Genomic DNA, 121,896 nt, shown 5'->3' on the forward strand with positions numbered 1-121,896 from the left:
TTCCTACACATAAGTCAACATTTTTTTTCTGGTTTTTTTTGTACGTCTAATTGTCATTAGGTGTCATTTATATGGAATATATGAGCTATATATTGTGTGTGTATAAGGGCACAGCAGTGTGAGTTTTCTCTTGTTCATACCAGAACCATACATGGATAGAGAGAGTATTGACAGCTAATGCACGTTTTGCAGTGAGCTCTGCAGTTTGAAGTAGACTGTTACTTGTGTGAGCTCAGTGACTGATCTGCTTAACCTCTCCGGTGACTCTTTCTTGGTCTATACACCTCTGCCTTCATTTTCCATAGCCAGGATCACAAATATTTGAGAAAGGCATTGCATTTTCATTAGCAAAAGTGTGTTTTATATCCCAAAGGTTTGAACTCCCTTAGACACCAGTGAAAGGCACTAGGGAGGTGATAATCCTTTACAGTAGGTTTCTACATATATGCTGAAGTAAATCTATTTGAGTAAGAACAATTTTATTCATATATGTATTCAAATGCATGTACGTTTTTATTCAACTGTGTTACACTCTTCCTCAGATAAAATGTAAAAGTAATTTTTGAATATTAATTCAGTCACAGGAGTTTTGTGAGTCAAACCCCTAAATTATTCCGCAGATGGTCAAATGATGCACTGTAATATTATGGTTGAGACTTTTGAAATGTAAAGAAGTGATATGCCCTTTTGTCTAGTGGAATTTCCCTGCAGAATTTCTTAATCTGAGATATAACAATCTGATGAGTTCATCTGAGAATATAACACGCTCCACAAACTTTGAAGTCAGGCAGATGGATAGTGTGCATAGTTAAGCATGTGAATACTTTTCACTGTACATTGGAAGGCACTTGTTTCTGTGCCTCCCACCACCTCCTTTTTTGGAATGTTCTAAAGGTTTTATCAAGTTCTCAATTAAGAATGCTTTCCTATGTGATATAAAACATTCCTTGCAATAGTAACTTCTGTTCTCCAGTGCCTACATTTATTCTGGTATCACGAGTGTTACAGGTGTTTGTTAAGAACCGAGTTCTGTGATAAGAATTTTAGTCTTGTATGTATGCATTTTAGAGCAGTTTCTTCACCCATAGGCATGAAATATGGCACTTTTCCATATGATTGTACTCTGAAATTTAGGAAGTTATAGTTACTTGGGTGTGAATTAACACTCAATATGCTAAAATCAGAATAATCCAGAGCGCTAGATGAAACATTTTCCCTGTAAAAGTTGATCATGATTTTCTCTAGGTTGTTTAAACACTTATTTTGTTACTCCCAACGTACTCTTTATACTTTCCTGTATATTTTAACAGAGCAATTGCTGATTTATTGTATACACACCTGAACTGATAAAATGCTATCAAAATCCTCTCAAAATACTGGGGGGAATCTGTGAGGACTGAGGGTGCATATTCCACATAATTAAAGAGATAACAGGTACCAGACTGCTCAAACCTTAGCCTTTTAGTCCTGATTTCAGTAGTTGCATGCACATGGACTTCATTCCTCTCATTTCTCCCTTTACTCTGCTGATGGGATGTGAGGTGACTTTTGTGATAGAGGAAACCTGTGAAGTTTCTAATGAGTGTAACTACATACAGTCTTCTCTGCGGGATATCCTACTAGAGTAACATTTCACTTGTAGGTCAAAGAATGTGTTTTGCCACTGGTAGTGTTTTTTGCAATATCTAAACCCTTTGAATCAAATGGAGTCAACATAAAAGCCATTATTTGCTCACTGATATTTTTAATTATTTTTTTTTTGTGTATGAGAAGCTGTTTTTACCATAGCTGTGCAAGATAAATCCTTGATATTTTCTTTTTTTATTTATTTCTAATATATGGATCTTAAAGCACATTCAGAAGAAGAGTTAATATAACTTTTCCTCACTGATGTAGCTACAAAAAGGTCATGGCACTGGGCAGATGTGGCAATGAAGACAGCAACATAAGCACCTTTGAAGTAGAGGTTTAGCACAGAACAAAAGACATTTGGTGAATCAATCCTTGTCCAGTTAACCATGTGTTAAAACTGGTGGCCTGTTGATGTACTTGTCACAGTATTCAAGACTAGATATGTCATTAGTTGCCTTGCACTTTACAGGCAGACTCCTATGGGCACAACTGAAATCTTGCATTTGTAAGAAAGGTTCATGATATGGAGTATGGACTGGACTTCATTTACATTGTGAAGCAAGAAGTAGGGAGAGCAATTAAAGTTTTAGTACTTCATATGATAGATACTTCTAGGAAAAATAGCAGCACAGCCACTTCTGTAGCATTCCCATTCATGTCCCAGATGAATAAAATCATGGCAAAGTGGGTGAAGTTTTATAAACTTTCATTCTATACTGTAAATAGAAAAATACTAGAAATAGAGACAAAAATGTAATGTAGAGTAATCAGAAAATAGAGATGCTCAGTGCATGACTATTCACCTACTCCTTTGCTTCTGCATTTTTTTCTTCCAGGCTTTGGGATGCTGAGGTGTTTTTACGTGCATCTTTATTCCAGAAGCAATTTAAATAGAGATTTGCGTGTTCATTTGTGGCTTGGGTTAATTAAAGGTCAATATTTTGGGAGGGATTAAGGGATACGTGCAGTTTCCATGGGATGAACCTCAAAAAGATTTCAGTGATTTATCTATTCATGTACATATAAGGTATGGTACTTAAACATCTATTACAGAAAACAGCACACTGGGGATTTGGGTAATAGATCATTTTAATGTATGAATAGGTTACATCCCTAACTACTAGTTGGGAAGGGTTGGTTCATATGGGAAGGGGGCTAAAGTAAATGGCCAAGAAAATTTATGGTGTTGCAATTCAACGAAAATATCGATTAGAAGATGAGGAACTCCATTTTTATAAACTTAATCAACAATGGTTGTTTTATTTCAGCTAGTAGTCTGTCAGGGACAAATAAGAACTTTGAGCCTGGAGTGGTGCTGGGGAGAGGGGGAAGTTGAGCTGGCAATATTCTAGGGGAAAAAAAGTACAAAAAAACCAAATCCAAAAACACTGGTACAATTTTCCAGAAGATTCAAAGGCCAAACATTTAAAAGGGGATAGAAACTGTCTATGTTTTGTTTTGTTTGTATTGCTATATAGTTGCCTGACTGGAAATTATATTTCAACAAGCAACTGCTGTATTTATTGGCTTATATTTTATTTTGCTAATATTCTGCTAGTGTCCTGTATTTCCATAGGAATCATCTAATAATCTGTTCCACAAAATAGTAGGTTGCCAAGATCCATTTAGAGCTGTGAGTGCTGTGGCCAAAGGTCAGTGCTGGGGGAGCTCTGCTCCTCAGTGTGCAGGTGCCACTTGCGTCACAGCCATTAAGCATGAAACTAAAATCAATTTCCCTGCATCTTTGCAGGCTGGCAAACACAGTAGTCACCTCAGCAGAAAAAAAAGGCACAACTTGCATATGTGGTGTGCCTTTATATAGAGCTGGACAGAGTCTGAAAGAAGCTTTGAAGGGCCAGTAGCTCTGATTATATCTCCAAAACCAGCTGTCGCGTTGTCTCTGCTGCCACCATTCAGGCCCACTCTGCTGCATTTGTATATCATGTGATATCAAGTGACTTGCCAACAACAGTCTGACAAATTTGCTTAATGCAGTAAGGTTTACAGTGGTATCAGAAAGAGTCTAAGAGTATGGACTTCTGATTCTGGATTTAAAATTACAAAGGCTCCTCCTCAGTATGTGATCCACCATGACTGCATGTTTTCAGGCATTTCCATGCTAGAGATTCTGCTCCACCTTCCTGTCTGAAAAAGTGCCTTTCCTTCCCTCGTTGGTGTCACAGAGAAGACGAACTCCTGAAAAACTTTTCCTCCTGATCTTGAGATGATTCATCAGGAGGATGACAATGTCTCTCAGGTCTTTTAGCTAAAGGGCACCCAATTGATCAATATAATGATTTAAAAAAATCAGTTTGATACCAATCAGTTGACATAACAGTTTTGGTTACTTTAAAGTCAAAGTCTAATTCATGGTGAATTTAACAAAAGGGAAAAAAATCCTAAATCTGTTTTGCCCGTGAGAGCAATTTAAGTTATGTGCTTAAGTGGTACCTTGTTCTTTATATGAGTTGGTTGTTATTTATTTCTTCAGAGTCTTCACCTTATTTTATCCTTATTGCTTCTATTCATCAGTGGTTTACAAGTACAGTGTTGTAAGGCTCGGAAGTACCAGTGACATACCTCAGCCTCCCTGGATTATGTCATATGTTACAAGTACTCATCTTTTACCTCAAAGCCTCAGGTGCTTTCAGGGCCACAGGCTGAAGCCTTCCTGCTTTGACACAGCTATGTGGAGCAAGAAAGAAGCAGCAATTTTGCCTGGAGGCAAATTTTAAATAGTCTCTCCCTTTTAAATAATCCTTGGACTGGGGAGAGATCCATGGCTCTGAAGAGTGGTGAGGAGCTACTGCTGAGGTGCACCCTGTAGGATGTGGGCTCTCTAGGATGCCTGTCATCCACCTTGGCTGCTGGGAAAGCATTTCTCCCTTCTCTCACACACTTCCTTGGTTGTGGATTAACCACTGGATCACTTCAGTTTCCGTTTCCTTCTGTCAAACTTGTCTTGGGCAAGGTGGCCACTACTGAGGTGCTTTTAATTTGACATTTTCCTTAGCAGCTATCAACATCCCTGGAAATAACATCTGTCAGGGAGGTGGCAAGCTGGGAATTGGGTGCCTGCCCAGCCATAGCATAACGAGACCGCAGGGCACAACTGATGGAGTGAACAGGAAAATTTCTGAGCCATTGATCCACGAGCCCACATAATGTGTGAAATTGGAAATGAAGCCTGTCAGAGGAAGCTAGCCATATATTTTTAGATTATCTTCATAAAAAATACCCTTAAAACCTAAAACTTAGATTTAAAGACTAACCTCAGCCATTGTTCGATAGAAATAATTCTTTGTTTCTTTCTTCTGGAGACTGTTTTTGGGTTTTTTTTGGTTGTTTGGAGGTTTTTGGTTGGTTGTTTTTTGTGTGTTTGTTTGTTTATAAATGATTTCCTACTAGTAAGGATTGTAGTTTTTCCTTTTAAAATCAATTTATAAGCCAATTTATCTTTGTGTAAACACATGTACATAGGTAGTTATTTACAGAAATGTTTTTCAGACGCCAACACTAAGAAGATTTTGGATTACGATTCTGAATGGTAGAACTAAACACCTGGTAGGACAAGAAACATGCATAAGTCAAGTTAAATTCAGTGGAATTATTTCTGATTAGCACGTATGTCAAACAGTCCTAGAGACTATCATGTATTCCTCTTTTTTAATTTTTACCCCCTTTTGAAGAGTTATTACTGTGGCAGTTCTATATTTCCTAATAGAGGTTTCCTAGTGGCTCTGAAAAGTTTGTTGGAAGCTGCAGCATGCCTGCTTGAAGTATTTTCTCATCCTCTGAATGGATTTTTCTGTCTCACTTGCCAAAAGAGGTTATGAAATAAAGTGGCTAGGCTGGGACAGCACAACTTTTCAGCACATTTACCTTCTTGTTAAGACCATCCACTCCTTCTGAGCAGTAGCAATTACCTCTTGCACAAAGCTTTGTGTCTTATTTAGTATGAAGAGAGTATTAGCTATCCAGAAACTGTAATATTGCCTATGGAGGAGGAAGTGATGGCTGTTTGGGCACTGACTGCATTTTAATGTTTGCAATCCTCTGCAAGTTTGGGAGATTATCTTTTATGCTACGTACCAGTCTTCTGCCTAAGCCTTTTAGCATACAAAATTCAGCAATTTTATTCTTTTTCAGCATAAAATTGGAGTAATGAACCTTAACCATAAGGTTAAGGTTTTTAGACTGTGTGCAATTTGAGAAATCACAGTCACAGAATATGCTGAGTTGGAAGGGACCCACAAGGATCATCAAGTCCAATTCCTGGCCCTGCACAAGACCATTCCCAAGAGTCAAATAGGTGTTTCTGCTTCTAGATATGAAATAGGTATGTGCATATGTTTCACAAACTACTATTTAGTAGTGTCTGTCTCTCAAGGAAAAAAACCCTCCACCTTTACTACATGTTATGTGTCAGTAATGGCAAATACACAGGATTTTTCAAATTATTTTCCATGACCCTCACTAAAGAGATAGCAGATCATTCCTGTAGGGCTATTAACTTTTAAACAGGCTTGAGAATAAAGACTTTTCACTTGCCTCTGAGATTATGAGAAACACTCTGGAGTTCAAACTTACTTTATGGTTCAAAGATTTGGCCAATGTAAAAGCAAACTAATGAACTGTGATGTTATTTTGGTAAGAATTAAAAAGTGAATCAGATCATAAGCATATATGGCTTTTCCTACCACCTCTTATGAGTTTCCCAACTTTTGGTTGCTGAGGGCAAGTGCTTTTTAAGCTGGTGGTCCTGTAAATATTCTGTATTCTTGGTAGCAAACTAATTAGCTAGGAAAATCTAGAAAATTATGACCTAACGTTCCACTTCATTGCTTATTGAGAGCACATTAAAACCAGTTTCCCAAGAACTGGATCAATACAATTTGTGTTTAAAGTTTGCTCTGAAAAGCAAATATTACTGTTTAATTAAAATTATTAATTTTATTTTTTAAAAGAAAAAGAGAAGAAAAAAGTCGATAAGATATTCTTCAAATATACTCATTCAATTAGTGAACTTCTAATATATATTGAATTGAGCATAGAAGACAGAACCTTTGGTGAGAAAAGTTGTGACATTTCCTTCATTACATTGTGTACAAACAGTAGTCATACTCTTTGACACATGGAAGGAGAAAGTTGTGCTTCCAACTGTAAAGATATTTACTGCAATTATAAACTTGATAGAAAATCAACTAGACACCAATGGAGTTCCTTGTAGTTATTTTATTTAAACTTTATCTTCTAATTTTTTTTACATATGCAGCTAAACTGAAACTTATTTGTGCACATCTTTAGCCTGTAGCCTTCCATGCTCCTATAAAGATTAATTTTAGTACTATTTCAGTTTTCCAATATTGCTGGTTCACATAGCAATTTTTGTTCTTTATAAATATTTTTCGTATTAACGTCATATAGATAAGTAGATTTGCCTGGATTTTAAAATGTTCAGATTTTACTTGAGAAGTAAGAAATAATACTAATTTCTATTATTTATCCATTTCCCAATAACATATCAGACATTTTGCAGATGCAGAGCAAAACTGCTCTTTGCCTCAAATATCCTATGACATAGGCTACTTTATTTTCAGATGTAAGCTAAGAAAATATTGAAATAGTTTTTCCAAAATAAAGCATTTCATACTTGTTTAACAAATTAAGCTAAAGGCTTTATCAGAGACAGCTGATTTCTGATAGTAGGATTATTTCCAGCATGAGTTTAAATAAAATGGAGTGGGACAGGGCCATGTGCAGTTTTTTATTGTTTTTTTTTTAAGTTCTTATCATATTATCCATTAGTGTAGCACTTTCAAGTGGTCAACAGGGCCTGTTTAGCCTTTGTTGATACTTTAATGTATGTATTTATTGTTTCATTCTTGTAATCCATGAGTTTCCTCCTTGAAGGGCAGAGAGTCAAATTCCAGCAGTCTTACATGAAGACCATCTAATATATGTCAGACAGAGGAGAGAGGTATGTGGACCCTCACTAAGATATTAATTTATTGTTGTTGCAATGATTCATAGTTCTGCCTGATCTTGCCCTCTTAGAGTCCATGTCATTAATGAACATCGTCATGACACAAAATCAAAACTAATTTCATTTTGTAAGGGACACCCACAGCTGAGACTCTCGCTGTAAATATGATCATGTTGTTTTTCTGTCATAATGATGAGTAGATGTAAGTAATGTTAATAAGATAGCATTTCTAGCAGTGATAGGTGAGAAAGAGTTCAAGCTGTACTGTGTAAAGCTTGGAGTTTATATAAATGGGCCGAGAGAGATATTTCTAGCTATTTATCATATTAGGATAGTTTGCAAATCAGGTGGGGTGTTCTTTGCTTAATTTGAAACTGTTGGATTAGGTATTAAAAAAACTAAAGTCAATATTATGAATCATGAAGGAAGCCTACTCTAAAGCTTTTCTACATCAGAGTAGGAGCACAGCTCTGGAACAAAAGTCATGCACAGGATTTATCAGTACCCTTCAGTTATTTTTTCAGTACTCTTGTAAAATAAAGACAGAGTGCTCTCAGATTGCCATGTGTCACAACAGCACCATAAGCATCTGAAAGGTTTAAAGATCTCATATCATCTACTATTCTTTGATAAAATCACCATTGAAACATGATAAAGGGTGTTTATCCCCCAGTGCTCAAGGTAGTTTATTCATTTCTGAAATCTCCTGTCATCAGTGGATGAATTATTGTGTCACAGTGTAGACTAGAGAAGGACAGAAAGTTAAAAATGGGCAACCTCTCCCATGATCCCACAATCACAGCTGGCCATCAATTTTTCTTCTTTTCTGTGATTAATCTATGTGGGAAAGACTTTATTTTTCTGTGCAAAACTTGCTCTCACATGCTGCATGACAGCTGTTAACATTAAGTAATTTAGAGATGAATATAACCCAATCAAATCTGAATCTCCCTGTTCTTTCACTGGTGCTTTTTGAGGATTAATCTTGAATTCAAACCTAAATTAAGCTGCATGGATTCTTCTCTAATGGACGTAGATCCATTTTGGCTGCTTTGTTTCTTTAATATGATAATTTTATTAATTATTAATATAATATAATTATTAATTATAATTTATTAATGGTATGTGGTATTATTTTTACTGTTCATTTTGGTTTTTTGATTATTATCTCTACTTCTGACCCTACAAATCACTGTGAAATGGTTTGGAACATAAATGGATCAGATGAAAACAAACAAACCGGCACACACACAAGCAAGCAAAAAAATGCAACAAACAAACAAAGAAGCAAAAGAAAAGCACCACACCAAAAAAAAAAACCAACCCCAAATTGAAAAACTCACCCAAAACCAACCCAACAGCAAGAAAATCCCTAATTTTAAAACTGAATTAGTCACCTTGGTGTACCATTCTTGTGTGCTTTCTCATTTGCAGGTTAGGGGCTGAAATAGAGAACTCTTGGAAGCAATTGTTTCTGTTCATTCTCTAATTAGAGAATATCCATCCTCTTCTCTCTCAGTTGTACCTCACCCAAAGGTTTGATTGCAAAACCATTGTAATCATTATCAGAACATGAAAGCACAACATTTCAATAGGTCAGTACCTACTATTTCAGTCTCAACCCCTTCTTGTTTTCAGGTTTTTGCTGCAAACTAAAACTAGCATTAGTCTCAACACCCCATAAAAACAAACAAAGAAGACTGGAAAGGAAAAATTTCATTGTATTTTTCTGAAACTCAAAAAGTTTAGAATTCTCTTATAGAAGCAATCATTAAGGTATTTTACCTACACCATGTGAAAGGTGGTCTTGTCAAGTAGTTTTACTTTCTCTTGAATGTGCAGTTTTCTTGTCAAATAGGCTGTTGATTACCGCGATTAAAGACAAACAAAATAACCATTCAGCTTCTAATATAAACAGGCTGCAATCATCTAGTAAATTTGAGATCTGAAAATTGATATTAAGGAAAATGTTCTGGATCTGTAATTTGTAGCTCTGGGGTTGTAATGCTAGTGTTCATTAGAAGTCATTCCTGATCTTTAAGTGCTTAAGGATTGGTTTCATAAGTTTAAACTTTCAAATATGCCTAACAAATAACTGAGTAGGAAGAAAGAATGGTAATCAAAGTTGCAGCTAAAATGGTCTACAGAACTTTTAAACTTTCAAAATAAACTTTAAAAGTATGGTAGATGAGGAAACGTGAAGGTAGAGTAACATGATGTAACTTGTTCAGCTCTTTACTGACCTCTGCTACACTGGCTTCTGGAAACTTAAATTCTAAGACTGACTGATCATGATGAGTGTTCAGCTCAGGATAGATGTATTACTTCTTTTTGCATGCTTCTGTCTACGAACATTATGATTGCAGAGTGGGAAAACCTGGAGGCACCATGTAGTTACTGTGCACAGGCACCTCAGTGGGGAAAGAAATGCCCATCTCTTCTCCCTACAGCTTGAGCACTGTCCGTGCCTGCCACTAACATCAAGCAACGCTCTCAGTAAAATAAAGGGAGTTTTCTCCATCTTTTATTGTCTTTAGTAATTACTGTTTGGGCAGATACTCATGAGAATATTCAATATATTAATCAGTGTTAATCCTCATTTCTAAGGCCGGCTCTGAGAGAGAAGGGGAGATGAGTCCCAATCTTCTAGTGGTCTTAGCATCTACTCCACAGCAATCATTCCCATTTCTCAGAGCAGGTAATAGATATGGGCATTTTCCAGATTCCCTTGTCTTCCTTTCTCATTTGTTTCATGTTTTGGAGATTATCTTTGCTACTCATCAAAGTTTTGTAACTATTTTGAGAGAGTGAATTTTCAAAAAAACAAACCAACAACATAAACTCCAATCCAGCCAAGGGGCATAGTGCTGTGCTTTAGGATGAGACTGTAAGTTGCTGCAAATCAACCCTATTTGACTTTTCAGCATTGCAGTCCCCTCCCAAGACAGGGAATGAAAATACACGCTTGTTTCCTTTGAGGAATGTACTTTGCTCTGCACTGTGTCTTTTTTAACCTGGGAACCTGACGATGAAAATGCAAACCAAGAGCTGCCTATCACCCTCCTGTTCTTCCACATCACTTTGTCATGACATAAAGAATAAAATGCAGAGCAAATTATGTCTGGCAGTTTGCAGCAGGCTACCAGGGCTGCTGCAAGCATCATGCAGCTCCACTTGCAGTAAATCCACTCACATGGACTCATGGCTGAGGTGGTCACCCTGCTCCTGGGAGCCTGGCTGGCAACTTCACCTTACACACAGCTATTAGTTGTTCCAGAAGCAATTTCTATGTCACTTCCATTTTCATTTGGGACACACTGACTATTCAAAAAAATTTTATTTAATATTTTCCCTTCCTCCTTGTTCACTTTCTATGTTGTAAAGGTGAATTAAGAATATTCAGCTCTAGCCAGCCTAAAGCATGTAGTATTCTGTTTGAGGCACTGCTTGTCATGAGAAAAATCCAGACTGCTTGTTAGTACTGTGGCTTGAACTTTAGAGGAAACAATTACCCCTGTTAAAAGAACTCTGTTTAATGTTCATTGCATAATGAGAGGACAACAGGGAGGATCATTTCACTACTTAATGGATTACAATTAAACTTAAGGCAAACTTTTGTCCTCACTTTCACCAGTGTAACACAGGCCAGGATTTTCCTCCTATGAGTGAACAAAATGCGAAAGGTATAGTTCTGCAGCTGCTTTGTTTTTGTGGGCAGTTTCCTGACAGTGAAGTACTGTGCAAGAAGCAGCTGCAGAATCAGGCCCTTTGTACACATGGGCTTGTAGTAATCTTAAAAGAAATAGAATGGGACCAGCAAAATGGCACTTCAGCTCAAAGAAAAATCCAACGTCTTCCATCTGCTCCCTGATCTTGCAGCTGCAGTGAATTATGACGTGCTGTCACATTTATAGGGTGATTTCATCAACTGATTTATTTAATTAATTTAGATTTAACATTGTACAAAGGGTATGTGATAAAGTGGTGTAACTCTTTCCTCGGCCACCACACCAGCCAAGATTTATTTTAAGTATCCTCTGCCTCATTGTGTCCTCCCTTGTTCTTTTCAAGCAGCAGCCAAGAGAGAGTTCAAAACAGCTGATTGGACCTAAAGCTGCTTAACTAAGTGCTGCCATGCAGCAGAACTGGCAACCTCAATCTTGTGTTATGATCTATATATTTTCTCCACCAAAAAAATACCTATCACACTGATGTATCCCTAGTGACTCTTGAATGCTGACAGTGGGTGCATCTGGGGCCAGATTGTTAGTTGGGGTGTTAACAATTTTAAGAATATGCATCTTGAATACCCTTCTTGGATATAATCTTGAAATGGCACAAACACCCTCTTTTACTTTGCATAGAACAGTAAAATCTATAGGTGCTAATACATAAAATCAGTAGCATTACAAATCCACACTTGTGATTTGGTATCATGCTGGTTGCAAAAATAAGACTCTTTTCCGATGATGGTTTCAATAATCATAGTATATTTATATAATGTAGAAATTGGAAATTGGGGCACGGGTTTAGGCAGCAGTTGTATGCAGACACAGGAAGTCATGATCTCTGTGCTGAAAAGATTCATATCAAATAGATAAGACAAGTTAATAGAACAGAAGTATTCAAAATTTAATGTATTCTGATATATATGTATGTGTGTGTGCATGTATGCATGAGAGAGAGCAAGAGAAAGGTATTTAATTATGTTTCTTGGCTGGGTAGACATAACTCTGACAAACCAAAAGAAGCTGCAGTTTCAAAATTTTTTGCCTTAATATTTCTCCAGTGGTCATTTAAAATGGGGGCAAAGGCCATGTGGAGTAAATCCCAGTAAAATGCCAAGCATAGTTTAACTGAGTCAATGTAAAATATCTGCATTTGTAACACTTATTTTGTAGAATTGATCTTGCTGCAGTTACGAGCCATAAGAATGCAATGATTCTCATATATAAGGAAATAAAAGTGATAATTTTTGGTAGAAGAAAGAATAAAAGCAGTTGAATAGGACTGGATATTTATTACAATATATACAAGGTCTGAGCACCTTTTGTGTACCCCTGCACAATGGCCTAGGCTTTCTGAAGCCAGAGGTAATGGAAAGGTTTTCTGTATTTCATTTTCATTTGTCTTGCCGTGTTTTTCATAGTCCTCAAAAACATTCAAGCTTTTGAACTGTATTTTCCTGATTAATTTTTCTATAAATGAATATTTACTAAAAACATAGCTTATTTCTATGGAATGAAACCACAGAAATAAAAGGTTTTTCACTAGTAGCAAAACTGTAAAATAAAAGCTCTGTTAAAATGTATGTCCTTCATCTGAAAAGCCTTAATGTTTGTTGGCTGTTTTAATTTCCCAATACTGGATAAAATCAGCACAAAGGGAAAAGCATTATTACAGAAACTAGGGTTGTTTCCACAGTGCTAGAATTAGGATTGTTAGAACTCTAGGCAGTATTCAACAAATAAAATTGATAAACCCCCAATATTTTATTGTGTTAGACAATTATAAAAGGAGTCATCATGTTGGAAAAAAATGAGTTAAAACAGTGTAGGAACTATATCTTAATTTCAGAATTGACCTGCATAATTAGAAGAGGCGAATGTCACTGAGATAATGACTTGCTCAGACTTTTTGGAAGTTTATTAATCAAAAGGTAGGGATGAGAGGGAGAAAACAGCATAGAATGTTGAGTAGTACAGAACCATGAGCTAAGAAGAGATTACACAGAAGATCTATTTTTCTAATAATACCCAATTCTAAATATCTTTTTATCTTATATTTACAGCTAAATGTGTGTATTTATGCCACAATCAAATTAGATATACTTTCTCCATCAGTATAGTTTGAGTTAATAAAATTCTTCTTCTCCCTCCTCCCTCAAGAGTTTGTGTAATTCTCATGTTGCAACATAACCATGTCTAAAATCAGAGTTGGTTCCCTGTGGCTACTGCACAGATTAACTGCTGTTCTTATTGAGCAATTCACCTTTTGATTATTCAATCAATACAAACAGCTCGGTGTGGATGCCAATACCTTCCTCTGCCTCTCACTCTTTATTTTCTGTGATTTCTACAGTAGATATTGCTTGTCATGGGCCCATGTCCTGGTTCTGGCTAAGGGGATTGTTTAGGCTGCCCTGGCTGAGTGAGTGTGAAGCCAAGGATTTCTCCTCGCAAAAAACCAAAATCTCTGGTAAGTGCTTTCAAATCCGAAGCAGCATGTGAGTTGATAGGTATGGGGAAATATAGTAGAAAATACTATGTTTAGCCAGAGATTTTATCTTTTAGTGTTGAATGGGGTGTTGATTTTCATGCTCATATCACATTTGGCAGATTCCTTCAGGGCTGTGCTTAGGGTTTTTTCAGTTTTACTTTTTTTCTCTTTTCTTCTTCCTGGTAGTGTTCAACTTGAAAACTGGCACCACCCGCTTCACTTCCAGACCAAACTGTGGTTTGCCTAGGAAGTGAAAATGAAATGCTTCTGAATCAGAAGTCTGATCTCCATATGGATTCACTCAGTGTTATTAAGAAGCTAACAAAAAAGTCATCCCCTCCTGTCAAATGCAGAATGTTTGACTTTCATATCCATTTTTTAACTAGGAAAACATGTTTGAACCTGGGAGATCAACCAGTTCACAGACATCAAGCTAATCTATCACAAATCTAACAGATCAACATTTAAAAATAGCCTTAATGCTATCCTTTAGACAGTAACAAACATTATATTGTTATTACTGTATTATTAATGTGTTTTTACTAGTAGCCATAGTAGTCATCTGAGAGGAGATGTCTTCATCAACCTGGACATGATTTTGTTAATGAAGTGGTGGTGGAATATAAATTATTGGCCCTAGCCAGCACAAGCTAGAAAGGGCTAAGAAAAATTACATTTATTTATTTTTGCTTACACTATACAAAATGATGTTGAGACATTTTTTGAACAAATCAAAATGTTCTCTGTTAGACATGTTTACAGACTCCAATTTTTTTACACTAAACCACTGAAGGAGCTTATAGAGAAGAATCTCCTTGAAAGATTTCTCTATACGGTTCATTACTTGCTGTTTGATGGGAAAGGAATAATAAATTGCTTCCACTTCAAAACAGAATATTAGTGTAGCTATTCCAACAGAAGACTAGATGTATATGTAGCTAAGAAAAATATCTAGAATCACTGCAGTGAATATTGCTGTTTGAAAACATTTGAAACCACTGCTCATTCACAAGGACTAGCATCTCCTTAGGCAGCAGATTAGAGCCTTGGTCACAGTAATACCTCCTAAGGTGAAGTAAATGATGTGATGTGTGCATGCTGGGCACACATCTTGTCAGACCCCTCAGAAGTACTTGTTAAACCCAAGACTCTTGTGGATCACTATTTGAACCCTTTAGTTTGTCTTTTCTAGCAGTTCTTACCTCTTTACAATCACCTTTTGCCATCATCCTCACCACCCAGGTTAGACTCCTTTTTCCACTCCTAGAATTTTCCTGACTCGTGTACTCGTTTATGGCTGTCTTCTGACTCCTTCTGCATTTCATGCCCCATATCCCACACAGTGTTTGCCTCTGCACTGTGTGATCACTCCATTTTCTTTCTGCCCTCAAAAATCTCATATCCTATGTCAGGCATTTTAATTCCACTGCTGGAATATATCAGTGGTGAAGGGGCCATCATCTTGCCTGAGAAAAGTACAGCTTTAATGCTCTGTAGCCATCTGAAATAGTAATATTCTTGTGTGCACTTACCTAGGCTGTAAGCATGCTGCACTTAAGCAAAAGGGCTCCAAGCATCACATCAATAACAGGAGGAATGCAGTGATTATTTTGGTCATTTGAAGCAGATGAACAGGAGACCATGAGCAAAAATACCCTCTAACCCACATCAAGAGGAAATGCTGTGAAAATTGTGAAGTACATAGTGTTGGCAACTCTTGAATATTACAGTTTTGTAAATCCTTCTACTTGTTTATCAAGAAAGGCAAAAATATCACTTTGTTTCCAGAGATTCATGGGATCTCTTGTCTCTTTTCCTGGTCTTCCTTTGACTTTCATGTTTGAACCCTTGGAAGAGTACAGAACAAAATTCATTGATTTGCCAGGTTTCGCATTAAATGATACACAACCTCTGCGTTCAGCATAATTTCCACCTGAAATCATAAATCTGCTCACAGTCACTCAGTCTAGGATCACGGAGAAAGTTTTTAAAGGGCCCAAATGGAGGTTTCATAATAAAACCTGTCAGCAGGTTTGGATTTCATTACAAACAATTTGTACTGTCCTTTTGCAAAAGCATGCAAGAAACATAGAAACTGGCCAAAAGACAAATCACAGCTGAGTCGTGCTGTCACCAGAAAGACCTGAATTTTTACCTACTGATCATGGAAAAAAATGCTAGCAATGTTCACCAGTGGGTTTTGTTTGTTGTGTGGTGGGGATTTTTGTTTTGTTTTGGGTTTCTTTTTGGACAGAACAAGTCATCTTGTGTCACTCAAAATTAGGATTTTTGCAGTCTATCTAGTGTACCACCACAAAAAAGCAGCTAAATTAAAAACTTTCGGAAAGTTAACCAAACACAGGACTGATCTTATATTGTGCCTGGTCTATCAGAAAGTAAAAAATGCACCATAAGGTATCAAACCAAGAGCAGTTGTCTGCTAACTGAAAGAAGACAGTAGGTTAATGTTATGTGTTGGAGAACTGCCCACCTCTAGAATTATCAGAAGCCATAAAGGCCAGAGTTCCTCCATCCGAATGTTCATGTCTTTTTGATTGGTATTGAGAGGAGCATTATAGAAAACCTAATTCTAAAGATTTCTCTCTGCTAAGAGCCATGCTGCCATTTTTTTAAATTAACTTTTTAAGAAAATTACAGGGCTCTGAAGGCCAAAATAGCTGATATCTTTCAAAAATGGTGAAATTATTAAACCCATGAATAGAATTTGAGAAATTGATATGAAACTAGAGCATTCTTGCAGACATATTGTCCATGCTCAAGATATATGACAGGACTCTGGGCACCTATGTGTAATATATCTTAAATGACTTCCTAGAAAGGTCTTGCTAAAAATACTGCTGTCTGTCTCCATAATTGAATGGCTCTAATATGTGCCTTTTAAAATGCTTATGCCTAGAAATTGTACTAAGGCTACTGTGCTTCTAGAAATGCCTTATATGTGGGGAAAAAAAAATCAACTATTTTAATGTGATATTGACTATGATATGATATATTAATTCACAATGTCCTTCTGAAATTTTATTTCTTTAATGAATAAAGAGAATTTCATTTAAGATATTGAATTCATTTTATATTCTTCATGAAACACAAGGAAATGCATTTCTCCTAATGGAGAGTTAACAAGTCTTAAGACTTTACAGTTTCTTTGAAAAACCGTGTACTATTTCCCAGTCCTTTACACTGGATGTTTAAAAAAAATATTGAAAGAAGCCATGATGGTTTTAAAGGAGGAGGAAAAATCAATAGGCAGCTACTTAGAGTATTGCAGTATGCAGATAAGCAGCTTTGCTAAGTCTGAACTTTGCACAGTAACATCAATACAACTTGTAGAACAATGAACTTCAATACAAATGCTGTGGAGGGAGAGAGGGAAAATGCCTCTTATAAACAAAGCTGTAAAAGGTGTTAATGCATGTTGACAAGAGCCTGCTTGAGTAATTTACTGCGTTCAAATACTTTGCAAACCAATTCCTAGCAATAACTGCTTCAGAGAAAAAGGCATGGAACTGATGTGGCCTATTTGTGTGAAACTCAACCTTCCACCACCACAAAACTGTCTTGTTCAGAAAGGCTTTCCACAGAGGGTATCAAGAGAATAATGAGTTACTTTTTTAAAAATTGTGTAGAATTTAAATGCCTGTATATAAAGAAGTATTTTACATGTGTAAATATTTCAACGTAAAAGATTTGAAATATTTTGTGCATCATAGCTTCTTAAGTGCGTGCTACAGAGATTACATTGGCATGTGTCCTGGATAACTGCATTACAATTATGAGTGGTGAAGGCATGAATAAGTTACTGCTTATACTAAAGAAAGGATGTGGTGAGGTGTAAGAGTATTAAGTGCCCACTCTTTATGCCTTAAGGAAATAATTCATTGCATACCTGGCTATTTATTCAGCTTTCTAAAATGGAGTAGTGAGAATGATCTAGCCATCAGACTTTCCAAGCACTGAGTGGGGCTGAAATAGTAATTCCAGGTTACTGGAATGACATGATTACTGACAAATGCTTCAATCAAAGTTCTGGTTTTGCTGGGAAGCCTGGCTTCTAGGAATTTCTTGGGCACTCCCTTGGAGAACTTCAACTGATCATCTGTCCTCACACATATGTCTGGAAGGTATAATTAATGGACTGCAAAACTTCTGGTTTCCTTTTTTTGTGGAGCATCTGATAGTTTTCTTACTGAGTTTTCCTTGTCTTTTAATACGTATATTGAGGATGAATACAGTGGTGGAGACTGTCTGGTTTGGGTCAATCAAACCAGTTGTAAAATAACCACTGGTCCCTGAACTGGTTAAAAATTGCCATCAGAAGGCTCTTAGGGTCCTGATAGCTGCTGCCACCTTTTCTGTTACTTGGACTTGTAAGTATGATGGAAATTGTTCTTTCCCTGCCCTTGCTTTCTTACTCCTCAAGTCCACTGTCAAAATGGGATGAGAAATCAACCACTGCTTATAATTTCCATTGTAGGAAATCCTGCACGTTTTTGTAATGACAATATTTAAGTTCAAAATGGGTAACTAGAAAAATCTAAGGAAAAAGATTAGAATTAGAGTAAAAAAATAAACAGTATGAGCATGGGAAGCAGTGATCTTGCATCTTGGTTTGATTCCTAGAGTAGTACAGCTCCTAGCAGAACCTTCTGACTGCTAACTAGATGAATTATAAGCAGAAAGTAAATGTGTTCATTTTTATGAAAACATAATAGCTAGATGTTTTTGCTGTTTATCTATTTCTATATTTTAAAACTATGAATACTGCAGTAGTTGGGGGAAAAATGAAATTGAATGTTGATTTAATTAAAAACATAATGAAAAATGACTCTACAACATAAGCAATTTCAGCTACTGTCACTTGAAAGTTCGGAACAGTTTTGAGATCTCATTTTTAGATAATTGTAACTTTCTAAAGATTGCATCATTTCATGCAATTCCAGGCAAAAAAAATTCTTATAGCAAACAGCCTTAAGTATACAAGGGAAAGCAAAAGGCTATGGTGTCATAAGACACCTGAGATCAGATCCAGGGATACACCTCGGCCCATTTCTCAATTCTTGCAGGCCTGTTGCTGCCCCATGATGTCAGAGAGCACTAGAGATTCCAATCTTTCTGGCCTGATGTTTCCTTAATGTCACCCAAGAGTTGTGCTTTGTCCAGAGTACTTTTATTATGCAAGCCCCCACCCAAAATGCTGCAGGGATCTGTTTTTGTTTATTTATTGGGTGGTTTGTCGTTTCTGCTTGGTTCTGTTTTCTAAATTTATTGTTCAAAACAATTCAGCATAAGACCTTTAAACTAAGATGATGATAATGTAAAATGGCACCTACAGTTTGAGGTGTGTCTTTTTAATACTGTGATACTTCTGAATCAAACACATTAATCCTGCATGAGAGTCAGGAAGAATCAAACTGCTCTTGTTGCCTGTCTGTCTTCACTGGATAATTAAAAGTCTATCCAAACATTAATGCATCGAAGCCCTTACTGTTTTATTTACTTTATTGGGAATGTTTGTAAAATTATGGACTTACCAAGATCCGAAAGGGTTGGTATGGTTGAAACAGGCACTCAAATCGGTAAGATGTATTTTGCAACTTGCTTGGAACACTTTATGTCACTTTCTTTTGGCAATTTGAATTAAGCAATTTTAGAGAATTTTTAAATATGTTGAGTATTTCTGCTTCTAGTAAAGTTGTATGAATATTTTTGCTCATGGTGTCCCTGTCAGCATGGAGTTTGTCTAACTTTTCTTTCCTTTGGTGACAGTAAGCTACAAATCTGCTCTTTTTAGCTAGCTGCCTGAATTTTGGTACTTGCCTCACTGTTCTTTGTTAATGGCACAAGTTAAAGCTAACTGTATACCTCCTCCTAAATCTGAAGCATTCAGCTCCAAGGAAAACTCCTCAACAAGTGTGGAGGCAACACAACTCTATTTGCCTAAGTGCAGCAATGCTGTGGTACACCTGCCTGAAAAACCAGTTCCATGCATTTTGCTGGTCTTTTTAATGTCAACGAACCCAGATATTGCTACTGTGCACTTTAATTGTTTTCTGCACTTTTCTCTCCTGCAGTGGGAAATGTAAATCTAAATGTGACTTATCAGCGTTCTCCACTATCTGTCTGATGGGTTTTTTTTCTTTGTCACCCCTCTGCCCTCTGTGACTACAATGATTTGTTTCTTTTCTGTTCTCCTGAGACTGATGTTATGTGATGTTGATTTGAAGTTCTGGCAGAGTGGCCAGTCTTCCATTTGTCTTGGAGAGGACACTGAAACTAAATCATTTATCTGCTGCTGAAGTAAAGGAATTGTGCAGGAAATCTCAGCAGTGAGGGCCATAAGCTTGTTCCCAAAACAGTCTGGCTTACTGAAAAATAACTGCTGTGTGAATAAACCTCTGTTCATCTAATATGCTACGATATTCATCCAAATAAGTGAAAAGGCTGTTCTTTGATGTATTGTATGTGCTTTTTAGTATGAACCACTTAGAAAATAGGATGTATATTTCCAAGGGAAGTCTGGGATCATTTCTGATCATCATTTTTGCTTAATTCAAAATCTTCTTTGGCACATTTGGAAAAACTCTGCTTATATCTGTACATGGATATCAATTTGCAATTTATGAAGTTTTGATGCCAAATACACTGTTTCTATAGTAGGTCATAATTCAATACTCTGAGTACACAGCACCATGCTGCTGATGCTCAGCCCCAAGAGAGGGAGTGGGCAAAATATGTGAATCTGATTTCCAGGACTGACTTCAGCAAAGAAAAATGTAAATAATCTATCAGTTTTCAAATCTTTCACAACAAGGATTGCTTCCCTCTTGATTCCTTTTTTTCTATGGGAAATAGGGCTTTATCTGCATATTGCTGCACGCCATCCTTTCATGTTTCTACTTCTAAAGATTTTTTTCTTCCAGATTTTTCATCTGTTTGCATGTGCAGTATTATTTAATCCCAAGAGTGAGCAAAGTGTGTGACTTTTATAGTTTTAAGGTATGAATGCTGTCATTTTGAGGCACCTACTTCCCTTTAAAGTAAGAAACGAATGCCTAAGTTTACATGCTCAGCTTCTCTTTGCAAGCCTTCTAGGTACATCTCTCAGATGCACTAATATTTTGAGGAACTACTTTTTCCTATAGAGAAGAATAAACAACAAGTAGCCAACGATTTATTTTGCCTCTTGGGCTTCAGTGTTTGAAGATAATTGTTATTTGGGAACAATGACTCGGTAATATAACAGGAATTATTAATGGGTTATGAATTATGTTAAGCTCTTTTTATTCCATATTAATAAGAAATCAAATGCCCTATGAGGCCTTTAACAAATGTATAAGCACAAGTTTAATTCCATGAACTTCATGAGGAGCAGTCATTCACATTTATCATATGATAAAAACATTGAAATTGAGGGTTCCAGTGTCAGAACACAAAACCCCCTATTTTTAATAACAGAATATCTCCTCAACTGTTTGGAAAATGGAAATGTAAATATGTTAAACATATTTAAAAGATGTGGTGCACAAAGAGTTGGAATGAAATGCAAACGTAATACACAGACTTGGTTCACCAATATTGGCTTTTGTGTGCATCAGCAAGCTAAGTCAGATTTTGGAGAGATTTAACTAATTTATGCTTACTCTTTTGAAGTTTCTCATTAAAAAGTTAGAATATAATATCTGTTTATTCTTTTAAAATGTCGTCTGAGTACTTAATTTTTTTAGGACATAGGGCAAGTAATTTTAATTTTACCTGCCAGATTGTTCTAAGTAGTGTTCTCCATACTGTGTTTGCTAAGCAAATTCTACCTGTGATAAATGTAAGCTGTGTGGAATGAAAAAATGTTCAGAAATTGAAACTTGTTCTGCAATCATTTCCCACCTAATCATAATTACGTATTTTTGAGAACTCTCTCTGAAATGGATCTCCCTATACAGGCAGTCACTTATATGCATTACTAACTCATATGTTACTTGATTTCTGTGATTTTCCCAGGATAAGAAATTGAGGCAGGGACATTGCTGCTCGAATTTTATTCAAACTAATCAATCAGAACAGAAAATGAAGGCATTATTAATATTCAAACTGCATTTTCACTTCCCACAGACATGTTTTTTATTATTATGACTAACTGTGTCAGCAGTCAGACTAGACATAGACTCATTGCCAATTAATATAAAAATTCTTTTCTTTGATTTACTAGGAGAGACTGAGGGAACAGAATTGTTTTATTTTAGTTCATGCATTTCCTTTCCCCAGGCTTCACCTGATTGAGGTATTTACTCTCTGTGGGTCAGTGTACTTTAAAGTTATTAATTACTTTAGTTCAATCTATAATACTTAATTAAAGCTTAAAACAAAAATAAATTGGTTATGTTTGGTGGAAATGGTGTCAGTCAGATGGGATTTTAGCAACATAATAGAGCCGATGGGTTTGTTTTGTTTATAGCGATACTGAATGACCTTGAAGTGTTCATCTGGCCAATGTGGACTCTTTAAGATAAGAACCCAATTTCTTTTCTTCTCTTTACCTGGGTTAGGATTAACAGTTTGCATTATCAAAAGGATATTAGTACATGACAAGCCTACAGATATTTCTCCTGTTATTCTCCTTGCTGTCACTTAGAGCCAGCATGAAGGCACTGTCAGCAGAACTCACGCGTATTTGACTGCAGCCCTGGCTGAACAGAGAGGAAGGTAGCTTTAATATTTACCCTCCAAGATTTGCTATTGCATTTCTTAGTGTTATTCTGTAACTGAGCAGAACAACATTGTTGTTTTGTTACTCTGAGAGATCGAATTCAGAAATGAGAAAGTTATTAGATTGAAACAGCCATTTGCCTGCATCCTTAGAACAGAGACTCTTCCAAACCTTCTCTCCTTTGCTGGAATGATTAAAGTCCAAAGGACTTTGTAGCTGGTATCATTTAAAACCAGCTGGGCAAGAAAAGCCTTTTCAACATGCCACAAAATATTCTGCCCTATTCTAGACATCAGAGATAGCTGCTCTGCTATTTCTATACTTTTCAGTTGCCAGCCAGGAGGACTAGGAGCACACGTTCTTTCCATAATAAAAACAAAACCATTTTCATTAATCGACTGCATTAAACAACATTTTAATCCCAAATTCCACATTTATGCAACATACCATGATGTTTTAAGTTGCATCCAGCTGTTTCTTTAAGGTTAATTCTCTGTGAACAGAACTTGCTTTTGATATCCTAGAGAGATTTTTATACCTTTTGAATAACATAGATGGTCTGTTTTCTTTTGAATAACAACTATGGCCTCGTGAGGTGCTTCCTCCCATCTTCCTCCCTTCTGTAGTACAAATGCACTCCTTTAAAGGTAGCATCTGGGCTGAAGTTTTCTTCCGCTTATATAAAACCAAATGTTAAAAATGAATTTTAAAAAGGTCATTGTATGGGCTATGAGTGCCAATCTGATATAGATGTTACTCAAAACTGAACACAGGTAAATACTCTTTTGACTAAGATCGAATTCAGCTCTGGTTTAATATCTGGTTCATCACATATCTAGCATTTTCTAGGGTAAAGCTTTAAAAAATATGGTATGTAATTTTATCTAACTCTTTTTGTGTGTGTGTGTGTTGTATACTCCTGTATAGTTTTGAAACTTATTTAGGTATATGTATGCACTGTAAGTTGATCATTGCTACAATACCTTAAAAAATTTGGCTCCCAACAACTCCAACACTCACTAGTCTGTAAAGAATTGGATGGTATTACAGGTTGCTATCCTGCTGATTCTGAAAGACAAACCTTCTTGTTCTGCCCTGATATTTTCTATGTGTATAATCTTCGCACTCAGAGCACTGTGAAGATTCAGATGGTCAATGTGTACCTTGCTGGTTGGAAAACACTGTCTCCTGGGACTGCTAAGGCTCAGGATGCAGGCTGAGCTGAAGCACTCAGACACAGGGGAAACTGCAGTGACAGAGGGGTCAGTCCTCTGAAGGTGTTGTCATATGATAGGGGATGCTGACATTACTGGTGTTCCCCTAACAGAAGGCAATATGTGGGTGTGAAGTCAGCTTAGAGAACATAAGCTCTGTACAAACATCGTGCTCTTTCTGCAGGTTAATCAGGTCTTTAATAAAAGACCATGAAAATGTCAGCAGTCTGAACAAATAAATGAGAATTGTAACTGAATGTTCATTCAAACAAAGAAATATAACCCCTTTTTTTATTAACGTTCTTCACACAGAGAGAAAATGGATTACAATTCTAATTAGAAAATATTTTATAAATATTATTTATAAATTTCATAACAAAACTGAATATATCTGCACATTAATCTTACAGAGGTGATCACACTTTAAGGCCTGCAGTGAAAATTTTTTAATGAGTTTTTTTCCTTAGTAAACAGATTAAATAAATAGAAGAGTTAACTAATTAAGCAACCCTTTGTATTGGATTAATTAAGAGATGATAATGATAGGACAGAAAAGATGATAATTTTTGTATCAAGGTAAAAGGTCAATCAGTTATAGTTTTGGTCAGAAAGATCAAATACTCTTTAGCCAACCTTTTGTTATGGGTAGTGGTAAAATACAGCTATTCATGGAAATATGTTTTTCTGAATAGAGGAAGATGAAACTGAAGGGGAACTAATAATATGTGCTTCTGAATCCTATATTAGATATAATTTTTTATCCTTCCAGGTAGCAGTATTCCTATGATACTATTCTGGGAGCAGGGTTTTTTATAAGGATTTTTTTTTTTAAAGTAATAGGAAAACAAGCTGGCAAGCTGGTTTGCTTGCTTGCTCTTCTTATAATGCTTCTCTGTCTACTCTTAAAATTTACTCTTCTAAATATTTTCTCTGCAAAATCAGGTAAATATAATGATAGATCTTCTAATAAGTGGAATGAAGATAGACAGACAGAAAAACTATATGTTTTGTACACTGCAGATAGGTGGGAATACAGCTGGTAAAGCAAAATAGATTAAATTGCAGCATGGAAAATTTACATTTGATATAAGGAAAAACATCTATCCTCTAATATTGAGGAAATGAAGCAATAGAAGAGAAAGCCTAGCCAGACTCTGTAATTTCTATTTTTTTCAAGAAGTAGTTATACAAATATTAGGAATGACAGTCATGTCTGATCTTTCTCTGGAACAGGGGATCGACTGTGTAACCTTTGTAGAAGAATGAAGAATGTGGAAGGAATCATGCATTACCTATCTAAAAAGACTGATGAGAAAGTCAGTAAGCACTTCATCATTTTCACTGTATGAAATGGTTTCTGTCTTTTTTTTCCCCCCTTCTTTCTTTTCATTGTTTTCAGATGAAATGGGACAGTGTTTCTTAGATTCTATGATTCTATGGACCTTGCCAAAGCTGATCGTACCTGAGGAACCATGACCACACCCCTAAGATCCTCCCTGTGCTCTCAGATTTGCCTCTATTTGCATTTCCCAGCTGGAGAGAAGGTTAAAAAGAAGCCTTATACTTAGTGATGCAAGGTAAATTCTAACTGACATCTAGTTTTGGCAAGGCTTCCCCTCTTTTAAATGCTGAGCTCTAAGCTCTGTTTCTTTGGTGTTTTTTGACACAGGTGTGGTGTAGTGCCATCGTGTGGATTCAGGATGGGTGGAGGCAGGACATAGTCTTGGAAGACAAAAGTAGGTGTGGGGCAGATGTGCAGGTAGTTTGAATCACCGTAGCCAAAGAAATGAAGATGTTATTTCTAGATTATCAGGTTCTGAATAGCCATTCCTCCAAGATTTCTTGAATAGTGAGAATCATTTAATCTAGTAAATTGTGGAAGCAATAAGAAGATATAGTTGTAATCCAGAATTTTTTTGTCACAACCAGAGTTATGGATAAAGAAAAATTCTTTATCAATATTCTTCTCCTCTCCTAGATGCCTTTTTTGGCTGCATATCTATCATGCTTATTGCAGGTTGGTCTACTTGCACAAAATTTTTGGTCTAACCATGATAATCACCTAACTAAACTCAGCAGCATAAATAGTATTGGTTATGCCAGGTTAGTGGAATCCATAGAGGGACAGAAAAAAGAGATTTACAGAACAGCAGTAGTGTGAATATGTCTGCAGCAATGAGACTACCAACTCCTGCCTGCACAGGAGCAACTAAGGCTGGAATGGGGCTTTCCAAGGAGTCCCCTAAACTGGACCATATTTTGTAGTATTTCTTAAAGAGAAAGACATAGATGAGATTGCCAAGTGGGATGTGAATTAAAATATAATGTGATGGATTGTGTCACAGTTGCCCGTGGCAGACAAATGCTTTATTGTTTGCTATGTAGAAAATAGCAGTGCATATTTTGAAGCTTTGTAATGAATTAAAATAACGGTCTGGAATTCATGCAATAACAGTTTAAAAACTTGTAATGGCTACATCATTAGAGGGGTAAGCTGCTATTGTGCAGCTGATCTAGTTTATTGGTTTTGGACCAAAGCATAAGATAGTTTTCATCATCATTAGTCTTTGCAGAAAGGTGTTTGAGTGTCTAATAGAGCTCCTGTTGGATATTGTCCCCGCCACTGAACATATTATCCAGACATTAATGTTGATAGCTTTGCCAGTGTGTTTATGAGACAGGCCAAAATCTGAAGAGGCACAGACTAAACTAAGTCCTCCCTTCCTTCCTTGTTACGGCCTTGATGCTGTACGTGAATAGGAAACCTATTATTACCTCTGCAGTGCCTGTCTCATGGATTAATAGCAGAATTTAGTCTCCCTGCATGTTAACATACACTACTCTCTCAGCAGCAATAAATTCACACAAAAGTACCAGCAGTTCACCAAAAACATTGAGTCCTGTGCTCTTTTGGTTCACCTCAGGTGCACTGTGCCTGAGATTTCATATGAATAAGTCTGGTTGATGATTACTGCATGAGAGGAGCCATATTACTGCTTTAATTACTTATAATGAAGGATCACGGGATGGTGATGTCATCATTTTAAGCCTTGCTATGTCTAAGTGCACTGCCAGGAATAGGAAAGTTGAATGATGATTTATGTACCCTGGACAAAATTCAGATAAAAACCACTTCAAAAATGTTAATTATTTGAGGTCATTTTCTATTACATAGGATCTGTTCTTTAGAATTTCTTCCAGGTTAATAGTGTTCAGCCTGGGCTGGTTTGACAAGAAAAAGCAGCAATTGTGTGGGGGAGGGAAAAGAAAGAGACAAAGGGTGTGATTTATCGATGTGCACTTTGCTATTTGTGACTAACAAAGAGATGGTTCACAAATGTCTCAGACTCAAAGCTGTGATCTGTCAGAACTGCTGAGCTGGGGAAATACTACTACTAAGTAAAAATAGATTGGTCAGCAGTTGCAGACTTATCTGTAAGCAGGTTATCCCATACTATCTGCATGTGCAGCAGGCAGATCATTTTGCTGGGTTAGGAGTAAGATAACTTTGTTGCTGTGCTATGTTTATCAATCAATGATTTTAATTAGTTACATGATTGACTAATAAAAATCCTTACTGATTAATTGATTTTTTTTTTATCTGGCTAACACTTTATTACAAGGTAATTTATATTTGAGCTATATAAAATAGCTCAAATAAATAAACCTTTGATAATAAAGGTTTATTTTCAAAGTGCAGAAGGTCTTTATTGCTTCTGAGGGAGTGAAAGAGTAAAAGCATGCAGAGGGAAGGAATACTGACATCTGTCAGGAAAGAAAGATATTAAAGGTACTACCAATCAGTGTTAGTCTGATTAAAAAATATTTGAAGGCTCTGTGAAAGCTTTGTGAGGGTTCGCACATTTTTTTGAAGTCTACTGCCATTAGCCAAAAATCAACCTTTTTTAATGATGAAAGGGATTTGGTTTAATATTATAACACTTCTCCCATGCTCTGTAATAACATAATCTGTAAATACTCTTATATTTACTAAATAATAAACCTAGTGCTTACAGTTTTCTTAACACCTCAACTCATAGTTTCATATATATACATATACACACATATATGCATATACACATATATATATTGCACACACATCATAGAATCATAGAATATCTTGAGTTGGAAGGGACCCACAAGGATCATCAAGTCCAACTCAGCCGTGCACGAGACAGCCCCAAGAGCCATCCCCATGGCCCACGCCATGTGCCTGAGAGCCTTGTCCAAATGCTCCTTGAACTCTTGAAGAGACAAACTGTGATATTGTGGGTAGTTATGTGCATATGAATTTGCTCATCATAAGTCTAAGGCAAGCTTTGCTGCAGCTAGCAGGAACCATCACAGTAAATAAGTGATGACACTGATTTGGCTCATAAGATCCTAATCCACACGTGTGTGTCATTACAGCTTGTGGTAGTATCTATGCAGTGGCAATATGCTATTTGTATCACAGAAATGAGTTTGCAGCCTGCCTGGAAACACTGAAAGAGCATCATAAGTAAGTTGTTACACTAAGCCTTCCAGGGGAAATGGACTGAGCTGTACACTACATACTGGGTTGTAGGACTTTTGGATGCTAGGCTTGAAAGTGTGAGCCTTGAATAAAAGAGTCTAAGCAAAGCAGTTTATCCAGGCATACAGACCAGGATTCAGTTTTATTTTTCTTCATTGCATTGTCTTTACACTGTTCTAGCATTGCATACCTTCTCATTTTATGTTCCAGTGTCTGTCACTGACCATGTTGGCTGTTTTCCTTGATTGAGAAAATGTTTGTGCTTGCTTGTTTCTGTCCTGAGACGTGCATTTAATTAGACTAATGACCCAGAACACTAACACAGCAATGTCACTGAAGTTCTCCAAATACTACCATCAGTTCATCCACAGGCCTAGAAGCCTGACTAACACCTGCAAGATCAGAGTGAATTATACATTTATGATTTTTAAGGGATGGAGGTTTAATGAGAAAACATCAAACTGACTCAAGATGAAGCAGCCTGCTAACTGATTTTCAACCAGGTCAGGTAGTGCATGCTTTGTGAAGACTGTACATTACAGAGAATGAGGAATGTACACAGCTAAGCTCATCTGGGGCTCCCTGCCAACTTCCAGCAGACAGGTGAAACTTTCCTTTGTCTCCTCCTGCTTGTCAAATACTGTGGTCCAGGTCTGTATGTATTGACTCTGAGCTCTGTTCCCAGCTACTAACTCTGGGCAATTTACTTGATATCACAAATCCACCTTTGGGGTATCTAATAGGGAATATGTTTTTCACTGATTCCCTTTCGACAAGAGAAATAACAATAATAACCATAATAATAATAATTCGGAGAGTGGAGAGTATGTGGTAATGTTCATGCAACACTAAAGGCAATCTGAGTTATTTCCATGAACAACACTGTATTTGTATTACAGAAAGATAAATCATAAGTTTTTTTTGCACTGGAGCAACAACATACAGTATGCCATTCTAATACTTGTAATGAACTCTTTTTATGGCATCTAGATAGGAAGTAGTAGTGGTGTTTTTGGCACAAAAACTACGTAAATAAGAAATACTCCACCCCTGTTAAGGCACCATAGTTCTGCTTTTTGGTTCTGGATGGTTTAAATGCCTGTTGTTAGCTGTAGTTTTTTGAGTCATTCAGCTCTTTTGGGTAGCTAATGAATTGCTTTCTGCAAATGAAAGAGCATTACTGTAATTATTTTGCGTGTGTGATATTTCCAGCTACGAGTCTTTGCTAAGCTTTAGATCACCCTTATGCAAGAGCAGTGAAGCAGATGATGTGCAAAAGGGAAAACTGTCACTGCCAGATCCTGTGTTTCAGAGCATGTCCGCTCGCACAGTGGAGACACTGAGCAGCTGCCTCAGCCAGGCTCTGAGCTCAGCTGGCTGGTGACAAAATCATTGGGTTTATTCACTGGAGCCCAGTGCAGCTGATGAAACCCTTCTACTATTAGCTGGGGAGTCAGTATCTTCTCACTCTGCAGTGGAAAAACAGAACAGATGACACATTCCATTTGGGAAAGAAATTTTCTGATTCTGTTCCCTTGGCCTTTAAACTCAATCATCCCTCCTGTCCCAAATGTTGCAGGCTCTAAGACCTGAGACTGACTTTGCATGCTGACTATGTAGATTGCAGGCTGAGCCTTATGAGCTGCTTGTCAATTTGTGCTGGGTCACGGGTGGCAGCAAAACAACTTTCCCAGGTTCACTGCACAGCTTGGAGCAATAAGGCCACTCCTGTGGGCTTTGTCAACAGGCTCTGGGCCACTCTGTCACTGCTCTGTGACTTCCAGCTCATCTATAGCCACCCAGTACCAAAGTCTAGGAAACAACATAGCCCTGGGACCCTAACTTCTTCAGGAAGTTGATCCTGGTGAGCCCTATACAGGTAATACATCTTAGGTCAGTCCTGACATTTCACTCAATATTGGTGCTGGAAAGGTGACTGTTGGACAGGACATAAACAAGGACTGAGCTTGTCCTGCCCTGAGCATGTCCTCCTGGATAACATTCACTGCTCCCATGCAGGTCCCTTCACTGTGCTTCATGCCAGCCTTAGTGGTTTTACGTCTGTATTGTGAAGTCTCCAGGGAAGCACCTGAACAGTTGATTGAGAAGGCTAATATAGTAGAGGGAGGAATTATATAAAGAAGTACAATAAGATGTAGACAAGCAGAAAGTGTACCTCAGAGTTCAGGGAGGAAGTTGGAAGTAAAACAAGAAAAGTTCAGAGGACAAATTTTTAGTGTGATCACATAGTGGAGATATTTTGAATTCTTACTCATGTAGGATTGTGTAGTGACATTAAGTCACCCTGCCTAAGCTGAGCTCTGAATCATCTTTATGAAGTCACTGCAGGTTTCTTATAGCAATAATCAATAGAAACTTCTTTTCAGTCTTATTCAAGCATTTCCTGGAGGGAAAACTGTTTTCAGGAGTTCTCTCTCATGGGTAATCAGAGGAAGTTTGAAGGAGATAGGTATGTTGCTGATGCAGGTAACAATGGAATTTCAGGGTGTATTTAAAAAGACTGGATAGGATTCACAATGAATGCACAGAGCAAAATAACTTTGAGAACAACCAGCAAATTGTTCAATTAATATTACAGAGCAAAACTCCTAAGCTAACACCCACAAATTTGGGATCTGTGGGAGAGATAGGTGAGGTTAAAGCCTTCCAAAATGGAAAATGTTGAAGACAGTAGGTCCTTTAAAATTACTTCTGGGTTGTGATTTGAGAATTTTTGTCTAATAGCTTAGAAGAAGATAATATTCTTAACTTCATGCTCTGATAATGTGGTTCCAGTTGGTTTGTGTTAGAGCTTCTTGTCATTCTCTCTCTACTTAAACTTCTTCAAGTCCCCAGTGACTTGGAAATCGGTTCTGACAGAGCAGGCACTCTTGTTTTCAGTTTTCTACTGAACAAGATGTCAGCAGGTGACAACCAGTGTTTTCTTAACACAGTTAACGAGGTTAAAGAGACTTAATCTATGTCCCTTTCTTGTGAATGTCTTATTATTCTGACACTGTTTCCCACTAGCATCTTAGCTGGTGGGTACTGAGGACTGTCAGCTTAATGTCTAACGTTGTATTTCACTGCAAACTGCTTAATTTCATGTCCTCTAATCTGTGGAATCTTGTTAAGAATTATTGTGTTAGGCGTGCAAAATAAAGTAGATTCACCACAGGCGATTACCCGCTTAGCGTCTTGGAAGACTCTATCAAGCCAGTCTCAGGTACACTGGACATGTGCTTTTCTGTGTTTTCTGGCTGGTGGCATAGAAAGATATGTATGGTTTGTTTCAGACAGGAAATTTTTTGTTTGATTTGGTTTGACATTAAGCATCTTTTCCATGTAGACACACAGCATCCTTTGAAAAAAGCGAGTTCAGCACTTCTACAAATGATCCCAGAGCTGGGATTGTGGTCAGCAGGGTGGAGATAAAATTCCCTCCAAAATAATATATAAATAGTTACTATTTTATAGGGAGTCCTTATCAGGCTTCATCTATGGCACCACAACTCGGAGGGGCACCTCCAGGAGACCCAGCCTGCCAGTGTGCCTGGGGACTGCACTGGCTGCAGAAGTCAACACCCTGTAGGTCAACATCCCTACAACTCTCTGCCCTAGGACTTTATTTCTTAAAGTCTCCATCATCAACAGTTAAAGCATTGCAGCTTTTTAATATACCAGACATTCCTTTCATTCAGGGATGCCTTATGCAAAGCATTTGCTGAGGAACCAGGATAAAAAACTTGAGACAAAACCACCTTCCCCATGGGAGCACTTCCCCAGTACATGTTGATGAAACATGTCAAGACTCTCTAAATTGACTTCTTAGGTTCACTGCACGGTTTCTCTTTCAATCACAATCTTTTGTTCTGTCTGTGCCTTAGCTGTATATATTTTGTTATTCCTTCAATGGTTGATTTATTGGTGGAGAGACTGGCTGTGCCTAGTTTACATGAGAGGTATTATAGGAGAGATGAAAAAGTCTGGTTTAACTTAGAAATATTAGACCTGTAAAACTGTTGATTGTAGGTTGATAGAGCCTTGACTTACCTGATTTCTGTTTACCTGGATCAGTCAAACCAGTTTCTGCCAGGTGTTAACCGGGCAATATTCCAGTGCAGTAAGTGTAATGGAAAAAAAGATCATTTCAGACTGGATCTCATGAATTTTGTTTATCAGAATCTAAGGGACAGTAGCCAATATTTCAAAGTTTTCTCTTCCAATTAATGAGGGGTCAGCCTGCTCAACTATTGCCCTCCATCAAACACCACCTGGTGAGGCCTTGTTTGTATTCACTGAGCTCTCAGTTTTAGTTAAATGTTGCTCTATCTGCTAACAAAACTGAAACAGCTGTGTTGAGTTGCTCTGAGTTGCCATGAGTTAGAAACAAGAAACTGTTTCCTTCATAAATGCCGCTTTAGAGAAATTCCAAGCAAGACAAATTTCTCTGAGCTAAAATACAGGACGCTCCACAGCCCAAACAAATAGAAATAGACTCCAGGTAGCTTAACTGACTGTGCTAACTTAAAAGAGAAAACTGCCTAGCCATTGATAATAGGAGACATATATGACTGTCAGCTCAGCTCGTAATATGCATAAATTAAAAATACGGTGGTAACCTACTTTCGGTTATCTGCTTTAGGCACTTAAAGTTTCTCTTGTCTTTCTCCCCCTGGGCTCTGATTCCTGCTCTTTAAGTTCATGGAAGTCAAGGCACAAAGGAATAGCATAATGAACTTCTAAGGGTTTATATTATTTCTGTGCATGTGAGTAAAGGTAGTGAGTATTTCACCAAAACAGATATATTTCCTTCTATCTGAAAATGAGGAAAAATAAATAAGAAACTGTCTTTGGTGATTGGATTTGCAACACCAAGAGAAAAAAAAATACTACTTTTATAATATTTTTAATATGTGCATTATAGGTAGAATTGAGTTTACTGTTATCTTGTGCTGTTGTTGCTGTTTGTACTAGAGAAAATGCAGTCAGAGCCTTGTGCTAGATAATGGGTAACTGTGACAGAGACCCTGTCTCTTCTCCCCAGGTAAACCTTATATAATATTTTGCACTCTCATATAGGTAAGGTATCTTCTAGAAAAGAAATGGTAAGAGGTCCTCTGTCAGTGTATACTTTGAAAAACTTTCATGACCTGGCATTTTGAACAGAGACCTGAGGGAAGAAAGGATTTTTCCCATTTCCTTGAAAAATCAACCCACATCGGCCTGCTTGTTAAGCCTCTAACTAAAGGAACTGGCACACTCAGCACTTTCCAAAGATTTTCTGCTAAAATTCCAGAGAAGTCCATTTGACCATAACAGAGCCTTAGGGCCATGCAGTATATTAGAAGGTCATGGACCTCTTGCCACAGGGTGAATCTCTACTGGGCTGGCCAGGACTTAGCATCCATTTCTCCTTTTACTTGCCAGGATGATTTTGAGAACGTTCTAGTCCTTTTTAAGTTCAAATGATGATCAAATTTCAAAGTTAAAAATCAGATATGAGTTATGGCACCTATTTTGTTGTGTTCTGTTCTTGTTTTGGGGCTCAACTTCGTTTTGTGGGTTGTTTTTGGTTTTTTTTTTAGGAAAACCATGTTGTGCTGATATGCTTGGTGCCTTGTATATTTATAATATGTCATGGCTACCTACACTAACTAGACCAACAGACTATTTTCCTTTGAAATGGTTGTTTTCAGCCATTTAAAATCTCATGGTAACTTGTGCAGCACTCAGTGTGGTTCCATGTGGTACAATTCTGAAAATTTAATTCAAAAAAGGTTAAGAATGGAAGAGCCTACATTAAAGAACAGTACTACAGTATTAGGCACTCAAAACAGGAACAGAGTTTACCTTTTCAATCTGAATTAACCTCCTTTGTTCAGAGTGTTTGTATATGTAATTGTATATTCTTGCATTTACAAGACTCTGAGCTTACTCAATGCACAGGAAAAACAAGGCAGAGTCCTCTGTTAGTCTCAGGTATGTTATTTTGAGGTTACATCTTTGAGTTGATTCCCAGGAATTTACAAGATCCAGCACTAGTTCTGATGTTATTTCTAGCTGTTCCTGAATAAGACTTGTAAGGCATATTAGTGGGCAAATGAAAAATGCATGGGGCAATCTCAGCCCTCACATTTCCTCTTGATTTCATTTTTAATGTAATGTTCTTTAAATGTAGAGACATGTGTAATATAAAAACACATCCTGCTAGATCGATGGAATGCAGGGGCAAACGTGCCTCTATAAACCGTGGCGCAAATGAAGATGTGTGACCTGACTATCTGAGTGCTTTCTTTTATGGCCATGATACCATATATTTCAATATACAGTTTAGTGTGAATCCAGATCTCTTGAATTAGCCTAGGATCATATTTCCTGGTTTCTAATGATTACAATTTAGTAACATACAGGGCTGAAAGTAAATCAGATTATGTAGATCATTTAACCCAATACAGGTTAAATTAGAGGTGAAATCCCTTGTAAGTCCTGATTCTGATATTTTTATACTAATTCCTATAATGACAAAATTAATTGTTATTCCATTGCATGTGATCTTCTTTTCATTAACTTTAGTGTGCCTTCATGCTTATATTCATGCCTGAATAACGGCCATGAGTTTGTCAGCTCTTCCCTGACAGAATTTGACCTGATGGTTTAGGAGAGAGAAGACTATCAGGTCACCATTTCCCCTTAAGGAATCGGGGCTAATCCACCAGTAACATGAATTATAGTACCTCTATTCTGAACCTATGGAAGTTTTCAACAACCAAGGCCCTTACCTGCTGTTGCCATAAAGCTCTTGTCATTACCAAAGAAGATAATGTATATTTTTTTAATTTTTTTTTTCTTCCCATACTAAATCATACATAGGAGTAGCAGGGTCTGACACTTCTGTCCCAGTGGCTTATTTTGTGGAAGACAGAATGATTTGAGTGTCCATGCCTCGCACCTTTGGCCCTGGTCTCTGTCAAAGCTCTGTCAGGGATTTTGTTTCGTTTGTATGGGAACTCTGTAAGGCGGTGAGTCAGCAGCTACCATGCTTTCCCAACTGCTTGCGTCCCACCATGGTATCCCACCAGGAATGAAGACTGCTAACTCTGGCAGGACCACATCTCTGATAGCAGGTGACATTGTCATTGTCACTACGGCAGGTACCGAACCTTTCTGTGGGTGGCAGGAACTGGTATGAAGAGTAGTGTGGCTGGGAAGTCTCTTTTGGCTCCCCCATGCAAAGTTGTCTGTGCAAGGATAGTGAGGCCTCTTCTAAGGAGCAATGTAGCAAAGTTAAACCGGAAAAGATTTTGGAGCTTAGCTGTTGAACTTAAAGAATACCATGTTTGATACTGCTCAAGGAAGATATACTTTTGTCAGCCCAATTTGACTGCATTTCATACTGAACCCCAAGTATTTGTCTATTTTGACTTAGTTTCTCTGCCTTAAAAGTTATTTTTAAGATTATGATATTTGAAACTCCTTAGATTTGCTTTTCAGGTTTGAAACCCCTGGGTTATACTGTGGTTATGTTTTCAAGTTTTCTGCAGCCAAATGTACTATGTAACAAAGAAATAAAATGTAAGCTCAAATTCACAAATATTTACTGGTCATTTAGGATGTATCACAGCTTTATCTGGCTGTTACTGTTTTTATTTGAGTTGGTGATGAAGTATTTTTTAGGATCATCAACAAACTTCAGAAATAGTTTTGGTGAGTTGCAAATCATGGTGAGCAGATCTGACTGTACATTGGAGAGAATCACTCCAACACATTCACCTCCCCTGGGTCACTATAGGGGTACTTTAGCCAGGCAGTGAACAGGAAGCTTGCCTTGGTCATAACCCAGGCTGTAAGTTCTTTATAAACAAGTAGGGAATTAAGGTTTCACATCTCTCAGGTGGGCTGTTATATTTGACACTGAATTCTAAGAAACTAGGATGAAAATAATCTTTTTATTGTTACAATCATAGTAGTACATTATCTGCTGGAAATGGACCTGGAGAAGAGTCAACAAAGGATGTTTTATATTTTGTTAGCTGGTTTTAATTTATCAGCTGCCAGTTTCAATATATTTCTCTAAATAGTTGTACTGTAAATTCTGGAAAAGTACATACCCCCTACTATTCAAATTCTGATGGGGTATGTGTGAATGTGCTTGTGCATGTTCATAACATTTCCAGGCAGATCCAAAATGTTTGTTTAAAAGCTAGAAAAATCCAGTCTTCAAAGTTCAGAAGAACTTTACTGCTCATACTGATGTGGAGAGATATTTCATACTAATGTTTGCTAATACCTCAGGGAAATTAATGCCTCTTGAGTAATGGAATAAATGTTGAGCCTCAATGCCAAGGTGCCTGTGGGTTACAACTGTTAGGATGATGTTATTGTATGGTCCCAGGCAGAAAAGGATTGTCTCTGCAAATGAGATAATCGTGAGTCATCAGCCCTGTTGCTGTCCCTGACGCTGGCTGGGGGATATTCCTGCGGCGATGGAACGACAGCCACCAGCACAGCTCTGCTGGATGCCCTGCAATATGCACATCAGCCTTGTGACAACGGGGTCTCTCTCACGTGGGACAGGGCACATCACCCCAGCAAGAGGTTGCATCCTGATTTCATTGGGCTCCTTTAATCCTGCTGGCACGCAATAGTATAGAAAATGCAGCTTTAGTTTCACTGAGTTTTGATACTTACGTTATTGAAAGGGCAACAGTCCAGTGTCAGTGCATCACAACAACACACACTCCATATGCCTTGTTGCTGACATAATAGGTAGCATTCATGGACAATCCTTTGAACAATGATAGGAAAACTGAGATTGAGTTTTCTCTCAGTTTTGAGGGCTAATGTAATAAGACAGATGCAAGATGACATGAGATCATTGTGTGCAAGTATTGGGAGAACGTGTTTCCTCTTTGCATGGAAATGCTGTAGCATAATCACCCTGTGCTTCACGGGAACCTGCAGCAATGAGGTCAAACAGGTGAAACTTTGAGATAAATCAATGGTCGGACAACTATTTTGTTACTGACTTCTGATGGCATCAGACAGTGAGATCTTTTGTCCAAGAAAACAAATGGCTGTGATTTATGATTTTATTATGGTTTTGATAGTTAAGTTTATGCTTTCAATTAAACAATCTGATGGTCAGAAATCAGGAAATTTTTGTGGACTAATGTATTTTCTAAAAGGCTCTATATTGTATTTACAGTGACACAAACTACTATTGTTGGAGGAACTTAGAATCTTATCACCAAGAAGCAGCAGTGAGGTCAGATGAGTCCTGTTGAAGCCAGCTCATGAGAGGGATAGCTTTGACAGGTCACCAAAGAACATTGGTTCTTCTGGTCATGATCCTGGCCCAGGCTCACGATCTGTTCTGCTTTCCCTCACACAGCATCTTCACTTATGCCAGTCCCTTGTCTCTGTTTTGACAAGAATCCTGGTTTCGCCTTGACATCTGTTTACTGGACAACACTGAGCTCTTGCTTAAACTTCATGTTATCAAGACAGTTGGTAGCACTCTTTCTCCACAGGAATGATTTAATACCTCCTGACTTTAAAGAAATAGCTTCTTGGTTCCCTTGTCTAGGTGCCATGATAGAGACATCTCTTAGCACAGGTTTGCTGTTTTCTTGTGGTATTGGGTGTTTCTGACCAATTCATAGCACTTTTAGATGAGTATTCCAGGAAAACACACTGCTTTTAGCCCTTTCAAATGGACAAAAATTAAATAGATGATGTTCAAATGTTAGGTGTATGTAACAAGTAGAGAAGAAAGGAATAGACAAAAGGATAGGAAAATAAAGCCCAGGAATTGTGGAAAAACGTAAGAACTTGAATTAAGTATGTCATGCAGATAAATTGTCATTGTCAGGATCAAAATTTGATCTCTCCTTTTACTATTAGATCTACCTCAGGAAGAATATCTGTTCACTGCCATTCTAGTTGTAACTGTATGAGAGACTTGACAGTTTGATCACAAAGTAGTGTTGAGTGCAATTTTTATCATTTTAAAATAATTTTTGCCTACATGATCAACAGCAGCACTTCAGACTCTAAGACTCTACAGTAACCAACCTCATAGCATGGGGAAAAATGTACACAGGTCTTGAACTGATCAAGAATTGGATTTTAAATACAATGTTCTAGGAGGAGTTTTGCCTGAAAATATTTCAATGTACATGTGTGAGTGTTTGGAAAACATGACAAGGTGGAACAGTCCTCAAGTGCCCTGCCCTGATGCTAAATGAGCATGACCTAAGACTTCTGATGGAACCAAGAAACTGTTATCAATTAGCAGCAGGTTCAGGAAGCATTATGGTATCAAGACATCTCAGGGTGCCTTTATAGAAGAAAAACCTACCATAATTTAATAGCTCAGACTGCTGTGCCAAATGAATGAGTCAAAGCACGGGAGAGTATGAGCCATAGTTTCACAATTGCAGCAGCCTTCAGGAAAGTGTTGATTTACTTCCAAAGTATTTTTGCTAGGAGAGTGCTGTGAGATGTTACTATAAAGATTGAGCTTGTCTGGGAAATTAAGGACACCTTGCTTTTTTATTCCTCATTTACAAGCACCGATTTTCATTCAGTTTTCAAAAGGCCTCCAGGCAAAGAAACCAAGTGAATGACATGAACGTGTATTTTATGCATATCAGAGCAGAAGTTAGCTGTTGGAAGAAGATGGTTGATGTAGGTTTGTATTCCTCATGTAAACTCAAGGGCAGATGGTTCCCAGCCTGTTTTGGGCCTCTTTACGGATGTGGAAACTAGGCTGGGCAGGACAGGTTTCATTTTTTCCCCCTGAAGTTTGAATTCTGAGTGGAAAAGTTAAAATGCCTCCATTTTGATAGGCTTTTGCGAGGTTTCAGAGGTGCTGCAGTTAAGTTATTTTTGCCTTCCATATGGTAGGCTATGTTTCCCGGATGAATTATGTTTCCTCAATATACCATCACTTTTCCTTGTTCACTATAAAGAGACTGTAAAGGAGAACAGCTCCAGAAAGAATAGTGACTACATTAATATGAGAGAGATCATCACTGTAGCTGGAACAATGAAGACACCAGTATTTAGTCCCTTTCTCATCCAAGTTGGCCAGTTTTTTCCAGGTGTGCTGTGCATAAGCTATGATTCTCTGAAAATGAATAAATCTGCTTAACTTAAAAGCCTGGAAATCAAATGAAAAAATTATTCTGATGACCTTACTTCTGTTCCTTGTATGACGAACATGATGGCATCTAAAACCGGTTTTAGTGCGCTGGAGCAGAGCCTGAAGTTGGCAGAAGAGTATAGCTTTGGCTTCAGTTGCTGAGATGCCAGAAGAGATTGTAAGTCCTTGAAATTCTTCCAAGAAGTCACTTTGTCCTGGATGGAAACTGGCATTTATCAGTGCAGATGATAGTGGTGTATTTTAGATGGCATCAATATTGATTTGTATACTGCACGAGCTTTTAAATATGATTTAAGATAAAGCTTAGCTTAACGTTAAGACATTTCTCTACAAAGCATTGATTTAATGTTAATGTTTTATATGTTGCTTTCTTTGCTATAGCCTTTCCTTTGGTTTATGGAGACTTCCACAGTTCCCTCTTTCAGGCGCTTACAAAAGCCCCACAAATACTTGAGCACGTGAGTAAGTATTCAAAAGTTTAATTTATACTATCTGACAGGCAGCTTCAAATGCAATTAATGGTGGTCATTAGTGTTCATCTCAAATTCATTATTACCCTTCCAGGTGCTTGGACTTGGCTTATTGTTTTCCCAACCCTTATGATGACCATGGGAACGCTTGATGGAGATCTATCAGAAAAGTTGAAATAGGCTAGTTCTTTTACCAGTTCTGTAGGGTAGTTTCTTGGACTTTGCCTCTTACAGTGCTGGGTATTGTAAGCAGAGTCCTTACAAGCCTAGAGAGAGAATTTCCTATTTGGTTTGTATTTAAATAATCTATAGCAATTCTTGCTAGGTGCAATGGCACTGAGTGTCAATCTACTGTGTGTGTCTCCTTGCTCTTGCTTGGGCGTTTCAAGAGTGTGAAGGCTGGGGAACATCAGCGCTGTAGCCGCTGATCTGTGTCTGTGTCTGAATCCTGACGCCCAGATCTCTGGAGCAGCGCAGCTGTGTGGAGGCAGCATCAGCTTTGGGGAGAGGGGTAGAAAAAACATTTCCCCAGCAGGTTGAAGATGCCCTGAGACGAGAAGGGCAGGGTTTCCTTCAGCCGGGAGTCGCCGTGTCCCCTCCGGAGCCTGCGCGGGCGCGGTGCCGGCGGGCGTTGCGGGGCTGTGCCCGCCCCGTCCCGGGCTCCCCGCGGGTGCTGCGCGGCTGCGGCAGCGGGGCCGTGGCCGGGCGAGGGGCAGGCTCGGCGCTGCAGAGGGTTCGCCGGGCGGAGGCTGCTCCGGCAGCGGCGCAGCGAGTGCTCTGGGCGGTGTTTGCGAGCGGCGGCTTTTTCGGAGTGCTTTTCTCGGCGATCCCGACCTGTTAAAGCGCATTTCTGCTTTGGCTTGGTTAGATTTTTTTTTTTCCTTTTCCCCTCCCGCCTGCGGTTTGAAAGTGCCGTTTCGCCGCTCAGCGAGACGCGTGCGTTCCGGGTTACTTTGGTTGCTTGCCAGGTAGCGCACATCTTTTACAGCATCCTCCCACCATCAAGCAAAAATTGTCTCCTCTCCCAAGGATTAATTATTCAACACGTTTAATGTGTTTGGGGCTGAGGGGGGAGGCGGCCACTCGGGCACATCCTGGTGCCGCAGCGCCTGTCCCCGCTTTGTCTCGCACCTGGTGTGTTTGCGCGGCTCTCCCGCCTTCCTCCCCCTCCAGCCGCCGCCTCCTGCTCCTCCCGCCCGCGCCCCGCTCCCTCCGCGCGGGGCCGGAGGACACGGGCCGGGGCACCGGGACGCGCACCGGGACCCGGCGGTGCCGCTGCCGCCCGGCCCCCGCACCTTGCCCGCGGGGATGCTCGGGGCGGAGCCGGCTCCGCGGGGGCTCCGCGGGCGGGGCGGGGCGGGGCGGGGGCCGCCCGCCGGGCGGGGCAGCAAGTGCGGGGCGGCCCGGGGGGGAGGGCCGGGGGCTGGCCGGGGCCGGGCGGTGCCGCTGCCCGGTCAGCACGGGGGGCTCGGCGGCGGGCGCGGCGCGGCCAGCGGGGCTTCGTTGGTGACTTCGCTTCTCCCCGCAGAGCCTGAGAGGCGCCGGCACCACTGAGGGGACGAGACGCTTTTTCCCGGCCGGTGGCGGCGGGGCGGCACCGGACCCAGGAGGACCGAGGGAAAGACCGGCGGAGAGGCATCTCGGCGCGGGCCGTCCCGTCCCGTCCCTTCCCGGCTCGGTGCTCCCATCGCGGCTCGCTGCCGCCGCCCTGGGCCATGGGCCAGCCCGACTAAGAACCCGCGGGTCCGTCCGCAGCCCGGCCGGTGCTGCCCGAGCGCCGAGGCGGGGCCGCAGCAGCCCCGGCGCGGGTGAAGATGCTCTCGGCGGGGCGCACGGCGGGCGCCCTCCTCCTCTGCGGGGGTAAGTACCGCCGAGCCCGGCCCCGCGGGAACTTCGCGGAGCTTGGGTGATGGGTGTCACCAGCGCCTGGGTCCGGCTCTGAAGATCTTTCTCAAGATACAGACAAGATATAAATAACCCTAATACATTTTCTTCTTTTCTTAAGCGCTAAGTTAGAACAGATGTGAGTTTTCTCGTTCTTTAAATTTATGATGTGAAAGGGAAGAATATTAAAGTATATTCCTGTTCTAAGTTTTTAAAACGTTACTCCTTTTCTGCTTTCCTCCTCTCAGAGCTTTTGGTATCATCAGATAAAACGCGTTTTGGATTGGTAAATGAAAATGACCAGAATATGAAAAGTTACTGAGTTGTAACTTAGATGATGCTATCCACAGATGCTAAGCTTCTAAAGCAAACAGCAAATCCATTATATCTCTTTTTCTTCCATATGGCTTTGTTTGCTGATGGATTTCTGACATTTACATGAATAAATCAAAGTTGTTGTATGGTAGAGAATGTAGTGTAACCTTGCACACCAGAAGTGCTTTTGTGAAAAAAAAGCAAAGCCCAAACCAGTCCCGTAGTTCACTAGTTGATTTAACAGTGGGTAGAGTGCACTATTAATTCTGTCTTTGTGATATCCCATAAGTGTGTGACTTGTTCCTTCTTGTTATTTTCAAAATAATTATATTAGTTCACACCATTTTAAACTTCTTTCTGTAACTTTCAAAGATTATAAAGCTGCTATTTTATTTCATTATTTTGTTTCATTTTTTAATTTCATTTTTTCCTTTAGCACGCTAAAATACTTCAAGTTGCCCGTATTCCTTCTCTTCCTAGTACATTGTTGTTAAGGCCTGATCTTCATAAAAACTCATTGGTACTGAAATATAGGATATCTGGTGATAAAATGTGTAGGATATACTGCATCTAAACACTTAGTAAAAAAATAAAATGGGTTGTATCCCAAGACATTTCACTGTCAAGAAGAATTAGCCGTACTTGTATTGCTAATGGATGATCTATCATGCCTACTTTGCTTTTATCTTCGGCAAATCCATTTCCTTTAATGTTTTTGGCAGAATTAGGGGAAATGTAATTTACGCAAGTTCTTCAGCTGGAGGGGTATGTTTTCATTAGCCAAAATGATTCACATGCATTTGCTTGAAGATGATTTTCAGTGTTTTCTGTTTAAGTTGGACAGATGAGCTTACTCCAGTTCATGCTGTGATAGCACAGATTACTGTACATACTTAATTAACTGATGTTTGGAACTCCGAAGCTGCTTTCTCGTAAGTTTTGGGGTTTGGGTTTATTTCATCATTTCCCTTTCAGTTGCACTATGATTAGATTTTACTTTTAGCTGTATGGCTTTATATGAACTACACTCTGAAACTTTCAAGGGGAAAAATTGTTCTGTTCTCTATGTGTTCTCCCCACTCAAGATAGATATCTAAACCTTTCTAAGTATCAGACCTCAGCAGTTGAAAATAGTCTCAAAGACTTTTTATTATTAAACGTGACCATAAATTGTTAACTCTTGGATCTGTCCATAGTTTGGAGGAATATTATAGGAGTTAATTTATTTGAGCAGGGTAGGCTGCCAAATAGACTTTTTTTATATACCGCTTGCTTATACTTATAATTGCAAATATTTTGTTTATGCTCTCAGCTTTGACTTAATTTTTACTAAAACTATGGGGAAGAAAAGTTGTGTACATTTATGCTCACACTTTAGTGTAATTGTATTCACAGTTATTTCCAGAAGTCTAACATATTAGCAATGTTGTATGGGTGTCTGTTGATGGAGAAGCACTGTTTCACACTGTTTAGGTGTGTGACACTAATTCCTGTTTTATGGAATAAAAGCTGAGTTGACAACAGGGGTAAGATGAGACATTGTCTTGAAGGTACCAGCAAAATCCCTGCATTCATGGAGTTTCAGTTTAGAAGCAGAGCTGTCTTAGGAGTGATGATGCAATCCCCTCATAGGAGGAGGAATGCAGTGAAACTCCAGTGGGCTCCATCCTTGGGGAAAGGCAGAGGTTCTTCAATGGTAACTGTGTCGTGCTCTTGCCAGCTGTTGCGAAGGAATCTCTCTCACCTGGGCAAGACCTCATCATAGAGGATTCCCACTCAAAGTTAACATGCAGTGATACCCTTGCACTCACCTGTTGTTGGTAGATCTTTGGTTTATCTAAATGTGGGGGTTTGGAAAGCTTAAAAGTGCCATAGTTCTTAAAAAGTGCTCACAACAAATGCAAAGGCATTTTACTAAGTAAGCTGGGGTACACAATCTAGTGAGTGTACTGTTAGTTGGAAGGATTAGATTTGGTTATTTTGTATTGCTGGGCTTCAAAAAACACACTGGACCATTTGTTCTGAAGCAGAAAAGTGTAGCCTTGCTGCTTTTGCACCAAAAGTCTCCTGCAGGCACTGATATTAACATGCAGCAGCCTAGAAATAGCGAAAACAGAAGGAATGTTTCCTCTCAAATGAAGACTTCTGTCTCTTTCATCAATATCAATTAAAAGAAATGCAGGATTTTGTTATGGAATGTGCACATGTATTTTTCAGAAGTTTCACATCCTACCAGTTGTAGGGCTTCAGGGTGTTTACTTGCACATCGTGCTGCATGGCTTTTTGGTGCTGGAGTTTTGGTTCATTTCTGAAATCTCATTGATATCAGAGGAGGACCTTGTTCAGTTAAATGTAAAAAAGAGCGCCTGTGGAAAAGGCTTGGTAGGATTTTCTCATCTGGAAAGCAATTTTCGTTATTAAAAGGAATACTTTTGAAGAGATAATTTGTTTTCAGTGAATAAAGTTTGTAAGCATTATACTTTGCCTATTTCGTAAAATTGGATGGGAAACCTGCTGAAAACATTAGGGATCCTACTTCAACAAGTGTGCTCTTTAATACAGATTTTTCAGCTTTTTCTCTGTTTTATTGACTGTGATATGAAACTACTGATGAATGTATCGGTTCTAATATGCATTTAGAATGAATTTGGATCTGTTTGGAATCGATTCTTACAGTATGTTTCCATGCTGCCAGGGTTACCATTAATGTTTTATTTTGACCGGTTACAATTTACAGCAAGTCCTGGCTTAACTCATGTGTCCAGATCAAGGACAGACCAACTGTGCAAATATTAACATTCTTCTCCCCAAAGTTTAGATATTTTGTGTAATATTTGTTTTTCATGATAGTAAATGGATGCTTTCTCTAGGAAAAGAACACCTATGTGATTCTTCCAAAAAAAAAAAAAAAAAGAAATCTCCTGTGCACTCACACCTTCAGATCAAAGCAATGCTGATCAGATCGAATGGTGAAGCACAGACCATCGTCTTGAGCCAGGGACTGGGCTAAGACAGACACAAATTTGTGTGCCTAATTTTTGATCAGTGCTCTGGTCAGAAAATATATGATCAGGATTTTACTTCTGTTTTATTATAACCCTGACTGTGGGGTAAGGTCAAAGGGAATCTGTGAAGAAACATGAGAGGCTCTTCACTAGATATGTCTTATTTGGGGAGGATTGAATGCTTATGTGAAAATTTCAGACCTCACCGCTCTTTTTGATAGAAAACAAAGTATAAATTTCAGTGCTTTGGTTCCTTCCTACATCGTTACTTTTCTTTGCCCAGATGTTCAATATCTTACCTGCTGACTCTTCCCCAGGCACCTCACAGCCTACTGGTGGCACTTGCCCTCTGGCCACCCTGCTGCTGCCTGCATTGGACCATGAAACTGCTGCTTCACTTGCACAGGACTGACTGCAGGGTTCATCCCAGTGCTCCTGTGAACTACCAGGGAAAGTGCTTGGACCCTTTGTGGCCCTCTAAGCTTAGTGTCTCTCCTCATTCTATTCCCATTCCCAGGTCCCTCACCTTCCAGCTCCTTCACAAATTAAATTTTGCACTGAAGTTCACAACCTGCAGCATTTTGCATTTCACAGAAAGTAATTTACTTTGTTGTTTTTTTTCTAACTCATGCTAATAGGATCCATATTTGTGTTATATTTAGTTCCCTTGTCATTGTTATGTGCTCCCTTCTGAGGGTATGAGTCAGGGCAATATGTGGTATTGGTGTGATTAATTCTGCCAATCAGTTTGTTGCAGTCTTGGTCTTTGGCTTCATTCAAGAGTTTTGTTACTATCATAAAGGAAATGAATATGAAGATTACAAACCTCCACTATTTTAATGCTTAAAACTCATTTGTTAGGCTTTGATTAGCAGACAAGATTTCTCGTAGCACTAACATAAGCAGTCAGTTTGTATGGCAGTGTGGGTTCTGAATGCAAAATGCATATTCAGTAGTGTGTCCACCTTCAGTTTTCCATCTGTATGTCATATTATAGTCTTACATTTTTTTTTCTTTTACTGAAGTGACAGATATGACTGGTGAGAGCACGTGTATTTTGTTAATTTTCATTTTGTCCCTTTCCCCTCAGTTTGGCACCTGAAAGGAAGGAAAGGATTTATTGTCTTGTTGCTGTACTTCCATGCTTGGCACTGCTGGTCCTGTCCACAATGCTCTCTTGCCCATAATGCAAAGTAGCAAACACAAATATGCCATGGGTTGGAAAAAATCCGTACTACAGCAGCCTAGTGTTTTTTGGAGAGCCTTGATATGTAAAGGTCATTTAGAGCCTGTCTGCGGTGAGGAGAGGGTTTGCTTTATTCAGACATTGGCATCCTTCAGCTTTCTGGCAGAACTCTTAAGTTGTGCCAGCTGGTGATGGACTGGCAATTGTCTCCTGGTTTTGAAATGTTACAAATTGCCTGTAACAAAATCAACAAATCGTGTGTGTTTGTATTAGTAACATTGCAAAGCTTACCTGAACACAGGTGGTGGTTCCCTACGTGAGAGAGGTGGATGTTAAGATCATCCTCTTTCAGGATTGAGGCATACTCATGCTACAGTCTGTTCTTAGCTCTTACTTTCCACTTTGGTTTGGTTTGGCAGAAGCAAAGCTTAAAAATTCACCAAAATATTCTAAAGAAACTTCAGAATTGTTTGTTCTCCAGATGATTTTTTTTTAAAAACTGTATTACATTTTGGAAAGCAAGCGACTGAAGCATTGCAAGGATAAATAGAGCAATTTCTGTGGGAGAAGGGTAGATTTGAGGTTTGCATATTAGTTTGGTTAGATCAGAATTCAAGTTCAGTTAACAGCTGTGTTACAGATTTGCTAATTGTCTCACACTCTCTCTCAGTTTTCTCTAAAGTACCGCCATCAAAAACTTTCTCCTTTGAAGATCATGTGCATTGTTGATTGACTAACACATAATTCCAAACTGGGGCGTATTGGAGCTGATGCAAAGTGGGGAAAACACACTGGGAAACTTTACAGAATGTCTAGAGCAATGATGCATCAATGAAAAAGAGCATCAGAGAAGCTGTAGAATAAAATCTATTCTGAGGCTTTATTTTTACATTGTGATCCTGTCTTTCATCAGTGAGATATATTGGTCTATTCCACAATGTTTTGGCAAAGTCATTTTGAGCCTTTTGATGAATTTTCCTGTTGATACGTTGCTAGTTAATAAGGTTATTGAGAAAGTTTTTGTTAATAAAACAATAAGTCAGCTGAAGTGTGAATAGCCAGAGGTATTTTGCTCCTTTGGGAGTTGACCTTTTTTAAAAGGTATCTGAAGTGATCCCTTTTTTCCCCACATGAGGAAAACACAAAACTGGTTTTGTTAAAGATTACTTCATAGAAGTAGATGAATAGTTTCAGATTTCTAGATCTTGAAATGAGACCATAAACATACCAGGCACATTTTTACCTATGAGATGCCATGTAAACCTGCTGAAGCGAAGATGACCATCAGCACTTTAGAGCTTAAGGGAAAATTGGTGTGATTGCAGTCAAAAAAAAAGGGAATTGGAAAATTTGCTGCGATAACACTGCCAAAAATCTTGTTTGACTGAATTACTTTAGAAATTTGGCTGATTGTAAATCAGGTGATTGTAAAAAGAAAATGGATATATGACTCCTAATGGCTGTCTAATGGCTTTTCAGTGTATGCCTTTAGAAAACTAATTAAACAATATATTTAACTGATATAACAAAGTTGCTTGTGTTGCTGTAATGGGTGGTTGTTTTTTTTTCTTTAGTGTCCATTATGGCTTTCTTGTAAGTGAGACAAATTTCAATCTCAGATAATAAAATTAAATCTAGGTTTTTCTCCTAATTCAGAGACACCAGGTTTTCTGATATGGGCAATTCCATTATCTGTTCTTTTCACATGTGAAACGGCAAAACTCGTATTGGCATCGGTAGACAAGAATTTTACATATCTCTGAAGCCCCTTAAAGACTAATTTTGCCACTGAATTAGAGCAAGCATCCAGTAGTCCTATCAGTGCCAGTCCAAAAGTGGCTTGGAGATGTGACTTAAATCCTCCCAGTGGCTTAAGGACACAAAGTTGGTATTGCAAAATGTAGATGCATAATTGTGGATAGTTCTTTACCATTCTTACATCAAGAGCTGATACCTTCAGACTGGCCCCTAACACAGATGGTGCAGAGCAGCTCCCCGTGACTCTCTTAAGAGGTGATAGTTCTGCACTGGTTGGCTTCTGGAGGTTTTTGGCATTTGTTGATAAGTTTGCCTTCCATATTGCAATATCTAATGTGGACTTTAAAGAGTATTTCTGTGCAAAGAGAAATAAGAATGTAAGAAATATCAGTGGTTCACAAAATGTTGGTGAGAATGGATTGGATTCACTAGGTTATCGTCTCCACCCCATGCCACTGTGTTGCTCAAAAATTACCTCTCATGTTGAAAGTAGCTCTTTGTGTTGCTGCTGTGCATTTGAGGGAAAGGTACTGACAGCCAGTATTCCTGCTTGGTCAAGAAGGAGGGTAATAATTTAGATTAGTACAAATAAAATGGAATATAAAGAAAAGCTATGGTTTTCTGAAATTTAGCCCATAACAGTCTATGGCTTTAAAAAGCTGATTTAAAATAAATAAATAAATAATTTATATTTGGATGGGAATACCCAGTATAGAATGATTAATACATACATTTATGATGGTCAGTCATCTCAGAGTAGCAGAGGGTTTGAAATGTGTATGTGCTCTAGGGCAGCAATCAGACTTTCTTTTACACAGAATAAAAGCAGGCACTGGGAAATTATATGAACACATATTGCCAAATTGTTTTGTCCAAGACTGTAAGCCAAAAGAGTGCTGTTCATGAAATCTAAGTAATAGGGAGGGGGAAGAAAGAGATGCAAAAAACTCTCATCAGGAAAAGGCTTAAAGTTTTGATTTTACTAGGAAAAGAAGTTTATTTTCCAGGAAAAAAAAATACCAAAAATTCAAATGGGGAGTAAGGGAATGGGAGTGGATTTCAGTAGAGGGCACTGAATGTTATGTGAAGTTGCACTGTGATGATTGGGATGTTCTGAAAGAACCTTTGGAGAAAGTATCCGATGCTGATTATTAATAACAGAAAAGTGCTGCTTTGGCACCTCCAGTATGAAAACGTAATTTTGTAAAGCGTTTTAACAGAGCTTTCTCCCATCTCTGAAGTGCTTAGGCATATGTTTAGGTTTATCCTGTATCAGCAAAATGCTTTAGACTGAGACTGCTGCATCAAAGCCCTGTAAAGAATTGCACAGCACTTCCCAAAGTTAAAACTCTGGCAGCACATTCAAGTGCCCAATGTCTCTTTGCTACCATTTGATGTCAAGTTCCCCTTTCCTGGTGTGTGCCCAGTCTAACAATTGGCATGGCTCCGAGGTGCAGGTTTCCCTGTTGTGTGACTAACACTTGACAAGTCAGAATAACATCTCAAACTTCTTTTGCTGTGTGCAAAATACAAAGACTCACCTAGTTTGGGAGCTGCATGTGCTACTACTCAGGCATGTAGGTGAGGTTAGCTTGCATAGAACTCTGTATTGCCTTAGTTTACAATATCAAGGCTGGTTTATTAGAGTTGATTTGGATAGCTTTGTCCTCCCTTGTCACCCGAGGTTTAGGTACAATGTTCCTGACTGCTTCCTCTATGTGACTAAGGTACACATTTGAGGTACTTTTCACTGACAGCATGAACAAAGTTGTGTGTATATATATAGAGAGAGAATGATTCGTTTAACTGGATAGTTTTAATGGGTAGCTTTTTTAATAGTCTAACTTCCCTAAGTTAGACCAAGTAGGATGTCCTTAAAGCTTTCTATATGACTGTGGTTTCTGTGAACTCTAGATATTTGGCAATGGTTTCTGGTGCTACCTTGGCTCACTCATGCTGCTTTTGAACCGTGAGTTACATAGTAGGTACCCTGTTTATTTTGATAGTCAAAGTGCCTTTGAAAAGAGAAGCAAATATAAAAGAACTGTGATTATCTTTTACTGCTTTTGAGCAATTCTGGATAGAGCTTTCTCTAGCTGAGCCTGTGGATGTCAATGAAATAAAAAGGAGGGAGATGATTTCTGTACGATGGCTCATCCCAGTTGCAATTACGAAAAGAAAAAAAAAGGCAATGGGAATGTTTAAATTTTGGGGTTGAACATACAGGTTTTGAAGTAATGAAGAGGAAACAATATGGCTGTAATATAAATTTTATTGCACATTTCAATTCAGCATTGCTGACATGCTCTGAATGAGAAAGCATTTTAAACAGTTTTATTGCTTTGGTAAACTTTTGCCTTTGGGAAGATCAGAAAAGTTGTCCTAAGTTGCTTTGCTAAGGACTTTTTGGCTAGTGAGAGAGTTTATAGCATACATTTTCCAGATTTTTTTTGTACTTAAAAAAGGAGAGAGAAAAAACCCAAACATTTGAAACTTAGCTTCTGTAGATCCAGCAACAAGCAGGACATCTTAAGAGACTGCGATAGATCACTTATAAAAGCTCTGTAAAAACCAGAAACATTTATAAAATTATTTTTCTTTATACTATTGAGGAATTCAGGTGAGCCTGTTGTTGGGAAAAGGGTCTTTATTTAACTGTTTATTTTCTTAGATTTCAGTCTAATAAAATTTGAAATGAAAATTGGACCAAAAATTTAAGGGCAGTAAAAAGCTTAAGAAAATAAGTAACAATGGCAAGCCCAAGGTTTTACTTCTTGTCTTTTTTTTTGTGCTCCCCTACCCCCCTTGCCCTTTTTTTTTTTTTTTAAATCTGGCTGCAAAAGACTATTTTTGTTTGTGTTTTTATAACTTTTCCAATAATTTATTAAGCCTTGTCTCCTGGGATCATGCAGTTAGGCGTCAATTTTTCCCTTTTCGGAAAACTTTCTGTCCTCTGTCTTTGCACAGGCCCTTTTGGGTTAGCCATCCTACGTAACTGACAGTTAGAAAGCAAATTAGAAGAATCTCTATTAGTCTCTACTTTGGCTTTTTAGAATATGTTTGTCCACAACACAACTTCTGGGAGACAATACAGGAAATGTAGGTTATTTAAGTATTTAGATTGGTAAGCACAAACTCAGTTTAGCTTGAATATAGTAGTTACATGTGTCAGAATAATGAGGAGACTGGTAACAAGGACTTAATTTATAAAATGTTCTATTGCTAAAGAATCCTTATGGCAAATGATTTTTTTTTCTTTCCACTGGTAATCCTTGGTGATGGTGATAACGTAAGAATTACTACACAGAGTCACACTAAAAATCCACCTGGCACAGAAGTTTATTTCCTGGTGATGCCTGGAGTATCTGGTTTTGAATGGTGCATTTTGGCCTTCATACTTCTTGGAATGCAAAGGGAAATAACAAGAACTTTGGAAATGCTGGTTTTGAAGAAAAATAGAAATAATTGGCAATATTTATTCACAGAGTTCAAACTTTTCAGTTTATGCAGAAATATTATAAAGATGAATGTAGTTGTGGAAATGACACATGAGACATAACAAATGATATAAGGAAAGCATTTTGGTAGCAAGCAGCTGCAGGAATCTCTCGTCTGAAGTCACTGTGGGATTTCTGTTACTTGAGAGGATCTTAAGAATGGGTGGGACAGCAATGTATTGATTTATTGTATTGGTTATATATAATTGATCCTACCTTGGATGGGTTGGATGACTTCTCTTGGAAACTTTTGACTTCATCTTACAGTTTTGTGCTTGAGGTATAAGAAATAGGACAAATGCAGCTTTTGTATGTCTGTTAAAGTTAATGCCTGGTATCCGATCAATCAGGGCTCCTTAAGAGAATGTGATAACTTGTGTCTGCAGTTAATGTAATTTGAGAGTTGATAGCAAAATACTTATGTTGTTAATCATCAACAGCTGAATAGGCAAGAGTTAGATGCCTTTGATATCAAGATGAGCTTTTGGAGTTTCTGGTTTTCAGAATATCCCCGGGGATGTATTTGATATGTGGTGGTCTTTGTCTTCTCAAAAATCGAGTTCTAATACCATGCTCAGCATTCTCAAATCCCAACCAATGAGCTGGGGACCTCACACTGGCACTGAGCATTTCCAGTTAGGGCCTTGAAAAATCTAGGTACATATGGCCCAACCTTGTCACTCAGAAGAATTGAGTGCTGTTTTCTTCAGACAAAAAGGGAAATGCATTGGAGAGATGATGTTTGCTGAAGTAGACACAGGATTTGATGATCCATTTTCTTAAGAGTTAAACTGGATTTATGCTTTGGTAGGCTGTTCTTATTAAATGAGAATTTAATGATAGCAGAAAGACCATGAAAAAAATCAGCACTGAGATTATAACTCTACTTGTCAGTATTATCCACTCTGAATCCTAAATTGCAACTGCCAGGCCCATTTATCTGTCCTTGTCTTCTGCTGCTGAGATCTCCTCATTTTATCAATGAAATGCTTTGTGAGATTTTGATCTTTTGAAGACCTGCAGCTTGTTTATTTCCATTGTTTCACAGTTAGCATTTTCCACTGCAGTAACGCATTCACTGTAGTTTCGCATTTTCCATTTAAATGTTCATGTTTCAATGTGCTTAACTTAAAATGGGGCTTGGGGCATGAGCTACTCAACCACTTTTGGTTGGCAGCATTGGTCTCATGGAAGGAACTGAGGATAAGGTGTTTTAGAAAATAAAACTCTGGGGGAATATGGTGCAATTCTATACTGTTATCCTATTCCCCATTCTGAAAAGATTTTTGTTTACCCTCTCTGTACCAGCGTGGCATAACAATAGGTTGTATCCCATTCTGAATGCAAGAAAGAGGCAGGAAATCACTATGAAGAGAGACTATTATTCCTCCTTTCCAAGGACTGAATTCAATCCTAGTTAGTCTTGATTTGAAGCAGAATTGTTACCTTGTCACCTCTTCTGGCATTTGGACAGAAACCTACAAATGTGCGGAACTGCCATTGAAAATGAAATTGCACTGGGCTATGTGATTACCTTTCCAAATGTCCTGATAGAGAGTGCAGGCACTGTCACAGCATCTGTGATTGTTTAGACATGTGATTTGGTCTGGGAGGAATGTTTTGTTTGGATTTTTTTCCACATTTAACTTTTGAATAGCTTGTGAGTCCAATTGGTCTCGCAATAGAATGAAAACCTTGAGCCTTAACTCTTTTTACATTCATTAGAAAGATAGGAAGGAGCATTATTGTCACAGAGGTGATTTGGAGAAACTGCAGAACACATCCAGAACACCTCATCTTTCCCTTTTCATGACAGACACCTTTCTAGCAGCTTTAATTATGACTGCTCTTAGATATCCCTAGATAATAGGTGTAGATGTATTCCTGTATCAGGGAGTATATTGCCTAACCTGGTAACAACACCGAGTTTTTTTGTGCAAAGGCCTGCCTGTACCTTTTTTTGTTAAAAGCCCTCATGTATCTAGGGTTGACCAGAGTTCCAAAATATAACCCTGCTTAGAAAGAATGAACTTAACAAAAAAGTTGTCAATGAAAGAATAAATTAAAAATAAAGTAATAAAAAAAGCCCACAATGAAACTAATTCAGTTCCTACACTCCAGCTTCTGTGCCTGTCTTACTTGCCTGGAGAAATTCCAGAAAAGTGGGTGTTAAAATGCTAGTTTCTTTTCTGTTCCTAATGTCGGTTATACTGGATGAGGGAAAACAGACTGAAGCTTGGGAAAATCAGGAAACTGTCAATGCAGAAGTACTGTCAAAAGCAGAATGGGCAAGATTTTCATATAATGGTTCACTAGTGTGTTTAAAGGTGTCATAGTCTTTTCTAACATCACCTAATGAAGACTGATTTTTTTTCCCCTAGTTTTCAGGTAACCTGTGGACCGTAAAATAATTAAAACAAGAATGAAACTGCCACTATTATGAATAGTGGGCTTGTTTCTTTTAAAGATGCTATACTTGCTTCTGGAGGGCACATTGAGACTAGTTTTCATTCCTTCTGCCATGGTAACTTTTCCCAGCATGAAGTAATGAAAGACAAATTTGGTGACAATTTCCAGAGTTTGTAAATTACTTTGGAATAAAAGCTGTAAAAGGGAAGGGTTTTTCAATTTATTTCAATGAGACATTAACACTGAAGTCTTAGTCAAAGATCATCTAGAATATCACACAAATTTTGCAGGGGCTCTCTATTTTAAGTATCTACTGCTGGTTTTTAATAACAAGATATTATATGGTGATATATGAAGTGGGAGGTTCACATAGAATAAGTATACTAGAAATTAAATAGGCCACATGGACTGTTTTGCTGATTTTTATCTCGCTAAATAATGATCCTGTTATTTTGCAAATGCTGGTGGAGAACCGGGTGCATTACAGGTGCTTTGCATTTTCGGGAGTCCCTGTTTCTCATTATAAAATCAATAGTCAATTTATTGTCAAGTACACAGATAAATATGTGCAAGTTTATTTGGTTATACTGTCTCTGGAGTAGTGCTTCTCAAACTATGGTTTAGTTCAGTACATGTTTGACAGATGCTGATGGTCTTTGTCTCCACGTCAGTGTCGCTGTGTTGTGCCTCCAGCAGCTCAGTATCCATGGGAAAATAGGTTAGGTTTTGATCACTGGTTGTTGAACTGTAGGCCTCTGATGGACTGTCAGCCACAGTAAAGATCTGAGAAGGTATATTAAACAACTATTTCAGTAGTGCTTGCAATTAAGGCCTTGGTGATAAGCATGCATGTTGTCCTAAAAAGAGCATGAGGATTGAGAGACATACAAAATGCAGGAACTCCTCTTGTGGGTGACAATATTCCATAACAAAATTTTTGTTAAATGATTATGAATACACAGCTAGTTCTCTTTTTTTTTTCTCTCTTTTTTCTCAGTTATACATATATATATATGTGTGTAAAAATAACAAACCAGTCGAAGGAAAAAGTCAAAGCAAACAAAAGCCTCTGACTGTCAAATACCTTGAGGGTGTTTGCTGCTATTCTTAAGGCACAGAAGAAGACTGTAAAGTAACTTTCTGAAACAATGGACATTTTCATTATAGGAGACTTAAAAATACGTTCAAAAATAATGTATTTTTGAATAAGCTTAGAATCAAGCCTTCTTCAGAATATTAAAGGTTTATCTGGCCTGTCTGCAGCTGTCAGGTTACTTGGTTTGTTTAAATAAAATTTGTAAAGTAGGGATTAGTCTACTGGATCTGTAAGGTAAGGATTTCCCCTTTGTACACTTAGGCCTGTCAGATCTGCTCTGGGCACTGATGTCATGCTTAATATATTATACTTTAGCAGCAGTTGATGAACATCTATTCTTGTCAGCAAAGCTGGATACGTTTGTCAAGTGAGAGAGGGAGAAATGGCCGTTTCACATCTTACTGTCACATCTCCCAGCAGTTGTAGTATTCAGCCCTGCTTCCCTCACACTTGGTATGCAGAATGAATGAGGCTGTTTTAGTATGACTTCTGTTTTTATAGTTAGCTGAACTTTGAAATTGTCTCCTAAATCATCCTTGCCAATAGTATTAACTACCCCTTTGCTGGTAGTCAGAGATTATTCTACAGTAAGTTAAAGGGTAACTCATCTTCTTTTGTGATGACAGGAAACATGGAGGGATGTAAAAGATAATGGCTAATTCAAAGCAGAGCACTCCACTCTGCTTCTGGAAATCCATCAACTGCATTCAAACACGGATCTGAAATTTTGCAACAAACTTGGAAAGCTCTTTCCTTTTCGCTGCTTCAGTAAATTGTTATCTGGTGGAGGATGATGCAGATGCCCTTGAATTATAATGCCTTTCATTACGAAGGGGTGAATTGCACATTAGCCTGGCATTCAGAATCCTGGAGGATTCAACTGCTGTGCTTTTACTGCTTCAAAAAGGTAAAAGAGAGATGCAAAGTAGATAAATTATGTGGTATTAAAGAAAGGTCTTTATCCTTCCTTCTCCTTTTGCAGTACCAAACCCCTGAAAATAGATCATTTAAAAATGTACTCATGCAGAGATGAGTCATCCCAGCTGTATGGCTGGATCAGGTAGTGAGGTGACAGGGGCAGGTGGAGCACAGGAACAGCAGGTGAATTGATCCTTGAGTAAACACCTGTGTTTGCTTTTTTAAAATTTTCTTGTTAAAGACAGCTGCAGCAAAGGAACAAGAAAAATCTAATGTAATAACAAGCTATAGAAGGATATTTCAGAGTTACTTTTTTCAGAAACAAATAGTATCTAGCTCTCTTCAGTGGCAGTTCCATCCATACTTCTCTGATCATCAGCTGGGTTGCTTCTGGTACACAAAATCCTGTTGTTGTGTTTGACAGTCAGATTGTTGCTGCTGTTATTAGCTGTTTCAAAGAAATGACATTTTTTACTGCAGATGTGTGTGTGGGGGCAGGGTGTTGGGATCATGAAAACATTCCTGCTAAATCAAGAGCATTATGTCTTCATTTACTATGTTCTTCTGGAGCAAGGCATCTTGTAAGACCTTGAGCAAAAACCATGAAAATTCAGGATCAGATTGTTTGCTGGTGGGGAAACATGGACTGGTTTGAGACAGGGGCAACTCCCTTTTTAAACACTCCAAAAACCTTAGGAAACAGTGAGTCTGAGACAAATTTAAAGACATCTTTCTGTTCTGAGAGGCTCTGTTTGGAGACGGGGGGAAAAGACCAGATTCTTCTGTTACAGCCACTCTTTGAGTATAGAAGTAATTTGTTTAGGCAGCATTTACGTATGGCATTCAAAACCACTATAAAAATTATGAAGTAGATTGGTTTTGTTAGACTATGATTATTTCACAACTCTTGAAATGTGTCATGTACCACAAAGCATTTTTAATTTCCTGAGAGCAATGCAACTTAAGATACCTTTCTTCATGAGGCCATTTGATTTATTAGAAAACTGCTAGATCCATGTATCACAGACTGCGTTCATGATTGTCGTGTACCATTCCTACTGTGAAAATGGGAGAAGTGTGGTAGTGTGTTAAATTGTTGATGTACATTTTAACATGCTATACATATGTCTCTATACAAGGCCTGTTGAAGAAAAATAAAGGAAATATTCAATGCCATCCTTCCACCGTCATTGTAAAGCAGAGTAGGAGCTGTCTTATTGAAGTGTTCTGTCTTCCTTTGCTACCACATGCAAAAGAGATTTATTGAAAGTAGAGAAAACAACACTGATGAGAGAAACAGACTTACAGTGAAAGCCATTATCACAATATAGCTACACTGTTTAGCAAACACCTTATGGAAGACAATACAATGTGCCAGCAAGGCTGCTTTTATTTTCCAGTATTTCTTTACAAGCTAATCAACAGTGTGCTTGATAAAATTAATCTTGTTATGATAGATGTATTTCCATTACAAGTAAATTTTACTAAATGACTTAATTTATTTCATTTATTCCTTACAAAGTCAGTATGATACTTGAGAATCAAGCAGTTCTTTGATGTCAGTGTACTAAATGATTAAGGGGGCAAAATAAATAAATGAACGAGTAGGAAATAAGATAGCCATCTACCAAAAAGAGTTTAAATTTTGTCCAAACATTGACAAGCACTGCTGCCTTCAGAGGACTTGGACCAATTCCTATGGCTCACACCCTTAAGAAAAAAAAAAATTAAACCATTTAAAAGTACCCGAACGTTTGCATCCACAAGCTTATTATCTGTGATAAATCAGGGAAGGATATTTTACACAAAGCTATTGTCTGAAAAGTTTATAGCTGTTTAATGAAACAAGTAGTTGGTATAATTTTGTTGCAAGGATGTACCTTTTTTTCCAGATAATTCGCTTGCATGACACTGACTTGCAGTACGGTTCAGGCGTTTTTATTGGCAGCTTTCATGATTTGTGGCTTGCTGAGTGACATTTTATTTCCTACTCAAGGTAGTAACAGCTTAGAGTATTCAATTAATCACTTTTATAAGTAAAACTGATGCACTGGATATTTATAGAGCAATTTTCAGGCCAGGGTCCTTGAGATATCCAAATTACCAAGAGAAAACCATGTGGATGAACACAGCCTAGTGCATGCAGATACATATGAGCCAGCGAGGATTAAAGGAGGGGGCTGTAGCTGTAATGTCTAGACTAGCATTTGTGACTGCTAATACACTGCTAATATGGGTCTGTTTTTTCAAACAGAGGTGTTCAAAGGGAGCTTAAGGTCTATTATGAGTTTTCCTCCTGTGACAGAAGAGAAATAACTTTGGATAGGATCAAGCTTTGTGGATTTCAGCTGCAAAACTCTCATTAAGTTTCATTTCACCTTTTGTGTTGGTTTAGAGACCCTGTCAGAATTTCATTTGGCACAGAGAGAGCAGTAAGTTCATTGAAGAAACACAGAGTTTTAGAAACCATAATTGCTTTTACAGTCTGCTGGTGTGTAGCCTGGCAGGACAAGTGTCTCTGTCCAAAGACTCTGTAGTTCATATCCCTGCATTCGTGATTAGATTTAATTTCTTAATAAAAACATTAAGTGTGGTTTAGGGAAAACATTGCAGTGAGGTGATTAGTGATGGAATGAAAATACATGCTCTTACTGGAAATCAGGTGCTTTCCTCTGACTTTAAGGCATACAGTGATGAATATGCCACTGCTAATGTGCATTTTTCACTCAGCCTTAGAAGAGGAGGAACACTGAAGTGAATATGTGAATATAAATGCCTTGGAAAGAAAACTAGGTATCTGAAGGGAGGTTTGTTCATATTTTGGAAAATAATAACAAGTTGAATGAACAGGTTATTGTCAGAGGTTTTGTATATTAGGATTCTTTATGTGGAAAAGAATAACCTTCATGATCTCATGGGATTCTGGCTTCTGAGAGGTCAGCACACTGGCTTGTCAAGGAGTGCTTGACAGGCTACAGAGGACAAAATGTCAGATGAGGAGTTAGGAAAAATGGTTTCCTTGTCATTTCAGTTCTTGGCCAGATTTCTTCCACTTCACCCATTATTTCCTCCTCCAATTTATGGTGATAGAGATCCAATACTGTAAAAGCTGTTTGTGGTCTGTGAATGGAAAAGTACTCTTAGTTCTAGTAACTGAATGTTACGGTCTTCTTGCTTGCTGTTCTCAAGCATTGCCATAATTTTAAGTATTTCAGTATACAGGTTATTGAAAAAACTTGTTTTATTTGTTTCTCTTACAGAGATATTTCTTATTAATTTCATCATGTAAGACACTGCAGCATTGTGGGAATGGTGGGAAAAGACAAATGCTGTTAATCCACTCTTTTGTTGGTTTAAGTAGGATTCTCTCTTGGGTATTGCCTCCATTTGGAAGAATCAGACAGTGCTTGTGCCTGTTGTAATATGGTGTTTGTTTAAAGGCAGAATTCCAAATATATTTGTTGGCTTTTCTCCTGAAACATGACTGTAACAAGGACATGGATACCTTAGAGAGCTAAATATCCTGCAGTCTGGTTTGCTACTGATGTGCATACATAATTTCCACTGACAGTAATGGGAGTTACATGTGTATAGAAAACAAAACAGACCCTTAAAAAATGTTGGTCAAGTAATAAAAGCTAGTCTAAAGATAGGGTGGAAATAGAGTGGGAGGGTGACTTTTTTTTTTTTTAACTTGCCTTGTCTTTAAAGATATCCTCACTTCACTCATGTTAACTTAATATTATTTTTATGGATTCGATTCTGATTTATTATGGCATGAGAGTTAAGATGGGATCCATGTGGAATCGCTAAGCAGAATATGGTTTTAAAATATGCTTACTCCCTCTCCCAGCTCCCAGAAGAATTTGAAGTTTTCCTGTATAGTGGTTGTATGGTAGAGGAGGCAGCCATAACCATTGTGATGCTTGAAATCTTTTACACGGTAGCAAATAGTGCTGAGTGTGCACTGCAGGGGCTCTGTGCCCACACCACAGCATGGGCAGGGGTGCAGAGAGTCCTCCTGTAACCGAGTTACTGTATCCCAGTAGCATCCAGAATCCAAAATGTAAAACTGTCTGTCCCAGTGTATTTATTGGGAGCTCTACTGTCCCTTGCACTGTGTTATTTTGAACTCTGAAAACAAGAAACCTAACTGCTTTGGATGCTGTCAGGCTTTTGAGTGTTTTCCTTGAGCTTCCTTGAGAAGGGAGAAGCAAATTCCTGGATAGTTAGACCTGGCACTCTGTTGTCTATCCCTTAATTAAATTCTCTGCAACCAGTGTGTTTTCATTGTTAATCAATGGACGTTTGTCCTCAGAAATAACTAACTCTGGGGAGTGTAAGAAAGGATAAAACTGTTCAGAAACCCAAATGTTACACAAAAGGCATAAAAATAAAATTGTCCTTTTTCAAAATAGCTGAACATTATGGCATCTTAATAAAGGGAGTGCTAGACTATGTTCTCCTAATAAACCTCAGTAAAACCTCTAAAAATAACTACACAGATATATTCTAAGTTGATTACCAGTAATTGAACTGACTTAATGTAGTTGGATGATGTCATGTATAATATTCCTCTAAAGTAATTTCTGTAGACAAGCCATTTGAAGTCCTCTTGCAGCCAGCATAAACATCTTCATGTTGCTAAACTGAGCGCTCGGACTAAAGCGCTCAGCGGGAGAGCTCTGACGTCTGCCTGTTTTATCTTGTTCCTTCGAGCTGCTGTTAGAGCTGCCTGTTAGAGGCAGCTAGGGCAAATATCTCATCCTTGTTTTAGTGAGAACCTGGAAACTATATAACTGCATAGCAATTTAGACCTGTTAGTTGTAGAATAAGAAACGCTAAAGATGGAAAGGATGTTTGAAAATGTCTGGCTTCCAAGTTTCCCTGCAGTATGCATTTCCAGTGTTCTGTCCAACTTCAGCCTGCCCAAGGAATGGGGACTGTTCCATGGTCTAATTCATCTCACTAGAAGGAAGCTTGGAAAATGATTTTCCTAGGTTTTTGTCTTGTTTTTGCATTTGCTTATACATTTCCTTGTATATCTGCTCTTGTATTTTTACAACCTTTTGAAGCTTTCTAGTTGGTTAATGCAGGTAGAATCTTCTTAAATTTGTTGCTTTTGTGGAGGTGTTTAATAGGGTTGTGTGTGTGGTTTTTTAGTTTGTTTGGGTTTTTTTATTTTATTTTATTTTATTTGTTTTGTTTTCTGAGGACCAAGACTGATTTAAGTATTCAGGGTATTGTACGTGGTATAAATGTGGATTCTACAGTGAGAAATTGCTGTGTCCTTGCTCTGAGATTTTTTTATTTACTGATCTAGACTGCTTTAATTTAGAAGTATCTCAAAATTTTTTTTCATCAACTCTCTGCTATTGACAGTTTCATCTGTGCCATGAAGTACTGGGGTATTAGTCACCCTTGGGCACTTTTTGATTGGGTCACCAGTATATCAAACACTGAATAATCAATTTGTTTACACAATGGAGAAATTGAACTATCCAAGATTTACCTTGTTCTTTACCACATCTAAAGGTCTGGAGCAATAGTTTGTGAGAAAATTTCATACTTTTGCTGGTTTTTTTCTGAACCCACTGGATTTTTTTTTTTTTCAGTCCAGAGAAGTTAGTCAGTGAGTGATTCAGTAAAGAAAGCACTGATATGCAAATCCTGTCAGAAATTTGCACTAACCTCCTGAACCTGTCAAAGTGCCAAAGGCACTGTTAGTTACAGTGCTGCCCTTAATCAAGAGGCCTGCAAGCCCAGGACTATGGCTTCTGTTCTTGTATTATTAAATATCAACAGCTAATAGCATGCTTAGTTAGTACTAGTTGATTCTTTAAATGATAGCTTATGGGGGAAGAACACATCCTGTGGAAGTGGGGAAGAGTCATTAGCTTCCTCTTGAATAATGACATTTAGGAGCAGGCTTCAACATGCCCATGTTTTGCCCCTTTCCCTGTTAGTCTTTGAAGAGGTTTCCTCTTTCTCTCATATGTTGATTTGTCAACTGTCCTGGGTTGCCAGCCCAGAGCACTTAGTTCTGTTTTCCCAGAGGGCTTGTGACATGTTTTTCATGCTCCTGCTGGACTATGAACCTAGCTGGCTGAACGAGTATTCTTTTTAAAACCTCTGTTCTCTGTGTACTTAAGTGACATGTCCATTGTAGCCTTTTTCAGAATCAGATGCACGTCCTATGGGTTTGAGAGTTGCTGGTGAAAGCTATTGTCTTCCTAGGAGTGGAATGCTAGCAGGACAAGGACTGACAGATTTTGGAGTCTTTCTGTCTCTTAAAAACAAGTCTCAGTCATTCAGATCAAGACTGAACCTATAGAGTTTTGAGAGAGGCTGACAATACCATTTTTATGTACAACAGTGCACTCTCTATTCATCAAGGAAATGACCACAGAAATGTGTACCCAGCTGTCTCCGTATCAGTAGCATCTATGCACAGCAGCTGCTGATGTTTGTGATGATCATTTCCTATCAGACCTTTCTTGTTTTGATGGATAAGCATCAAAATAATTAGTTAAAATCTTGGAACTCAAGGACACCTAAGAACCTTCAACACCTAAGAATATTCAAAGCTATTTCAGTGAAGCTGCTGTTGCATTGCCTTAATCCAGTGACTTTAAGCCAACATTGAATGATGTTCCCTCAGACAGGGAGCTGTGGCATTATGCCCTGCAGTCCTTGTCCTTGAGTATCCCCTGCTACAGCCCTGGTCTCATGTCACTTAGACCAGAGGAGCCTGTGGAGCTGTGCAGGACCCTGCAGACTGTGTGGGTGTAGGGTGCTCACATCTCCAGCTGCTCAGGAGGTGCCTGCGGGCTCTCGCTGTGGAGCATGCCTTGGCCATTAGCAGATACCATCTGAGCAAAGCCCTGCTCCAGTGCTTTGATTCTTTGTTGTAATTTTTAAATCTTTGTAGCTGCTTTCATGAGGAAACCTTCTGTTTTTTTTAATTGTTTTTGAAAGTCCCTTTTGTACAATTTTACAAGAATCACAGCAAGAGAAGAGATGATATCACGACCAGGGCTTTAATCTATTATTTATTAGACCTCAGTTAAATGAGGTGCCTGTGACAAAGCAGGGTGCATGGTTTTGGTTAAGTCCCCTGGGTCCTCTGGTATGCAGTGTATTAGAACTGTCAGTGCAAAGCACTCTTAGAGAGGAACTTTGTATTTGGACATAACCCTCCTTACTACTTACAGCTCCTCTTTGTAAAGGAAATTATATCCTTAAAAGCAGATTGTAGATGGATTAGGTCTGTACTGAAGACACATCTGTGTTAAGAGATTTTACCTGATGGACTTAGTTTTGCCATTTAGATATATCCTTAGCCTTTCTGTGCCCCAGTTCCCCAGGTGTAAAACAGGGGTGAGATTCTTGACAGCACAAGGAAGAAGTGGAAATACATTAAATGTGATGAGACCACTTAGTACTACAGCAGTGGGGAGGGATTCTGTAACGAGGAGATTGTATTTCACATTTGTTTTCAAGGGCTTGGGAACACTTATCTGCACAGAAACTACACCATAAATTTGTGTCCATTAGTCTATGAAAACCTTCTGCAAGGAAGGAACTTTTTGCATCTTAGAGCTGTTGTAGACCTGCACATTCAAACTGTCCTGTGCTTTTCTGTGTAAGTAAATATTTCTCAACCTATGTTGGAAATTCTTTTTCTTGTCCTAAGTCAGATATTGTGAAAAGAGTCTGTGAAAAAGGATGAAATAAATATGCAGGGAATTTAAAAACTTTGTTTACACAAAATATGAACATGTAAACAAACATGACTTCTTTTTTTCTCCCTGTTCATTTATTGTTAAGCCAAATGAGCACTCATCCAATCAGCAAAGGATCATCATTTTATGCTGTTGGGGTTCAACCAGGAGAAGACGTGGACTGGGAGACCTGAGACAGTGAGATTCTTTGTGGATATTTTGATCCTCAGAGCGACAGTCCCTATCAGACGCTTCTCAAAACCCTTATATTTTCAGTAACCTTAATCATCTTTCAATGGATGTTACTTTTTTGAGAGCAGAACTAACATACTGAGTACTTACAGGGGACTCTTGGGGCAGGAATGACATTTAAGATCAGATTTGCCTTTTTTTCCAACCATTTGACAGTGTACTTAGAAGTGAAATGATCTAGCCAACAGCGGTGTGATCCAGGAGGCCACTCTAAGCAGGTGTTTTTTCAACCAGTTGTTAGAGCTCCCAGTTGAGGCTTTGCTTCCGGAGCCACTGAAGCCTTCCCTGTCAGATCAGTGGCTTGGAACAGTGATCAGTGTAGCAGGCTTCCCATTTGCATGGTTTCCTGACAGGAGGTAGATTTCTTTTATTTCTAAGTGTTGATAAAATCAGAACTCAATTGCTAGGCTCCCAGCCTACATCCATGTCAGGTATGTATTAGTAGGATACCTTCATTTTCTAAGGTCTGTAGGTCGATAGTACAATGTCTCCAGTGCACCTCACATATCTTACTGACAGTGGTTCTACTGAATGATTCATTTACTTTGACCCTCCTTTCTTTCTTATGAATGTCTAACCAATAGCAACAAATTGTCTTAAAACTTCTGTTTCACTGTTGGTTGGTTTTGCTGTTTTGTTTCGATGTTTTTCCCCCCTGTTCTGTGAGCAGCTGTAGTAGTTGTCCTTGCATGGAAAACTGGCAAATTTGTAGTCCTTACAAACAGTTCAGAGAGCAAAACCTACAGAAAAGGGAAGAGCTCAGCAGTATGCCTCCCATGTTTTTAAGAATGTATAGGAAAATACACACAGAAGAATCAGGGACCAGTTATACTGAAGCAGTGTATACCAATGAGGCAGAGACACTTTTCTATTTAGGCATACTAATTGATGATTTGTATATGTGGCCATCTAACAATCCTGTAATCTTTGCAATCACCCACAAGTTTTAAAAAAATAAAAACCAAACTGAATAGAACAGCATGCATAAGATGGCACTTGACTGCTCCATCTGGTGTTGTAGTATCAATGAAGATTGATTTAATGGTATTTTCCTCATAAGAAATGCTCAGGAAACCAATTTCCCATTTTTTCCTAGTATGTTGTCCAGGAAAACAGAATTCGAGTGAATTCTGTTAAAGTTATTGGAAAGTCATGGATACTCTCCCCCTGGAAAGAATAATGGCAAATTTCATTGGGACATCTGTTTGGTTATTTGAAAAAAAAAAATGGCATGAAGTTGACTTGATTTTTTTTTAGGTGTTGTTTCAAATATTATTTGATTGAAAAAATATTTTTGATTTTAAAGAAAAGTATATCCCATGCTTTTCTGGGTGCACGTTTATATATATGCAGAGCAATGAAAGATCATTTTTGTTTTACTTAGCTGTTCCTTTGTGACAGTTTTATTCCATTCATGGGAGAAAAGTTGAGAAAATATAATAATAAATCAAACTTTATTGTGGTTAATACCTTAAACATTGGAAATCATTTGGAATCTGTGATCAAATTCAACTGACTATTACCATTATTTTAAGTACTCATTTTCTGTTTCCATGTAAATAATGATGAGCAATAGGGAAATGCTACATTACTTAGCACATTTATTAGCAATTTTTCCTTTTGTTGGGGCTTAAAAAAAAAAAAAGAGGAAATGGAGTAGGAGCTCAGTGTCTGAAGGTAACTGACTTGGATTAAGTTGATATTTCTCTTTGGAATGTCCTGAAGAGTGGAGTACAGACCCAAATTAAATGTATGTATGTATGAAAATTCAGCATTTTTCAAGGCTGAAGCAAAACAGGGGTTAAGGTTTCATGTCTTTCGAACTGTGATAATTTCATGAAATTGCTGTGCAGCTGACCTGGGCAGGAAACCAAACTTCTCAGTCTGAAGTCAGATCTAGATCTGTAACTCTGAGAGGAAATGTGTATATATGGAACTTAGTATCACCTCTTCACTCATTCAAAAAATCTTAATTAAGGCCTCTTTTCTAGCTCACGTGTAATTTCAGAAGCTTATTCTCACTAGTTTGATAATCTACCTCTCTCTTGCCTGTATCAGATTAATGTAGCAAATTATGCTCAATATAAAAATACATTAAATAATTTAAAGTATTATAAATTTCACATGATATGACCAGCCAGAGTAATTTTCAGATGTTTAGAATGTATTTACAAAAACGTCTTCATAAAAATAACCTAACAATCTCCAAAGTCACGATACCTTGGAGGAGGAAATCTCTGTATTTTCTGGAGTCAATGTCGTTGAGATAAACAATTGAAACTTGTAAGAGTGCAGTCAACCTACTAAAATATTCTGTAAGTTCCTCCTTAGGTGTTTGCTGAACACTGCTTCTTTAAGGTGAGAAAGGTGTGAGATAGCTGTGTAGACTGACTTTTGAACAGCCTGTAGTTGCACTTTCCCTGAATTAATTTCTACCTCTCAAGCTCTGTTGCCATGGTGGAGTTTGTTTTAGAAGAGCAACTAGTTTAAATCTTAAAACATGATGCAACAATTTGCATTACATCCAGGTGAGGTTTTCCATTTTTATCTTTGTGCTAAAAATCTTATTCCCATTTCTTTAGCTGTGCCCATCCAGTTGTCGAATGTGCTTAATCTTGGTTTACTAATTTCCGGTATCTTGTTTTGTCTTGTAGTTTCTTATGGTTTCTGTTGAATTGTCCATTAATGTATCTGACATAAAAGCACGTTCATAAATTTTCAGTGCAACGGCCTGATTAAATGTTGTGCTTCCTCCATGTGCTATTTTGTAGGTATCCAAATGGACTGTGGAGGATTTGAGTGTTTTGTCTGTTGTTTGAAGTACAAGAGCAGTAGTTTGTTCATTAGGAGCATGAGGCTCAGCGTTGCAGATTAACCAGCTGCACTGCCTGCATTCATGTGGTCACAACCTTCCAAATTTACCCCATCATGAAAGGAAGAATTAATTATAGTCCTAATTGACTGTTTCCTTGGATATAAGCAGGAAGGAACTGCTAGGAGGCAAAGTGATTAATCAGTTAAGCCAGTTACATCAATCAAATGTGTGAGAAAGTTCATCATCCCAAAGGCAGAGTAAAGTAGTGCCAAAATACAAAAGCCATCAACTCTTTCATTGGGGTTTTCTGTGTTTCTTTTGTCAATTTTCAGAGGAATTGCAAAAAAAAAAAACAAAAAAAAACCAAAAACAAAACAAAACACAGGAAAAACAAAACCAAACAAACCACAAAACCCAAACAACATGACACATGGTGAGTGACCCAGTCTGTTCTTGACAATCTGTCTAGATTATGGTGGAAAAGGTAATACAGCAATCTGTTCTCTTATCAGACATTGCACGTAGTCCTCATTAAAAGACCTTAGCATACGTTTTTCATGCAGATGGACAAGTCACATGTATCTCCCAAACAAATAACTCTGTGCTACTATCTCATAAAACCTGTCAGTTGTGCCAGTGAACTGGAGTTTCTAGGTTGCAGTCTCTTGTGAGGTACTACCTAGAGAACTTGATCTAGTGAAAGCATAAAGCTTTAACTCGCAGTTGACAGTGCCTCGTAGTGTTCCCCCTGCCAGCCCTTCTGCTCCCAGGGAACATGTGGCACCTTGAAGGCAAGTGAAAAAATTCTGGAAAATCCCTTTGAACCACTATCATCATCAGCTGAGGATATTTTGGCTAATTGTAATCGACTGGATTGTAAACAGCAGCTTTTAAAGAGTACTTAGGTTTTCCTTGCTTTGGCTGAAACCTCTGTCAGAGAGAAAGGGAGAAGAGACAGGTAAGCACTCTTCTTTGTGCCAGAGTGTCTTCGTGCAGGGCCAGGCCCTGCAGAGCTGGGTTGTCCATACAGCCTTTCTTCTAGACAGAGCTGGTTTAAACTCAGCTCGCTCCTTTAGTCGTGCACAGTTCCACAATGCATTGACACAGCTGAGGTGACGGAGTGAGAGGGGAAAAGACCACGTGTGGGTGAGAACAGCTTCTGCCAGTATTGCCAATAACAGCAAAGGTCTGTGGCACTATTGCCAGTAACAGCAAAGGTCTGTGGCACTAAGATCCCAGAGCCTCGAGGCACAAGCTCAACACAGACCATATGAGTAACTTTGCTTCACAGGAACCACTTGTGTGCTTACACATAGCCATATGAACTGTGTTTCCAGGACTGGAAACTTCGTTGTGGTGCATTATTTTAGGAAACAAAACAGTTCCATTCACTTTTATCTGTCTATAACTAGAAGTTGGTAAATAGAAGGGTTTCTGTTTGCTTGACTCTAGAATGCTGTGGGTGCCAATCTTGTGACAATTGAAAGAAAACTTGGGAAACAGCTGTGCAGGAGGTTAGGAGGGGTGTGAAACCATAAGAATAAACAGGTTTCTAAAAGTTAACACTGGAAAAACTAATTACAATTTTATAGAGTCTACTAGATGTAGTGATGTATTCGGATATAAAATCTCTACACAATATGTATAGAAATACCTATAAATATCCAGAAAAAAGCATCTGAGCAGTTATGCTGAACAGTTCTTGATTGTAGCTAACAGATTTGGGTCCAAAGTCTGTTTGTGTGTATGTGTATTGCTACTTTAGTTTTATGTTCACAGATGTGTATTCATGATTATGAATGAGCATATACTAGTACACAGTCTAGTCTGTGTGCAACCAATATGAAATTTAAGTGTTGAGATATAAATTGTTTAAATCAGAATATAAATATGAGCAGTATTAATCTTGTCCTTGCTTTGTTTCTGTATTTTAAATATTAGACTCTGTAATGATGATATGTTGAATGTTAACAGCTTCACTTATGAGCTTTCCATGGTAAATTAATTGTTTTAGAAAACAGGGTATTCTGGGTGCTTAAGAAGAAACAAATTTAATCCAAATTGTTCTAGAAGAAACATATACCTGTAATTCTTTAACCTGTAATCACAGGTTAAAGAAACAATTTGAATTTTTTTTCCTGATTATAATGAATATCTACACAGTGCTGTTTGTGTTAGCATATATATTTATTATGTGGATTTTATTTATATATGTTTGCTTTTATACATATCAAATCCATTGCAACTTTTTAATGCAGCTACTTTTAATCTTTTATCATAGTGCTCAGTCTTTGGCAGGTGGTTCTCGTTTCGTAAAACTGAACATTTTTAGAAAGGTCATCTTTCACTCGCATATAACTTAATTTCTTGAATCAAAGGTGAAATGTAGGAAATAATATTGGGACTGTAAATGTCTCTGATCAAAAGGTCTTTTGGCTCGTGTACTGCTGGACTTGCATAAAAAAGGTTCTCTTGAGTAACAGGACAAGTGCCTCTAGGTGGCTTTTGCTTGAGTAGGAATATTGGACCAGATGATCACTGGAGGTCCCTGCCAACCTCAAGCATTCTGTGATTTTGTGGTGTGTTGTTTTTAAAAAATCTATAGCACAAGACTACCATTTCTGAACAAATACCATCTGTGCCTTCTGAAATTTTCTTTCAGAAGTGGAAAAGATATTGGTAACTATATGTGCTTCAGAGATGGACAAGGTGTCTCAAAAATAAATCCAACCTACCATGAGTAGGGTAATGCTGAGGAAACAGAAATATTGTCTGCAGGTGAGCAAACTATTTTACAAGAGGATCCAAGACATATGGCCATGGAGGTTGCCCATTCTATTCTGGACCTCAACCTTATGACCATGGAGGCCTGTTGTATAACTCTACTCTCTCTCTTGCTCCAGGAGAGAGTTATATTTTACTCGTACAGCTGTATAAGTTGATTTGCTCTGCCTTTATTCGGAGAAAAGTGAATTAAACCCCTAATGAATAAATCTAATTTTAAAATTACATTGTTGATCTTCACTGCAGCAACATGCGAGATCCTCTCTGAGGTTTGCCAATCAAATGTGCAAAGTACAGTACAAAATAAAATATATGCAGCTAGGCATTCCCATTTTCAGAGTCAGAACAATGTGATCTTTGTAAAAACTGGTATTTCAGCAAAAATTGGGTCAATGAAAAGGCTTTGAGTTGAGTAGGTCCACAAAGTCCTTATGGCATCCAATAAAAAATAGTGGGTTTAATGATATAGAGACTGACTGACTCCACTGGGCTTTTTGGTAAAGTAGCATTCATTCAAATGGATGGTGATCATTGAAGAATTACAATTGATGTGCTACGTCAATTTTGGTTTAAAACAGGATATTGTCTAACCTTAAAAACAAAATGTTACTGAATTAAAGCTACAGAAAAAAACACATTAAACTCTTAGAGTAGTGCTAATTGTCCAAATACTATTTTGAACCTAAATTCTGGACAAAAAAGTTTAAAGCAATGTATACCATTACCCAAGGAATTGTAGCCAAGACTTTTAAATGTTTTCCTTAGCCTAAGATCTTAAAATATAGCACTTTATCATTCTTTTTGACTAAACATTTTTATGCAATAGTCCCCAAGCATACATCTTTCTCTCCTTAGGTGTAACCCATGCTCTCACACATTTATGTCACTGTGGATATGCTAAAATTTGTGTTCTTATCCTGTCTGCAAGTATTTGCAAAGTGTTGCATGTAGTCTCAAAGCTGGTGAAGTCTTCTAGAGTTCTTGACCTCAGCAAGTTTGGATAAGGCCAGTGATTGTATTAAAAATAAGTATTTTCATGCGATATGTCTGCACTTGTCAGCTGTTCTGAGTCTGTAGCCTGGTACAGGCTCAGCGTTACTTAGGCAGCAGAATGAAGTTCTGTTTGTGTGCTTTTAATCTGTGGCCTCTGAGGAGAGCTGCATGTCCAGGTGCTCCTTTGTGAAGTGTGGGCAGACTTGGCACAGCAGTGCCAACTGTAGTATCACAGAATTGTTAGGGTTGGGAGGGACCTCTGGAGGTCATCCAGTCCAACTCCCTGCCAAGGCAGGATCACCTGGAGCAGGTGACACAGGAACGCATCCCTGGGCAGCCCGTTCCAGTGCTCTGCCACCCGTAGTGTAAAGAAGTTCTTCCTCATGTTGAGGTGAAACTTCCAGCCAATTCACCTCTACCTTCCACCCAGCTCTTCTCAAGCTGTTTTCAGTCTAAGAGTCAAGCATTTAGGGAAAGTTTTAAGCCTGCTATGCGTCCTTAAGTGAGACATAGTTTTCAGTCTGTGGTTTTCAGGATTCTCCTCCTTCAGCAAGACCAGTCAGATGGTGAGCTTGAAAGTTAGACAGAAGTTCTGGCAAATAGGAGTTCTATTTCTATGAATCTTACCCTTATATATTGCTACCCAAATTTCTGTTCTCTTTTCAACACTAAGTATAATCCATGTAACTAAGCATCTGATGCCTATCAGTTGTTCTCCATCTTTCTGAAGCACTCAGTTTTATGTGCAAGTATATGAGTGTGCACAGGAGGCCACACAGTAACGTTGTGTTTGCACCACAGAAAGTGGGGGTGAGTGCTGCCAGTGCTCTTGACATTTTATTTTTTATATAGTATTAAAATGTTGTATGTGTCATGTCATCATTACAAATGTTATTGAGGATGACACCTTTGCAGCAGATCACATAACCTTCCCCTAAATTACTTCCCACAACTGTCTTGTCTCTCGGTGGGCTGCTGTATTTGCAGCACTCAGTGGAACTGGTACGCTCAGGTACTTGGAGGCAGATCTATGCAGAGTCCCTCCAGAGAATGTGCAGAGAGGTGTGAGAGTGCCCGGCTTCACTGGAAGTCCCTTAGTACCTGAATCCAAGTTGCTGGTTTGTTTTTTGTTTTATTTTGATTTGTTTTGTTTTGTTTTAATTCTACATTGTGTTCCAGATAAGCAACTGGGTTAGATAGCTGAGCAAAGTTTTCTCCAGTGCATGGAAAAATATGGGAGGTCAAGCCCTTTCTAATAACATATAAAAACTAGGGAATAATCGCTGGAAACAGCATTACCTTCAAACTGATTAATGCAAGCCCAAAACCAGAATCTTATCTCTTTCTTTGAAATCCATGTTGATTAAACTGTTAATTGCTTTAAATTGGAGAAATATGGAATGGACTGGCACTTATTTATTTTCCTTCCGACTGCTTTCGTCTTTGCCAGCTGGTGTGTGGAACTCCTAGTGAGGACCAGGAAAACTGTTCATTCCAGAGCGGAGCAATGGGAAAGCCACAAAATACTTTCAAGCAACTCCACCCTCACTTTTCTCACATTGAAATCTCAGTAGCAAAGTTGCCCAGTACATTTCACTGTCCTCAGAAAAATATTGGCACATCAACAAAAGAAATGTGCACCAAAAATGTAAATATGGACACCTGTGGTTGGGTAATGCTTGGGAAGTAGCTTCGGTGCTCCTTGAGGGACCTCTAGGACCTGAAGATTGACTTATACCCTGGACCTTTTATTTTTTAACCCGAAACTAGGAGAATATTATTCAAAAATTTTTCTAGACATTCAGCGTGGTTCTTGTGTGCATTTTGCATCATATACATTGTGGTGGTGTCTGGAGTCAATGTGGATCCACATTAAAACTGAAATTGAGTTTCTTGTTTTCCGTAAAACCTGGGTTACCAAATAATACTTTAGGAACATTTAGCTTCAGCCTTGAGTCCTGAACCTGTTTGCAGAGAATATTTATGAAGAGTATATCCTACTGCTAGCATGTTATTGGTAACTGTAGCATAGAAAGAAATCTGTAAGTTATAAAGGCTTGTATGTTGTGGTCTCCTTTTGGCATGAAATGTAACAGTTGTCAGTAATGATAAAATGGGAATAGATAAGTGTTTGTATAAACTTAAGCTTTGTTAAGTTCTTACAACACAAAGCATTAAGCCGAGCAGCTGTTTATTCCTGGAACAGGGAAACTCATGGAAAGCATTCATGGAAAGGTCAATGCACTTGGTATGTGCCATGACTTTAAAACCCTGCTTGTTTTGTTGATGCCGATGTTTGTGGTGTGTGTACGGAGGGTTTAAGGCACAGGTGAGAGTTTCTGAGCAGAGCCACCAAATCTGCAATTTTTAATTTACATTTCTCTGGTATTCAGTTGAAATCTGAACTTGTGTTTTCATTACACATTACAGTCTTTTAGCCTGGGAATATTGCTGCCTTGATAAGGAAAGAGGGGAAGCAGAGGAAATGAGGTTTTTTACTGACACTTAAATTTAAAGCATGAACTCTTGATGAAATAGAGCAACAAGCACCTTTGCAGAGGAGTTGAAAAATCAAAATGCCTTGATAAAATGTGCCTGAAGATACTGTGCTGGAACAAGACCTGATTACTTGTTTGTGACAGGAGATGCCACTGGAGGTGTTTTCAACTCATAAACAGAGCAGAAAGCATCAGTTTCACCATCTGAGAAAAATGTAAATGCATAAACTTTGTGCTTCAGTATTCTTTTGGGTCGGGTTGCCCAGGAGCTAGTAGCTGAACGACGACAGCACTTTCTTTGACTCTGGGACTGTCACTTACAGTTTGTTTATACATCAAAAACGTGTGATCAGAATGACTGCTCTGGTAGTCCTACAGTTCAGAATAAATGTCAGCATGAAGGACTATCTGTGTGAATCACTGCAAACCAGAACTCAGTGCAAACCTCAATGTAGTAGAAGAAGCTAATAATTATAAGCAGTAAGTGATCAGAAGTTACCCAACAGAAAAGCTGCTGTTCAGCAGCCTTAGTAAAATCTTTATCAAAAGTGACTTTATGAGAGATATAAAGAATTGTCTTCTCTTCTGTTGGCATTGGAGGATATGAACATGGGGCAAAGTTTTAACTTTTAAAGTAAAAGAGGCATTGAAGTAGTTATGAAATGTGTTAAGTAAATTCAGTCTTTAATAATCAGAGTAGGATTGTTTTGTGTGTGCAATTGCTTGGCAGTCTGTGGTGGTTTGGCATGCCCTCCAGCAAGGGATTGGGCTGAAACCCAGAAGCTCACTTAAAGGAAAATAAAGCTGTTGTAAAATCCTGTACAGGCCCCTACCATTCCAGGTTTTACTGCTGCTTTTATTGTTGTTTCTTTTAGACTTCTCTAGTTCATTGCTATAACTTGTCAAGAGTTCAGTGTAGTTCATGTCTGTCTTAAAGCTGGTTGAGAAGAGCTGTCTAGAACAGTCTTCACTGTCCAATGCATATCATTAGTGGTCTGTCTTCCTGTTTCCAAGCCTTGTCAATACAATTTCTGCCCTTTTGCTGACAACATTTATGCTTTAAGACAACAGCATAATGACTAGCTACTGTGCAGTAATGACTGAAAGTCCCCAAAGGAAAATTTCTGTTCTATTAAGCATTGATTTTGACAGCTGGGATATGGGGGGGGTGTTCTTGTTCTTTTATTATGATTTTTTTTTTTATGATGGCAGGTGTAACACAGATCTTTCTGAAACTGTTTTAGAAGCAGGTCTGCCTTGTAAGAGTACCTAGGAAAATGTATTCTCTGCCAGGTGTCTTAAGGAATTAGAGGTTCAAATGCAGATGAGTCTTAACCGTATTTTAGTTCTTATATGTATATCTATTAAAAAGATAATAGAAATTGAACATTAAAAAACAACAATATGAAAAGAACTTATATTCTCTATTTCATTTCCTAGATCACCTAAAATATGGTAAACTACACCTAAAATACAATAATAAAACCAAAATGCTCTGTTAATTCATGACAAAACTTTAAATAAATCAATCAGTAAATAAGCTCACAGTTACACTGAGATTTTGCTTCCTGGACTGAAAAATTGAACTGCAGGCTCATAGCTCCCTTGAGTGTTCGGAAAGAGAATAGCAGCTCTTAATAACAGAGCACTTTCCTGTGAGAGGTGGACATTCACGTCATTACCATTTTTCTGGCGACTTTTCAACAACCAGCAGCAAAAGTTTTCATTGATTGCCTCCTGCTGTAAGGCAGTAATTATCCTGCTCTGTCTCTCTTTCATAAACTGCAGGAATTGCAGAAAATAAGGGAAGCTAGAGATATTAGATATGGATAAAACACTATTCAGGCTGAGCTATTTCCTATGTCACTACATGTGGTCTAGCAGGCTAATTTTTACACATCTGCAGTAAATATAGAAAATAGATTTTCCTGTGCAACAATGGAGAATCCAAAGTAAAAATTCAATCCAGATGCTGTAAAGTCATCCACTCCCTAGAAAACGAGAAGGTTTTCTTTGAAAAGGCAGCTGAAAATCAGGTCCCTGTTGCCACAGCCCAGGTACACGGGTTGATCTTGCTGAAGATTTAGTCATTGTACAGTTATCCCAAACTTATACTGTTATCATTTGGTCACGGTTTTTTTAATTGTTGCAATCCAGTGATGCTGAGGGGGGAAAAAAAGCTATTTGTGAGAAATATTGGTACCTATTTCACTTGAGCGTATTTTCCCCATGAAGATGGCTTAGGCATAGGAAATGGATGGAGGTGTTTGTGAATTGCACTGAGCTGTCAGAAAGTGATCCCTTATGCCTGACTCCATCTATCTCTAATTGACAGGAAGACTTGTGTTCATTTTGATGATGCAGAATCAAGTGCAGCTGGAGGAAAGGAAATGGGGAAATTTGAGCTTAAGTAGTAATGGAATGCAGGAGTTTGTGCATATACAAATCTTTGTCATAAATCAACAGTTAATTGTTTCTCATTGATTTTCAGGACTTGGGATTGTGAAAATTTAGTACTTTATTAAGGAGTAGCACAGCGATCCAAATGTATATCTTAATGTAGGGAATGCATTGTGATACTGATGTCCTTTTAACTAAGATAATGAATATAAAGTTATTTGTCTTTGCCTTCAAGGATCCTTTCATCTTGTCAAGTATGCTGAACAATTTCTGCAGATAAGAGTGTCTTGTGATTTATTTTCATATTTTTATGAAATGAATATATTTAGTTGTCAGTACCTTGTGCTCCTAATCGCTGCCATAATGTTTACCTTCCATATGAGCTCAGCACTGTTAGAGTAAATATATGTGAAAGCTAATTAAAGTATAACAAGAATTTAGAGCACTTGTATGTTACTACATTATTAATTGAAGATTTTATGGTTTCGAGATTTAGAACTAGTGTATGTCAGTTTTATCGCAGAACAGTGATACGTACGTCACTGGTCTTCTCTAGCTTCTCATTATCACAATCTTTATGTATATATAATACATAAACACATTCTAGAAGGCACAGAGAGAGCATGCACAGAGAATGACTAGAAAAACAAATCTTTATTTAAAAATTAGAAATAAAACAGCCGACTGAGTCCACCGTTTTGGCATCTCTGGTCATAGAATGCAGAATAATTCCACTTGGCAGAAATACAAACAACAACATGAATGAGCCTCGAATGTGTTGGGGTTTGGGGGTTAATTGAAACTCGTGAAAGCAAAAGAAAATTACTGAAAAGTGTTAGATTAGAGTGACCCAGTGTTTGCAGAGCCTGTCTCTGACAGAGCTGGGAGTTTTACAAAGATCGCATTGCAAGACTTTACTCTCAATTCTGCTTTTCTTCTCAATAATCTTATTCCCTTTCTACAAACCTATATAATGTAGAAAAGAGAGGATGTAAATGTAAAAAGAATCTTTGAATACTTGAGTCTCTTATTTTGTATATCTTCAGCAGTGCTAGGTTAGCCCCCAGCCCTATCTAGTTCCTGCTGCAGGGGGAGTATGTTCACGGAATGCATGCTATGAACTACTATTATTAAATCATAGAATATCCTGAGTTGGAAGGGACCCACAAGGATCATCAAGTTCAATTGCAAATTACTACAGTTTACCTTTTTGAAAAAATAATGAAAAGTGTACATAGGATTGTACAATGTTTCCAGTGCTAGGGAAGTACTGATAGCACCTCAGTGGGAATACTTCCTGGTTTCCAATGCTGGAATTGTTGAAAGCTTTGTCTGTGTTCAAAGATTCAGCTACTATTTTTAAAAACTAATTTTTTCTTGTTCTTAGTGTTCCTTTTGCTTTAGAAGATTCTCACTGAATAAGGTGCAATTTAGTTACAAAAATGGGCTACAAGCATGGGCTCTCTTTGTGAGATCATTTCTCTGGTGCCTGCGAATTTGGATTAATTCTCAAAGCAAAACACAAAGAGGTCATTAGAAATACAGAAGTATGAAACATGATAAATTGAGTCTGTACAGAGCTGAATTGGGGTGGTATAAAAATGAACCATTATGTCATCTTCATTTTTTATGCTGCCATGTAAGCACCCTAAATTTGACCCAGATGTAAATAAATTATATTAAATATTTATTATATAATTTGTGCTCCAAAACAATAGTGAGTTTCTTTGTGTTACATTTCAGCTCCATACTCCTGTAGAGCAAAATTATATCCAGGTATTCTCAAGCAATTAAGCCGTACTTTATAGGAATGGCAGAATCAGGATCTGAAGAATTTTCAGAAACCCCTGCAATCTCTCACAGAGCTTTCCATACAGGCTAATTTCTATGAGGGATGGTTTAAGTTTTACTAACACTGGTATTTAGAACAGTGAAGGATGAAAAACTTGCCTTTTTGCTAGAGTAGCAAAACCCCAAACCCCAAAACAAAAAAAATAACAAAAACCAACCAACCCAACAAACCAACTCCCCAAAAACATGAAACCAAACAAGACAAATGATAAATCATAAGAAAGCAAGAGGAAAGAAACCTCTAGCATTTTTTTGCACTTAAAATTAAAAAGTGATTTTCTAAAACTTACATAGAAGTACAGGCTCTGGAAGGAAATCCTAGGCACAGGTTTGACCTTGGTCTGAACTGGTAAGTAGAGCTTCAGAAGTGCTGTCCTGTTCTCTGGTAGATACTGAGCTGCACAGATTTTCCACAGTTCTTACAAATCCAAATTCATTTCTTTTTGATAAATTTAGGGTCTGTCTTTGATCTTGACATTTGTAAAATTTATGTTCAATATGCGTGATACAGAAAGAAAGCTTTCATTTTGTCAAATCCATCTTTTGGCTTTACCAGGTCTGTCTTATTATTGTCTTGTGGAATTCATTCTCATTTAGTGACTAGCAGGTCAATATAGGTGGCTGACTGAGTTTTTTTTTTTATCTAATACTTCTATCTACCTAATTTCTAGATTTTCAGTCTAAAATTTAGGGTTGTTTTCAATATGAGCATGGGAATCTGTTGAGGAAAATCACAAGAGAGGCAATTAACTTAAACCAGACCAGTTTAACAGGTCTGGAGTATATTCCAGTTAAGTACTGTTTCTGCTTACCATCACTTCGTAAGGACCTGTTCTCTCTGGAGGTATCATGTTCTGTAAAACACATGTATTTCACTAATAGTGCTGTTATTGAAATTTATTCTGTTGTTCTCTAACAATTCTGCTGCATTTAAATGTATACAATAGGTGAAACTTAGCAATTACTCAACTCCATAAAGCTGGAGTATACTTTGAGAAAATTCCAATATGAAGCTCTACAGCAGTCTTTCCCCAGTCAACTCTAACCTGGGGCCCAGACAAGCAGCTTTATAAGAAACTAATTAATTTCATTTTCACTTTAATAGAGTTTTTTATGTTTTCTGGTTCATACCAAATCTGTTACAATTTCTGTAATGATCAGCTTAAAAATAACACACCTAAAAGTAAATAACGTCGTGCTGCTGTCTTGCTGGTTAATTAAGTGAATGCCACTTCTTCCATTTGTCATTGTCCTAGTGACCCTCAAACACATCAGGAATTACACCTGGCAGTAATGCTGCAGCCTAAACTCGGTGAGCTGATGGTGGAATTTGACTTCTCTGTATAAAACCAGAAGAAATGTTTGTGATTTGTACCAGAAGCAGTCCCCCTTGGGTGGTGGTCATACACCCAGGGTGGTTGGCAGGCTGGCTTGCCCTGGTGCCTGGCTGTGCGGGCACGTGAGGGGGAGATCAGTGGCCCCAGGGTCCCCCTGGCACCTGTGCTGTGTCCCCTGTGGCACAGGCTGCCTCATGCCATGGCCACCTGGTCAACTGATGATTGAATCCCAAGTGTTGCTTTTAGCTCTGCTGTTTCATACTACTTTTCTATTAAGTGACAAGTGGGTTTTTTTCTAAATTACAGACTTTTTGGTTTATGAGGGCAAGTTTATTTCCTAATTGTGTAGGGACTAGGAGGGAATTAAGTGAGGAAGTCCTTTAATTTAAAATATACAAGTGCATTACTGCCCTTGTTCTCTGATGAATCGGACATTAGGTATATTAATACTAGTAATGGAACATAATGGCTACTCGTCAGAAGTAAAGATAATTATTTCAGGAACACAAAACTAACGTTGGCAGATAATTGCTTGTTGAAATCTGATGCTGTATAACAAATGGAGGATTATTAACAACAGACTGCCATGTTCATCTGTTATATCATTAAATCTTGCATGTTACAATGATAGGGCTATTATTTCATTAAAAGCACCCCCTTTTCTTGGAGATGCATGTCAATGTTTGATTAAGGATTTTGACTGCATGAGGGCTGTTCTGTTCTAAATAAGTTGTTGTCCTCCAAAATGCAGAGAAACTCTGAGCAAATTTTGTCAGATGTGGATTATATATTAGTTGCTGAATGAAAACTATAATTCCATTTCCATTTTGCTAATTTTTTTTCTTTATGTCTTTTTTAAAAACACAAAGCAGTGTTTTTAATTGCACGTTTATCCAGCAGGCACCTTGACATCTGTGAATATTTTCATCTACTGGACTAAATTGTAATTTATAACACAAACTAGTGAAAAGAAGTTGGAAGGTAACACTCAGGCTTGAGAGACACTTTTCAGATTATGTGAGTAATGAAACCCAAAATAACTTTAGAGCCTAATGTTATATTTCAGCCATTTGAAGCTTCTCTTCAGAAGAGGATATTGGAGTTGGTTCTTCTGCCTTGTGGACCAGGGTAATAGAATGCTTCTGATCAAGAACCCCACTGTGTGCTGGTTGTCCTCTCTTATCACCATCTCTAACATTCTTCGAGACTCTGCAGGTGATCCACCCAGACCTGAGATGGTTTTCCAGTTATCTGAGCATGTCCTTTCCCAGGACAAATCTTGTGACTTGGGTGGTTCACTTTAAAACAGGTTGTCTGAAGTCTACAGTTGTACCTTGAAAGATCGTTACAAACATTGTTTGGGAGAATGTCTTACAGTGAAGTCTTCTTCTATGCTACTAAAAAATTTCATACCACTTCATTTTGTGACTAAAAAATTAAATTATGTTTTTTGTCATCGTGGTTGATCGTAAGAGTATAATGTTTCTATAGTCCATTTAACAGTTTTCATCAAGAGTTGTCCCCCAGTGCTACTCAAAACTAGAGCAGCATGCATAAAAAGTACTGAAAACATGTAAAGTTTTCTGCAGCAAATTGTGTACAAAAAAAAAAAAATCAATTTGTATCAAAAAAGGCATTATTTACCTAATCATTCATGACTGAAAAAAGCCACGTGAAAAATTGCCTTATTTCAAAAGGCAGTCATGAAGGCTTCAAAGTACATATAATCTCATTTCTCTGCTCTCGTTTTACCTGCTTTCTCTCGCTGAACTGGAAAACTGCTGTCATAACTGTATCTATTTCCTGTAGGAGCTATTAGTTAGTAGCATTACATCCGCTTAAACGTGATCACTTTTCTCTTCTGTGTGTTACTGATATGCTATTATCCCATAATTTTGCTCATCCATCAGAGGTTGCCATGTTTCCTGTGCTGTTTGTAGTACGGAGAGCTGAAACATCCTCTAAAAAAAATTCAGAGATTCCAAAATATTTCAACAACACTCTCACTATTACGTTACTCGTGTATATTTCAGAGCACAACCTTCTTGTGGTATATTTCAAGTTGTAATGTGAAATTTTTGTCTGCTTTTAATTCCTAAGCAAAAGCACTTTAACAATCAGTTTTGAACGTAACCATCTCAATTTCTCTTTATTTAAATGGCAGATTCATTAAAAACTCCATCTGGCTTCCATAGGAAGCTTGCACAAGTCCTTGGAAATGGATTTTTTTTTTTTTTTCAGGACACAAGGAAGTGTGGCCAGGATTAGAACCTCTTCCTCCTGCAGCATACTTGCCAGATGGCAAGTTTATTGAATCTGGTTTTAACTCACTAGGGCTTAAAAGAATGAACACAGCTATGAGATGTGGGTGCTATGTTTCTACTTCAAAGGTCTCCTCAAAGATTAGCCTCCTGAGATTTATATGCAGAGTGTAGTTCTGACCTGAGCAGTCTGTTACATACCTCTCATCTCTTTCAGTGCTTGAAATGGAGTTAGGGTGACACAAACAACTTTACAAAATCCCAGTAATTTCAAATATTTGTTGAATCTTGTTACATAGCTAAATCAAAGTCATATTTTTTAACTTATTTTATTTTACAGTGTTGTAAAGTCTCTTCACTTGAAATATGTTTTCTTTACATTTTCAAGTTAAATATGAAGGTATGAGATATCCACTGATGTCACTTAAAACTGTCCTTGGGTGTTGCCCTCAATATAGAAGTCTGCTCTGAACTAAAAGCTAACAGTTCTGATGGACAAAATTTAGTTTTATGAGCTTTTAGGTGTGAATCAAGGAGTAAAAGATCTTGCTTCTGCTTTAATTCCCTACAGCAGTGTTCCCTCCTTGCTTAAAGTGGCTTTTAATTCAAGATAGAGTCACAGAGTAGTCTGAGTTGGAAGGGACCCACAAGGATCATCGAGTCCAACTCTTTAGTGAATGACCTCTCTGGGGATCTAACCTTGACCTTGGCATTATTAGCACCATGCTCTAACCAACTGAGCTAATTTCAGTTTTAAAACTTGTGAAATACATTTCTGGTTAATTAGTGGTGCAAATTCTAAATTATTTTATTAAGGACTCCTCTTTTCAAAATACAAAGCATGGGTTTACATTTCTGTTATTTACAGAGAAATCAGATTTTTATATTACAGGATTTTTTTCCTTTTTTTTTTTTTACTATGGAGAAGACTCCTCCTGTGAACTGATGCCAGAGAACTTCAGAGAGTCTGCAGCATAAATATTAACTTTATCTTTCAAGTGCAGACCAGTCAGGATGCTGACCTCTGCTGAGGTGTAGTTGCTTGCAAGGTTTCAGGCATTAAGTGACCATGTCTGTCATAATTATTTATGTATTTGGTTAAACACAACTGTACTCTCATGCAATGTGAGCCCCGATTTATAAAGCAAAGAATATAAAGATTAACACACTTTTTTTAAGACAAGGAAACAAATAATTGCAACTCAAAATATTCCAGTTTTCCCCTTTTGCACTTTCACGTTACACATCAATACTGTTAATACGTACTCTACTTTCTATATACTCCTTTTACTGGAGGTGATTTCATGTCTCTCTGTGGTGCTGGTTCTTGTACCACAAGATGTGTTTGTGGTGCTGAGCACACAGCATTTCTCATGTTGGGACTACAGGCTTGGAAATAAGGAAATAATAATTATTCCTCTGTCCTGTAGCTAGTGTTGTATTAGGCTCATTTGTGTGCATTTGTGGGTTAAAAGTAATTTTTTAGTCTTGAGTAGTGAATTTTCAGTGTTGAATTTCTTGTGAGAAAGTTTTCATTGTTCTAGAATCAAGTTTTTATACACAATACTCCAAGAGAGACTATTTGCTTGCACTGGGACTGGGCTTGCTATTTGGATATTACCTTATCCCTCTCAATAACAAACCTCTTTGTAGGACTTCTAATAGCTCATATTCCCAGGTTTTCCTTCACTTCAAAACTGAGAGGGACTGAAAAAATATTTGAAATTTATTATAAATGTTCAGGAATCTTAACTTAAAAAGAAGATGTTGATAGCACCAGAATGAAAAGTAAAAATTTTCTCCAGAGAGAGGATGTCAGGATTTAATGCTTTTCTAAAACTCTCAAAAAGAATATTGTTGGCTTCCCTTTGATTTAAGTCCTTTGGAGTGAGTTCACCTACCATATTACTTTAGCACCTTATTCATATATTGCAAAGCATATATAGGAAAAAAATAACGGGCCTCTGTAAATCTCATGGATGTAATTGCATCCAGGGATACTGATGATGTCATGAATCATTGCAAGGTACAATAGTTTCTGTGGTATTTCCAAATGAAATTAGAGATCTCTTGTTTACAGTTTGTTTGCGGTGCACTCCATTCAGTAGAACAGTGTATGGATCCAATAATAATACAAAATAAATATGTGCTATAGCCTGATGCTATTTTGAAGATATTTTGGAATTATATCCCTAATTTTACTGCTACATTACTATCATTTCCAATTGTGTCTGGCTTGATTTAAGCTGAGAGAGCTTTATAGTAGTAACAGACGGAAATTGTTATTGTTTACATTTGTTCAGCAGATGTGTGAGCTTTTTATATGCTTGACTCCTTATCAAAGTGGATTAAATGATGCACAATTCTGCAGTATGCAAGTGTTCTTTTGGATGGGAATGAGTATGGACTGTCAGTGCATGTGGAGTCCAGGAGTGACAGTTCCAGTATTTCAGTGCCTATGAGTGCAATGAGCACTCATTGTCCTTTCCTTGCTTATCGAGCATTCCACTGTGATTGTATTTGCAAGAAATGAATTTGGAGGGGAAGAATTGGAAATGGGTAGAGAGGCCATTGCAAAATGACCCAGTAAAATGAGATCAGTTGAAGAAACGGGCATCAAGGGGCAGTTGAGCTCTACTGAATGTGAATGTCTGCAGTACCGGGGTGGGAGGTGATTGGGTCAGTCACAACCATTGTACCAAAAAGAAATGCACGTTTTCCTCCTCATTCAGTTCCCAGCTTTCTCATCTGTCATATTTAAAATACTTACAAGACTTTCATATCAGTTTTTTTTAAACAACTCCCATTTTCTGTACCGAAAGTATCATGCTGGCTTGTTGAAAAAGGAGGAAGCCACAAAAGGACTCCTGTATAAGAGAGGTTTTATGTAGTCTGAGGAAAAGTATGTAAGCCACTGATACACTTCTGTGTTTTCTCTCAACAGAGAGGATGTTTAGGCTTTCGGTAGAATTACAACTGAGAGTGCCAGGTAGAAACTTAAGTAAAATTTGGCAAGCAGAACTTCCTTAAGTGTTCTGCTTAAACTGGACCTTGTCTGCAGCAAGGCAGTTTTGCCTTCAAAAAGCAGATGATTTTGTAACTGGAACATAAGCTATAGAGCACATTTTTGGTGGCTGTGTCCTTGGCTTGAGTGCAGTAAAACTGTATGTATTTACACCAGATGAGGATCTGCCTTTTTCCACATCTTTTTTAGTGCTTCTTTACTTCTTAGAGAATGAAGCCTTTGCTTCTTTGGAAATAGATCTCTTAAGAAAATGCCAGTGCAGAAAATCATTTAACTGGGACTGCCTCTTCTCTTGTATGCCTTCCTTTGCAGTGGCCTTTGGTCTCTACTTCCCCAGGAAAGAGTACTTGGAGAATGTGTACATCGATGAGCCAGCAGGTATGCCGCTCCTGCGCATCCATGCCTTGAAGGATTCACATGAAGAAGTGGCCCACTTTCATCTGTGCCAGAATCTCATTTCTCGAGCAAGATCCCATGAAAATAATTGGTTTCAAATCAGAGAAAAAACAGGACTTCTCTACCTCAGCAAAAGCCTGGATAGAGACGACTTTAACATGTTGTGTAAGTATAAGACAACTTGCTTTTCTTGTTGAGGTATCTGTTCTTAGAGAAAAATACATTCAGATGATGAGATTTCTCCAGCAGAAGATGAGCATCACATTTGAAAAAACCACATCTGCCCTTTTAAAATGAGGAATCTGACTCAATGAAACCCACAACAGGGAAAAATATGCCAAAACAAATGGTGACCTTGGACAGATCCAGTTGCTTGCACTGGGGACTCCAATAGGGTGGGAAAATTGCATTACTTGAAATATTTTTTTCCTGCATTTCACAACTGTATAAGTCACAGCTTTACACTGAGGTTTGCAGTCTGTTCGTCTACTGATGCAAGTGAGGCCAATTCCAGCATTTAGTGCCCAGAGCAAGGCTGTTAGAGAGGTTCAAACTCTTGTAAATGGTCCTTGAATTCTGGTAACATGGATTCACAAAGTACATTTGCGTGTAACACCCAAGAGCTCTTAGAAGAAATGGTTAATTGTACCTCTCTCCCTCTCTTGAGATTTGGCTTTGTTAGAGAAGCTTACTGTTGAACTACAGAAATTAATTATCTCCTTTTTCTTCCCTCTTTTATACTCTAGCAGCAAATTGGTTTTGGTGATTTTGATCTATGAGGAAATTAGGTATCATTAGATGGTGGAGGAGGAAATGGGTGAGGAGTTAATGGCATAGTGCTGTGATCAGTTGCAGAAATTTTACTGTTGGAGAGAGTCTGCAGTAACTGTCTTCAGTTTGTAAGAGCCATATATCAACTCTACCCTCTGACTTAGGCACCTTGATGTTGAAATTTTCAGCTTCATACACTTACTGTTTTATTTTTCGAGCGCTGAGTGTTTGATATCTGAAAATGATACCATTTTCGCTGCATTTTTGGTACTTGGTGTTCATGAATATCAGATAGCTCTTTGTAACTGAACAAAGGAGGAGGATCTATCCAGCACCTGAGAGCCTTGTTTTGTTCCTGCAAATCAAAGTGACCTACAACATCTTTTCAAGTGAATTAGATCTGTTACAGAGGTATTTCTGTGCTGTCTGTAGTCAAACCAAGGTAATCAAAATAAGGCTTGAGGGTGTAGTAGTAGATGCCATAGGTTATTTTTAACTTCTATTTTATCTCTTGTCCAGCTCTTTATATTTCGAAATGATGAACAATCTGTCCTCTAAACCTAAACAATTTGACCCATATCCTCAACTGGAATAAACTGTCAGAATGCGGTGACTGAAATGATAGTAGTTATGGGTCTGTCCTGAGTATCTCTTCCATTTCAGGCATTATTTTTCCTGCTTCCACCCTACTCTGCTCTAGTCCCTTCAAAAAGCAGTCCTACAAAAAGCTGATTATTAATAGAGACCTGCTTTATGTTAGTGTCTTACAGACAGAATGCTGATATTGTTTGTGAAGTTCCATAATGTAAAATTGGTGCTAAGCCCTTAGTTTTTTTAGTTACTGGGATTATTAAGGTTTAAGGTCTTCCCATCAGAAGAATTGTTTTATCACATAATAGGACCAAATGATCATTTATGAAATAATGTCTTCTGTAACATATTTCTTCTGGTGTTTTTTTTCCCTTGAAGCTGTAGGAAGCTGGATGCCATTATCAAAGGTGATGCTGTATGTCTTCCTTTCATCCCACCCTTTCCAAGAGAAGGAATGTGACTCTGCTACACGCACCACAGTTTTCCTCTCTTTGATCAATGCTACGGCACCAGCTTGCAGTTCCTTGACAGCAAGGCAGCTTTGCTTCACAGAAATGGATCTCTCCTTTCACATCAAGGAGAATAAACCACCTGGCACATTTCATCAGCTCCAGTTACCCTCAGTTCATCATCTGTGTCAGAATCTCAGCATTTCCTACAAACTGCTAGCAGGTAAAACTGGAACTGAGCTAGTCACGTACCAGCAATAGATGCAAACAGCTGCACTGTTAAAGATCTCTTTTGTAGTAGATCCTCTAGATTGATTCTGTAAAGGAAGTTCCATTGCAAATGTAAACTGAGCCTGAAGATTTTGCTTTTGAGATATGCAGAGGGGATGGGAAGGAGGACTATCCCCTTCCCTAAAGAAAAGATTACTTCTAGAAGTTTGTATCTGCTAAAAGCAGACTGAGAGTAACCTGAGCTTTAAATGGTCCTGCTTCTAGACTGTAGAATCTTCCCATCTATTCCATGTTTTCTCCCTACCCTAATATAACCACACAAATTCCTTCTGTTTCACTTCTGAGTCTGTCTTTTATTGCGTAGTCATGATGCCCAAACGGATTGCAAAAGAGTATTAAAGAAGAAAACTATCAGAGCCCTATACTGGGAAGTGATTGTCCCTCTTTCTCCTGTGGCTGTGTTTTCCAGCTGAGGGTCTGCCCTTTCGCTACAATGAGAACACCACCAGTGTGCGTGTGACACAGCGCCTGGACCGAGAGGAGAGAGAGAGATACGAGCTGATTGCCAAGTGCACTGTGAGAGAGGGATTCAGGGAAATGCAGGTTGAGGTGCCCTTCCTGGTGAATGTGTTGGATGAAGATGACTCTCCTCCCTTCCTTCCCAATGGCACTGATACTGCAGATGCTGTTGTGGAGTTCAACAGGAAAGAGGTAATGTTCTCCTTTACCTAGTGCCTGGAGTAGGAGCTCAGCAGTGGGAGGTGTGACTACTGGGAAGCACCAAGTTCTGGATAATGGATCTCAGCAATGAGCCCATCATCACACCATACTCTAGAGACTGTAAAATGCTATTTGTAGGATTCCTGTCCCCCGAGTTATATCTTATTCAGGCCCCAAAAGAAAGAAGAGTTTGGGTTAATTAAACAGTGTGAAGAAATTTGAGCAGTTTCCAAGGTCAGGATGGACAATTGCTGAGTCCGTGGTTAGGATTGCTCTACTCTCCACACTGAGCTCTGCTCTATTTGTTATGGGGTTGTTTCCCCCAGATGATTAAAATTGAGTGTTGTTAGAGCAAGTATATCTGTGTACCAGTCCCATACATGCAAATCTATGTAAGACATCAGAACTACATTCAGAACATTTATTAGGATGCTGTAGCAATAGTGGTTGACTTCTGCAGGCAAACATTGCCCCTGTGAAGTTTCCAGGGCCAGGCTGTTAAGGGAGAACTCCAGGATCTTCTTTTAATTGCCACCTTTCACTTCCCCCTTACCATGCCAAGGTGATCTTTCTAAAGATCTGAATCCCTGGGTGTCTTTGGTGCCCTCTGCACACATACACCACTTGCTTCAGTAGACAAGTATACAGGTGAGCTTTTTGGCTCTTCCGTAGGAGAAACAACCCTTTATAAGTCAATGGTATAGATAAAGCATTTCTTTGGGGGCCTAAATGATGCAGTTTTCATGAGAGAACTTCTGTTCCCTAATAACAAGATCTCTTTTGGTAGTCAGTTCTCCCTTCAAAGTACATTTTGATCATATTTGTGTCTGGAAGGGAAAAGACTGATTTTGGGAGTTTGCTGCCATCTCCCGACTGGAAGAAGTCTTTACAAGACACCTGTGAACATCCCATTTGCCTGGGCTTAAAGTAATTCCTTTTTATATTTGAAAATTTTGAAATTTAGCTCTGGATGATAGAAAGTGAAGGTCTCATAAAATTGTTTGATAAAGTAAAATATTGTTTTTGAAATTACATGCCTGTGAAGTGTTCACAATGTAGTGAATTTCAGTGATATTTTGTAGTCTAAAAAAAAAAAAAAAGGCATTATATTTGGAAACATTCCGTTCAAACAAATCTGAAAAAATAGAATTGCTAATAAAAATCTTAAAGGCCTTTTGGTCACAGTGTCCAGGTAGAAAACAGCAATCTAGTAGACTAAGCAGACAACCCAGGCCACTTCTGTCATGTGGGTAATGAGTTTGACCTGTCTAAATGTATTTTGTGTCTTGTAAGTGCTGATATTACTTACCTGCTTTTTTAGGTAGCGTTGTAGAATAACTGATTTTAAGAAAAGAAAAAAATCAAGAGCTGTGCATGTGTGCTTGTTTCCTACCTCAGCAGTTTAGCACTGTATTTAGACTTGGGCTCAGATGATTATATAGCAAGTTCTTTTCCACTGTCATCCTTTTTTGAGCTTCTAACTCAGATCCAAATAGGTCTGAAATAGTGATAACCTGAATCTTAAAATTAATTTGAATTAAAGTGGGTTTCAGTGAAAGTTGTAAGGTTAAAACCGTTGACCAATATTTCAGTCTCCAAAACACGTCATTCAGCAATGCCATTTATCTTTTCCTTCTAGGGAACTGTTCTTGCGACGCTGACTGTGTACGATGCAGACACCACACCCATTTATCCTCTTGAAAGCAGCAGAAAGAAATACACAGGAACCATTGTCACTGATGATCCTTGGATAAGTGAAACATTTCATGTAGAGCACATCTTTGATGAAATCCACTTCAGCCCAAATGGCAGCCAAGTGAGGGGAACTCGACATGAGTACAGTAAGGTCTCTTTCTTCAAATAAAAGAGAAGTTGCTTGTTAGTGATTGACCAGTAAGTTATTGTAAGCATTTTGTAAATATTGAGCCAAAGAAAGCTGAGAAATTTCAAGTTCAAAAAAGACTGAAGTTTAAATATGTACTGAAAAAATGGAGCTTGTGCATCTCTGGGATAAAGAGTATACAGGATGATGTTTTGTAAACTGATAAGTAAGAGGTTTTGATTGTAGGATTCTCAACATGGTAGGTAAGAAGGAAAGAGGGCCTCCCAAACATTTTGAATGGCATAGACATAACTCCATAAGAACATATTTCATATTTAAACTGCCTTCTGTTTCCTGTTAGGAAATTTTGATATGTATACTTAATTTTGTTTTGTTTGTTTTTGTTGGGGTTGCTGTATCAAAATATACACTTAAAGATAATGTGGACTGGTAATAGACTAATCTTTTTCCTTTGCAGAACTGGTACTGAATAAAAGCATTTCAGTCACAGAGCATCGTTACTTCCAGCTGGATGTTTTGGTGAATGACACGGAGTTTCATGGCCCAGAAAGATCAGTGATGCTTCATTTCAATGTCTCCATCCTCCCTGTCAGCATTCAGTTTTCAAACATGACTTACCAGTTCACAGTGAACAGAAATGCTGAACGCTTTGCACAGGTAAGAACTGTGTAAATGATACATTCACTTCCTGATAGAGCTTAGTGGATGGATCACTGGGATGAGGTGCCTTAAACCATTTGTTTTAACTGTTTTAAGTAGAACCAGTGAAAAATGTGATACCAATATGATTGGTGCTGGATGCAGTGGGTAGCAGGTAGACTGGACACTAGCTCTCTCATCACATAATACTAGAGAAGGACCCACACATGGAAGTACTAATAGAGAAAAATAATGTGTGTTATGGACAGGAGGACTTGCAACCATGAGCGGCTTAGGCTTGAATAACTGGAACAATATCAAGGGCAAAAAAATAAATTTGCCCAGCTGTTGGAGTTCCAGCTCTACATATTCCAGTATATTAATGGCTTTTCTTAAGATAATGGCTAGTTAGTAATTAATGTGTATCCTAACTTAATCCCCATTTTAGCTTAATCACCACCATTGCCATTAATAATGCTTCCCAGAAACACTTTCTAACAGGTTGACGTTAATCAGGTGAAAATTACAATGTAACTGCTATGGAACATGTACATTAATAAGGAACTAGTTCAATATAATTCATGTTATGAAAGTGAATATTAAAAACATCAGTGATGAGCCTTTTTGGGAGAGCTGCTGGAAAGTATGCCTTGTAACTATTGTAGCAGAGAGGAGGACTGAGATTAAAATATGATCATCCCAATTACAGAGAAAACCAATTCATTAGAAGACTCTTAAGGAAGAATTAAGTTTTATTAATCTTTAAGCCTCTGGCTAATTGTAAAAAGAAAGAAAAAGGGAAATTAGATATATTGCATGTTCTTTTATTTAATCTGATGAAATACACTGTGGCTTGATAGCTCTTCAGAGTACAGAACAGGCTGTACGTGAGCAATAAAAATGCTACTGCTCTGGCAAGGGACATTTTGTCCATAGTCTGCACTGAATATCCTAAATTAGAGAAAGATACCAAGAGTGCTCACATAGCAGTCTCCCTATGAAAGCTACTCCTTTATGACATTTTGTGATGCCTTGTGGCTGCAACTTTTCAATTTGCAATCTGTAAAAAACTTCAGAGGCTATTCTGTTCCTTTTGTGCAGATCAAATTATTTTTGATGTTACATTTGAGGTTTTTGCAGCACCAGATTGTGAAAGCTTTATTCTCCCCTGTTGCCTGGGGATAGGGTGAAACTGGTGGATTTCCCCCTAAAAGAAGTAATAGCACAGGTGTGTAAGATACTCATAGTCTAAGCTCTTATGATCTAGAAATGTGCCCCAACTGTATCTTTGTCACAACATGACAACTTTGTAAAAAGTGTGGAAACTTACCTGTTAGGTAAGTATGGATTTAGATTAATTAATTAGGTTTTTTTCTGAGTGTGTTTTTATATATAGGTGTATGCATACAATAATATTATTAATGAATGAACTCCACAGTAAATTTGGTCAACCATGTTTATCTATGCATGCCCTAGATTGCTTGAACACATTAGTTTTAAAATCTGGGAGTATGCATTTTTTTAGTTCCAGAGTGCAAAACAAAAAAAACCCACAAAAAGTTGACTTTTAAAGCTGCTGGTTTTGCATGTTGTCATGAGAGTCAAACATCTGAAAAGGAATTTTAGGATTTCTGGAAACAGTGGTGCTTCCCACCAACTGTGCAGTTTCACTGGGTGGCAGTAGTAGTAGGGAAAACTGTTCCTGGCAAGAACTCCTCCAAGTCTTTGGGAAGAGATCTTTTTCTTTGTGCTTTCTAAACACAAATTCACAAAGAGATTTTGTTCTGATTCTTGAGCAGAGAAGTGCAAAACTCATTCTGGCTCTGGAGGTGGTGTTCTCAGTCAGTGTCATCTCAGTTAAAGTGTCATCCACTTACTTCTGAGACTGGGTTTGAATTTGGTGTGCTCAGCTTGGAGCACAAGTCAATGTAAGCAGCTTAGTCCCCAGCACTTCACATTATTAAAGTTGGCTGCATAATTAGCCGTGATATGCCAGAGCAGTCAGGAAAAGTACTGGGCCAAATCAATATGAAGGCTGAACTGTCTCTTGCCCTAAGGAAAACACAGGAGCGTGAAGAAATTATTAACTGCTGGGCTGATGCCATTTGTCTATTTGAGCAGCTAAATGAATTGAATAACAGGAGCATGGCCTGACGGTACAGGCTTGCCCAGTGGCATTTAACTTATCAAAGGACTTAAAGATCTATTGACATTTACTGAGACAAATGATGAATAACATTGGCTGAGATTTTTAGAGAGGTTATATGTCCAAATGTCCCCAGAATTCAGTGAAGAGGAACATTATCATTATCCAGACTTCAATAAACTCTGGAGCTCAAGAGATGGATTTTTTTGTTCCTATTCCTGATAATGGTATTTCTATGTCAACTATTGAGAGTCTTGCAAAATGCACCTTTGAAGGTTCCTCCCCTATAAGTTGATGTTAATCGTGATTACCCTTTACCCTGATAACCCTGATTACCTGATTTTTCACCCTCCTGAGAAAGGGGAACTGGCTGCTTCCACCTTTTTCCTCTAGGGCTGTGCTTTGCTGAGAACTGAGCTGACTCCAGAATTTGTGGAGCAGAGCAAAGTTACAAGGTTGAGCTTTCCTTATTAGAATCAGACAAAAAGAGAAAGCCTATCTTTATCTTTCTTGCAGAAATTTCTGGAGGGGGTCTTTTTAGCTTCTCCTCAAATTTTACAGAGAAAGCAAAACTGGCCAATGCACCATTCTAAGGATAATCTACTCTTCAGGGACCCTGAAGTTATGGGATCTTATCCATCCCCATTGAAGGAAATTCCTGTTGGTCAGAATCAGCAGTTCCTGGAAATAGAAGTTATGACAGAATAGGCAGAAAGGGCAATTCAGTGTAGTCTGTATAAAGGTCAATGCCATGGAACATCATTGTATTCTCCTACTGCCTCAAGGGAACACCATCTCAGCAGCTGCAAAGCTCTGCCAGTTGCAATGCAGCACCAAGGCTGAGATGACTGGTTCTGCAAGGGACATGTCTAGACCTTGTGTCTAGACAGAGTTTATAAACAGTGGAAATCTTGTCCTCTTTTTCTTCCTGCCAGTCCCAGCATGCTATGGAGAGGAGAGAGCCAGAAAGAAATGGCCTAGCTTCTGATTGCTTTAATAGTCTTTCTATGTTATCCTGCCACCAAAAAAAAAAAACCAACAAAAATGGTGCCAAACGAGCCATCAGTGATGTGAGTGGGAATAAGTTAGATAAAGTGGGACTATCTTATGACAAAATATGCTTATGGAACTTCAAAGGCTTCCCCTCTGACTTTAAATAGTCCAAGTTCGTGGGAAGAGGTCTTAGTACAAAAAACCTTTTTTTTCTGTTACATTTTTAAATAAGAATGCTGAAACCAAGATGTACAGATATGCTTTTACCAGCAGTGGTGTTACTTGAAAACATTTCTGAACTGCAGCGTTTGAAAATAATCCATCACCAAGTTCCCTTCAATAACACCCCACCCTTCACATTGTGGTTTTCCCTGCAAAGGAAGCCAATGCCTCTGGGCCTGATCCGAATCCCACTCTTGTAAATGGAAAAACCAAAGTGAATTTTGGATCAGTTCCTGCGAGAGCTGGACAGGACATGGGGCTTTACATTCCTCTGCTTCTTAGATGATGTGTTTCAGACTGAGGAGTGTTCTAACATAGATATTCTGACAGGCAGAAGTTCAAATATGGCAAACCAACATATTTTAATTTTTAGAATAAAATGTTTTTAAATTGCAAATGGGAAACAATGAGGTTCTTATTCCTTTTAAGGCTTTCAGAGAACTCTGTTGGACAGAAACTTTTTGACTGTAATATTATAAACATGAAGTAATAGCAATTTTTATGTTATTTGAAAAGAGCCTTAACTTTGTTCACGCTGAGCTCTTTGCTTCCTTGAGGAAGACCATAGGTTTTTTTTCATTAGTCAGCCTGGGACAGAGCAGGGACCGAACTCAGACTTTCCCAAGGGTCTTGTTCTTACTGAACACTGCTGATCATCAGCAATAGGCACCAAATATTACTGATTCTCTGGGTGAAGGCTTTTTGCATTTCCACTGCTAGCCTGAAGACAATGGTAATGCTTGACCTCTCATTTTTACTGAGAATAAATCTCATTTAAAGCATTTGTAGTAAAATATAAAATCTATAAACCCAAAATAAATGCTGAATTCTGCAAGTAGTATCCTTCATATATAAAATGAAGTATCCTTCATTTTATTCCAGATGTTTTTGGGAAACACTTAACATTTTTTATGTATAGTTTTGTTTCTGTTGTTTGTGATTTCTTTGTTGGTGTTTGAGCCCAGATAGGAAAAATCTGCATTGAAAACTGTATGAAATTCCGTGGTGTAAACATCACCTACAAGTTGCTGTCCCCCAATGCAAGCTGCTCTCCTGTGGGCATCCTTCAAGGCCGAGAAGACAAATATGGAAGCCTTTATGTGAATGATACCTCTGCGCTGCGCAGACCCGAATGCAAGGAAATACAATACACTGTTCAAGCTACAGACAAGCAGACCAGGAAACACGCCAGGACCCTCCTCACTGTTGTATTGGAAGGAACTCGTAAGTACCCCAGTCAGAACTCTTCACTTACTGTTGCTGTGTCACTGGTATTAGTGATGCCAGTAACTGTAGTAGGGTGATCTATAGCTGATGGCATTAACAATGAAAATGAATCTGAGCTACAAGACCGCAAGATCACAAAGTCTGTGTTTTGAGTTTTGAGTTAGACCTTCCTGTAGCAGATATTTGTTTGAAGAACTAATGCACAGAACTAGTGCAGTGTATCACATGCAATTCGTAATGCTCATGATGACATTTGACTTAGAAGAATCTTTAGTGTGTGTCTCTGTGTGACCTTTATTTTGTATTTCACATATTCCCATGGAAGAAAAAAGAGTGTGCATATGTGTATCTGTCTATATGAAACAAGAAATCTCTGGCCTAAGTATATTTATTATATAGATATAAAAATATATAAATAAATTTTCTCCCCCCTTCTCTCTCCAATGTTTTCTTTTCTTTTTTTTTTATTTTTAAAAAGTTTCCTTAACATTCTTGTAGCAATTGCACTGACATCATTTGACTGAAAAGTTCATAAGGGCAGTGTTATGACCCACCCTTAAGGGGAAGGAAGTTAGAAGTATTCTGTAGCAACCACAGCAGAAGAGCATTTCACTGGAAACATACTAATTTCTCTGCAAACTATACTGTGTTTTATGCAAAACCTTACAATTCTACCTGATAATCACCTCCTGTCCCTTCTATCATGTCAGAACTCCTATGGTAAGAGCAAATGGGTTGAAGAAAAAGAAAGAAAAGATTGCAGTGGACTTGTGTTTTTGCAAAAACCTTGTGTTGTCTGAAAACATACATTTCCAACTGATGCTCTTTGGGCTACCGTGTTAACCCAAGAACTAAGTATTTTCTCTTAATTAGAAGTTCTGTATGAAGCTGTAAGTACTTGTTCTCCACTTTTCTGTTGTTGGTATGTTAGCACATATCTACAGTTCTAGGCAGTGACAGAGTGCTGTCAAGCAGAGATAACCATGTCATTATGATCTTGCTGCTTATCTTTTATTTCATAGAAAAGAAACACCTGGACTTTAATGGTTATCTAAGTTTACTCATAGTTGGGTCAGTCAGTGTTCAGTCTTTCACTGCTTTCTTCATCTTTCTTTCCTTCCTATCTATCTCCAAAAATAGAGTTTTCCTAATTTGAGCTGACTTGCTTGTGTGTTCATCTCTCTGTCCTGAATTTACAGTAAGCACTTTTCCCAACAGTTTTAAAAAAAGAAGAGGACTGCCCTGACTCTTGTGCTATAAGTAAGCATCGTGCTGAATGTGAAGAGTGTGGTGGCCTGGGAGTACTAACAGGAAAATGCCAGTGGAGACAAGGCAGTGGAAAAGGTACATTTAGGTTGTGTGAAATCAAACTTCTGTTTAGTTGTAATAGTGCATTTTACTTCTGTAGATATAAACTGATTTATACATGTTATAGTAAACTATGCAGAAGCTGGAGCTAAAAAGGTTAATGCCCATATGAAACACGTACTAGGAAGGAAAATGTGATTGAGTTGGAGTGGTCATTCTTGATCTTGACCCTATTGAACATGAAATGTAAATCACCAGGTAGTGAACTGAGATTGCAGCAGTGTAACTGGAACAGGTGACCTATGGCAAGATGATCTTTGTGACTGTGAATTGAGTTTGGAACACAGCACTGTGCCTCTGAGCAGGTACACCCCAGCAGAGAGTTGGTGAGCACAGAAGCAGTGTCTCAGTTTTCTGTGGTGTGTAGCACACATCTGGCAGGTGACAGCACTCCTGACTCTTCCAGAACAATGCTTCTGTGTTGATGCTTTATCCCTTCAAAGTGCATAAGTATCACAAATTCTCTACCACCACTTGTAACCCTCATGGTTGCATGTAAAATTGTGTAGAGACATCCTCAGTTGTGAAAGCTGATCTTCAGTCTCAAATTAATCAGCTAGCTCTTTTTCCTCTGTTTGCTAAAGCAAAGTGGCATGACCAAAGGGCTGAAAAAATAGCAAAAGCAGAACAGGTAGCAAAAAGTGCTTCTTACAATTGCTTTTAGCTGTTGTCTTGCTTGTAACTTTAGCAGATATTTATATTTATAGATGTTTATTTTAAAACCTGTGCTTTAGAGTGTCAGTGTGGAGTGAAAAGGTGCAATAAGCTTTGCTTCCAAACCTTGTGGTATTTTTGCAGCTGTCTGTTTGTGTGTTGACAGGGATCACCACAAACTATTCCACGTGCACCCCGAGCATCAAGACTTGTCCAGATGGCATCTGTGATGTGGTGGAAAGCAAAGATCCAGCTGTGTGCCCCCAGGACTGCACAAGTATGGAAATGTTTAGGATGGGCTTATCTGTGTCACTAGTGATCACTTCTCAAATTTCACTTTCCTGATCCCAGATACTTTCACAAGCTCAGCATCTCTGCATTTGAATTGTACAAGAGAGTTAATGCTCTGGGGATTAATCTTGTCCTTTTTTAAACCAGGCAGGTAACACCTATTGGCTGACAGTGATGGAAGGATAAGTTTTTTTCAGTAATTCTCATTCTGTTCCCTGTTAAATCACAGGTAGTGTTTTCCAGTGGAGGCACTTGCTGGAAGAGGTTTTAGGCATGTTAATGACCTACTTCCTAACTTAAGCACAGTATGATAGGAACCACGCCTATTTGAACTCCCAGCTAAATAAGTAAGAAGAAACAAATTTCAATTTGAAATAAATGTGTTTACAAAGGATCATAAGGGTAGACAAAGGGTAGAAAAACAGTGTAATGCTCTTGAGCAATTTCCATCTTCTGTGAGATGATAATTTTCAAGTTGATGTTTTTATCCATCAGTATCTAATTCAGGAATAAAGACATAGGTATTTCTTGACTAATTCTTCTGACTCTGACATCATATACTCCAAGTTTAGTTTTTAAAATGGGGTCTTAGAGGAACTAGCATTTTCTTACAGTCTAGGACTTAATGTTCTTCCATAAAATGAATTACTAAAGAGACTTCTTTGTATTTCTAACATGCAAGAATGGGATTGTGTATTGTAAATTAGTGTTATTACAAAGATAATTATTTCATTAGAGTGCATAAAAACAATTCTTAAAGTGCCAGAAATGCTTGAAGGAAATGGAGTAACCTCTCTAATCATCTGAAAAGAATTCTTTAATGGTAATAACTGCAATCAGTTTTAATTCTAAAAGTGGAAATATTTGTGCCAGAGGCTACAATGCTAAAACACATAATGTGCAACATATGCAGCATCAAATGTTTTGCTCAACAGAAGCCTGAAAGAAATATTGTATTACTTGATAATAAGCAATCAAGTAAGACAAGGTTTCAAGATGTTATGCATGCCCTTTAATACCAGAGTTGAATAATTGTATACATGACTTGACACAATTCAGAACCTGGGTTGGTGCCCAAAAGCCGTGTACTTACAGACAGAGAAATAAGCGTGTTCTGGGAGCTCAGAGGTGCAGGAGTACCATTTTATCAGCTTTTGCTGGCAGGGGACATTTCTTTGGGAATGGCAAGCAACAAATAGAAAGGCCCAGATGCATTGAGATCAAGGATGTTCTTTAAGTACAGACAGTTGTGACTTATTTTTGTAATTCATTTGTCGTTTTGATGGCCATGTACTTGAGTTCCAAAAGTGCTTTCTCACATGAACTCTATGAATATTACATTCAAGGGCACTCAGCTGAAACTACCGGTGTCGTGGCTGTGCCTATCAAATAGAGGCAACCTAATTGCATTCTGAGCAAGAGACTTCCTTGTAGTAAGTAACTGCTTCAGAGCTGGTTGCAGTGAGTGAATCTGGCTAAACAGTTGTAAATTAATTATCTTTGTGGGTTCCTCTGCACTTTGGCTTTCTGATGATGGAAAAATAGAGTGCTTAGACCTATATACCTTGCTGCTTTCTTGTTTTTAGCAGTAGTCATACATCATCTTTGGTTTTGTCCAACAACTAGTATTTTTACTTTCTGAATTTCTGGAGTTTCTACATACTGTGGAATAGGGCCATGTTTTACTCTTTTTCCAAATGACTTCGAAGCAGTGAAAGCTCTTTCCCACTACAGGACATGACAGCTGATGATTTTAAACAGGAGTATGTGAAACACTACACAATTCAAAACAATAGTGACAATTCCTGGAATTTCCCTACCAGCAATGCTTTGGTGAAAATTAAACTTTTTGGTCACTGGTATGTGTATAGGAAGTTCCATATTTCTAATATACACCTGCAGTGACAATGTACTCCTTTCTCTGCTGTGTAAAACCCCTTTGTCTTCAAATCCCTTGCTCAAGAACAGCTTAAGTAGCTTAAGCTCATTCCCTGCTTCCCCCTTCTTCCCAGTCCTCAAACATGAGCAAATACACATAAATACATAACATTTTCTGAGGCTGAGGGAAACTTTATTTCATCACCTTGTCACGACAGAGAAAGTTGGCTAGGGAGCAGCAGGGAGCATAATCAAGACTTTTTGGGAACACTGATGCTTCTTTAAGTGTCAGCTCAGAGAGCAGTGACTCAGCAGAGTCTCTTCCAAAATTATCCAGCTGAGTTGCAGACAGTTTAGTAGGTGTGACCTCTTTAGAAGGACGGTCAAAATCTATTTTGCTTAAATACTCTCCTAAAAAAGGATGTTTGCCTTTATGTTGGAAAAAATATTGTCCTTCTCTGTTCATTTTACAAGTCCCAAGAAATGGAAAAGAAATATTTACTCTACTACTGCATTAGATGGGATGGAGGAAAATGAACTGAAATAAAAAGAAGACTATGTTGAAAAAACAACTTTTTAATCTTTTGAATACCTTCATGGTTTAGGCGATTTTTCTGAAAATCAGCTAAGCTTCAGAAATTAACTGGTTTCTGTCTATACAATGGTGTTGGTGATTAAAGGAAGAAAGGAAATTTACCGATGGAAAATGTCATGAGTAATGGTCACTTTTATAATATCTACAGGAAAAAATTTATTTACTTGGAAGAGTTGCTGTTACTTTACATGAAAAACTCCTGTTTGAAATCAAGAATATGAGTTTCTGTGCTTTTTCATAATATTAAACAATGCATTTTTAGATAACGAAAGATCCATTTTTTAATCACTTACACTTGGCACTTACTCTTAGTGCTTTCACTAGACTGTCCCGTGGTATTTTACAGAGGTGGTTAAGTATCATTATCTCCATTTGACAATGGAACAAATGATACCTAGAATATTATGCTGACTTTTCCAAGGTAAGAGAAAATTGGCATCAGAACCAGGAACAGAACTCAATAACTGCTAATGAGGACTAATGTTTAAACAGACCAAGTCCCCCTATTTCAGAATCTCAGAAATTTCAGAATTTAGAATCTCCCCTCAGGAGTCCCTGTCATTACTGATGCATTGTGCTGCCCTGTCAAATTCCAGATACTGAGATAAAGCCATGGCAAACTCTGAGCCTTTTATTCCCCTTCACCTACATGTAAGAATCTTAGCTTTTGTCTGTATTTGATTAGGTGGAAACATTATTGGTGGCCACGGGAAGGGTATTGGAAATCTTGGAATTAAGTCAGGACATGGAATTTGTTACTGTTTCCCAAGACAGAACTGTTATTGTGAGAAAGATGATATCAAAGGTAAGTCTAAACATTATCTGCTGTTGTCATAGTAATCTTTTTCTCTGTTTGTATCTACCATGTGTATATGTACAATGATCTACACTTGTGGGCTTGCTAATAAGCAATATCTTTGGTCAGAGACTGCTAACATACAACTAGTTAAGAACTGTCACCTTGGCATCTACTGTGGAGCCTGAAAAATTCCGGAATGGTTATTTATAGCCTTGGCTAAAGATTCTTTTTTGTTCATTACCACATGGCAAACAAGTCAGTAGTCCTTTGATTTCCAACAGCATTTGCATTTCAGTGAGACTCACTTGATATTTGCAGAGACCCCTAGGAGCATTAAAATAATGACTTCTATTACTTTTAAGTAATTCCAGCTTCCTAATAATTTCTGAAAATCATGGCTTCAAAATGTCAGAGATAGCCAGAACCCATGTTATTAGGAGGAGGAGTGGATTGCTTTTTTCATTGACCTTTGTTTAAATAGAAAAGCTGTGTGCAGTTGTTTGAAACAGATTGAAACAGATAATGGATTTTTTAAATTGTATTTATTATGGCTAATAATAAACATAACATGAAATATTTTGCAACTGTAAAACCAAATTATTTAGAATTTATATAGAAAGAGAAAAATTCAAATAGACGTAAGAAAAAAGGGAAGCATAAAGCTTCTTCCTTCTTATTTCTTTTTGTTTAATTTTTTTTTTTTCCATTCTAGAAAGGTAGTGTGCTGTTTCCACTTGTTGCTGAGGTACAGCATGCAGGTGTAGCTAATTATGTATCTGAAGTCAGTTAATCCTGACTTCAGATATAATAGTGCACAGGACATTATTTTGGATCTCACAGTTTGTTTGGGAAGTGACCCCCTAGGGATGCTGTCTGGGGGCACACAGACTTAAAGAAAGTTTCTAAAGTAAGACACTAGAAGTGCTTCTGCGGAAGGGGAAGTAGTAAATGGGGAAGAAAAAGCCTGCATGTTTCTTTAGCAGCAGATGCAGCATGAGGCAATGTTTTCAGAAACAATTACTTTGTAAAATACAAAGCAGAAATATCCTATGTCACCCTATAATCCAAAAAATGAAGAGAAATATTCTTTATTATCTAACAGTTGAAATAATTAATTATTTTTGTATTTGAAGAAGAGTTTATTTGATGGCTTAAAAGACTCTACCATAAACTGTTGTGCACAAGCAAAATTCAGTCATAGGTATCCAGAGAGATAAGTGGTATCTCATATCAGAAGATATCAGGCTGGGTGTTAAAGAAGAGTGTCAGAGATAGCCAGTATCTATGAAGATGAGGAATATCAAGCTGGCTGTCCCTACATCAGCACAGGCAGTTAGGCAAACAATTCCTTGCTGGTGTCCCAAATAAAAAGAAGTAGTAGTGCAATGGGCATATTTGCAACTTCTAAAATTACTTTGAGAAATAATTATTAAGGTTTTCCTTAGGTTATTAAATTATTTTGAGCTTTATTTCTGCCACACCTGTGTGTGTTACACGCCCTCCTAAATCAGAAGTAGGAGATCACAAGCAGCGTTCTAAGAAGCTCTTCTTGGTCCACAGAGCAACTATGCGATGAAGTGTGCAAGACTGTGATAGCAGCGGCAGTGCTGCTGTCCTTCATCATTTCTGTGCTGCTTTCTTCCTATTTCATCCATCGTTACCACAAGAATTCTCCGAAGCCACCTATTGCCTCTGCAGAAATGACATTCCGGCGCCCGACCCAATCCTACCCCATCAGTTACTCCTCCAGTAATGTCCGACGGCCTTCTCTAGATTCCGTGGAGAACCAGGTGTCCGTAGACACCTTTAAAATACCAGTAAGCCTGATGTCATTTTGCATGCTGTTTTTTGATGTCAGTCCTGTTTATCCATGCAGAAAATGTTATAGAAATACCCAGTGCAAATAATGACATTGGAATTCACACGTACAAGCTGGGAACTGGAGATACTTAATGAGTATTTGGATAAACATTATAATTTATGAGGCCAATATCTTCTTCCACTTTTGTTGTGCTTTAACATATTGTAACACTTCACATCTAATTTAAGCTCATGTTTTTTCCTAATGTAACTGCATTTGATAGTAGTGTGGTTTTACTTTTAACATTGTCCAGTTAAATACTAATAATAGCAGGTTTGTACTCTGTGATAAGCCATAGTACTACAACAAGGATAAGTTTAAAACATAAAAAAAACCCCCTGCTGAGATCTCTTTCTGATTTTTGACATACAGATTGTAGATGTCAGTTGGTGTAGGAGTTTTACCCACATTTAAGGATTTTTGCCCAGTCATGCTATCATACCTTTAACCTATTTTTTTCTTCATTGAATCCTGTACTACCCAGGGTGCCTGCCAGATGGTACATTTTCATGAACCAACACAGTAGAGAAACACTGACACTTTATGTGACATATGTGGCAACATTACATCTATTTGAATGTGAAATATTGAGGTCTTCACAGACCTTGTGCTCTGCTTTAATTGCTTGTCTGATTTCTGTATCTGTCGTCATTTTGCAACCTTAAGATTTAATAGTGTTAATTTCATAAGAGAGGATAATTGTTTTTTTCTGATGAATTCTTAAGGGAAAGCCTTATTCTGTGAGTAAAACCAATTTACTTCTTCACAAAGGTCATATATTCAGTTATTCTGAAAGCAAGCATTTATTCTGTATCACTTCATTTTTCATTTGTACGCTATTTCCCAGACCTGCAAATACAATCCATTATCCATAGACTAGATGTACAGCCTGTTTTAAAGGAGGTGTTTTCAAGGTAATGGAAAAAACACTTGCAAAATACCTACATATTCATAAGGTTTTATAGGAATACACTGATACTGATAAAAAGAGCAAACAAAACTATACACTGAAGTGTTCCTGTTCCTGAGGAATGGTCTTCTACTGAACATTGATGCTTTGGGCATAGCTAGCCACTTATTGTCCTTGCTTCATCTCATAGAGTTGCTTTTCTCTCCTGCAGGAAGATCCAAAGTGGGAAGTCCCTCGGAAGAACCTAGTTCTGGGCAAGACTCTTGGAGAAGGAGAATTTGGAAAGGTCGTCAAGGCAACAGCATTCCGACTCAAGGGAAGGGCTGGCTATACCACTGTAGCAGTGAAAATGTTAAAAGGTACATTCCCATCTGGATTTGAAAGGAATTGCAAACTGTTTGTGGTAATCTCTGAATCGATTTTAAGAGGGACCAGCATGATAGCAAAAGGTTGGCTAAAAACAACCAGTGTCACCACCTCTATTTCTTCCAGATTTCTGACATATTCTGACAGATTTCTGACATATTCTGACAGATTTCTGACTTTAGGAGCTAGCATCACATTGATCCAAGTAACTAATTCTAAGTCATAATGTGCAAGGAGCCTCTGCCTTAACATAGTAAATGTATTTAATTTTGTTTGGCATTGATAGAAATATTGTGAGGGTTTGTTAAACTTTCTGATTTTTTTTGTCCCCTCTATCCAGTTTTCTGGGCCAAAGCTTTTCAAATAAATTGTGTTATAATCGTGCGAAGAGACAGAACAGACCTATTAAGTTACTTTTCTGATTGAGAATTCCACCTAGATTGAGAGTTCCATCTAGTTTTATCCTTTCTGATCTGCTTTTCAGTCATTAGGAGCTCTACCAAACTGGCTTGAATAACCCAGTGCTGTCTCCTGCTGTCTTAGTTTTCCCTAAGACTTTAGAACTGGGAAAAACAAAGTATGCCTAGATAATGTTAAGATGATATGAGACCTTGAACTCAACCACTTCCCGCTGCTTATAAGTAGAAGCGTGTCATTAAAGAAAAATGTTGTACTTATTACCATTTCTGTTATATTCAAACCACATCTGCTGCTGCTTGAAAGATGCTGCATATCCCATCACTTTACCTAAGAAATAAATGCATTATGAAGTGCATGCCTTCATTTAAGAGGTTCAGTGGAGAATAGGTCACATGGAGGAAGTCTAGGAAATAAGATAAAGAGTAGTTAACTATTATTAGTAATACCTGTATGTCATTATCAGTAGAATAGTCATTATTTCATTTCATGTTTATTTGTGGACTTAGTGACAGTGCTTTTTCTAGCACATTTTCATCAGCAACCTGTGCCTGAGTTCAGATTCCAAGACATAGTGGTAAAAATGTTGCTTTTACTTGCAGATAATTTAACATTCAGTTTCCCCTAGCTGTTATGAAGAAAAGAATTGACAGAATTGACAATGTGAAGGAGTAAAATTTTATTTTAAGCACCTTATTTTAATAAATTGATCTGACATTTACAGTAATGCTTCAGGCTCTAATGAATCTCTCTGTAATGTAAATTAAACTGCTAATAGTCACCTGAAATTCTCTTTTACAGCTTCACACTGGAGAACATTTGTCATTCTGCAAATATTTATGTGTTATTATTGGTTTAACTTGACTGTTCACACATGACAATCAAAGTATAAGAACCATTGTATTAGTTTTCAGTGCCCTTTACAATGCTGTTATGAGGTATAAAGGACAGTTATTTTGGATCAGGCCAACATCACCCATTGTTTCCCCGTAACAGATGCAGAGCAGGTAATTTGTCCAAGCCAGGGACTATACCAGACTATGTCTGATCTTTAAAAGGCAATGGTAGGTGCACCAGGATGTTAATGGAGAAAGCTTCCTGCTTATTTTATAAAAGACAGCTCCTGCCTGAGCTATGTACATGGGCACAATCTGTGGTTAAAAACAGACCAGGGTAGGACTCTCCTGTACTGTGTCAACTTGGCATTATGTACTGTGGAGGGAACAGGGAACAAAAAGCAAATAGCTGAGCCAAAATAGTCTTGAAGGTATGGATGGATGTTTAAAGGAACAGAGGGATAAATTTTTTTACCCCATTATTCCGACTTTTCTCTTATGGATTAAATCTGACATCCTGACTGATATGAATGCCTTCATTACAATAAAATTAAAGCAGAAAACACCAACCAGTATGTAAATACAAATTATTGGTAATTTGTGAAAAAAAAAAGGGGGGGCTTAAAGCTTCAGGGCTGGATGTCTCCATTTGAAGTTAGATTTTCCAGCAGATGAACAGGCGTGGTACATGGAGAATTTTGTTCTGTTCTGTGTGTTCATGTCACATTACTCCAGAACTAGAAAAATAGGACTTTTCTCACAGGCATTAAGTTGATGTTCTTAATTTTTGGTTTACATAAATACATATTTTTTTGTAGGCCTCCTCAGTATTGAGAGACCATCTGATATTGTACCCTCTGGGGTAGAAGCCTCTACTATGAGTGGAGATCCAGACTATAAGATAATAGATGGTGGATACAAACATATGGTAGTGATGGAAACATATAGTACAACAGAATAAAAATTATTCTGATCAGAGCAAACTAGTTGCATATATATTTTAAATGCATATATAAATAAATACTTTGGTGCTTACAGCCTTTATGGGAAAACATACAGCAAACTACCAAAGAGCAGAAGCTGAACTTGTTTTTATTAGCCTTAAATAAGGATGAACCCATACTTGTCAAATGCCCAACTCACATACTTGTCAAATGCCCAGTGTCACACTGTACAAACTATCCAGGCAGGTTCTGTGTGTCAGAGAGATTTAAGGTGAGGTAACAAAAGGGTTAACTCTGACCCACAGTGTCTTTATGACTAGGGATCTCCTTCAAGCCCCAGTGTGTCCAAACAGGAAACTTGTCAGTCTGAAGAATTTTGCAAAAAACCCCAAACACTTGAAAGGCTAAGAAAGCCTCTAGAGGCCATATGTTATCACATGATTCTCACTGACTGCATATATGTGACCCAGTAAAGTCAGTCTGAAGTATACATTTAGCTTCTGAACTCTAAATCTGGATCTCTGTTAGTAGATGAGTGGATTTTTACTCTGTTGGAAAATTTATTTAGGAGGAGGAGGGCTTTATCCTATCAGTTAACTGAGAGAGCCTTTTTTGGTTTAATCAACGTAAAATCGTGTCTTTCTTATGCTTCTGAAGCTTCGATTGCACTGATTCAGCCTATTCTAGTTTCTCTAGAAAACTAGAAAAGGTCTGTAGTAATTTCATGGCATCTGCAACACATTACAGACTCTGGTCTCAGTTCTTGCCTGACCCCTTGTCCTGTAGTCATTTGTATCAGGGCAAAGTGGTGACCAGAGCAGGTTACTACCAAGCCAGAACAGCAGCAATCGCTTTCACTTGGTTCTGATGTGAATGACTGCAGGACAGTAGACATGGGGAAATTCCTCTCCTGTGGAGAGTTTTCCAACCCCTTGCTAACTCTAGGATTGATGGAAGATGTCGTACTTCAAATGGTACATAGAGAACTCTTGAGTAATGCTTTCCTAATCACAACTGTGTGTTTGGTCACTTTCTGCAGAAAATGCTTCCCAGAGTGAGCTGCGAGATCTACTTTCAGAGTTCAACCTTTTGAAACAGGTGAACCATCCCCATGTCATCAAACTTTATGGAGCCTGCAGTCAAGATGGTAAATATTAGAAGCTTGTTATTAAGACAAAACCATCAAGCAAGGAAACAAAACCAGTTCATTGATGGGTTTGGTCTACTGATTAATAATTGCTGAGCACTCTTTAAATTTGCTGCTGACTGAAAAAAATGAGGGACGTATAAGAAAAACAATGTTTGAAAGGAAGGAGAAATAGTATTCTAGTGTAACTAAGCATTCTTCAATGGTTTTCTTCAATTCACTTTTTGATTTTGAAGCTATTTTAAATTAACAAGTCTCCTACGAATTCTCTTCCAATCAATATATATTTTTATGTTATCTTGATGCTCAGTAAATGTTTTCTAATATGGGTTATATTTCAAGTTTAATTGAATTTTCATTATTGTTGTTATTATTTATCCTAAAATAATGCAAAAAGACGACTACAGAATCCTTCTGTTAAAATATAGCTGGATAGTTGGATTAATACTCAGTTTTCCTCCACTGTCATAAAACTATTGTCTCCCTCTTACAAAATGGTTGCTAAAAGCCACAGTCATGGACAGATATATTTCAAGAGGGAAAATCTTCAGACATGTGTATTATAAACTGCCAATGAAGCAAATTTTGTTGTACATAGGAACTGCTCATTTTGAATGAAGTTGCACGGCAACATTCTCTTCCTTTTGCATCTGTAGTTGTGCAGCCTAAAATCACAGTATGGATTCTGCAACTCTGGGCAAAGGCCTGCCTTCTTTGCCACCCAGTTCTGTTGCAAGTGGCACTTTTAGTTGTAGACAGAGATTGTAGTTCAGGAGTGAATCATCTCTGAGTCTTAGTAAGGTAATGAACCAGTGGGGTGGGTTATTTTTTTTTCTTTTCAGTACAATGTGTTTTTTCATCCCAAAGGAAGTGAAATTTTTCTGAGTCACAGGCTGTTAATAAATATCAAGTTAATTCGTTAGTGTCTGAGGTGGGAGGGCTTTGATAGAGCAGACAAATGTATTTAGCATTAAGGCACTGAGTAGGTATTATTCATGTGGATAATGGGGAGAAATTAATGGATTGCAATGCCAGAATGTTTCTAAGTGCTCTCAAAAGGCACCTTAAATGCAATGCTGGAATTAGCAGATGATTTGAGCTCAGTATCACAAGCTCAAGAAAATTATTTTTATTTTAATTTTTTTTAAAGTTTCTCTAAGTTAGGGTGTTTCACAGATCTGATTTGTAAGAAGGTTGTCTCTTTTTTTTTTTTTTTCTGGTCTCAAATTATCTAGACGAGGGAATATAGGCAGGAGCCAACATTCTGCTTTGATTTAGGCTGAAACTCACTCACTTTGCATAGAGGATGTAAGCTAAAAATATTCTCATTCTCTGGCTGATTCAGTGCTTTTTACATAAAGGCCAGAGGTGTCTGGAGCCTCTGTTCAAAACAATGTGCTGACTAGAAGAAAATTTTTTGAAAAAAACCCATAAAATGGTTATCTGTTAGTTGTTTATTTATCTGTGTGTTTGTTTCTTTCAGGCCCACTGTATTTAATTGTGGAATACGCTAAATACGGCTCCTTGCGCAGTTTTCTCAGGGAAAGTCGAAAAGTAGGCCCAAGCTACGTGGGTGGTGATGGCAACAGAAATTCCAGTTATTTGGACAACCCTGATGAGCGAGCCCTGACAATGGGAGATCTGATCTCGTTTGCGTGGCAGATATCCCGCGGGATGCAGTACCTGGCAGAAATGAAGGTAGGGCAGTGTAACAGTGCTTGTGATAGACACGTTAGCACTTGGTTCCTCCACAAGAAGCATAAACACTGCTGTTGTTTCCTTCCGAAAGCTCGTGCATCGTGATTTAGCAGCCAGAAATGTGCTGGTGGCAGAAGGGCGCAAAATGAAGATTTCTGATTTCGGCCTCTCACGTGATGTATATGAAGAAGATTCGTATGTAAAGAGGAGCAAGGTACAGTGCACGTTAAAAGCAGTACTGAAAATTATTAGCTAATCAAGAAAATGAGTTTATACTGCAGCACTTGAGCACGGGTGAAAAAGATAATGGCTATTAACTTAAAATAATTCTATATTTTAAAGAAATAAAAATGAAGATGAAGCAAAATCATGAACTCAATCATTGGGACAGAAATATATATATATATATGTGTAAAAGATGTATCATATTTAAGTCACTGTTAGCTCTTCCACTCCTCATTTACCAAGTCCTCTCATTCCACTCCCTATTTATCCAGTTCCTCATCACACTATGTGAAAACACAAACAAAGCCACACATCTTTTTTCTTTATCTCTTCCTATTTATAATTAAAAATATAAAGAAAAAATCTCAAGGAGTTGAAAAAAGTATAGTCAATTTATATAAAGATCCTAATATTAGGAATGATCACTTCTATGCAGAAGACCTGAAGCAAAGCCCTTCCAAATGTATGAAAGATGCCAAATATTAATCAAAATTTTACATCACAGGTCAGAGTAGATCAGGAGCTCATGATATCTGCCAGAGGTTATTTAAAGTAGTTATGTTTTTCCTACCAGAGTAGATTATTGTTGGGTGCCTAGATAAGGTTCTGCCTTCTCACAGTGCTCATGGCAGTAGACAGCATATGGTAACCTTTCACCTGTAGGAATGTGAAAAGAAATTTGATGGAAAGACAAGTTGTTATGTCACTACTTTGCTGCAAAAGAAACACTTGAGCGTTATAACTTTGAGACTAAGAAGATAAGGCTTGCCATTTAATTATTCTTTTGAAAACTACTGTCCAATAGAGCAGTTTTCATCCACCTGTCTCTGACATCAGAAGAATTTCCACGAGTCAATCCCAGGCTAGACTGTGATCTTCATGAACACAACTTTCTACTGACTTTATCAGATGAGCATTGTTGGTTAGTTCCCTCTCTGACTTAATGCAAAAGAGTTGCCAACAGAATTTTTGCATGTAAAAATGTTAGAATTTTATGAAAAGATTTCCATAAATACCGTGCATTTTTAGTTTAGCTTTCCCTGTTTTTTCAGGCCAGTTTGTGTGAATGTTTCATAAGTCAAAACAAGCTGAGAAGAAAAAAAAACTTTTAGAAGACATGGTCTTATGTAAAAGGGTTTTAGCATGTTTGTTTAGCTGTTTTCTGATATGTTTTTACACTGATCTGTACCAGTTACTCTGTATTTTAAGAATGGTGCATTCACATAAAGGCATTTAGGCAGTTTCATTGCACTTGGTGGGCCATGATATACTGAATGGATATTTTCTCTTTACTTCTGAGACACTTTTCGCCTGTAGTATTATTCAGAGCCTAGCAAGCATCTGTCTGCTTGGATGGGGAGACAGGGAAAATAAAAAATTGAGAGGAAGGCAGAAGGATAAGTTTCAAATCCTACTGAAACAGGTTTTGCATAGATATATATGAATTTCATGGGAATGAAAAGTAAGGCATATGAATGCTAGTCATATTGCAAAGGTTATGAAACATCTTGAAATTTTGCAAACCTAGATTTTCATGAATATCTGGGGTGGATTTCTCAGATTTTCTCAGCGAATTTCTACCAGTGAAAAGTAGCAATATGTAGATTCCATTTAGAAACTAGTAACCAAATATGACCATCCAGGATCAGTTCTGAAACCAAAGGTATCTGAGTGCTTCCATCTATGCATCATCCCTTATGTAAATGAGATAGCTCTTTCTCTTTAACCATCATTCCCCATCATTTTTGCATTTGGAAGTTCTTTGTTAAGAGGAGGGTTGAGTTTATCTGACTTAAAACTGGTGACCACCTGCAAAAAACCCCACACCACCTTCTTGCACATAATTAGATTGCTGAGTGTGTGAAACGAAATGAATGAGTGATTTTAAAAACTCTTACAATTGTCCTCACTATTTTTCTTATGAAATGCCAAATCATCAAGTCCATTGAAAAATGCTATAGTATGGGTAGAGTATCTTTTATCATTTTGAAGATAAATACCTTTTTTTTTTTCACTAGGAAACTTAATTTTCTGACCAGTAATTGCATTGTTGCTTTTTTACCTCCTAGGGTCGAATACCTGTGAAATGGATGGCCATAGAGTCCCTATTTGACCATATCTATACAACACAAAGTGATGTGTAAGTGTAAATCCTTGCATACTTTCTGGTTTCTGTACTTGTTTAAGGAGATGAGGGAGGAAGAACAATAAGGTACATAGGAGCCAGACTGGTTCCTCTTGCAAAGAAACATGAAAAACACAGTTTGGATGGCACCATCCAAATGGTGCAATGATGGCAATGATACATAAGACTTTTGCTGTTGCATTAAATATGAATAAAAGATTATCAGAGGTATTTATGTAAATAATTCCTGTTGAAATCAACAAGGGTTGGATGTGTCCATGTGACATGATTACCTTTGAATTTATAAACACAAATGATTCGTCTTAGCTAAAGGTAATAGCTGTACCTGAACTTCTCAGTTCTGTTCATCACTTGTCTGTAACACTTACTGGCAGGTGAGAGATGGATTGGAAGAAGGGAAGAAGAATTTAATGCCTGACCTCACTCCTATTGGAATCAATGACAAAACTCCAATTAATTTTAATGACAGTCAGTTCAGACCTTAGGGGAATGGTCCAGTTCCAGTGCCAAGATACAAATTCATTTGCATGATTAGGAAAATAGAGACCCTGAAGATGGATATGCTTTTATCTCCACCTGTGGTGATGAGATGACAAAACAACCACAGCTAAGCTGTTTTCACATTAAGATCAGATACTTGCATTTCTTTCTCTCTGGGGTGAATGATGCTTGATTTCACCAGGTAGACACTGAGTATTATTTATTTAGGAGAAAAACCTCTAAAGGACTGTAAAAGCAGTAGTACTTATGCCTGATTTTCTGCTAGGTAGCATTTTGATACCTTTCAAGTTTCCCTTGAAAGAGAGGACCTGACTAAAGTAGTGTTTTCATTACACTCCAATGGAGTAAAACATACCAATTTCAGTGGCATTGCCCTTTGAGGGGAAAAACACTTTGATAATAGCAAATGTCCAAATAAGCACCTTTTGATTTGCACTTCTAAAATAATTACATTTATTTTTTACTCTTTTCTCTGCAGGTCAGAGCAGCGCACTTCTAAAATAATTACATTTATTTTTTACTCTTTTCTCTGCAGGTCAGAGCAGCTTTAGTGAAATAAAGTATTTTGCATGCCTTGGAAATTCCTTACAAAATGAATTTCCAAAATATTTTCCTCTATTTAGTTTCAGTTGGAGTAAGAAAAGAAAAAAAGATTGGGGTAATTCTTGAGAGAATGTCACATTTACTTAGATCCACTTCCAGATTTTTCTGGGTCTCTTTTTGTCCTCCTCAGAGCATCCATTGTTCTGACTTGCTTCTTTAAATCTACTTTTCTCAGAGAATTGTTAAAATTCCTCTAAAAACTTCTTAGCATATTTTTAATTTCTTCATTTTCTTCAAAACAGTTTTGTCCCTATGGTTTGGGGCCAGAACAGATTGTGTTGTCATGTAACTGCCTCTTCTTTGATTGCTGATTGATCTTCTGGATCCAGTATCATTCCTCCCCATTTGTTTTCCTGACGGGCTGTTATTAAGTAAGCCCAGGAACCTGTTTCTTGTACAACACCACGCAGAGATTGCCTGGCTGGCATCAGGCAAGCTCAGAGCCCTGGGTGACACAACACACTGGTGCTCTGTGGCTTTCCTGCTTCCCAGGTCTGGGTTAGTGTCTCCTGTAACGCTGTGCTGATTTACCAGCTTTCTTGGAGATGCATGAGGCATTCTAAAGAGAGCACTGCCTTGTGTTTTGTGGGTCTGCTTCAGTACAAGGGCGTAAAGGCGCTAAATATCTGCACGTGCTTACACGGTGCCTTTGACTCACTTGGTGGGGTCACCTTCACTGTGTCATTATACATCAAATAATCTAAGAGTGCTGTACAGCAGCTCCTAATTTAGCCAAGTTCCTACAGAGCAGAACCAAGGCCACGCAGAGCTGCAATCCAAATCTTCTCCAGCACTGGATTCCACGGATGCCAGTTCAACAGCAGCAGACTGATCAATGAAGTACTTTTTTTGCAGCATTGATTGTTATTTTTTTAGATAATTGCACTCACTGAAAATATTATTTTATGGATATTCTTTGTTGTTTGTGGTGATGCAGTTATATTTTAGGTGAACATATTAGTCATCGACCATTCTAATATGCTCTTTTTTCTGATATTTTGTGTTTCTATTTTCCAGCTTTCTAAAGCTGTTCTATATAGTTAGTGGTTAGCAAAGCTTAATAGCAGTACCACTTGCCAGCATTTACAAAAATCCCATTTTTGCTTCAGAGGTTGATGACATCAGTGGAAAGCAAGCATACTGTCTTCCTCTTCACATACTTTTCTTTCCTGCCTTCTTCTGATCATATTTTTATTCATCAATAAACATAACATTGAGGAAAATCTTTCATCCCTCATTTGTCCTCCCACAGCATTTAATTTGTATAGTAATTTTGAAGTATTGCAGCATTCTATAGCATTCTATTCTAATACATCCATTTACTAAACAACTTTAATAAGAAATTATTCATCTGATCTCTCCTTCCATAATTCTGTAAAATTCCTCTTGAGCAGAAGTGGATTTTAAAAATAAAGGCTGCCATGCTCCAAAGTTTATTTGAATTAATCATGGACAGAATTATAACCTGATGGCAGAGCATAATTGGCTTCAAAAAGGGTATGAGGAGAAATATTAATAAAGTATATGAAAATGCTATAAATATTCATAAGCTTTCAAGAATGTGCAGAGTGATTAAAAATTAATTCAATGAATGGCATTAGGGAGAAGAATGACAGCATACCACTTAAGACTGTGTGAGAGTCACTTTGGCTTCTCTGATCATTTTGGAAGTTTTATTGCTGTACTTTTGGGCTTACCATTGTTCTTTAGAATGTGAGAAGAGCAGGTGGAATGTAGTCAGACAGGAGGTGAGGTATTTGGCTAACATTTTGAGATGGAATTTTCATAGAGAATTAGATACCCCTGTTTGGTTTGGCAGTAGGTGTGTAACACTTCCTAAAATTTTCTTAAAAGTAGAATTTATAGAGAAATTACCAAAGCTAACATTTTTTCATAAATTGTATGCAATTTTGCTTCCAGATGAATCCTACTGAGCATTCCCTTTGAGTGAAAAAGTGTTGGCTAGTTTCCTTCATTTTGAACATCCAGATTTTGTCAATTCTGTCAGTTGAGCAGATTCAATTTGTAGCTTCTTTGTCTCTCAAAAAAGCCTTTCGCTAAGGAAAGGGAAGTATTTTTGCCTCTCTTCTCCTGGCCTTCCCTCCAAAAATGGATTAATTCTTCTAAATACTTCCAACCTATTGCACAAGGTCTTTTTGTTTGAGCTCCTCAGTAAAGCAGGTTTATAAATTCACCATTTCTTCTGTTCATTATAGAAGTTTCTTCTGTTCTATGTCAAACTTTATTTTAGGCATCTGGTATTTCCAGAATAAATTCTTTCCTCTTCATTCATTAACTCTAAGAAGAAAATTAAGTCCTGAATCACTGAAATGGCCCAACAGACCAGCTGATATGGTTGAAGTAAATACATTGTGCTGTCTCATAGTCGAGTCAGCAAACCAGTCCCTTGGTAACTGTGTAAATTTAATTTAGACAGTTATTTCTGATTAGGATTCTAAGGGCTAATTAGGGATATTAGACTCCCTCTGTACCCAAAGGAAAAAGAGGGGCACCTACAGGAGAGCTGCATAGAAGAGGAACAAGCCTTTGGGCTGGGCAACCATGGGAAGGACTTTCTCTTTCTGCTGTCTAGAGAAGATGGGCCTTCCCAGGATATAGTTAGCTTTTGTCAATGGATAAAAGAGGGGTTTCCATTTTCTCTGCTGTTTTGGTTGCTAAACTGTTCAATGAATAGTATTTGGGAACAAGGATGGCCCTATTTGCATCTGTACAGCCCTTCTGGCTTGGCAGTGTCTTGAATTTTCTTGGGTTCTGAAAACAGTAGAAAGAGATTTGTTGTGTGAATGCCACACTAAGCTCATGAAACTCACCACTATAAATAAAAGCTCATTTTTTCTTTTTCAGGTGGTCATTTGGAGTTCTGCTGTGGGAGATTGTTACTTTGGGAGGCAATCCCTACCCAGGTATTGCTCCTGAAAGACTCTTTAACCTCCTAAAAACAGGCTATAGGATGGAGAGACCAGAAAACTGCAGTGAAGAAATGTAAGTAGCTCTTTATCTGATTAGATTCATAAAACATCTTGTTAATAAATGCACTTTAAAAAAAAAGTTTAAATAAATACCACATAAATATATATCTCAGAGATACAGTCAAAATATGTAGTGCTTAAAAGAATGTCATGAAATTAGTGAACAGTAAAGTGATGGAAAAAAATTGCCAACAAAATCCTTACAGCTACATCCAAAAATATTTGTAGGACATTGAATAACATGCTTGCCAAACAATTAAAAGAGTTTGAACATTTAAAACTTTTGAGGGTGGGGGAAGGAGGAAAATTTCATAAAACACAGTGGTAGGTGAAATATTCAAGAAAATATCTTTGTACTTTCCTGAAATGAAGCAGATGTTCCATCCACAGTCATTCTCTATTAATTGTCCTGGCATTACAAAGGAGAAATGATACCTTGACACAGAAATCTACACTCTAGAAGATATAAAATTTCTGTGACTTGGTAAGCCCATGGCAATTTCTTTCCTATTTGGAGACAGTTCATAATTTGTTGGCTGATTTATTAAAACACTCTCAATATGAAATATATTCTGTCTGTGGTCTTCCATGGCATTTGGAGATGAGGCATGATTTCTGTTCAGCCTGCAAATCTGGTCATGGTTGTGGTTTTTTTGAAAGTTACCAGACTGTAATCACTGTGACCACTCTTTTGACTGATTTTCAATTGGAAGGATGCTTTGGCCACATCTGGGCTGAGAAATTACAGTATAAATAATAAATCTTTTTTTTTAATACACAGAGAAAAAACATTAAGCATTTATGAATTTAGGGCAGTGTAGAAGTTTACAAGTGTGATTAGCAGGTATCCTCTAGGAAATGTATAATATTTAATTTTTTCTTTGTTTCATCTCACCAGGGAATAAGACCTCAGTCTTCAAACATGTTATATCATTGATAATTATTAGGTTAGGCAAGCTGACTGTCTCTGTGTTTCATTTTCTTATTCAAGCCACATCATGGTTTTCTGACTTTTTTCAAATTTTTCTGTTTTACTCAGACAATTTTCTGACAGCCTTTGAAAGCCCACTTTAAGGACCATTTTTCTTAATTTGCATTCTCTGCTTTACCCAGTCAAGCAAGAGAGATCGTGGATGAAAGCAAAATATGCAATGCTTTTTAATAAATTGCTCTAGTTCTCATAGTCAACTGTTTCACAATTAGAGCACTTACCTGACAAGATCACTTAGTCCTGAAAACACCTGAGCTAGAAAAACAATGTGAACAGCACAGGCTGGAGAGTTACACTTCAGAACTTGGCCAATGTTTGTCTGATAGTCCCTCAACTATAAAACTTTAATTCTGTTCCTTTTTCTTTTCACACTGTATGCCATGGAAGGCAGTTAAAGACAGAATAAAACCAGATGTAACCAAATAACAATAATAGAAGTAATCAAAAGAACATTAGGTTAGACTTCACTTTGAAGAAAAGTTTACAGAAACCTTTAAGAATTTAAGCAAATGAACAAATTTCTACTTTCTGGTATAACAGCAGAGTTTTTCAGGTTGATGTACAAATTTCTTTGGTGTCATATGCAAACAAAATTAAATTAAATCTGGCCTGCTGCCTACACATGAGGTGGTCCCTTGAGAAACTGAAAACAGAGAAAGAAACCTAAGACTACAGTCCTTCAAGGACAGCCAAGTGCATCATTATTTAAACTCATAAAGACTCATGGAAATAAAAGCCCATTGTTGTGAATGTCAGTTGTTAATTTAAGGGAACATTTAACAAAACACAGCAGAGATTGATGTACTTGTGGATGACCTTCATACCACAGTTCAGCTTCAGTACAATAAATTATTTGAGCAGAAGCACAATCCACTTCTAACAATTCTGGATTTTTTTCCACCTTGTGGTGGGTCACAGGTACAACCTCATGTTGCGCTGCTGGAAGCAAGAACCTGATAAAAGACCAACATTTACTGAGATCAGCAAGGAACTAGAGAAAATGATGGTGAAGAGTAGGGTAAGTGTGGAAAGCTTGAATGAATTTTGAAAGTTTTTGGGATCATCTGAGTTTGAATGTACAGAAAAAATTATTTTTATTTTAAAGCAAAGTAATTTATTTTTCATCAAATCTTGAAGCATTTACATATCTAGTTTCTTGCAGCATTTCATGCAATCAGAGAACTGAAAGCTGTATGATCCCACCATTCTAAGTTACTTTAGAACTATTATAATCCTGTACAGAGTTTCTTTAAATGAATCGATACTGAGGTCTAAAAATAAGTCCAAGTTGCAAATATTTATAAAATGTATACATACCTACTTGCACATAAAACTTAAATTTTTTTTCCATCTAATAATTATGCTCTATGCAAAAAGAGCTAATAAACAAGTGTGAACGATTGGGTTCAGAATGTGAATGTAAAAATAAGTTCTAAATTAAAAATGGCAAAGTGGAAGGTTCAGGCTGTACTTAAATCACTCTGATTTATCAACTTCTAACTTATAGTTGCTGAGAATCTGTGTGCAAAAGATATGCATGTCCACTGACAGACTTGTAACACAGAAGCTGGCAAGTTTTCTGAAATGATCATCATAATTAAAACAAAACCAATCCAAAATAGAACTTGACAAATTAGTCATTTTTCTTCTTGCCTTTCTAAGCGACAAATTCTGAAGATTTTTTTCCCTCATAAAATTGCGTGACTTCATCTTTTAAAGTTCAATTTCAGTAAATTTCCAAAGGAAAAGCCATTGTGAAAGCAAAAACTATATTTTAGATTATTTGAAAATGCTTCATGTTTCTTTTTTTGCATCAAAGCAATTTGGCAGCATAGATGAAAACCAATGAATTCTTACAGTTGACCTAAATATTTACTTTTAGAACAGCATCAAAAGCTTTATTTGACAATATTTTCTTTTTATATAATAGACTTTTTAAAATGATTATGAGATCTGAGTACCTTCTCCTTTAAGCATGCATATGTATCTACATATATATATTTCAGGCATACATATGTATCAGGCATACCAGAAACTGAGAAAAAGAGAAATCAAAGAAATCAGCACAGCCCTTCAATTTTTTGGGTATTTTCCTCATGTGCAGAATGAAGTAGGGGAAGTATTAATGTGTCTCTAGCATGTCCAGTGTCCAGGCAAACCAGATGCTTCCAAAGATGCTGTGGTGCCAGAGGTTCTAGCAAAAGACAAATGCAGTGGAGTCTGTAGTTCTTTGTTGTAAAGAAAGCAAATGCACATTTAGCCCTTATACCCAAACAGCAACACTGCCACATACCTTAACCAGCTTTTTCTGTATTCACTTCTTAGGACTACTTAGATCTTGCGGCTTCCACACCTTCCGATTCCTTACTTTACGATGACGGGCTCTCAGAAGAGGAGACACCTCTCGTGGACTGTAATAATGCTCCCCTCCCTCGAACCCTCCCTTCCACATGGATTGAAAACAAACTCTATGGTAGAATTTCACATGCATTTACTAGATTCTAGCAACACACACACAAAAAATTGATTTTTCTTCTGCACTGTTCTCAGACTCTGTAACCCCATTACAGTGTTTCTTGTCCGACTGAAGCCAATCAAAATTTGCTTGGAAGCTTCTTTTGGGTTTTTTTGTTTGTTTGTTTTTTCTTTTGGTAAATGTCAAAGTTTGCATCAGGATCATCCTTTAGTCATTTTGCAGCTGTGTTTAAAATAAACATTTTTAAAAGGATGTGAAAATAAGTAAAATGACTAGATATCATACAGTAAAAGAAAAAAAAAAGATCAGGGAAGTATTCTCAGGGGAAATATAAAATGCTAATGAGTATCTAATTCAACTATCCTGTTGGGGGAGGCTAGAACATTTAAAATATGTTAGATTCTGCACCTCTAATTTAAGCAATAGACTTTTTTTTTTAAATACTGTTTTTTGCCGTAACTCAATGATAGGACCCATCTGCAATATTTTTCATTTATTAAGAAGGATTTCTAAATTTCAGCTGCTGTTAATACATTCTCGATCCATAAGCTGAAATGTATTTAATGTATCATAGGATGAAAACAGATTATTATATACAGAAGGTAGAAATACTGTATATAAATATTATATGCAGACTAAATTGACATGTAAATTCCTTTGAAAATGTAATTAACAATGGGCATTTTGAAACTACATTCAGCTGTTTTCACGTCCTTTGATTTGTTATGAACATGTTATTACTAAACCTTGACTGAATGATGTAGCAAGTGTTTTTAAAAAGAACATATGCTTTCATATTGTGATGGTGAGATGGACAGTAAAAATGGTTCTTGCCAAAACTCCTACATTTTGTCTCCTGATTAAATATTCTACATGTTTTAGATATTTACGAACATCACAGATACTTTTTTCATTCTTCAAGCAGTACGACTTTTAAAAAGTTGGATCTTTTAGTTTAAAAGTTGCCATTAATACATGGCTTTGGGTCTATTTTTGATCTGTACCTTAGCTATTATTTTCTTCATTAGGTTTCCCCAGCTCACATTGACTTTGGGGCACTTAGTGGTCAGATTGTTAAAAGAATGAAGTAGCAGGAAAAGCTGCCGTGAGGCTGATGGCAGATGCTGCATGCTTAATAAGCAACAAAATCAGTTTTCTGTTTTTTAAAATCTCAACCCTGGTGTGGTTCTGTGCTTGTACAGCTGAATCAACATGGTGCTGAGCACTCTGTGTGTCCATTTTGGTAATTGCTTGTGCCTGAACTGAGAAATAGTTTCTAGACTCAATGCAAATAATTACAAGCCTAAAATAGACGTTTAAATGCTGAATCAAGACAAGAGTGCTCAAGACTTTGTTGGACTTTACTCAGTTGTGCTCCTGGGATTTCCTGAAATTAAGCAGGGGATCCCTGGTGAGGGTGTGAGAGTGTCCCCAGAACCTCACTGAAGCCAAAGGAAAGGCGCCCATTTAAGTAAATGGAAATAACTCTCAGTCATTGGAATGGACTTTGGATCCTGTCCCAAATAGGTTTATTAATTATTGAAGCATTTCCTGTACAGCAAGAACTTCCTCTTGCAAAGCAATACATTGCTATGATTGTTAAAAAATAAAATTGTGGAAAGTTGGAGGCTCATGAGAAGAACAATTCTTAGCTTTTTATTATGCACATGTGCAATGTATGCACACAATTTTTTATCAAGTAAGCACTTTAATTTTTCCAGGGTTTTTGCCTACATCTGAATTTGTGCTTCAGGGATTTCAAAACATCATTTATATTAATTGATTTGGGACAAAATCCAGTGGACTGGCTTAAAATATTAAAGGGAGTTTTGCCAAGGGCCTTACTGTCTGCACATGAAGTTATGGTTCTTCAGTGCAGAAAAAATTATCTGTTTTCATTTTTAGGCATGTCATACCCGAACTGGCCTGAGGAGAGCCCCGTTCCACTCACAAGATTCGATGGCACTAACTCTGTGTTTTCAAGATATGCAAATGATAGTGTATATGCTAACTGGATGGTTTCACACTCAGCGGCAAAATTTATGGACAAGTTTGATAGCTAAAATTTTCTTTGTGAAAGGTAAAGGACTCCTGAGGAGAACAAAGAGGCAAAGAGTGGGAAGTCCATTGGCTCGTTCTTTGTACAGTCAACAACTAACTTTTAAATTGGCAAACCCTTTTATTGGTAGTTTTTAAAATATGTTATTCGTGCCGAAGACTGTAACTCGTACTTTCCCCTTTCAGAAAACATATCAAACTGGATAAAAGTTGTAGTTCCAGTACTTCTTTCTGGATTGCCATTTTGCCTATGGTTCCATTTGGCAACTTCTTACTGCAAATGGCCTTGCACTTCATCCTCGATGTATTTAGACTAACCATCCTGTGTTACAGCTTTCTTGGATGGTAAAATGTACTTGAACTGCTACTTTTATAGTGGCTGTTAGAATATGACCACTTGATCTAAGCAGGAAGCACAAACAATATATGGAAAGGAGGGGGGAAACAGGCTCTGAAATTACTGAGCTTGGTATCAAATGACAAGTGTTACAATGATGTTGGCAGTAATGAAGCCTGTATCTCGGTTTGGAAGCAAACATTAAGTAACTCAATAGAGGACTTGAGATTCAACATTTGAAGTCTTGTAAAATGTATTGTCTTGTCTTAATGAGAAGAAAACTTGTTTTATTAGTCTTAACTTCTCTTACCTTTAGCACAATGGAGATAAATTTGATACAAGATAAGTTGTATAGACTGATGGCAATCAAGAGTGTTCATCTGACACAATTTACTTTCCATCACCTACATGTTAGTAATGTTAAAAAATACAATCTTGTACAATCATAATTTCTCTTATACGTTAAAAATAGGCTATACAGTCTTTTCAGACTGGATTCATAGAATTGAATAGTAGCATCGTGGAATGGTTTGGGTTGGAAAGAAACTTAGAGATCATCTAGTTCCACATCCCACCCACCCCCCCACACACTGTGGGCAGGGACACCTTCCACTAAACCAGGTTGCTCAAAGCCCCATCCAACCTGGCCTTGAACGCTTCCAGGGATGGGGCATCTACAATTTCTCTCTCTCTCTGCACAACCTGTTCCAGTGCCTCACCACCCTCACAGTAAAGAATTTCTCCCTAATACCTAATTTAAACCTGCCCTCTTTAAAGCCAGTCCCCTGTCCTATCACTACATGCCCTTGTAAAAACTCCTTTCCAGCTACCCTGTAGGCTCCCTTCAGGTACTGGAAGGCTGCTCTAAAGTCTCCCGGAAGCCTTCTCTTCTGCAAGGCTGAACAGCCCGAACTCTCTCAGCCTGTCTTTACAGGAGAGGTGCTCAACCCTCTGATCATCTTTGTGACCTTCCACTGGACTCACTCCAACAGGTCCACCTTCTTATGTTGGGGACCCCAGAGCTGGATGCAGTATTCCAGGTGGGGTCTCACAAGATTAGAGTAGAGGGCCAGAATCACCTTCCTTGACTTTCTGACCACGACGTGCAGCCCAGGACACATTTAGTTTGTTGGGCTGTGAGAACATGTTGCCCAGTCGTGTTGAGCTTCTCATCAATCAAGACCCCCCAGTCCTTTTCCCCATGGCTGCTCTCAATCCATTCTCTGCCCAACTTGTATTTGGGATTGCCCTGACCCAGGTGCAGGATCTTGTCTTGGCCTTGTTGAACTTCATAAGGTTGCAGTGGTCCAGCTTTCAAGCCTGGTAAGGTCCCTGTGGATGGCATCTCTTCCCTCCAGTGTGTCGACTGCACCACACAGCTTGGTGTGGTTGACAAACGTGCAGAGGGTGCACTGATCCCACTGTTCATGTTACCAACAAAGATCTTAAATAGCACCTGTCCCAGTACTGACCTCTGAGGAATGCAGCTCGTCAGTGGTTCTCCTCTTGGACATCAAGCTGTTGACGACAACTCTTTGAGTGTGACCATCCAGTCAATTCCTTATCCACCATGTGGTGCATCCAGCAAATCCATGCCTCTCCGGTTTCAAGATAAGGATGTCACGCAAGACGTTGTCAAA

At 38.0% G+C, this 121,896-nt stretch overlaps 1 protein-coding gene across 3 annotated transcripts; it reads left to right on the forward strand.

Moving 5' to 3' along the window:
• Positions 1–40,961: 40,961 nt before the first annotated feature.
• On the forward strand, positions 40,962–120,834 carry RET (ret proto-oncogene). Of its 3 annotated transcripts, XM_032695286.1 has the most exons (21): positions 40,962–41,063; positions 41,458–41,789; positions 84,250–84,498; positions 86,074–86,367; positions 86,845–87,086; positions 88,735–88,936; positions 89,396–89,595; positions 93,904–94,162; positions 95,384–95,509; positions 96,354–96,464; positions 99,637–99,756; positions 101,311–101,567; positions 102,733–102,880; positions 106,124–106,231; positions 107,715–107,929; positions 108,021–108,143; positions 110,224–110,294; positions 114,270–114,407; positions 116,304–116,403; positions 117,711–117,858; positions 119,767–120,834. In XM_032695286.1, exons 2-21 carry the CDS (start codon positions 41,744–41,746, stop codon positions 119,922–119,924), a joined length of 3,315 nt encoding a protein of 1,104 aa, XP_032551177.1. In that variant the 5' UTR covers positions 40,962–41,063; positions 41,458–41,743; the 3' UTR covers positions 119,925–120,834. The 3 variants fall into 3 exon arrangements, with proteins under 3 accessions (XP_032551177.1, XP_032551176.1, XP_032551178.1); XM_032695285.1 differs by lacking the exon at positions 40,962–41,063 and having other exon boundaries at positions 41,436–41,789; XM_032695287.1 differs by lacking the exon at positions 40,962–41,063 and having other exon boundaries at positions 41,436–41,789; positions 117,711–117,798.
• Positions 120,835–121,896: the final 1,062 nt, after the last annotated feature.

The sequence above is a fragment of the Chiroxiphia lanceolata genome, chromosome 8 (assembly GCF_009829145.1).
Source record: "Chiroxiphia lanceolata isolate bChiLan1 chromosome 8, bChiLan1.pri, whole genome shotgun sequence".
Taxonomy (NCBI): Eukaryota; Metazoa; Chordata; class Aves; order Passeriformes; family Pipridae; genus Chiroxiphia; species Chiroxiphia lanceolata.

Coding starts and splice junctions, on each gene's coding strand:
- RET (XM_032695286.1), top strand. CDS start 41,744: ATGCTCTCGGCGGGGCGCACGGCGGGCGCCCTCCTCCTCTGCGGGG. Junction 108,144..110,223: donor CGTATGTAAAGAGGAGCAAG/GTACAGTGCACG, acceptor TTTACCTCCTAG/GGTCGAATACCTGTGAAATG. Junction 116,404..117,710: donor AAATGATGGTGAAGAGTAGG/GTAAGTGTGGAA, acceptor TTCACTTCTTAG/GACTACTTAGATCTTGCGGC.